This window comes from Desmodus rotundus, chromosome 12 (genome assembly GCF_022682495.2).
Source record: "Desmodus rotundus isolate HL8 chromosome 12, HLdesRot8A.1, whole genome shotgun sequence".
NCBI classification, from domain to species: domain Eukaryota; kingdom Metazoa; phylum Chordata; class Mammalia; order Chiroptera; family Phyllostomidae; genus Desmodus; species Desmodus rotundus.
This window is the reverse complement of record NC_071398.1, coordinates 31,660,588-31,803,412: the sequence shown is the minus strand read 5'-3', so window position 1 is coordinate 31,803,412 and position 142,825 is coordinate 31,660,588. Positions and strand designations below refer to the sequence as shown.

The 142,825-nt window shown below is 49.9% G+C and overlaps 2 protein-coding genes and 1 pseudogene across 11 annotated transcripts in view; 1 reads left to right on the top strand and 2 right to left on the bottom strand.

The window, feature by feature from the left end:
• Positions 1-16,280, bottom strand: part of CDH15 (cadherin 15) — a 21,535-nt gene extending 5,255 nt beyond the window's left edge. Inside the window, exons 1-6 of the mRNA XM_024555845.3 lie at positions 16,177-16,280; positions 9,031-9,189; positions 8,685-8,840; positions 7,442-7,586; positions 979-1,139; positions 1-123 (exon numbers count right to left, since the gene is read on the bottom strand). The exon at positions 1-123 is cut by the window's left edge and continues 6 nt beyond it. Of these exons, the coding sequence (XP_024411613.1) occupies positions 1-123; positions 979-1,139; positions 7,442-7,586; positions 8,685-8,840; positions 9,031-9,189; positions 16,177-16,218 (786 nt within the window). The 5' untranslated portion in view covers positions 16,219-16,280. The remainder of the gene's footprint in view (positions 124-978; positions 1,140-7,441; positions 7,587-8,684; positions 8,841-9,030; positions 9,190-16,176) is intronic.
• Positions 16,281-37,613: 21,333 nt separating this feature from the next.
• On the bottom strand, positions 37,614-121,519 carry ACSF3 (acyl-CoA synthetase family member 3). 10 transcript variants are annotated; one of them, XM_045191804.3, is made up of 13 exons: positions 121,428-121,448; positions 119,271-119,328; positions 113,494-114,198; positions 111,944-112,099; positions 92,885-93,039; positions 91,005-91,153; positions 82,288-82,400; positions 67,301-67,396; positions 57,351-57,477; positions 43,294-43,428; positions 42,427-42,538; positions 42,074-42,202; positions 40,890-41,293 (listed from the first exon to the last, which is right to left on the bottom strand). In XM_045191804.3, exons 3-13 carry the CDS (start codon positions 114,172-114,174, stop codon positions 41,227-41,229), a joined length of 1,920 nt encoding a protein of 639 aa, XP_045047739.2. In that variant the 5' UTR covers positions 114,175-114,198; positions 119,271-119,328; positions 121,428-121,448; the 3' UTR covers positions 40,890-41,226. The 10 variants fall into 10 exon arrangements, with proteins under 10 accessions (XP_071076138.1, XP_071076142.1, XP_071076143.1 ...); XM_045191803.3 differs by lacking the exon at positions 119,271-119,328 and having other exon boundaries at positions 40,894-41,293; positions 121,428-121,519; XM_071220038.1 differs by lacking the exon at positions 119,271-119,328 and having other exon boundaries at positions 41,202-41,293; positions 42,016-42,202; positions 121,428-121,519.
• LOC139440413 (Y-box-binding protein 1 pseudogene) lies at positions 59,057-60,114 on the top strand (annotated as a pseudogene).
• Positions 121,520-142,825: the final 21,306 nt, after the last annotated feature.

Sequence of the window (142,825 nt, the reverse complement as noted above, 5' to 3'; positions counted from 1 at the left end):
CCTGCTGAACCCAGGGGCGTTGTCATTGACATCCTTGAGGGTGATGATGGCGGAGGCGGTGGTGGTCAGGCCATCTCCAGACATGTCTGCCACTTGCAGGGTCAGATTGTACACGGCAACCACCTGGGGGTGGTAACAGGGGTTGGGGGACAGGATGGTCACAGAGCCAGGCAAGGAGCAGGCCGCTTGCAGATTCAGCCCATGCAGGAGGGCCGTGTGGCTGGCAGAGACCCCCAGACCCTGCCTGGCCCCAAGCTCTGGGGCTATGTGTGCTGCCTGGCCTCTCAGGGTCTGATGGCACCGCTCTCAACTCTAGACTCTGCCCTAGCCTAGGAGTGGGCAAGAAGTCAGTTACCAAGTCAGACAAGCATCTACAGAGCACCAACTGCATGCGGGATGCCAAGGGGCCCCGACAAGCTGGGTCCCTGCCATAGCAGAGAGAAGGGGGTGGATGAAGTTCACCTAACACAGTAAGTGATTGGGCAGAGCCACACAGGTGGCTGTGGGGAAACCTAGAAGGGCTTTCTGGACATGTGACACAGAAGCCCAGCAGTGAGGGCAGCAGCAGTCCTGACAGAGGGAGGCCATCGCTCCAGAGCATGAGGGGCCACTGTGGGGCACAAGGGGTGACAAGCCCGACTGCTTCATAGGCAATGGGTGCTCTTGGCGGGAAAAACACTGAGGCTATGTCAGGGCCAGGCACGGCACTGAGAGCCATTCATGCCTCTCTCCACCTAACCCCACAACTACCTGGCAGGCAGGTGCCCAGAGCCGGGAGCCACCATGGGCATTTGCAGCAACTGGGCCCCCTCCACTGGAGGGGAGGGAGAGTCTGGCTGAGCAAGCCTGGGTCAGAGGGCCAACTCCACATGAGCTGCCCCTGTCCACCCAAGCATCAGCAAGGTGGGCAAAGATTGGTCAAATGTGACTCTGGCTTCCCTGTCGCCAGCTCTCAAAGCAGAGCAGCAGTGGCCTCACCTCGCGATCCAGACCCACTTGCACCGTGCGTATCTCCCCCGTGTGCTCATCGATGCTGAAGAGCTGCGGGCTGCTCTGCTCCAGGATGGAGTACCGCAGGGCTGCATTGTCTGTTTCTGGGTCGTCAGCGTCTGTGGCCTCGGCTTTGGTCACAAAGGTGCCTGGGAAGGATGAGAACTTGTGAATAAGACATCCATGGGTGCTAACTCCTAAGTTCCATTCGTCTGTGGCCCACCATGCCAAGTCCAGGCCCCCCGTCAGGCCTGTGCAAACTTGAATGCCCAAGCCTTTTGCCTGTGTTATTTGTAGGGGAGGCAGCAGGAGTGTATGATATCTGTTTGGTCAAGAGCAGATACCTGTGTTTCCCACAAAATACTGAGGCAGCCCAGCAGGGGCTGAGAGCACTGCGTCAGACCAGGCAGCCAGCAGGAGAACCTGGGTCTGGCCCTGAACCCCAGCTGCTTGGCAGACAGAGGGTGTGCCGGCACACCCAGCAGGCGCTGTCCTCAGCCCCACCTACAGAGAGAAGTGGTGCCCAGGGCTGGAACTCTGCTCTGGGGCAAACAAGCCACCAAATCTCAGGAAGGAGTAGGGGCTAGGCACAGGCCAGGAGGCTCCGCAATGCCTGTCCCCACACTCATTTTCCATCCGTGAGATTTAGGCCTGACCTCTATACTCCCCAAGCCCAGGTGTACTCCATAGGCCAGATTAACATAAAGGAAAAAAATACCTACATACGTACGTACATGTGTACATACTTACGTACATACATAGGGGAGAAGTGAAAGTTCTACCATATAGTAGAAAGCCAACTGAAAAAAAGGCTTCAATGTGAGAAATGCAACTGAAAAAATGATGGAATTAGAAAAACACCATTTCACAGCTGTCTAAATAACAACGGATTCAGGCGAGAACCATAAGTGGATGCTAAAACTGGTGGCTGGAAGTTTGAGGGATAGCCGGATACTCGCACAGTCTCAAAGTATCTTCCACAAGCCACCTATCAGTTACAAAGGTAAAACCAGAAAAATCACAGTGGAGAAGCCTAGACATGCCCTTCACTAGGCGGATCAGGAATGGGATGTGTGTGCCTCCTGATATGACCAAGGAGGACACTGCATCACTTCTGTGGGCATCCCACCAAAAACGTGAAGCTCAAATCCAATCACACACACCCACATTCAGAGCCAATCTTCAAAATCACTGCTTAAATGCTCCAGGATGTCAGCGTTGTGATTAAGGAGGTGGAAGACTTGTATGATGGAAACTACAAAACATCGCCGAAAGAATGTAAAGAGGACAAATAAGTGGGAATGCATCTCGTGGTCTGGAAGATGCAAATGCCCATGGCGGCTCCCGGCTCTGGGCACCTGCCTGCCAGGTAGTTGTGGGGTTAGGTGGAGAGAGGCATGAATGGCTCTCAGTGCCGTGCCTGGCCCTGACACAGCCTCAGTATTTTTCCCGCCAAGAGCACCCATTGCCTATGAAGCAGTCGGGCTTGTCACCCCTTGTGCCCCACAGCGGCCCCTTATGCTCTAGAGCGATGGCCACCCTCTGTCACCCTCTGTGGGTTGGAAGACTTAATATTGCTGAGATGTCAGTACTGCACAAAGTGGTCTACAGATTCAATGCACCCCCATCAGAATCCCACGGTGCCCTGACCAGCGTGTCCCAGTTAGTTGGGATGGTCCTGAAAAGCGAGAGGTCACCAGTTCATTTCCTGGTCAGGGCACATGCCTAGGTTGCAGGTCTCACGTGAGAGGCAACCAGTCAATGTTTCTCAGATAGATGTTTCTCTCTCTTTTCCCCTCCCTGTCCCTCTCACTAAAAATAATCAATCAATCAATGAATCAATTACCTTTTTAAAATCCCAGGGGCTTTTTTTTTTTTGGCATACACAGAGAAACCATTCTAGTATTCATATGGACTCTCAGGGAAACCCAAATAGCCAAAGCAATCTTGAAAAAGAAGAACAAAATTGGAGGGCTCACAGTTCTGACTTTAAAACTTACTCCGACGTACAGTAACTAATACAGTGTGGTACTGCCGTGAAGACTGACATACAGACCAGTGGACTAGAATAGAGATCCCAGGAATAAATCCTCACACATATGGTCAAGTGATTTTTGATAAGGGAGAAATGACCATTCAAAGGGGAAAGGACAGTCTTCAACGAACAGTGCTGGGAAAACTGGATACCCACATGCAAAAGAATGACTTGGACTCATAATTTTCTTTTTTTTCTTTTTAAGTTTTTATTCATTTATTTTTAGAGAGAGGGGAAGGGAGGGAGAAAGAGAGGGAGAAGCATCAATATGTGGCTGCCTCTTATGTACCCCCACTGGGGACCCAGCGCACAACCCAGGCATGTGCCCTAACTGGGAATTGAACTAGCAACCCTTTGGTTTGCAGGCTGGCACTCAATCCAATGAGCCACACCAGCCAGGGCTGGACTCATAATTTTCTAATACCATATATGAAAACTAACTCAAAATGAATCAAAGACCTAAATGTAAGACCTAAAACTATAAAACTCTTAGAAGATAACACAGGGGGAGAGCTTCATGACACTGGATTTGGCAATAACTTCTTAGATATGATACCAAAGGCATGGCCACAAAAGAAAAAAGAAACAAATTGGACTTCATAAAAATTAAAGTTTTGCTCATCAAAAGACAATATTGAGTGAAAACACAACCACAGAATGGAAGAAAATATTTGCAATCATATGTCTGATAAGGATTACTAACCAAAATACATAAAAAATGCCTAAAAACTCAACAACAAATACAGAACCCAACTCAAAAACTAGCAAAAACTTGAATAGACATGTCTCCAAGGAAAATATGCAAAAGGTCAAAAACACATGAAAAGCTGCTCAACATCACTAATCATTGGGGAAATGTAAATAAAAACTACCATGAGTTACCACCTCACATCCACAAGGATGGCCACTGTCCAAAGAGCAGAAAATGAATGTCTGCAGGGATGTGGAGAATCTGGAACCTTTGTGCCTGTAGGTGGGACTGTAGGTGGGGCTTCCACAGAGGGCAGCCACTCTGGAGAACAGTATTCAAAAAGTAAAAAACAGAACTACCACATGACCCAGCAATTCCACTTCTGGGGATATACCCAAAGAATTGAAAGCCAGGTCTCTAAGACATATTTGTACATCCATGTTCACAGCAGCATTACTCACAAGAGCTAACACATGGAAGCAATCCAAGTCTCCATCAATAGATGAGTGGACAAGCAAAATGTGGTTTCTAAACACAATGGAATATTATTCATCCTTTTAAAAGGAAAGAAATTCTGCTTTGGCTGGTGTGGCTCAGTCGGCTGGAGCATCCTGTGGACCAAAATGTTGAGGGTTCGGTTCCCAGTCACAGCACGTGCCTAGGTTTCAGGTTTGGTTCCAGTCAGGGTGCATGCCAAAGGCAACCGATTGATGTTTCTCTCTCACATCAACGTTTCTCTCCCTCTCTCCCCACCCCCCACTTACCCTCTCCCTGAAAATCAATAAGTATGTCCTCAGGTGAGGATAAAAAAAAAGGAAGGAAATTCTACAACATGGATGAACATTATGGTAAGTGAAATAAGCCAGACAGAAAAAGACAAATACTGTATGATTCCACTCACATTAAGCACCTTGTCAATTCATAGAGACAGAAAGTAGAGTGGTGGTTGCCAGGGGCTAGGGGAGGAGGAGATGGGACATCCATGTTCCATGGGGACAGAGGTTCAGTCCGGAAAGATGAGAAGAGCTATGGAGACGGACGGTGGTAACGTTTGTACAACAGGATGAATGTGATTAATATGGCTGAACCCTGCACTTAAAAATGATTAGGATATATGGGGTAAAAATGGGCACAACTGTAATTGAACAACAATAAAAAGGAAGATTAGGATAGTAAATTCTATGTTATGTGTCTTTTACCACCATAACACATTTTTTAAAAAGCCAGTGTCATGAAAACCTAACAGCTAAGGAATGTTCCAGACAGAGACGGAATGAGGAGGCCCCAGTGCCTGGAGGTGGAAAGAGATCATCAGCCCCGCCTGGATGAGAGCAAGTGGGTGATCCACGAAATAGTCCTTATGTTGAGTTCGTCAGATTGGTGAGGGCACAAGGCAACCTGATAAACAGGAATCCAGGATGTGACCGGCCTCTACGAGGACAGTGGGACAGGTAGAGGCTTTCCCCTTCGGTGGAGAAAGGCGGGAAGAGAGAAGTGAAACTGGTCAAACTCTCAAAGGCTGAGGGCGGGTTAACTGACAGCTCACAGTCCTTGGAGCCCCGACCCTGGGCATCTGTGCCCTTTTGTCCGTCCCTTCCCACAGACCCCTATTAAGTGTCCATGAGAAAGATGGCACAGGAGGAGGCCCAGGAGGGCATCTGTGGCTTGGGCCTACAGGTCTGCCTGGGTTGGGGCAAGCAGGAGGACTGGAGAAGCCAAGGGGTGTTCCGTACGATTCACAATTACAGGGTGATGATGGGGTTGTGGTGGAGAAAAGGACCTTGCCCTGAGCAGGAGGAGAAGTGTGCCCCCGGGGGAGGGGCAGGAACCCTGAACAAGCCCCATTCCAGAGGCTCGGGTACACAGGGCCCACATAGAACTGAGACCCCTACCCCCATCAGTGGATGCAGGAACAGAGGTGAGGCTGGCCCAGCTACAAATGACGCCTGCCTGCTACCTGCCTTCCCAAAGCGGGGCCATCCCCCCAGTTCCTGGGCATTCACTATTTATGTCCATCTCTGCTGTTCTTTTACACACTGAAGAGCAAGAGGAAAATCAGATTCATCCACAAAGATCAAGTAGCCATCAGAACCAGAGCTATAGTTAACCAGATACGGGTTTTTACCCAACAGAACACTGAAAGAACTAAGATCAGTGTGTGCGAGGCTCTGATGGAAAAGGTGGGTGACATAAACGAACAGATGGCGAACTCGGAGGACAGATGGGGACTACAAGAAGAGGCAGGGTTTTCTTTTGCTATAAAAGGCATTATTGGGCTCACTGAAATGGGCTCACCGAATAACGTTTGTAGATGAGATATTAATAAATGTCAATATTAACTTCCTGATTTTGATTATTATACTGTGGCTAATTAGAATGTATACACTGAAGGCATCAGGTCTACAGCCAGCACCCAAGGGAGGAAGGAAGAAAGAAGGAAGGAAAGAAGGAGAAAGAAAGGAGGAAGGAAAGGAGGAGGAAGGGAGGAAGGATAGAAGGACAAAGGAAGAAGGAGGAAGGAAGGAAGGAGGGAGGGGGAAGGAAGGAGGAAGGAAGGATGGAAGGAAGGGGGAAGGGAAGAAGGGAGAAAGGGAGGAAGAAAGGAGGAAGGACAGAAGGAAGGAGGAAGGATGGACAGAAGGGAGGTAGGGAGGGAAGAAGGAAGGAGGAAGGAAGGGAGGGAGGGAGGAAGGAAGGAAAGGTTGAAGCAAACATGATACATATCACATCTCTGTGAAGGGTGTACAGGAATTCTTGGCAACTTTCCTGTGAGTATGAAATGTCATCAAAATAAAAAGTTAACAGTAGAAAAAGTATCATTTTAAGTCAGGAAAAACAGAAAAATGGGATAAAATAAAATAAACATGACAAAGTGGGGCACACCTCTGCCACAGCTGATGCTCTCCTGTCTGAAGCACATGACTTGCTTGGGATGACCAGTCCCCTGGGAGCAGGAGGGAAAAGGAGGGGATCACTCTCTGGAATGAAATCTGTCTGCCTTGGAAAAGACTCGGACAAGTAACTCTGTTTTGTAGAGACTCATAAAGGACAGAGGGTTGTGTTTTGTTTGTGATCAAAATGTAGAATTAAGAAGCAACAAGCCCTGGCTGGGTAGCTCAGTTGGCATCATCTCGATATGCCAAAGTTGCAGGTTTGATCCCCGGTCAGGGCACATACCAGAAACAACCAGTGCATGCATAAATAAGTGGAACAACAAATTGGTGTTTCCTCTCTCTCTTCTCCCACTCCTTCTCTCTTTAAATTAAAAAAAAAAAAAAGGCAACAAGAGGGCATGACTGCTGGGGTTACCTTTTTGGGGGAAGAAAATGTTCTGAAACTAGATAAGGTGTTGGTGGCATAACACTGTGAATGTAGTAAATGCCTCTGAAGTGTTCATTTCAAAATAGTTAATCTTACGTTAAGTGAATTTCACCTCAATTTAAAGAAGCAGCAGCTGCCAGAGCTTTGCAACCCTTAAATCCTCTCATTGCACTTTGGAAGACTTGGGGGTTTGAAATTTATATTGAAATAAGAAGTAACTTGAGTTGACTTGTGGAAATTCCATCTGTACTAGAAACTGTTTACTTATTTTCAGACTTTTTGAAGGACCTCTTAGATTCTTGCCAAAGGGAAATCCTGGACTTCTGACCTACCGAGGGCCGCTCTGCAGTAGTCCCCCTCCTCTGCGGGAATAGTTGGGCCGGGTGGCCAGGCTCCCACCTCACCTGGCACAGCACCCTCCAGCACTTGGCCAGTAAACACCTCTTGCCGGAAGACAGGCCTGTTGTCGTTCTGATCCACGACCACAATCTCTAGATCCGTGGGCTCCTCCAGGGTGGATCCTCCCAGGTCCAGAGCAAAGGCCCTTAGCTAGTCAAGCAGAGAGCAAGCACCAGTACTGTGATCGCCAAATTTCCATGGTTCCCATGAGGGCCATGCAAAAAGGACAGCAAGTGCAGACCTCGTGTCTGCTGAAAACACCAAACTGGGGCCAGGCATGTGCTACAGCAGGTGGAACTTCCCCTGAAGAGGAGACTGCTTTCTCAACGCAGGCAGGGTGACCACCATGTTTCCCCTCTTGCCTTGGCCACCAGGAAGCTCACAGCTAAGTGTGACTAAAGTAATGCTCTCACTAGGATTCCTGGTCTCTCCCTTTTTCTGTACAGTTTTGGCTGCTCTTGAAGTTTATTTTAATTCCTCTGTGCACATGAAATTTTTAATTAAACAACTTCTTATCCTTCTGGAGCATGGCCATGATGTAATTTGCAGGTTAAGACATGCTCTCTAAAAATTTTTTGTGTAAGGAAACTGAGAGCTGTTCTTATAGGTGGAAGGAAGAGTCAGGGCACACAAAGGCAAAGGCAGAGGCCCCTTCCCCAAGGACAGGCCAGGACCGGGGCAGAGGCAGATTTCTCTGCAGGGGACCCAGATGAGGTTCCTGGCCCCCCTCTTCAGCCTCTTGCTTACCTGGATCCTTATCTCCCTCTCCACTGCCTTTTCTCTCAGATCTCACATTCTCAACCCTTCAAGGCGTGGGTAGGTGATGCCTTTCAGGGGGTGCTCCCCACAAGCCGCCCCCCTACCATGAATCAAGGGGCCCCACAGATTTGGCAATTCTGTGGGATTCTTCCAACATCCTGTCCCCACCAAATGTAGCCAGGTGGGGAGAGAACTGGCTGTGGGTGAAGAGGGGTCACCAGCATGCAGCGGTGCTTTCCTGGGAAGGTGGTGCCTGCCCTTGCTGCAGGCTGCCCAGTCCTCGGGTCAGAACCAGGCCGTTCCTCCACGGGGCCTCGGTTTGCTTCTTTGTTAAATGGCAATATAACAACTGCTTCCTTGGGTTGCAGGTCCTAGTCCCAAATTCCCACCCCTGCTTCCCCAACTAAGTGTACCAGATCTTGTCAGAGAAGCAATTTGGCCTAACGTTCCCACAGGGAAATTGGAGCCAAGTGAGGGGAGGGGCCCTACCCTAAAGCGGTCTGTCTTCTCCCGGTCCAGCGTGGCGTTCAGGAACACCTTGCCTGTGAACTTGTCAATGGAGAACACGCCCCGGGGCTCCTCGTCCACGCCAGGCCCCTGGATGCTGTAGATGACTCCACCCAACTGCTGCTTGTCAGACTTGATCTGTCGTGGCAGGAAATGGGCTGGGGGAGGGGTCCCCAAGGGAAAGGTCCCTCCCTTCTCTGCAGCCTCAGTCCCTTCCCCAGCTCAGCCTTGTGCCTCCAACAGTGTCCCAGCCCTAAAGCACACATCTTCAGGGACCCGCCAGGAACCACCAGCCCCCGCTCTGCCCACTCTAGCTGCCCGCCCTTACCTGCACCAGCGGGTAGGGGAGGCGCTTGTGATTCTCTGACACGCTGATGGGGGGGATGACCCAGGCTCTCCGAACTCGGCCCAGCGCAGGCACCAGGCGCCAGGGGAACAGGGTGCTGGGCATCTTCAGCCCTGGAACCTCCAGGGAAAGGCCCAGGCTCTGCAACAAAGATGCGAACAGCGGTCACACAGCTCAGGCCCTCAGTGAGCCCCAGGAGCAGGCAGCGCTGAGAGCTGCTCCCCCTCAGTGGTGGGTGAGTGAACTACTCCCCACTCTGGAGGGCAAGGGGCACCTTGCTCCACATCAGAACCCTGAGCACACTGCCCTGGGAGGCCCCAGCAGCCACACCCCCAAGCCTGTGCCCCCCAAAGCTCAGGTCTGTCTCTCACCCTCCCCTGCGAGGCCCAGAGTCCAGGGACCAGGAATTGTCACAGGCCCTGGGTGACTGGGGAAAGCTGATCATGCTGTACCCCCATCTCATCTTCCTGAGGGACAAGTATTTCTCTGCCACGTGGCCCAGGGGAGGCTCAGGGACCAGGCCTGGGAGGCCTGGTACACAGGGTGGGGTGGGGGGGTAAGAACTTGGGACTGGGAGAGGAGGCCTTACAGGGAGCAAGTGATGAGTAATGAGAACAACATCTGGCCCAGCTGGGGCCCCTCCCCAGGGATGACCCTTGTGAAGAATGTGGATGATGGGGTTGGGGATGGCGGGCAAGGGAGGCGGGGCCTGGGAACACTCCTGCTCCCCACCCCCACATGGCTGGATCTGTGAGAGGTGGAGGTGTGGTGGCTCCTGGCTTCAGGGGGGGGTGGGGCAGTTGGGGGTGACACATGGCCACCCCAGGCCTCCTCTCTGCTTGGATTTTTGAGGATTGGCTGGGGTCTACTAGACCAATGCTTTGGTCAGTAGAGGCCCAGAGACAGGAAGGGGCCATCTGAGGGGCTAGAGTGCCCCCACCTCCCCTGCCAGCCTGTGCTGTTTTTTTCAGAACTGTGGAACCAGGTGCCATTTTCACACCAATACCTTCATTCCAGCACCTCGAGCATGCTCCTCTCTCCTAATCCAAACGGCTGGTGCGATGCCATCACTCAAGCTGCAGAGCCCAGTCTGTGGGGCTGCAGAGGAGGTCGGGAGCACTCTACCCCAGGCTGAGGGGCACCCAGACAACTGGGCAGGTCAGGCTGGGAGAGGGGCCAAAACTCTCCCCAGACCCACTGCCAACTCTGTCACCACAGGTAGCCCCGCCCTACTGCTTGGATGGGGAAACGAAGGTCCAAGAGAAAGGGCCCGTCCTGTGAGTTGAGGGCAGAGCTGGCAGCAGTCCCATGAACACACCCCGTGTTTCCCAGGTGGCCCTGGCTTGCACCTGAGGCCTCCGCACTGGCTCCTCAACCAGCTGCTGGCTGGCCTGAGTGTGGGCTCCGGCCAGGAGGTCCTGGGGGCCCTGGTGCTCCTCAGCTCATGCGTGAGGCCCACGCTGGTGCAGCTCTTGGACAGGCTGTGAGGGGTGCACTTCTCACATTCCCCTGTAGCTAAACCCAGTTAAGACCCAGCAAGTGACTGAGCCCCCTTTCCCTACCACAGGCCCTAATAGCCCTTATCCTGGTCAGGCCAGGCTCTGTGCCCCTAGGGACGGGCCTAGGAGCTGTCTGTCTCCAGGACCCTGGGCCCTTCTGAAGGGCTCTTTTCTAGCCAAGATAGACCAGGTGGCTCCTAGGGCCCTCCAAGCCCCTCAACCCCCCTCACCAGATACCTGGTCCTGCTGACTTCCACTTTCTCTCCCAACCCTGGAGTGCATAGAGGGGCAGCATGGGAAGGGGTGGGTTGGTGGCCTCAGAGAGTGGGGGCAGTGTGTGGTGAGTGGGGAGTGCTTGGTGGGGGGCAGAAGGCTATTGTGCTGTGTACTCCTCTTGCTTTCACTCTTTTCCATTGCCTCCCCTCTGGCCCAGGGCTTGTTCTCTGGGCCCAGGGCAGGGCACAGTGGGTCCTCAGACAGCTTGTTGACAGAATGGCAGTAATATCCAAACTAAAGCTGACGACCTCTCCCATGGTCCCAGGCCACCTCCCCAGTTTTGGAGTCCTCCTTCCACTGCCTCACCTGAAATGCCAGGGGCATGTTCCCTGCAGGGCCTTGAGTCCAGGTAGCAGAAACCCAGTTTATAGAATGAACCGGGCAGCTGGCCAGGCCCCCGAGCTCCCTGCTGCCTGACAGATGGCAGCCCTGGCCTCTGAGCCTGCTTGGGGCTTCTCGCTAAAACCACCCAAGCATTGGCCTGGTGTTTCCCACCCAGTGGAGACCTCCCCTGCCTTTGTCGCCGTGCTAGTGAAGACAACGTCTCTTTTCTGAGTGTCTGTGGGCAGCACCAAGCTCACATCCTTCCTCGCCCCTTGCCTTTCCCTCCCTTTGCCCCTCCTCTTCCCCAGATCCCCTCTCAGCCCCTAGGAATGGTGTTAATCACCTCACTCACAGCTCCCCAGAGCGAGGCTCAGAGAGGCTGAGCCACCATTTGCTCAAGGCCACAAAGCCAGGACACAGCAGAGCTGAGAGCCACAGGGAACCTCCCTTACTCAGAGGGGCAGGCTCGGAGAGAAGCCCAGCTCTCACAGCAGTGCCTGCCCTGCCCTGACTGCAGCATGGGGTGGGCACAGCCCATTGGTGCTCCTTGACCTCAGACTCATAGGGGGGCACTGGGGGACACACTCTGTCCTGTACAGCTGCTGCCACACCTGGGCTGGCCCACACGCTAGCCCCCCTCCCTGCCCCTCCAGTGCACCACAGAGCCTCGGTCTTGTTCCTTTCCTGCCAGTGGCCTCTACTGACGCTCCGGGATGCCCATCAGCTTGGCATGGGGGCAGTGTGGTGGAGGCAGAGCCTGGGAGTCCTGAGCCCCAGTCTCTCCATGGTCCAAGTTCATGAGGTCAGCAGAAGCTACAGAGCCTTGGCAGGGACCCTTGCCCAGATCAGAGGCTGTGGTGGGTGGGGTGGCTGGGCTGGGCTCCAGATGTCAGGAGGACTTCTCAGTTTGCCCTTTGTCCTCCCACCATCCTGTTCTCAGAGATGTGGCTGGCTGCAGGGAAGGAGCCACCTGGGGATCGTGGGACAAAGCCACCTCACACAGAACCCCAGCATGCAGTCAACACCCTTAAGTGACATGCGCTCGCACATGCCATCCACCTTGCTGTCCCCCATGCCAAGCCAGAACCAACGGGCATGATGGACCCACCACCCTCAAGTGGACCTAATGACATTCCCATGGACACCCTTGGTCTGCCCTTAACCAAGAACCTGAGGGAATATGCTGGAGCCCTAGAGACGCCAGGACCCCTCACTGGGGTCCGCCCCAGCACTGGCACCCAACCCAGGGGATGCCAAGTAGTGGAGCTCCCATGACGTACAGAGATAGCACTTGCTATGGACAGGCTGAGTGGCAAGGGTCTTACAAACACCCCTGCAGAGGCTGGAATGGTGTTGCCCTACCAGACCCGGGCAAGGGCCCTGGGCCTGTAAGCAGCTGGCCACCCACTGCCCTGATGTTCCTCTGGGCCCGGGACATTCCCATCCCATAGGACTGGTGACCGTGCCTCCCCACTAGTCAGGCAGTGTGGGCAGCGCTGTAGGACAGAGGCACTTCGCACAGGCCAGGATTCCAAAAGCTGGCTAATGCAAGGATCACGGGGGAAGTGTGGCCACTAAAGTAGGGATTCCGTGAGTGTACCCCAGACCTACTGAATTAGGACACGCAGGTGGTCCCGAACCCCGCATGATTTTTGGAAACATTGGGGAAACTGGGCAGCCACTGGGCTGAAAGGTGGAACTTCAGGGTCACACAGCCTTGATGTGGCTCTGGCCCCAGAAGCAAGTCCCTCCACATCTCAGGGGCTCTGCGTGTGGGCTGACACCAGGGCCTACAGCGAGGGCCAGACAGAGCACAAGGCGAGCGCTGGGTAAGGATCTCTCTGCCAACACCATTTCCGCCCAGAGGGATTGGAGACAAAGTGTCCAGTCTGCCCATGGGCCTGGGGCAGCCCCCCGGGGCTCTCCGCTTCTCTCCATCAGCCCAGGTGGATTCAGAACCAGGAGTTATAAGGCACAGCCCCTCTCCCAGGAGCCTGGGAAGAAAGCTGGGCTTGTAGCTGGATGCTCACTGCCTTAGGAAGAGATGCTAGTGGAAAGAGATGCCAGAGAAGCTGGGCGGAAAGTAAGGAGAAACCCTGCCCCCTTCCCCTCTTGGCACAGGGGCTCCTAGAGGACCCTGGTGAAAGGCGAGTGGGGGCCTGGGCTTGGGTAGGGTGTTTGCTGGTTGGGGTCCACCTCCCCAGAGCCCTGTCTGTGGCTGTACATCGTGGGTGGCTAAAGAGGAGCAAGCATTTTCTATTCCACCCCCTCCTGGTGTAGTGGGCAAACCTAAGAAAATGCGGATGCAGCAGCAGCTTGGGGAAGGGGTTCTGGGTACAGGGGCATCCCTCCAACAGTGTCGAGGCCCTGGGTTTTCCAGATTCTAAGAACCATGGGGGGAGGTGTAGGGCAGAGGGGAATAAAGGGGAGAAAAAACGGGACAACTGTAATAGCAGAATCAATAAAATATATATATATATATTTAAAAAAAGAACCAGGCAGGAGGCCTCTAGCCTGGTGGAGCCTGGGCTTGGGGAGAGGCCAGGTGCTGAGGAGGGCAAGAATCCCTGTTTTGGATGCCCCACAAGCTTCTGGGGCTTGAGCCCCTTCCCCCAAGGCTGGAATCCAGGCCATTCCATTCCTGGATGGCCTGGCGAGCATCAGGCATGCTAGGAACGGACCCAGCTGCCGGCCTGGCCCAGAGCAGCCCCCGAGCTCCCCTCCAGCTGCTGTAGCCTTCAGGAAAGGAGTGAGGACTGCCAGGCAAAGGGCTGTGGGAAGGGCAGCTCTTTCCTCTGCCTGCTCCCCCTGCTGTGACAAACTGTCACCGTGATGTAGCCATCCTGGAGAGCCAGTGGTCAAGGAGCTGACTTGCCCCTCTGCCTTGGTTACCATTACCACCCCCGCCCGTCCTGGAGGAGTGGCTGTATCTGCTGTGGCTGCCATCTTGTTCTAGGCACTTTGCTGCATGGCCCCCTGGGGGTCTTCACACTTTGCAAAGCCCCCAGGAGTGTGGCTGAGGCCCCATCTTCCTTCCAGAAACTATGTGGCCCACTGGGCAGATGCAGGTATGGGGTCCCTCCCAGCAGGGCATGCGTCTGCCCTACCTCATCCATGCTACATCCCAGTCCTTCTGCCATCCCTGGTAGGGTGGGGGCCCACAGTAAACTCAGCTACTGGAGACACCGTGGGCAGAGGGAGGGGGTAAAGGTCAGTTCTGAAAGTATACACTCTAAGCCTCCTGTTTGAGGTTTTAGGGGACACAGGCAGGGGAGGGTTGTGGCTCATCCAAGGCAATGGGTCTGTGCTGTCTGGTCTCCAGCCCCAACCCCCTACCCCCCAGCCTCAGGGGCCCACCCCAGACAGCCCTGCTGGGCTGGGGGGGCTGGCCTGCCTTGGGGGTTCATGGAGATGGAGGAAAGAGTGTCCGAGGGCGGCCACAGGATGTACATGGCTGGACAGGAGAGGAGTAAGGTCTGAAAGCTGAGCTGGGTTGGGGAGGGGTGGCCAGTCCCAACTTCGTCTCACAATGGAACTAATTTGAGTGCTGAGTGCGGGAACTTGAGCAGCCAGGAGCCCACTGGCTGGTCCCTCACCCTGACCTGAATCCCACAGCCGTCTGGAGAGGGTCATTCTACAGTACTCTGGGGGAGGGGGGAGGGATTTGAGAGGCTTCTACTCCCCTCCCCTGAAGTAGAGTGAGAGGTGGTCAGCCCCTAACCCAGAGGACTGGCTCCGCAGGAATGTGCCTGCAATATCGGATGGGGTGCTGGGGCAGAAACGCTGACCCCAGGTCAAGTAGAAGGGAGATTGGGAGGTGCTGAGGCATCTGGGCCCTGAGGCGGTGGTCTCCTGGCAGAGGGCTGGAAGGACATGGGCTGTGGGCAGCCAGGCTGTGCTGGGCTGAGGTGATTATCGCTGTGCTAAGCCAGGTGGACATGGCAGCTGAGGCCTAGGCACCGGGACCCTGTCTCTGAGGGGGCTGGGGGAGGGAACAAAGGCAGGGGAGGAGGTGGCTGGAGCTGGGCTGCTAGGTGCCCTGAGGGGCCAGCTGCTATAGAGGGTCTGGCTGGCGGCACCTGGTCAGCTGCCAGGGCTGAAACTTGAGCTGGCCAACCAGAGCTGGGAGGTCTGTGGGAATTAGGGGAACTCAGGAAGCCCCTGTGGTGGGTGCCGTGAAGCCGGACTCTCCTCATCAGCTTCTGGCACTGTTTCATGGGCCTAGAACTATAACAGCAACCGGTGATTCCACATTGACCACCGCCGGGCCCTGGCCTCTGGCCTGCAGCCTGCGACCCTGGCTCAGAACAGTCCTCTGAAAGCAGGAGGCCACTGAGGGCACCTGCTCCATCCTGGGCACAGCCTGGTGCCTGCCTCACAGCCTAGGGCATGAGGAGATGGGGTGCCCATGGTAGGGAGGAAGGGGTAGGCAGCCTGTGCTTCCTTGTACCTACCCTGTTCCCATGCTGGGGAGGCTGGAGGACCAGCAGGGCTGTGGAGGGTGGTGCTTTTGTGCTGGACCTGGCCTCCCTGGGCACAGGTAGGCCCAAGGGAGAGTGAGTTCCTGGAGGGTGCAGTGTGCAGCTGCCCCAGCTGGCAGGGCTTGCAGAGCGGGGCTCAGACTTCCCCCCAAACTAGCGACCAACTCAGCAGAGTCCCTACAGAAATTTGGCCTCCCAGCACCTTCAGCTGGGGTTGCTCTTGCCGCTCCCCCTTCCCCCTGCCCTCCACCATAAGGCTGGGGCTAAGGGGCCCACCTCAGAGGGAGGGGCTGGCTGTCCTGCCAGGTGATCTCCTGGCAGTCCCCAGCTTGGCTCCCCGTCCATTCCAGGCGGAGGAAGTAACACTCGCCTCTGGACCCTCTCACTCCCAGGCTCTGGACAATGCTGCCTCACCCAGGATTCTCAGCTCACCGGGCCCCCAAAGGCAGCCAGGGCCAGTAGTGCCAGGGAGGCCGGGTCACTACTACCCTAAGAGGCTGTCGGGCACTGTAGGAGGGCAGGGACCCCGCGTGGCGCCCATGCCTTACCTGGGCCAGCAGCCCGAGGGCGAGGAGGAGCCCGGTGTCCATGGGGCGACGGGACGAGGGACTGCCTGCGGGCAGAGCTGCGCCTCCGGCTCCGACAGAACCCCACTGAGTGACAGCACAAGTGCGCAAGCGGAGGCTCAGAGAGTGAGTGACTGCACGTGGGCGGGGAAGGGCCTGGTGTTGAATGACAGCACAAGTGTGCGGGCTGGGGACCCAGTGAGTGACAGCACAAGTGTGCGGGCGGGGCCGGGGCGGGGCCAAGTGAGTGACTTATGTATGCCGAATGGGGGGGGGGGGTGGTGGGCCGGGCCAGGCCTGAGTGACAGCAAGTGTGTGGGGTGGGAGGCCGGGCTGAGTGACAGCAGGGTGCTGGGCAAGACAGTGCGGTCAAAAAAGAGCGACGGCGCTGTGTGGGCGGGGCGGGAGGCGAGGCCTTGACTGAGCCACGGCACTGCGTGGGCACGCTGGGTCCGACTGAGGGCCGAATGAAAGTACGTGTGCGCCAAAGTTGGGCGCTGGGCCAGTGACAGCACGTGGGAAGCTCCGAGGGGGGCGATGGCAGGCCCCAGCCGGGCCAGGTGTCAGGCAGCTTTCCTGGGATGCTCCACTCCCAGGGCCAGCCGGTGGAACCCAGCCTGGCAGTAAAGGCATCCATCAGTGGGGTGGAGCTAGGGTACCAGAGTGGGTTCATTCACTCATCTTTTTCTTTTCTGGTCCCTAAACTCACCAGGCACACTCCTGCCTTGGGGCCTTTGCACTGCTGTTCCCTCTACCTGGATTGCTCTTCCCCGCTCTCCCCTAGGTTTGCTGCTCACTGCCTCTGGGCTTTGTCTAATGGCACCTCCTCACCACCCTATTAATCATTGTCACCACCCATCACAGGTAAATCACATCATGAAGTACACTTGACAAGGTGTTCACGGCCTGTGGCAGAGCTCTCCTGGCGCAGAATTATTCTCCCCAGGAATACCCCCAGGGCTAGCACACAGAAAGGCCAGGCACAAGTCCAGCCCTCCCCACTTAAGCTTCCTACTTCCCTCCTTCCATCTCAGTTCCCCTTGGTTGGCAGTTACTTGGTTAGAATCTTATGGCTCTCCTCAAGACCCTGCATGCCTGTCTCCCACAGGCCCAGCATGTACTAAGGGCAGGGGAGAGGGAAGGAGGGGAGGAAGGACCCTGTAGATTGACATGCACTCTGAGGAGCAGGAGCAGTGGGGAGTGGGGCTGCTGACCAGCCCTGGCTCTAGTCTGGCAAGCCTCCGTCTGGGTCTTCTCTGTCGCCGGAGCAGGCAGGGGCCTCTTGCTTTCCTCTCCAGATTGCTGGTCTGCTGAGCAGGTGCAGCACCATCTGTGCCCTTGGCCTGCTTGGAAGGAGGCCAGGCTGCCCAGGGGCGGCTTTGGCAATGACTATGTCCCTGGCACTCACTGTTCGAAGGTGGGAAGCAGGGAGCCCCCTCCGTCTACAGCTCTGAAGTCCTGGAGCTGGGAAGTAGACCTTGGGGGCCGCCATCCTGCCTCTGAGATTAGGGACACCAAACGTGGTGGGGAAGCCCTCTGAGTGCTTTGGGTTTCTGCCTCCTGTTACTAGTGTAGGACTGGGAGTAGGAGTGAGGGTGGGGAGTGAGGTAGTTGCGCTACCCAGAAAGAGGCAGCCCTTGTTCTCAAGGGTGACCTCAGACACCCTAACACAGGGGAGAGAGATGGCCCTATGATATCCTCTCCCCTTCTCCCACCCTCCTTGCTTTCCGTCCTTCCTCTGCCTTGCTCTTGGCCATCTGTCTTCCACACAACAACCGCCCCTGGGTGTGGAGGTCACCAAGGCAGAGCATAAGCTGGGTCTGGTCTGGGTGAGTCCCAAGTGCAGGGAGAGGCCACTGGGGAAGGGGTGTGGTGCCCAGGCTGAGGCAATGGCCCAGGTAAGGAACCCTCCCTCACAGGGCCATCCCCTATCTTGGGCCAGGGCAATTATTCTCCACCAGCTTCAGTTTTCTCCTTATCAAGGGAGAGGTTTGGGTTCCATGAGCCAGGAGGTCCTGTCGGACGCTGGTCCACCCCAGGCCACAAAGAGTTGGCTGTTTGCCCCAGACCCTCTGGTTCCCCCGCCCACACTGTGGGCCACCCCCTCCTTTTCCAGCTCTGCAGCCTCCCTCAGACTTTGTAGGTCGTCAGCCCCGCGACTCAACTCCCCACTCCCGCCCTACTGCTGGCAAACCTGCCCTCTGTTCTGAGGTTTGGTTTGGTGCTGGGATCATGCCTAGGAGGAGGGACATGCCTGAGCTTCTGAGCTAGTGGGCTCCCTGCAGAGTTCCGGCTGTGGGTGGGGTGCACAAGTGGGCAGGCCCAAAGCTCCGGGTCACCTCCCTCCCCAGGTGGGGTGGTGGGGAGCTTCATTCCTTCCTCAGTTCACTTCGCTCAGCCCATGGCACCCAGCCTTGGAGTTGTAGGGCACCGAGCCCGAGCGGAGCAGAGCTGGGGGAGCTGGAGGATCAGGGCCTTGTGTCCGCCAGAACCAGATGAAGGTCAGGGCGGCTCTCCCCCCTGTTCTTCTAGGGGACTCCTCTTGGGCAGCTCCTCTTTGGTTTTAGGCACAGGGACATGGGTTGGGCAGGACTGACTTCACCTGGCCACCAGGGCCTGAGTTTGGTCAGGGCTCACACAGGGTGCAGTGGGTACCTGCCCGCTTGCCTAAGGGGGTGCACTTGTGAATGGGTAGGAGGCGGGTTGGGTGTGTGAAAAACCCGGAGAGGCCCAGAGGGCAGCAAGCAGTCTACTGGTGGAAGGCAGGGGGCCAGGGTGGCCAGGGACCAACCCTGGGGGCTCATACTCTGTGTTTAGGGATTTTCAGCTTAGAATAAAAGGGGGGCACTGACTGCTTTCAGCAGACAGGTGAAGTTATTATAACTTTAGAATAATCATGTAAATATTTACTTTAGAATAATGCTGCAGTTACACAGTGAAATAAGTATTACTGTTATGCAGGTTCATATAAAATTGCATGCAGATATATAATCCACACATCCATGGTCTGATGAAGCAGGGCCTGTCTCAGAGCAGGCAAGGACGCAGCAGCTTAGCAGGTGCTGGACAGATGGCCAGAAACATGCGTGCCCCGAAGCCAGAACCTGTGGAAATGCCACCTTCCATGGTGAAGGGACTCAAGGTGGGAGAGGATCTAATGTGATCTCAGGAGTCCTTAAAAGCAGAGAGCGATGGACCAGTGGCAGAGAAATTTGGCAAGGGGGTGAGACCTGAGAAATTCAGGGTGACTGAGGGACCAACACATAGGTGTTTGTTCTGAGGTGCAGGGGCCAGCAGCCAGAGGGAATGGGACCTCAGTCCTCCAGTGGCAAGAAACTGGATTCTGCCAAGGACCAGAGTGAGTTTGCAGCAGTTGCCACCCCCCAACCCTCACTGCAGTGGGTAAGGGCCAGCCCAGCTGACACTGTGTTGTTAGCCTCTGTGACCAGGAGTGGATGACTTGGCCCAGCTATTTAGGTGGCCACTCAGACCTCAAGAAACAGTGAGGTGATAAATCTAAGCTGTTTCAGTCACTAAGTTTGCAGTAACTTGTTTGCGGGAGGGCGGGGGGGGGGGGGATGCTATTAGAGATTAAGAGCATTTGGGTTGGGTAACTCGGCAATACCAGCTGGTGTTAACCAAGTGTGGGCTTGGCTCCTGGCACTGGGCCAAGGGCCTGTTCACATGGCCCCAGCCCACCAGGGGCTCTGGTGGCACGCAGATCCACTTTATGAGTGAGAGTCAGGGCTGTGTGGCAAGGGGACAGCCAGATGTGAACCAAGTTCCTTGGGCTGCACCAAGGGGCACGTTTTCCCCCAGGGTTCAGTTGCCATATGGTGGGTGGGGGCCTAGAGGGAGGGTGGGCATAGAGGGGAGGGGGAAGCATGCGCAGGTGTTCAGGGGGTGCTGGACCAGATGGAGGAGATCCCAACACAAGGCGTTGGCCTGGACAGAGGACAGGCTCCCTGTCGACCTGAGCTGGGGTGTCTGTGGCCATCCTGGGGAAGGTGCCTAGTGGGCAGTTGCACACGACCACAGTGAAGGCCAAAAGGTCCTTCCTGAGGCTCATGCACTGCTCTCGCACCCCCCCCCATGGTTGGTCCCTTTGGGCCCCCATTTTCCAGGCAAGGACCTGGAAGCTCAAGGAGGCCAATACAAGTAGACCCTGGCCAGAAGCCCAGGCCCACCAGCTGCAGAGCCCCTCCCTTTCCCCTCCCTTTCCACATCCAAACCGAGGTAGGCACTTCCTCCTTCCCTCCCCCTTTTCTTTCTTTCTCCCCTGTCCCCCTGGACTGCCCTCCTGCTCTCCTGCAGCCCCTCTGTGCCAGCCCCTTCCAGGCTCTGGGCTTCAGTGCTGAGGAAAGTCCTCTCAGGGCCGCTCTCCCGGAGGAGTTGGAGCACCAACAAACCCTAAGGAGGTGAAGTCGTGTAAGCGTGTTTTCAGTGAAGCCAGGTAAACGTGTGCGCAGATGGGCAAGGAGTTAGGGGGAGGGGATGAAGGGATGGAGCAGATCTGGAAGGGTCTTGAACCCTGGCCTGGGGCCCCCTGGCCTGGACGGGCAGTGTGGCCTTTCAGAGAGCTTCCCAGCCTTTAAAGGTGTCCCAGGGTCAGAGAGGATGGCAAGGAGGGCTGGAGTGCCAGGCATCCAGGGGATGGGGAGAGCGGGGCGTGTGAGGCTAGGACAGTGGCTCTTGGACCCAGCGCCTGGTCTGGGGAGTGCAGGGGTGTCACTGTCCCGTCCAGTCCTCACACGCCCCCTGGCGGCCACAGGGCACAGTACAGGCAGAGGCCTCCTTGGACGGTCCAAGTCCAAGGCAGCACACGTCAGGTCTGGGGGCCTTGCCTTTGTCAGAAGCCCAGTGACACCCCAAACGAATGCAGAATAGTCATTCTAAAACTATGTTTTTACTCTTGAGAGCTCAAAAAATGGTTGGGCAGATAGCAGGTAAAAGCTGTGGGGCCCTGAGGCCCTGAGGACTTGGAGGCGAGGAGCCAACAGCGGCAGATGCAATGTGACCCTTGGTCCTCGTTCTACAGGGAGCTGGGCCAGAGGGACGCTGGATGGCAGGTTCAGTCCTGGACTCCCACCAGGGCTTTCCCTGAGCTCCAAGCCCCCTGGGACCGGGGCTTGGGACCCATCTCTCGTCCTGCTGAGCAGTCGCCTACCCAGCACCCCTGACGCAGGGATGGAGAACCTGGCAGGTGGCCAGGCTTTCCTGTGTCTGTCAGGTGATAATCAGCCCCAGCCGGATTTGGCCCCAGTACTGGGAGAGGGGACTGGGCCAGGGTGGCAGGGCAGGGAAGGGGGAGGGCCTGGTTCCAGTGGGTCAGGCCATGCCTGCTGGCATCAGCAGAGGGCAGTGTGGCTCCAGGGAAGCCAGGTGGATGCAGGAGGCAAGTCGAGTTGAGAGGAAGGAGGCTGTAGCCTGGTCCTCCCTCTTGCAAGGCTTGAGCTTAGGGGGCAGCTGGGAGGGATGATGGGCCCTTCTCGCCCCCACCCTGGACACACTTGCCCCCTACACACTCCTCTGGAAATGCAGTCCCCACTGTGACCCTGTACCCCTCTGTCCCTCCCAGGGTGAAGGGACCCCAGCCAAGACCCCTGTGGCACATCCACCCCAGAGAGGGCCTTGGGCTGCAGGAACCTCCCAAGGCCCTGGCCAGGTGGAAGCAACCTGCCTGAGGTCTTACCCTGGCCCTGCAGGCAGCCTGGCCCCCTCCCCATGGCTGGGCCAAATGTGGTGGGACAGTTAGGGGCAACCAGGCCAGCAGGGGCTGGGGGGGTATGGCATTTGCCAAGTGGCACTGTTATGGACCAAGCCAGGTCAGCCCAGGCCTGGCCTTGGTGAGGGGGGCTGGAGGATCAGTGAGGCTCGGGGGAGTAGGACTAGCCACAGTGATACCAGGTGCGCAGATAGGACCAGGTGGAGGGGACGCCAGGGAACGGAGGCCGGGCTCCGAGGGTCAAACTTTAAGCAATTTGTAAGTCATAAGAACTGCCCTGAGACTCAGTTTTGGTGGAAAAACCCTCACCAAGATGTGCCAGGGCCAAGCTGGGGCCACCATGCACCTGAGACCCTGGGGCAGGGTGCAGGCCCTCTGTCTTTCATATGCAGAGCCTCAGGGTGCTGTGGACCCAGGATAGGGTGGGTGTGGGCAGCTGCCCTCTGAGCTGGGCAGGAAGGTGAGGAGGGCAGGGAGGAGTGGCACGGGCCCCAGACAAGTTGTTGGGGGAACTGGGTGGGGCGGGACAAAGGCAGTGTGAGAGCCCCCTCGGGTGTGTGCACCAGGCTGGGCCTCCATCCCCAGCGACTTCACCCCCTGGCAGCCTGTGCCTGGGGCCCTGGCAGTAATTGTCCTGGCCTGGCTTCACACACACAGCCGGCATGGAGAGGGTATTCTTGAGGGACCAGGGGACTCTGCTCCCAAAGCTGCCTGGGCCCTGGCAGCTCTCAGTCCCTTGGGGTGGCCCCAGTGAGTTGGTTTCCTGCATTGTCACAACACATGTCATCTCATGGGGCCCTTGTGCACAGCCTGGGCTGGGGAGGGACCTTGTCAGGAGGAAGCTGGTGGGATGGGTTCCAGGCAAATGAAGACACTTGGTGGCTGGTCCTTCCAGGCCCGGGAGGAGGGTAGGCCGGGGTCTGTCCCCTTGGTGCTGTGGGCTGCCTGGGGCTGCAGGGCGCGGGTCCCCTCTCTTGCCTCACTGCTCTTCCCACGACAGCCTGGGGAAGCTACCAGCACATCTTCAGTCAGAGGAGTGGAGGCCAGGAGAGGGGACAGAGGGGATGTGGTAGGCAAGGGGACACTGCAGTGGGGGTGTGGTGCAGAATGGGGAGGGCGCCAGAGGAGTGTGGGGGTCCCTAAATCAGCATGGGCAGTGGCGACCCCGCCTGCCCTCAGCCTGCTCCACTGGGCACTGGCACCATTGTCTTTCGATCAATATCAAATGGACTGGTGACAGATTTGGGAGCAAAGAATCCCAAACAGCCATATAAATCACATTAATGACCATTCAGATGAAATCAATTGCTGTAATGGAATCAATTTAGTCTGATGACACCGTTGCTGCATTTAATCTCGCCCTCCATTCTGGGGCCACTGGTGGGAGGTGGGTTGTTCACCCAGAGGCAGGGTCTCTGTGGAGCTGTGGTGTTTCCCTCTGCAGTGACAGGGCCCAGGTGGCAGGAACGGGGTACAGGGGCTCCAGGGGTCCCAGGGGCCACGAGCTCTCCCTGCTGGCCTTTTTCTTCCAGATAGATAAACCCAGCCAGACAGGCCTAGAGAGGCCATGCCCAGGTTGGTGCAAGAGTGGGTGGATGGCACAGGAACCTTGCCATGGGGGACAGGGCGGCAGGCCCGGCTGCAGTGCTGGGCCAACCAGAGGCAACGCCCGGCCAACCCAGCTGCTGGGTAAGGGCAGCTTGGGCCACACTGAACCGCACCTGGCTAATGGCCTCCTCACCTCTTTGGAGAGAATCAGCATGTTCTAGCCATTCCCCTTGGTGCTGATGCTCCTTGCTCTCTCCTGAACATTGGGAGTAGAGACACCCTCTCCTCATGTCCTCTCCCTTGGAAGTGTCTAGTGGCGGTCCAGGCTGTGCCCAGTGCCCTCTGGTGCAAGCTCCAGCCCCCAACTTCCCTCCTCTCTGTCCTGCCCACTCCTCCTCTTGTACCTCCATCCAGGCTGCTGAGCTGGAAGCCTGAACCCCTCCAGACTCCTCCATCAGACCCTCAGAGCCAGCGGTGCCTCCTGGCTCCTCCCTCCTGCCAGTCAGCAGCCCTCTGAGGCCATGACTTTTCCAGACTGTGCTCTGCCCCTGCCCCTGCCCCTGGCTCTCTTGTTTATCTCCCAGCTCCCTCCCTGGTCCACAGAGGACTCAGCTTTCATTTTAGGACACCACTTCTCCTCACCCTCTGAAGGCATCTTGTCCTTCCCAGACAAGGAGGAGTGTAGCCAGCTGGGGTCCAGCAGACATCCCACTGTGCCTTGTCCCCCAGAGAGAGGCTCCCTGGGGTAGGACTGTACTTGTGTGTGGTTAATCCTGGGTTTAATGAGTTACTGTACTTCACAAATATGTATGAGTTCCAGGTGGGTTCAGGAGGGGACTTCTGCAGACAAAGAATTATGACTTTGCAAAGCACCTCTGTGACACCCTCACCTATGCAGTGATTGTGCGAATGTGGGCTGAGTGGCCAGCCCACTGGTAGCTGCCACCAGAGAGGTGCCTGCACCTGGAGGAAAGGTGTGGTGGGGAGGACCCTCTGTCCAGCCCTGGTCAGCAGTTCCATTAATGTCTGGAATGAAGTTGCAGGAGGTGGCCTGAGGCTCTGTGACTGTGACAAAGGCAATAGTCAAAATGCTCTAGAGACTTTGTCACACTAACTCATTGCATCGAGATGAATGAAGCAGCACTAACAGGGTTAAATAAACACTGAGGTTTGTTGAGATGTGAACATGTTAGATGGGGAGCTGGGGGTCTTGCCTGGCTGACACCTGCATGCAGGGAGGCTGAGTTGGTGGCTCCAAGTGCAGTGTGAACCCGGAGTGTGCTGGTTGCTGGAGGAGGGGTTTCTGCAGCTGCATTCACAGAAGGTGTGTTCTGGGCAGGGCAGGGCTGAGTGTACTTCTGTTGTGATGTTCTGTCTAGAGAGGGACATCTTCACCCAGAGAACCTCAGGTAATGGGAGAGTCCAGGAACCCTGCTGGGGAAGGCACAGGAACCAGCTGCCCATTTGCACGAGGTAGAGTTCCCACCTGGGCAGACACACTGTCAGGTCAGGACAAGAAAACTTTAAGAGCACCCGAGGGAAAAGACCAATGAACTTAAAAGCCACGAAGGTCAAGATGCCAAGAAGCAAGGTGCAGAGGAAAATGGCTCACATCTTGTACCAGACTGGCTGCCATTCCAGAGTGAGGAGAAAATGAAGACTCAGGTACACAAAGATCGATCGAGTCCCCCACTCAGATGCTTTTAAGAGAACTATTACAAAACATTCTTTATTAAGATGAAATCTGTTGAGCCAAGAAGTTGATAAAATATCAGTAAGCTTACCGATTGACCGTAAAAACAAAGCCTGTTAATTTTTGTCCCCCAAACCAAAACCAAAACTGGAACTTTAAAGATGTACCAAGATGATGGAGGGGTGACATTCAGAGGAAGGAGCAGGCATATCACAGCATGCTACAGCTGTGTCCTGGTACCGCCTAACCATACACTTGGTTGGAGGAAGACCTATAGACTTTATAGTATGTATTTAGAAGTTTTTAAGAGTTCTCAAAGAACAGAAATTTAATTTATAATTTCCTAATAATCAAAGAGAAAAAAGTTGAGAAGGTTATTTATACAACAAAAGAGGAGGCAAAAACAGCAAAGCAAAAATCCCTAAGGTGGCAGACAGAAAATACAAAATAAGAATGCAGAAATATCCTGACTGGTGTGGCTCAGTGGACTGAGTGCCAGCCTGCAAATCAAAGGGTCACTAGTTCGATTCCCAGTCAGGGCACATGCCTGGGTTGCAGGCTTCCCCACTGGGGGGCATGCGAGAGGCAATCACACATTGATGTTTCTCTCTCTCCTTCCCTTCCCCTCTCTAAAAATAAATAAATAAAATCTTTTAAAAGAAGATTGCAGAAATACTGTATTTTGCCATGTATAATGCACATTCTTTTGCCCAAATTTTTGAGGGAAAAATAAGGGTGCATAATATATATGAGTAGTACTAATTTTGTATCTATATAAATGTTTTAAATTATTTTATTTATGCTTATGCATTAGAAGTGTAGCTCTAGAAAGCAGTAACAATATCTCTATGCAAAATAATACCCTGGAATATGATAATCAGTTTTGTTTCGGAATATAAATAAATAAAATATTGAATTAATAAATTAAAATGAAAGATTTTTTTCCTGAAAGTTTGGGCCAAAAAGGTACATGTGCATTTTACACGGCAAAATATGGGTAAGTCCTGATACATCAGTAGTCACAATAAATGGAACGCATTGGGTCTCGCTGTGCCGCCTATGCAACACTCACACACACCACACAGAGGTGGGTGACAAGGGACTGCAAGGACCAGCCATTGAAGTGTGAGCCCCAGAAGCTGGAATAGCAATGTTAACCTCAGCCAAATACAGGGTCCAGCACAAATAACGATAACGCCCCTTTTTATTACAAAATCTTTTTTTATTACAAAATCATAAGCATGCGATTCTGTAACATAACAATATCATACTCAAGCACACCATATGACATTTTAGGTGAAATGTTCAAATTAAAACTATAAATTATTACACCCATATTATTACCCTACCAACCACACTCAAGCAGGCCTTACTTCTGCCGGACCCTGTATAATTTAAGGAAAATCCACAAACGGGATAAAGAAAGATGCTAAATAACATCCACCAAAAAATGTAATAATCAAGTATAACATGGGCCTGAAAATACAATGTTGAAATACATGAAGGGAAACTGACAGAAGGACAAGGAAAGAAGAACCACTGAACATGGTGGGACTTCAACATGCCTCATACCGAGGGGTCAGGCAGGCCACACAGGGGCACTGAGGTGACCAAATTAACAAAGTCCATCTAACAGATTCTTTTCAGTCTCTCAACTCTGAAACAAAACCCAGCTGCACAGGACACAAGGGCACCTCAGATTTCAAAGGACTGGAATCACATGGCCCGTGTTCTTATGGAATTACATGGAGAGCAGGAGAATGGTGGCTTGAAATGTGCTCCTGCGTTGAGAGGTTAAATCGAAGTGGAAATCACCGAGTGTTTGGAACTGGTGGTGCCTAAGGACCTGGGATGTATTTATAAGAGCAAGCCAGACAGAAGCCAGTGAGGGAGGGTCCAACCTAAGCCAGCAGGAAAGGAAGAACGATGACCGGAAGTTGATGAAACAAAAGAAACGCAGCGAGGATTAGCAAACCAAAGAGAAAGTCAGACGGACAAATGTAGCAAGAATGGTGAGGAAGACTCTGAGAGCTGTGAGGAGAGTTTAATTACAGGCAGGAGAGAGGTTCTAGGTCATAAGAGAAGGCCAGGCACAACTTTATGCCAATCAATCTGAAACCTAGATGAATGTATGGTTTTATAGAAAATCAGGTAATCAAATGGACTCACAAATAAGTGACAATTTTGAATAAACCAGTAACCCTTAAAGAAGCCAAATCAGTAATCAAAGACACCATGTTCATGAAAAGACAGCAGGCTTGGAAGCTCTCCGGGCCACATGACCCCCTTCAAAATCATAATAAAATGCAGGCCCAGCCCTGGCTGGTGGCTTAGGTGGCTGGAGCGGCTCAGGTGGCTGGAGCATGGTTCCACAGACCCAAAGGTTGGGCTTGATTCCCAGTCAGGTTGCACATTAGGTCCCCAGTCAGGACGCATACAGGAGGCAACCAATCGATGTTTCTCTCTCACACCAATGTTTCTCTCTCTCTTTCTCTCACTGTCTCTCTCTTTCCCTTTCTCTCTCTCTAAAGCATGAAAAAATGTCCTCAGGTGATGATTTAAAAATATTCAGGCCTAAATCCTCCACCCAAACCCCTTGGGCAGGAAGGGTTCTGGGATTCAGAATTTTTCCGATATTTCAAAGGCAAATTGGCCACACAATGTGTTATTCCCTAGGGATCTGCAGCCAATGCACAAATACTGACACAGCCTCATGTCCCTTCTGCTCAGGTTTGTCTGTTGTCTTGCTCCACTCAGGCTGCTGTGACAACACGACTGGGTGATTTATAGACAGCAACACTGATTTCTCATAGCTCTGGAGGCCGGAAGTCCAAGATCAGCCAATTTGATACCTGGTGAGGGCTTCCTGGTTCATAGACCGTATATTCTTTCTGTGTCTTGGGGTCCCTTTCAAGGGCACTAATTCCATCATGGTGGCCCCACTCTCACAACCTAACTGTCTCCCAAAGACCCCACCTCCTAACATCATCACATTGGGGGTTAGGTCTCAACATGAATTTTCAGGTGACACAACATTTAGTCCATGGTATCTGTCACATGAGTTTACCACAAACATAAAAAAATAAAACCTCAAACAAGAAACTTTGGTTTTCAGAGTTTTGATTTTGGAATTGTAGACAAGAAACCAGGTTGCTAGATAAATAACATATTAAACAAGATCTAATTCAGCTCCCCACCCTCCACAAGTAGGATTTATCTCAAGGGCACAAGTGTAACATCAGAAAATCACCCACATCAACAGATTAAAGACAGCAAAGAAAAAATGTCAATAAAATTTTGCACTCATTCATGAGACATCTTAGCGAGTAGGGGCAGCAATCCATGAGTTGATCTGAGTCAGGGCGTCCACCTGCACCCACCTTCAGAGTTAGATGTAGCTCCAGAGGTGTCTGCCCATCCTCCTTCTTCTAGTTTTTAGTTTACTGGAGATTTCAGCAAGCAGTAAGAGGAGAAGAGAATTGGTAGGCTAAGAATTGTAAAGGAGGAGAGAGAACTGTGCTAATAGGTGGATGTTGACAACCCACAAGAAATTGACAAATTCGGCAAGGCTGCAGGCTGGAAATCAACACACCATTTCAATAACCAATTTAAAAAGAAGTAAAAATTCCATTCAGGTTTCCAACAAAAAGTATAAAGCCCCTCCCTGGGACTAAACCTCTCAGAGGATGTGTACAGTTATAACAAAGAACATGGCAGAGCTGGGTCATGTCCACAGACTGAAGGATGCGGTTTGTAAAGATGTCAAGTCTTGACAGATTAGGCTATAAATTTAATCACCTCCAATCAAGTTTCCAATGAGGTTTTTTAAAAAGGAACTTTAAGCTACTCTTAAAATTAGATGGAAGAGCTAGGGGCTGAGAAGAGCCAAGACTGTTTTGAGAAAGGAAATAGGAATGGTGTCTTGTCCTAACTAATATCAAGACTTAGGGAGTGAGCCAGGAGTATCGGCAGCCTAGAAAAGAGTGGGTGGAACGGGGCCGGAAATGCAGGACAGAGCAGGTGGGTACCCACCAGAGAACAGATGCCAAGTGCAGCCTGGGGGGAGAAACCGAGGGTTCTGTGGCTGGGATCACTTGTTATTCTGTGTTGGGAACCTCGGGGATCTTCATACCACATATATGCGAAAATGAATTTCTGGTGAATTAAGAGCTTAAATGAGAAAAGCAAAGCTTTGTAACTTTAAGAAGAACATATGGAAAAATGTATTTAAGAGCTTAGAGTAGGAAAGGCTTTTATAGGCAAGAAAAACTCAAACCATAAAAAACATTAATGCATTTGAATACATGAAAAATTTTAAATTATGCATATTGCAGATATCATTAAACGAAGTAAAAGGCAAGCCGCATTAACTAATGCATAATCAAAAAAATTATCAACAACCAATAGGAAATGGGCAAAGAACATGAACAGGCAATTTCAGAAAATAAGAAACACAAATGGCCGATAAACATGTTTAAATTATTTCTTTTAACTAGTAATTATGGAAATGCCAATTAAAACAAAGAGACCCCGCTCCACACCCAGCACAGTGGCAGAAACTAAAAGTCTGAGTGTCCATGTTGGCACGGAGGGGAGACTGGATCTCACATGTGCTGGGCAGCTCTGCACAGGCACAGCCTCTTTGGAAAGAATGGGGTCTGGTGCCAGCTGCTGTCAGCTCTCAGCATGTCCCCAAGCTCTCTTTGAGCCTGTTCTGGCTGTCACTGGCCACCAGGTGCCCGAGGACAGCAGACCCTTAGTGGGTAGCCTCAAAGCTCAGATCTGTGTTGCCTATGGACATTTATGTGTCCATGTGTAAGCATGTGTGTCACACACATGCCTATGCACACATGTGTGTCTGTGCATGCTATACAGGCACATGGCTATACACACATGTGCCCAAGTGTGTTGGGTATACATTTGTGTTCATATACATGTGTGCACCAACCCTGTGCCTGAGTGTATGTGCACAGATGAGTGCACATGCCTGTGTATGTGCATGCATGCCCATGTGTGTGGTGCCCACATGTGCATGTACATGCCTGTGTCCACGTGTGTCTGTATTCACGTGTGCGCGTGTGTGCAGAAGGTGCAGTGTCCCACCTTCTTTCTAAGGGGCGGCTCTTCCCTGTCATGGCAGTGCTAACAGGAATGTTGCTGGTACACTGAGGATGCTCCTGCTCATTGCCGTTGTTGTTTTAATGGTTTTATTGCTCGGTGGTGAGGAAAGGGCTGGCAGGCTGGAATGAAGTAGATTGCTGGCTTAATGGCCCGTAGCCATTACCGAGTAATTGAATGGCTGTGTCTGTATGATCAGACTGTCAATGGGCGACGTGTCCTGCAAGCTGATGATGACAGGGGCTGCTGGGTGGGCACAGCTCGGTCTTGGGAGAGACCTTGGGGAGGCAAGCAAAGTGCAGATGCGCTGGGGCAAGCCCTGTACCTGACCACAAATTCCCACACAAGCAGGTCATGCCTGAAAGCCAGCATGCGGCCCACAAACATGGTTGCTCATGCCCAAGCCTGCACATGCATGCACAGCCCCACGTGCATGTGCCCACTCTTCTTACACATGCACGTGCTGCGCATTTTACACACTCATGTGAAGCCCCACACACCAGCAGATGCAGAGTGATGGTGTCTTTGGAGAGGCCTGAGGGAAATGCTTGTGCTCCTCTGGGCCCAGTGCTTGCTGTGCCTGAGGTCAGGGGTCAGAGACTGGCAGTCCCCCTGCCAGTGGGTCACAGTGGGCCACCTGCCCAGTCCCATGCTGAGGGGGCTCCATGGCCTCAGGGGAGAACAGGGAGGCTGCTGAGGGTAGGGGGGAAGCCATGACCAGGGTGGTCACGGTCAGGCGGGAGCTACCCTCCTGGACCCGCTCTGTGCTCTGATGTGGCTATGCTGCAGGATGAGCCTCTGCCCCTCAGCTGTGGTCCGGGCCCTGCTTGCCCAGGCCTTGCCCTGTCCAGTGCTCCTGAGCCCCCTGTTCTGGGGTGGCTCCTGCTGGCCTGGCACCCAGGTGCCACAGTTCCCTTCAGGGAGAGGACCCTGAAAACCACCTGACAGCAGCTGAGGGCCAAGAAAGAAAGCCCCCCTCTTGCCAGGCTTGCAGCCTATGCTGGGAGCTTGGAGGAACCTTCCAGAATGTGGTTTTCACTGACTCCTTCTCCTGCCCTTGGGCATGGGCACCCTTGACTCTGACTTCACAGATGAGGAAACAGGGTGAGGGGCACACGGCCAGCATGAGTGTGTCAGGGTGCGTCCTCAGACCCTGGCCGCCCACCTCAGCACTTGACTAGAGGAACTGGGACATGGAAGAGGGAAGGGAAGGGTTTGCAAGGGGAGATGGAAGGATGACAGTGGGGCCTCCCACCCTGGCCTTGGATGAGCCAGGCTCCCCCTTCTAAGTCCTGGAACCCCTTGCCCCAACCTGTCCACTTCTCCACCCAGATGCCCCTCTATAAGCCTGTCTGCACCCATTTCCCATGTTCTTCGTCTCTTGAGGGAACATTACCTGTGAGCCTGTGAAGGACGCCTCAGTTTACTCCTTGGGGCAGAGGCCTTGTGGTCATGCCGGCCCAGAGACCCCAGGTCGCGGGATGGAGAGAACACAGGAACAACAGAGAGGCCATATGGGCCATGTTCCAAAAAAATCCTTCAACAGCCCCCTTTGTTGTCCTCTTAAATGGCAGCTGACAGGAAGTTGGTGCAAGATACAGGAAACATGGAAGAAGTTTAACAATCACCACACATCTAGAGACTAAACTGACACTTTGTGTTCCCACAGCCTGGAGGGTGGAGGCCAGCACCACCTCCCGGGGCTAAAACCAGGGGCCGTGGGGCTGGCTCCTCCTGGAGGCTCCGGGGAGAACCTGCTTCCTCGTCTTTTCCGGCTTCTTGGCCCTTGGCCCCTCTGTCCATGATCCAGGCCAGAAACGGCCACTCAAGTGTCCCATCGTCTCCCTGACTGGCCCTCCAAATGTTAGGGCTGTATGATGACACTGGGCCCACCCAGGGACCCAGGAGCAGCCTCTGTTTTAAGACTCCTTTGCCTGGTGAAGTAACATATTCACAGGCCCAGCCTCATGGACCAGGATGTGGACAACTTTGGGGGACCTCACTGGTGGTTCCAGCATCTGAGGGCAGCTGGGGACCCCTCAGGAACCTGGCAGAGGTGGGCTCAGGCTCCTTTAGGACAGCCCTGTTGTAGCTTCCACAGTTCCTGATCAGTTCCAGATGAGCTCCCTACCTGGGAACACTGAACCAGGCCACCCCAGGGATGGGCTGCCATTGCCAAGCAGGCCGGAGACCAGCTCCTTTTCCTCTGGGGCACCTGTGCCATGCTCCTCCCTGCACCAAGCACGTCTCCAGCATGCTGCCACCCCACGCCAGTCCCCTGCTCCTGATCTCCTGTCTAGCCTCCTCTCCCAGGTTCTAACAGGCAGAACAGCCCAGGGGCCTGCTGGCTTCATCCAGGCCTGTGCCCTGGACCATGCTGCCCCACCTTCTTCTAAGGCTGACTCCTTCAAGACCAGCTCAAATGCCACTTCCTTTGGAGTGTTCCCACAGCATTTCTGGGAGTACTCCCGAGGAAGTGCCTGCCGCCCCTCCAGGGCCCACCATGCACATTGATAGGGCCCGTCAGCAGCTTGGTTTAGTTACTCGTGTGTCTGACCTCACCCCTCAGAGCTACTGAAGGTAGAAGAACCAGGGCTTTGGGCCCAAACAGCATGGGCTGCGCCACAGCCTTTCTCTTCCTGAGGCCCTGGGACAGCTGCTCACCTCACTGGGCCTCAGTTTCCTCATCTGTAAAATGGGCTAAGAGCACTCTCATGAGGTGCCCCCCCCCCCAAGGCCCCTGTGGCCAGGAGAGCAGCTGGTCCCATCAGGTATGTGAACACACTGGGGTCTGGAGTGGGACCCCCATGCCCCTCTCCCTCATGTTCAGGTGCCTGCAGTCATCCATCTCCCCGCTTTATTAATGGCCGTGTCAGTGCCGCGCAGGACGCCTGCGGCTGTCTGCAGTGATGGATCACAAAGCGCCTCTGCTGCTATTTATTCTCCAGTGACCTTGTCCCCCTGTTGTTGCGTGCGTAAGAGTTATGAATGTGGGACATGATAATTTGATATTGATCTATTTGGTGAGCTAAGAACATATTGCATCCTTGATGTTTTAACAAAGGATACACTTGACTCTTGCAGGCAGGATAAAGGGCTGGTCTGACCACTGCTCACAGCCCGGTGGGAAGGGACAGCTGGCCCTGCAGGGCCCAAGGCAGGGCTTAGGGGTCCTGGTGAAGTGTGGGCTTCTCTGGCTCAGGTTCTAGAAGGGCCACCAAGCAGCCCTAACAGTGCACATAGGACCTCAATGACAAAGGTGACCTTGAGGAATTGACCAGAGATGCAGAGACAGGCCCCAATGCAACCACTGAGGACACAGGGACAGGGGACAGGGGGACTGTGGGGGTGGTGAGGGGAATATGGGGGGTGAGAGGATGGGGAGGGCACTAATAGGGAAGGGGCTAAGGAGGGCTGGGGAGTTCCAGGGGTCCTATGGGGAACTCTGGCACAACTCTGTCCAGAGGCTGGAACGTAAGGTGGGCACACAGACAGGCCCAGGGAGTAAAGAGGACAGGAGGAGGTAGGTAGGACAGGGGTGGTACAGGTGCCCAGGACCCCCAGAGGGAGGTTACAGCACAGGACCTCTAAGAACTTAGTGCTGTTTTCAAATTTACTGTTTAGTGCTGGAATCTGTCTTCAAAATTTTTTAGATGTAAAAACTCAACATAAAAGAGGAAAAGAGTTCGGATTTCAGAGTTTAAGGGGACTCCAGGGACTCTTGGAAAACTGTTTCATAATCTTGGTCTCAGCCCCAAAACCTGGGGGTTGTCACAGGGCATGTGTGTGTGTGTGTGTGAACACAGGTATGCACACAGGGATGTCTGTGAGCACACACATACACAGGTGTGTGGCCATGCATGTGAGCACACATGTATGCAGGGATGTGTGTGCGGTATGTGCCCCTGTAGGCAGTATCTTTTATTCATTGTTGGTTAAAGTCAGCCTGGCACTGTACCTAGTTTTACACAGTTCTCATCTAAAACTGGGTGCCGTGCCCTGGCCGGGTGGCTTGGTTGGAGCCGCATCCTGTACACTAAAATGTTGTGGGTTTGATCCCCAGTCAGGGCACATATCAAATACTTAGTTTGTGGGTTCAATCCCCAGTTGGGGCACATATGGGAGGCCATTGATCAATGTTTCTCTCTCACATTGACGACTCTCTCTCTAAACAATAAAAACGTCCTTGGGTGAGGATTTAAAATAAATAAATTTTAAAAACTGGGTACCAAGCTGCTGTTTCCTGCATGATTGTCTCACTTTGCCTCCAATGGACTGGAGCAGGGACAATCTCCAGAACCTCCACCCCCCAGGCAGGAACCCCAGCCTTAGAGCCCCATGACCTGGCTCTCTGGGCACTAGTTGGGTCGCCACCCCCCACTCTGAGCAGACATGGGATCTTGTTCCCCAGGGGCCCTGGGCTGCCAGTGGATCCCAGCTCCACAGTGGGAACCAGAGTGGCAGGCAGCTCTGCTTCTGGACACAACTGGAGAGCTGAGCCCCTGGCCCTCAGGGGTGGGGACTCACCAGGACACGAGGTGCACCTGTGCTGGCCCTGAGGCCCAGTGCCAAGTTCTGTTCTTGGCTGGGTGTCTGTGCCTGTGACTCTCCCTGCTACTTCCCTGACTCTGGGAGGAATGCAGGAGAAAGGTTCCAGGGGAAAGCTGGCCCAGGTAAGGGCATTTTTAGGTTCCAAGTATGAAGGTGGCAGGGTGAGGTCCATGTCTCCCTAGGGGGAAGACACCGAGAGTTGGGACACATACACAGTGGCTGTGGGTTCGAGGTAGGCCTGGGTGCATCCCTGACTGTCGGGACTCTCAGGCTGAAGGCGCAGCAGCAGGGTCAGGATGGCGATTAGGCATAGGTCTGAGCAGTGGCAGTGGCTGGGCAGATACAGAAATGCCTGGTGCCTGGGCAGTGGGCGCTGGGGGCCTGAGCTCTGCTGACCCCAGTGGCGGGAACTCCATTCCTGCCCTGGCACGCTGCTGGGGCATCCTCTGGGGAGCCAGGAGGGCCGGGGAGCTCCTAGGTGGGAGGCTGTATGGGGTTGCCAGCCCCCAGACTCAACTTCTGACGAAGCAGAGTCCTCAGTCCTTGGTCAGGACCCGAAGAGACAAGAAAAGCACCAGCCTCCGATCACGGAATAGGAGAACCTGGGCAGGGAGGGTACGGGCCTGATACTGGGAAGGGCCTGGGAGGTTTTGGCCCCAACGTTTCTGTGGCCATTTCAAGCTTGTCACCCATGGGGGTTCTTTTACCTTGGCTGGTCCTCCGGGCCTGCACACACAGATGCTAGCTGCTCGCAAGCACACCCAGAAGGAGGGACATGGCAGAACTCGGGGACTGGTTGAGCCAGGTGTGTTCCCTCCACTCAGGGTCTTGAGGGACCCTGCAGGCAGAGGCCAGCCTTCCTTCTGCTTCAAGGAGGCAGCCTGTCTGTGCGGCAGCCCCCATCAGGAGCCCTGGGTATCCCGGGCTGCCCGCTGACAAGCCCAGACCCAGCTGGACCCCTCCTAGTGAGGTTGCAGGCAGATGGGCTGTCACAGCTCAGCTCCCAGGGTGCCTGCTCTTGGCTTTCCTGTGGGAGCTGAGTGTGGGGTGGGTGGGCTGCCCCAGATGTGGGTGTGGGGGCAGGGGGATTTTCAGTCAAGGGGGAATTTTCTGGAAGCCTCGTGACCCTCGGTCATGTTGATTTAACAAGTGGAGCCCAGGGTTCTGTACCTTAGAGAGACCTGTTCCAAGGACAAATCAACATCCTTCTATAGTCTTGCTGTTAGCTGAAGATGACTGCTACTTTTTTAAAGTATTTGATATAGATTATAGCATAAATCAAACAATTATGAAAATACTTTGAGGAAACAAAACTGCGGTACCAAGACATGCAGTGTCAAGTCACGGGGATTAAGCAAAGACCCTGCAGCGCTGAGCGGGGTTGGGCTAAGTGGCACGTGGTTACGTGGCTCCCTCGCTCCCACAGGGCCAAAGGACAGGGGGAGCCTCAGTGTCCACCGCGGTGGTGAGGGAGCCAGCTGTGGGCACAGCCACTGAGCCCCTCTAGGGCAGTCTGCTTCGTAGGTGGGTGGCTGGCACATGTGTCCAGACCGCAGACGGGAGGGATGATCCTCTGAGTACACGCCACATCCAGTGTCCGACTGGGGGCATCACAGGCCACATGCAGCACTGGGGTGGGAGGAGTGGTCCAGGCCTGCTGCCCCTCACCAGCTATAGCCTCTCAACAAGGCCCTGCACCCCTGTGCAGGCTGGGTGGCTCCTCCAGCCCCCAACCCCCCCCAGTTTATGGCTCTTCCAGACACACAGTTCGGGGACAGCCAAGGCCAGACTCTTGTGGTGCTATGAGTGCCACTTCCCACTGTTTTTGGGCAGGGGAGCCACCTTGGTCTCTGGTAAACTTTGGAAGCTTCTGGATTCTCTGCTCAAGAGCGCGGAAGGGGCACCCAGGCATCTGAACCAACGCCAAGAGCAGAAGTGGGAATGTGACGGGACTCGCTCTTCAGCAGTCTGGGGATGGTGGGGGGCCAGGGCCTGTCTAGGGGGGAGTGGGAGGGGTGCCTTGGGGGGGATCTGGGAAGGAGAAGGTGGCATTTAGATAACGACTGAAAGGAGGGGTTGGGGGGTGCAGGGGTGTGTGGAGAGAGCAGCATGGAGGGGTGGGGGTTAAGGGTCAAGGTGGGACAGCCCCCGGACTCTACAGGGGAGGATTTGGACTCCAGAGGAGAACAGTGGAATCCAAGCTACTACAGCAGAGGTGAGCGGTTCTGATAGCGACCATGTGGCCACAGAGACTAAAATATTGACCACCTTGTCCATCTCTGAAGTTTGAGGCCCATAGTCTAGAAGGGAGTCTAGAAGGCTCCCTTTGTCGGGGCTGAGGGTTTACACCTGGCAGAGGGTCTAGGCACTTGGCTTCCCTGGCCCTCAGGTCCCCTGAGCTTTGTCCCCATGGTGGTCAGCTTGGCCCTGAAGGCCTACGTGAGCTCTACCAGGCTTCTGGGGCATAATGATGCCACTCTTAAGATGTGGACTGTCCTAGAGCCACACAGGGAAATCCCAGGGAGGACAGAAGAGATGACAGCATGCCCAACCCCCCTCACCTGGACACCAGGCCCATCCTCAGGGTGGGCTCCTCAGAACAGTCAGGGTTCAATCATGAGGCTCTGTAGGGGTCGCAGGTCACGTCGGGCAGTGACACAGGCATCCTAGACAGTGGGAGACTCTCCTCGCTGTGTGACATGCACACGTGTGCAGACGAGTACGTTGTTTCCACCTGGAGCACGGCCCCCATGCAGGTCCCGGGCAGACAGCACAGCACAGGCATTCTTTTCTCTGTGCAGCTTTACTGAATTTTCTCTGAAGACCTGCATCCCTGGGTGACAGCCGGACCCCTCTGGGACCTGCCCAGCAGCCTCAGGGCACAAGAGGTCAGACAAGGCTGTGGGTGTGGGACAAAAACAGGGCAGAGAAGGCCTCTTGCTGCGATCTCATCCCATCAGGCTAGACTCTGTTGTACTCAATTGGGAGGTTCTGGTTGAAAGCAGATGCTGACTCATGGGTGCCTGGCCTCTGGCGCTGCCTGGCTGTGCGGGTAGAACTGCCTGACAAGGTCCTTCTTGTTGATCTTCCCCATCTGGTTCCTTGGGATCTCTTCTACCAGCAAGAGCTCCGAGGGCACGGCATATGGGGCCAGGACACCTCTGCAGAGATAAGCATGGCCTGAGCGGCAGGAACTCTGGGCCCGGAAGGCATCCACTGCATGGCCCAGAAGCCCAGCCATATCTTTGCCTGTCCCAGGAGGGTACCCTGCTGCAGGGCACGCTAACACAGAGATGCCCCTCTGTCCACCGGGATCGGGGGGTAAGGATGAGCTGTACTTGGGGCCAATACTCTTGGAGCTGGAAAGAGCCAGTCCCACTCTGTACCTTGGTCACTGCAGCAGCCTTGGCCAGATGGGCAGAGATGGTGGCCTCCCCGCACCAGAGCCTGGCACCCCCCACTCCCAACAGGGGCACCCCATTACATGTGTTCTCCCATGTGGGGCCACCTGCTGGGGTCCTGCACCCATAGGCCCCACTCTGGAACTCCTCCTTGGGCTGCAGGCCCACACTCTCCCTCCCGAGGCCTTTTCTGGGCAGACAAGAGCTGCCTGCTCCCTGCTCTCTAATAGCCACACGCGGGGCCACATCCCCCCTTGGTAAGGAAACTGTAGAAGCACGGGATGCTGCCTGGGGTGGTAGTTCCTGGCCTCCTGGGCCATGGGGGCTCTAGCCTCTGGGGCTGCTGACAAAGACTTTTAGGCCAGGCTGGAGTGATACAGACAGTGGAGTGCGGGACATGTGGCCTCTCAGTGCCTGCCCAGGGCCAACAGGAGGGTGGGGCCCTCCAGGCTGTAGCTGTGGGGCAGTCTTGGCCAATGAGAATGAGTTGTAGCAAGGAGCCAGTGGTGGGGGTAGAAGAGAAACCCCAAATCTCACCTAAGCAGCCAGGTGCTTATGAATAAACATGAACCTAATCACCCTTGCAGGCTGGGTCCATCTGCCCACAGGCAGAAAGCATCAGCAATATAGGCCTGAACACACTGCTATCTCAAGCCAGCTCCTGCCATACACAGACTGCTGCAGGCCAAGGGCTGTGCTGTGGCTCCCATTCCAGCCCACTCAGGGTGCAGGCTGCTGCTGGCTCATGAGGAGACACTGCCACCACCTGCGGTCCTGGCAGCTGCAGGAAATGGCCGGGACTGCCCACTAGGGTTAAGACAACATGTGAGGTGAGGCTGGACTTTGCTGAGACAAGCCACCAGGACTGGCCTGGGGACCCTGACAGTGTGGCAGGGTGAACCCCTAGGGCCCAACACCCCCACCTGCCCCTGGAACATAGTTGCCCCCTGCTCTGCAGCCTGGCTGCCAAAACTTAGTGTCTCTAGTGGTGTCTAGGCGGCACGTTGTTTTGTGGCTCTCCCCACGCCTGGCTTCCTTTTGCCATGCCAGCATTGAGCTGGGTGCCAGGGCCTACACAGAAGAGGTCCAAAATGATGGCCGATTCCCAAGATGAACAGTGCAGGCGAGGAGGTAGTACGGCACCATTTCCCAGGGACTAAAAGAAAAGCCAGTCAATCTAGAATCCCACGTCCAGATAAAGTGTCTTTAGAGAATAAAAGTGAAATGAAAGACATTTTTAGACACACAGACGCTGACAGTTCCTTGCCGGCAGACCTGCACCAGATGGGAGGACGTCTGTAGGCAGGAGACGCTGCCGAGAGAGCCGAGGGCGAGCCATGGCAGGAAAGCAGCAGAGAGGGAACAGACACAGTTTCCTTCTCACTTCTCTTTAGGAGACAGCCATTCGAACAAAAATGAAGGAGTATGCTGTGGCTGTGTGACAAATACAAAAGTAGACGCAGAGCAATAGCAGCACACAGGCCATCTGTGCATGAGGAAGCCGACATCACCATGGGAGGGAGACTGCGGTTAAGTCAAAGACTCACATCATCAACCCCAATTAGTAACCACTGTAAAAGGGAACAAAAGCCATAAAATGAAAAAAATGATCTAAAGGCATCATGAAGAATGCAGGTTTAAAATCTGCAGACCCTGCCATTTCCAAGAACGGTGGTCCTTCTGGGAAGGAGACCTTTATTTTGGGATGGAGTCTGTGAGCTGGGCCTGTTTTCCTCCAAGGGTCCCAGCTTAGCAACTGGTCTAATACGAAGCTCTCAGAACTGCTGCTTCCAGGCGAAGTGAGACCTTGGACTGCAATCCAGCAAAGCTGAGCTTTTTGTTAAGAGCAAGTTTCCCTGTGAAGAAATCTACCTGGAGAGTGGACGTATTAACTACGGCCTTCCACACTCACCTCCTTAGAAGAGGGATAGTGGGGCACAGTTGGGACAGGACTTGAGCTGCCACTCATTACTCATCACAGTCTGATCAGACGATGACACTGAGGATTCTCCCCAGGTGTGTCCCATCTGGCCCATTTCCACATGGCAGATGGGGGGATAGAAGGGTGGTAGGCTGTCTGTGGCCTAGGCCCTGCACATGTGGTGGTGTGACCCAGCTCCGAGGCCACGCTTACACCCTCAGGAAGGCGCATTGCCTGAGCTGGGGCTGCCAGCCTCCCTCACTCCTTCTAAAAGCGTAGCATTGGGGAGGAGGACAGCCCTTTACTTGGGAAGCAGAAAGATTGAGGGGGCGGCAAGTATCTTCAGAAATGAAAAAAATGGCAGTAAAAGGGAAAACGTTCTTTTTTAAATTCTTCAAAAAAGACCCTGAATGGCAGCAAACATGAGGTAGAAAGAAACAGCAGCCTTGCTAAGAAGCCAGCATCCAAGAGTCGGAGTGCAGCCCCCGCCCCCCCGCACTCCCCATACCCCCCCCCCCCCCACATACAGGGAAGCAGAGGGTGGCTCTGAAAGGAAGACCCTCTCCTCCCTCTGCGGGGTGGACGGCCTCTGTGTTACAACCCAGTGACTGTCCAATTTGAGGACACACAGCCCAGATGCCAGTTTCAGCCTGAGACAGTCCTCATGGGGGCACACAGGCTAGCCACCTGCTCCGCCCAGTCCCATCCTCCTAGAAGCTTCTTCCCAGAGCGCCCCAGATCCTCTGCACATGGCGCCCATTTCAGAGTCTTTTCACACCCACAGTCACAAGCTGTGACCGTCAGTGTAGGATGGGGGCTGCTGGGGGCTGGCAGAGATGCTGGAGCTGAATTTTAGGGAGATGGGGAGACAAGCACAGGGCGTGAAGGAGCGGAGATCCATGCCAGGCATGCAGGCGCCTGCCTGAGGTTAGTGAGAGACTGTGGACTCAGACCTGAGACTTGGGGAGCTCTCAGGACAGGGCACACACACACTCACACACACACTCACACACACACACCCCTGCGCAGTTGTTAACAGAGTAATTGTTTAATCAGAGTGGCTTCTCCTCTTCTGTTAAACGTCAGTGCTCCAACCGCGCTTCTGCAAGTCCCAGGAATCTAATTGCCCAGCTGTGCCGCCCCTGATGAAACAAGGATTCCTACTGTTTGAGAAATCATGTTGGACAAGCCAAAAATATCTGTAGTGCTGAGAAGGAGGCAAGTTGGGTTGGAGGGGGTGTGCGGGGAGACGGGGTAGGGAGGAGGAAATTCTTGGATTTAAGATTAAGGAGGGGGGATCACTAGCAGCTTCCTTTCTGAGTTTGCAGGGCACTGCTCCATGGTTCCCTCGGACCCTCCTCCTTGTCCTCTCCTGTCCAGCCTTTGGCAAGGATGGGACAGGAGGTTCGGGTTCAGCCTTGGGACTGATCCCTGAACTCTGTGGGCACAGGAAAGGGGCCTGTGAGCCTTGGGACACAGAAACCACCGGGATCAGACAGATGGCAGGAAGGCTCTGGGGAGAGTTTAGGGTCAGGCAAGGGTGACTCTAGTGCAGGGTGAGGGAGGGATGGGGACTGCGCTGCTGTGGGGAGGCTGGCCCCTCAGCGGGAGGGCAGATCTCTGGCCTTGGGTGGGCAGTGAACACCCAAGGAGCACATGAAAATGCCCCACGCTCAGCATCCATGGAGCGCAGCTGAGGTATGAGCACCATGGCTGAAGGGGGAGGGGCGCAGGAAGGCCCTCCAAGCTGGCTCACCCCAGTGCCCCGGGGCCAGGTTGGGTGCTCTGGAGCTCGGCTGCAGGTTCACCAGCTGTTCCCCTGGCCAGACTGCTCCTAAACCCAGGGGAGAACTTGCTGGCTCACCACAGGGGCCCCTGTCTAGGGGCACGTGTTTCTGCCATCTCAGAACCTTCCTCCAGACCTCGTACTGCAGCTGTGTGGCTGGGAGCAGGAGCTCCTATTCTCCTGGAAGTGTTCGTGGCTCCTCAGTGGTGGGCACGAATGGGTTCTGGATCTGCCTCTGTCACCGTCACAAAGCCTCCTGGGAGCCCTTTGTCGGGGCAGCCTCATCTAAGTATCATGTTGCCTGACCTTCTAGGTCCCCCTTAAGATGGATGACAGCAAAGCCCAAGACTCCCAGCCACATGTTCCCCAGACCACAGGACAGTCCACGCCCCTGCCCACCCACGCCTCTGAGGTGGGATGGCTCCTGCCTCACCCATCCCTTGCCCTGACCCCACAAGCCCCGCCTGGCCCTGCTTGCCCAGTCCTTACCTGGCCCACTCTTTGAGTTCCCTGTGGGACAGTGAGTGTCCCTCTTGAAGTGTCACCACTGCGGTGACCCGCTGGCCCCATGTCATGTCTGGAACACCAATCACAGCCACATCTGTGGACAAAACAGGGCAGGGCATCATAAATGCCAAATTACCACTGCTGGCTAAGAGTAGCCAGGAACGTAGAGGAAACGCAGGGATGTGGGGTCCCTGGAGCGAGTCGTGGGAAGCAGCTTCCCAGCAGCTTTAGGGAGTGCAGGGATCTTGCTGGGGGTGGATGAGGATGGGCTCCCCACAGTGTCTCTGTGGGGCCGGAGGGGAGAGGGCCTGCCCACCATTCCTGACCTTCCCCTGCACTATCCTTGGGGGCAACTGCTGATGAAAGGGCTAAGGACAGTTAAAATCCCAGAACATTCTGCTCCCCATCCCCATGGGGTCCCGCGGACAGGCCATCTGGGAGAGCCCTGGTGAAATGATGGGCTACAGGAGCTGTCTCCACCATCCCCAGGGTCTTCACAGCCTGAGACCCCAGGTCAGGAGGTCTAGGCGGAGCCCACACTTCCTCAACTAGCATCCACAGCCTCAGCCTCCGGTCCTGCCCAGGACACTCAGCCAACGGCTAACCTGAGCATGCTGTCACTTCTGAGCATGGGGTCACTGCCACTCCCTTGCACTGAGGTGTGGGGTGCCAGATCCTAATTGTGATGTGGGGCAGGCAGAGCCCCACTGTGTAGTGTCCCATGGTGGGACAACCTGGTCCCCGTTCCATCTATAATCAAACAGAGGAAGACACATCTGGCATGTTCCTGCAACAGCGGGTCCGGACCAAGTGTAACTGGGCTGACCTGGCAGTGCCATGGCCACTCACCCTTGATGCTTGGGTGGGCCAGCAGCAGCCGTTCTACCTCCAGGGCGCTGACCTTGTAGCCACCACTCTTGATGATGTCCACTGATGTGCGTCCCCGGATCCAGTAGCTGCCGTCCTTGAACACAGCTGTGTCACCTGAGGAAAGGGGCTCTGGTCACCAGAAGGCATGCTGGGCTCAGCATGTTTCAGTCCATGTCTGCAAGGACAGGCACAGAGGATGAGTGTACCTGGGTGGGGAGCAGTGGGCCCCTGTGTCTGTGAGCATCAATACCACTGGTACGCTGGCCATGTATGGGGCAATTTTGGGACAAGGCAGCAAGCACAGAGCTTGATGGCCATGACCTCAGTCTGTGATGTGGACACCAGAACGGACCTCTCTGGTTGTGTTCTATGAAGGCAGGATGGCTGGGGCCTGCGCTGTCACCACCCAGTGCCCTACCAGCTGTCTCAAGTCTGTAAGAGCAGAGAAGAAACGAGAGAATTGGCTGCCTCCCTACATCTGCTGTGGGGTTCTAGCTGAGGCAGGGCCCTGGTGGGGCTGGGTATCACCGTCGGCCCTCTCCTGATGGAGTGCTCCTGGGCCACATGAGCTGCCACGTGGGTCTCCGACAGGAGGAAAGGGCCTTCCTGATCTTCAGCTGACTGCCTGAGGATCCAGTGTCCTTTCTCAGACACCACCTAGCATGAGAGGGGGTGGGATGGAGGACAACAAGGAGCTGGAAATCTGCACTCCAGCCTGGGGCATCGAGGGAGTGGTGAGGTGGGCTGTGTGAGAGCACGTGTGTCAGTGTATACACGTGTGAATGTGTGGCATGTGCACAAGGGGACACTCCTATCCCGCCCTCTGCAAGCAGTGCTGTTTCACCCGTCTGCACTCACACCCTACACTTTATGCTAGGTTATTAGCTGAAATAAATCATAAATATTTCATTATACATCATGCTGTCTGACACAGGAAGGAGCCATCTATCACTTTACCATTCCTTGAGACCTGCTGAGGTGCAGGGTGCTCTCCAGTCTATTAAACAAGATGGATGGGTGTGCTTGGATGGGCTGCTGGCTTATTTATAGTGCAGCGGGAAGGCCGGGCTCCAAGAGCACAGGGCAGCGAGTGTGGTGGTTCCCTCTCCTGCACTGATAGGAAAGGTAAGAAACGAGAGGCTTCAGAAAGCTGCATGGTGGCGCTGCGACAGCCTGAAGGCACAGGCGTGAAGGGATAGGAGTGGACTGTGGGGACTGGGGAGGGCGCAGTTTGCTCTAAGTCCGTAAGGCCTATGCAGCCTTTCTCCCATTGCAGCTATGCAGCCCTGGCTCTGGATGTGTGCTCTTCACACTGGACAGATGCATGGTCTTCCACCAGTTTCCTGACTGCCAGCTGCCCCTCATTTAAATGCAGAGAGTGGCCCCAGTCCATTCACGTCCGTCATATCTGTCCACTGCCCAGAGTGAGGCTGTGCCGGCATTCAGTTCCCTCCAGGGGCTTCCTGACCCCGATCTCGCTGGCCTGACAAGTCCAGGGACCCAGTGGAGCAAGGCATTGCTGCCTGCCCTGGGCTCTGCCTCTGACCTGGGTCTTGCTGGAGACCACCCCTCTCCACTGCCCATACCAAGGCTGATGTGTCTTTGGGGCCTCCATCGATGTTACCTGCACCCTCTTTGAACCGCTCTCAGCCCTGCTGTGTTAATGCAGCTTAAGTCAGGGGGAGAACCCCCTGCCGCTGTGCCCACACTCGGACATGTCTCCCCTTGACACATCCAGGGCATGGATGTGGCTCCCCACCTGCAATATTCCTGTGCTCCACCTGCTGCCTCCCCTGCTTCAGCCCATTCACACCCCAGTTCTCTGGCATCTCCAGGTGCCCCTTCCTACACAACTGGCTCTCGGTGGACGACGGCTTCCTTCAGCACCTGTCTCTTGCCACCAGCCTGGTGAAGAGGAGTGAGAACTAGGATCTCCTCCTGAGGAGAGTCAAGCACTGGAGTGGTAGGGATGGTGATGGAAACATACAGAAGCTGTATCATGGAGAGATCTGGAGATTTATGTGACACGTGAGGAAAGACGCACAAGAGGGAGAGCTCCAGTCACTTATTTGGACCCTTGTCAGGCAAAAAGGATCTGAATGATGACAGTAGTCCAGGCCATCCTGGACTACCCAGCAGGCCTCACATGTGATCACATACGTCCTTAAAAGAGGGAGGCAGAGGGGGACGTGACACACACAGAAGCTGAGAAGGCCGGGTAAGGGTGGAGGTAGAGGCTGGTGACCATCAAAGCCCGAACACCTGGAGCCCCAGGAGCTGGAAGAGACAGGAAGGATCCTCCCCTAGAACCCCCAGAGAAGCACAGCCCTGCGACACCTGGATTTCAGACTTCTGGTTTCCAGAACCAGTGGGGGGTGAGGGTGGTGCTGGGAGATAGATTCCTGGTGTTTGAAGCCCCCACTTAGTGGTGAGTGGTTACAGCAGCCTTAAAACACCCTCACCAGGTGAGGAGCTGTGCTCTGTGGCCTGAGACAGTGAGTTCTGGCTGCGTTTGCTGGCCGGCCACATGCAGAGGCAGGGTACCCAGCCTTGTGGATCGAGGTCTGGAAGGGAAGCAGCATGTGAAGTAGAGGTGGGGGTGGGGGGCTGAGGCCCGGTGTGCGAGGGGCATGTGCATGCAACCCCCGTGGGAGCAGGAGTGAGGCTGTGAGGAGCCAGGAGGACGGTGGGGTGGACAACGCAGGACGTGCCCCGACACTGTCTTCACTGAGAGCCCTGGAGCCCATGGGAAGGCCTGGCCCAGGGTAGAGAAGACAGCCTTTGCCTCTCAAAGCTCCTTCCCACTGCACTGTGGAAACTGTGCTTGGCTTGTGGCTGCAGCCATGCCTAGTTGGGAGACAAGGTGGGTGGGACAGCAGGCAGAGCAAGGAGACCTGGGAGCAGGACAGGACTGGATCAGGACCAACAGGTGAGAGAGGAAGCAGTCTGAGCTCTTTGGCCCACCTCATGGGCGGGGCACACTGAGGGCCTGTGGGAGAGCTGGGCTAGAGACATGCATGGGGACATTACAGGATGGGCATGAAACCTGGAGGATCAATGGTGGTCACCCAGGGAAAACACTGGGCAGGAACTGAAGAGCCAAAAACAGTTCCGAGAAAGCCTGTCTCATAAGGACCCTTCTGGAACTCGGGCTGGGTCTCCTGGCCGCTGGGAAAGCTGCACGGACAGCTTGTCAGTGTCTTTAGGAAGCACCTGGCATGGACCCCCACCTCTTGGGGTCCTTTGGGAATGGCCACAGCCAAGTGATAGAGTGTGAGGCCCACCCAGCCCAGGGCTCCTGGAGCTTCCCCACAACCATCATGCTGGTGGCTCACTGGGGAGAGGAGCAGAGCAGAGGCGGAGGGGACCAACCTGAGGTCTGTGGGGCAGAGTAGAGCACTCAGGAGGGGTCTAGAGGATAAGGCTGGGGGCTGCCACTGCTTTCAGAAGTGCAAAGGTCATGGGGCCATCGCTGAAGGAGGTGAGGCAGTGGGATGAAGGGCTGGGGAAAGTGGAGAGTCAAGGAATTCTGGCTCTGAGGGGACCCTAGAGAGAGGGAGAGGCATGGCTGGACTCCAGGAAGGTGGGTTGGGGCACTCTCCTTCTCTGGGGTGAGGGCACTAGGGGAGAGTGGGGGGATGATGAGTGAGAATGGAGGGTCTGTGGAGTGCAGGGTCCACTGGATACCAGTGTAGAATCCCTCTCCAGGGGACCCTCGTACTGCCTGGAGACCCTGGGGACCTGGTTGGACGGGAGGGGCAGGATGATCAGGCAAGTACCTGGGGGGCAGGCTCAATCGAGAGGCAAGGCCCACATGGTTGCCTGATGCTCTGAAAAGCAGGGACCTGGAATACCCCTCCACAATTATTTCCTTGGGTGTTGTCTGAAATGGGGGCTAAATCCCAGTGGAGTGTGGTGCTCTGCAGAGCTCCAGAGATCCTCTGACCCACAGGCAATCTTTCTCTGAGGGCGAGGCCTGCCTACAGGCCGGTGACATGTGTGCTCAGTGGTGCTGACGAAGCGGTTTCAGAAAAAGGGGTCCTCAGCCTTTGAGGGTATTGGGGGGATGATGCAGCACGGAAGCCAGCCTGCAAGGGTGGGAGCCGTGTGTTCATAGAGCCGGCCCCTGCAGCGCCTTCTCTGGCACAGTGAGTCTGCTGAGTGCTGCACCCACTGGTGGAGCTTGCAGTGTCACCCCTAGTTGCCCCCACCAGCACTACAGAGCCGGGTGCACAGCGCAGCAGGACAAGGTGTGCCTCCCTCGGCTCCCACTGTGGCCATGAAAGCACCTGCACTGGGCAGTGTCCAGGAGAGAAGGAGCTAAGGAACGAAGCAAGTCTCTAAACCCCTAAAGAGCCCAGGGCAGACAGACTTAAAAAAAAAAAGAAGCATGGCAGGGAATTTCTGCAGTGCTCTGAGGCAGGACAGACCTGGACGAAGGGTGCGAGGCCATACCGGGCCGTGGCCTTCATGCCGGAAGCAGCCCTGACTGACGAGTGGCACCTCCAAACGCACATGAAGCAGTGACAGTGCTTGCCGGGCCCTTGCCCACGAGCCGCCAGCAGCGGCCTGGGCCGGGCACTGGGAGGTCTTGCACAGGCACGCAGGGAACTCAGCCTTTCTGTGGAGGCTGCCCCCAGCCACAGGAGACACTGCAGGCCCTGTGAGGCGGAGACAGGCCAGCCCGCAGAGGGCGGGTGACCACCACTGCTGGCCTCACCCACCCCACTGGGGAGACCAGCGGCAGGCCTGAAGCCAACGGCCAGTCCTGCCTCTGATGAGATGTGGGTCAAGCCCGGTTGGGTGCAAATAAAGGCCCTGTTTGCAGGCAGTGGGCCCCAGTACTGGATGGCTCAGGCCTGCTCCATAGCCTGGGCTGCAAATCTCTCTTGAGACAAGAGATCTACTGAGATCTACTGAGCAGCCATGTCCCCATGGGCCTGACTGTGGGATGTGGGGGCTAGCCCCCGGGTGTGGATCTCCAGGGAGCTGTGCTGAGGACAAAGGCCAATCCCCAAAGGTCATATTTATATGATTCCATTTTTATGACGTCCCTAAAAGACAAAGAATGGTGGTGGCCAGGGATTGGGGATAGCAGGCAGAGGGGAACAGGCTCAATGCCACCAAGCTGCAGCTCAAGGGAGCCCTGTGTGACAGAAACATTCTCATTGCAGCAGTGGTAGTTACGTGGCTCCCCACACAGAATAAGTGGGCCGGGAGCTGAACATACGCACCTGCCTGTGTGCACACCAGTGTGTGTGGGGCAGTGGGACCTGAGTGAGCCCAGGACTTGGCTTTGGTGATGCACCAGTTATATGGGTACTGCCATCTGGGGAAATTGGGCAAAGATACAAAGACCTCTCTGCACATTACTTGTGCCCTCCTATGACTCTGTAAGTATTTCAAAATAAAGAATTTTAAGAAATTGTTGCTTGGTTTATGGAGAAATTCCCCTTTGGAAACTCCAGGAGAGCACTCCCCACCCCATGGGCTCACCCCTATGCAAGTCACTTGCAGCATCTGCAACACATAATTAAGCAATAATCTTTTAAAGGAAGAATTTGTACTAACCAAAGTTATGGCTGAGAAATAAATGTCACAAATGTGGGAAACAGCCTGTCAGGATGCTAATTAGATACCCCTGATCAGGCCGGGACTCTTCCTTAGGTGTTACTGCTCTTCCTGGGAACACTGTTCTGTCCATCCTGAGGGACAGCCCAGCTCTCCCCCACCCCTTGGACTGCCCTAGGTGCTGTCAGGCCCTGTGGCCCTGGCGTGTTCACAGCTTCGCAGGAGCCATGGCTCTCCCAGTAGGGCTGTGCAGGCAACTCGAGTAAACTCTTCCCTCAGTGAAGTGCTGACGCCCCTATGGCCTCCCTGCCCCAGTGTGTGTGTGCTCCTGCCTGGGTGAACACCAACCAGGTAGGGTCACCACTTGACCCAGCGGCGGCACTAGAGTTGTGTGTTCCACTGAGTCACGCTGGGGGCAGACCCAGAGGGCCAGTGCAGCTGACTGGGAAGGACGTCAGTGCCAGCTCTGCGTCCTTCTTGAGGCACCAGGCTTGTGTGAGAGAACGTGGTGGCTGCCCATCAGTAAGAGGCTGTGCCCAAACTCCTATGGCAGCAGGATCAAGATGCTTGTCTTTCCACCAAAGCTAGTGGTGGTGGTCAGCCCTGCCCCATTCCTGCCTCGGGGAGGTCCTGGGGATGCCTGGGACTCACTTGGCCTAAGGGGTGGCAGTTCTTCACCTGGAGCATGTGCCTACATGCAGTGGGCCATGACAGCCAGGAAGCCACATACCAACCCTCAAGGTGGCCACCACCACACAGCTACTAGCTGTCCCACATTGGAATCCTTGTCCCCCTGGCTGCTTCAGAATTCCTTTCTAGCCATAGAGGAGAAGACTTTCCAAGGCCAACAGAAGAAATCCCAAGTTCCTGACGGGCCCACTGGGCCCTGCTGGCTCCTGGCATCTCACAAAGCTAAGGGGAGACTCTAGGGTGGAATTCTCCAGTGTAGTCTTTCTCCAGCTCTGCACCAACATCACATCCCTTCCTGCTTTGCACACGCAGTGGGAGTGTGCTCCTGCCTCCCCCTGGCTGTCGCCTTCTCAGAGAGGCCTCCACACACCATGATCTGAATGGGCCTCCCTGCTTGTTCTGCCCGCTCTCCGTGTGTGGTTTGTGATTTCCGATTTCTCAGTGCAGATTCATTGGATGAGCATCAGTGAGGGTGAGGACCGTCCCTATGTCCTCTAGGGCTCCAGCCCTATCCTCCAGGCCCAGAACGTGGAAGCCAAACACAGTCTCAACAGAGCAGCAGACAGAGGTCAGCCCCATGGTGAGGGTCATGCTGCTGAGGGGGAACTTCAGACAAAGACCCTAAATGAATCAACAACTCTCACTTTTTCTAACCACCCATTTATCAAAATGCACTGATCCTGAGATCAGTCTCCTGCTGATGAGCAGTGTCCTGCCTCCCAGCTCCGATGCCTGGCCGCACTCAGAGAGTGGTCAACACAGGGTACTGTATGGCACTTGGGCACAGGGCTATGCAGCAGGGTTTGGGCACTGCTCTCCAAACCAATGCTATTTCGTGTCTCTGCCCTAATCTGTAATTGAAAATAAACGTACCAATATTCAGAGGCTAATTTTCTGGATGTGTGGGTGAACCATGGGCAGTAGGCCTGGCCTTGCCCATGTGTGGTCCTTGGATGAAGCACTCCCGGCTGGGCGAGAGTCCTGACCCTGGAGTGACACGGGAAGAGTACTGTCCCTGTCCTGATAAGGATACTGAGCTGTGGATGGGGGCAAGCCGACACCCCACATGCTGCGTCCCTGGCTGTGCAGAAAGCTCAGACAGGAGTGTGAAGAAACAAAGTAGAGGAGACTCAGGCATGCTCTTATGGTGGCCATGGAGCATCCTGCACTGGGGCTCCTGGTCCTTGAAGATACTGAGGGGGCTGGAGACCACGGCTGTCAGCTCTGGCTGCTCTGCCCCGAGGCCCCTTGTGTGTCCACTCAGAATCTCGGCTCAGTCTGCAGGTCACCCAATAGGCTGGGTGGTGGTGCAGCTATCCTGCGGGACCCAGAGATGGGTGTCTGTGGTGAAAGAGAGGAGCTGCTGCCACCTGTGTGCCACGTGGAGACTTGGGCAGCTGCTGTCCTGACCCACTCCCGAGGGACAGAGAATGATACCAGAAGGAAATGAAGACACGACAACTTCCAGGAGCATAAATCTTTCCTGAAAACTACCAGGGAGAAATGGCAGGGTGAACACAAGTTGTCTCCCTTTTGGAACAAAATCAACAGTTACTTTTTTAAGGCACAAAGTTCTAAACAGGGAGAACAGGAAAGGAGATTATGTTTAACAAAAATATTGGAAGCTGGAAAGCAGATGAACTAGTTAGTGGTCAAGAACTATGTAGACTCAAAAAAGTGGACCCCAGTGAAGGCATGGAGAGAGGCAGCAGGATGCTGATTCACACCAAAGGCACGGGCAGAAGCCTTGGGGAGGAGGTGGAGAGAAGGATGGACTGAAAGTGAGAAGCAGGTGGAGCCCAGCCTCGCAGCGTGGTGGCAGCTCACTCTCTGGGGACAGAGAGTGTTGAGTGACCAGGCAGGAGGAAGTGGTGGGCCTGTGAGCACCTAGGGCTCAGCTGCCCCAACACACCCTTCTCATTCTATGCCACCAGAGGTCGCTGGGCATCAGAGGGGACAATATCAGCCAAACAATTCCCAGAACTACAGGACATGGTTCCCAGAGTGCCAGCATGAGGAGGAAGTCAGAGCACCCACGGTGCATGGTCTGTCGAACTTCAGGGCTCTGGGGATGAAGAGGATTCTCTAGGACTCCACGGAGGGGAAGGTCATGCAGCACCAAGAGTAACATGGCTGCAGCTGGCAGCAAACATGGACGCTGGGAACCAATAAAGGGATGATTTCTAACCCAGAATTCTGTACCCAGCCCGACTAGAATGAAGACACTGCCAGATATGTATCCATTCTCAGGAGGCTCCTGCGGATGAGGGCCTCAACCTGAGGACTGAAGAGGAGGGAGGGAGGAATTCATGGTGCAGGGACAGAAGGTTTAGCCTGGGGGGAGGGGGTGCTGGGAGCAATGGAGGGCCAGGTGTGAGCTGTGTACTGATGTGGAGGTGACAGCCCAGCTGAGGGCAGCAGGACACCGGAGAGGGGTTCTTCCGAGGAGGGAGGGTGGCAGCGTGTGCCTGTGCTGCAGAGCTGGTTGGGGTGCGGACATAGGAAATGAACAGACAAAGCCTTCCCAACCTGGGGAAACGAGCCATGGTTCCCACACAGCCCAGCTCTGAGCAAATGTGCAGGGCCTCATGCCACAGACGCTGCACACGAACCACTGATGACAGAGTGCTGCGGGGGTGATGGGTGGACTGTGTCAGTGGTCATTGAGCACCTGGTGATCAATATCAAAAAAAAAACAGCTAACAAGTCTGGGGGGACAATGGTGGTTGTTTCCACAACTGGTGAAACCAACAGTGTCTTCCAGCCAAGACGCCCAGCTTTTATGAAAAACAAAAACAAAAACATTCACCCTCTGTCCGGAGCCCTGGGACTGACCAGTGCAAAAAGGAAAAAAAAGCGCCAAAGGAACAGCATGGAGGCCCAGGAGCGGGCGCGTGCAGCGCAGCACATGGCAGGACACAGGGCGGTTTGTGCAGGGCAACGCGTGCCATGATGCTGCTGCATCCCACCACATGAAAGCCAGATCCAGGTGGACTGAAGACTGGACTTCATGAAAGCGAAGCCCGATAAGTTTCAGAAGAAAATACAGGAGAAGATAATTATGACCACAGGGAACAAAGGATTTTTAAGCAACATGAAAAAATGAAGCTCACACAAAGGAGCCGCCTGCTGGACAGGACTATGCTACCACAACAGCATCTGCACACAAAAGGTGCCCCCGGCAAAGGGGACCACGCAGGCCACAGCAGGGCTCAGCTTCATGCAGTCAGGGAAAGCCCAGGGCAGCTGCAGACTGAACAGCCGATGACACCCAGTATCTTTGGAACAGTGACCCTCCCTCCCAGGAAGAAGCGAGGTTCGTGTACAAAATGGTCATTCTTGGTCAGCCAGGTGCAGGCTGTGACCACCTGCAGTTACCTGTGCTATCACACTCACTACCGTGAGACACTGGGGTCCCTGTCTTTCAACACTCTGCTGAATCCCTAACTATGACTTACTGGTCAAAGTAAAAGTCTCCTTTACGGAGAAACGTGTCAGAGCTCAGGCAACCATGAGTAAGCTGCCTTGGCAAGGTGTAAGCAGAGCAACATCACTTCTGAGTACTGTTCTGAGGCCTTCTTAATGTGAGAAAGTTTAAACTTCAGTACAAAATTTAAAAGCGCTTTGTACTTATCTGTGTTTGTAAGAGTACAAAACTTACTGAAGAAATACTGAGAGAGAAAACAGAGAAGGATGTGAAAGTCATTCAGTGGGAATAAGAGTCAGTGTTCTGTGCTCGGCACATACAAGCCCAGTCATGCCCACCCCCCACACAACACTCCCCCACACGGCACCCCCCACATGACACCCCCCACGTGGCACCCCCACACACGTGTGCACGACCCACACCAACAGGGCTCCCTCATGTTGCTGTTCTTGAGAACATGGGCGACTAAGGTCTCACATCACTCTGCTGTTTGGACGGATCATAGTTATACACCACTCCCCAACACTGAGAAAGGGGCTCCAACTTCTCACATTATAAATAATTCTGCTACAGATGTCTTGACACACCCACTTTTGACCACCTTTGATTATTTTAATTAGACTCCTGGGAACACTCTTGATACCCAGGCCCACCTGTGTATGGGAAGCTCTGGCCTGACAGCATTGAGTGCCAGCTTTTTAAGACTCTTTGCCAATTTGATTGAAAGGATTCAGTCTTTGTTTCCATGCTTCTTTCTTTCATCACCAGGAAGTGAAACATATCCTGCATTTTTCGCCAGTCGCACTTATTTTCCGGGGCCTGCCTGTTGTCTTTGCTTGAAGCTGGCTGGGCTCTGTGGGCGACTCCCTGGGCTGCACGGCTGGCCCTCATTCACGACGACAGCGATGCCTTAGATCCACACTCCACAGAGGCTGCAAACCTCCAGCAGCCCAGCCAGCCCACATCAGGGCGCTCTCTTCTGCTGTTCTATCGGTGAGTTGTTTTCTTAAATAAATAGCTTTTAATGTTTGTCTCTGTAAATCATATCACATGGTCACTATAGGATTAAAAGGGAAGAGACACCACCAGACACCCTGGTAATGTTCTGGTGATTTTCCTGTGGTTCTTTCTCCTAGTTACCTACATACCTTCTACGCATGTATCTATCTAAGATTAGGGAAATACAGTTTACTGTTTACTATCTCACTTTTCAACATTCAACAGTGTATGATGCATATCCTTTGAAATAAATCAGAGATGCCATTTTTGTCTCCTCATATTCAGTTATCAGGGTAAAAGCATCAAGAACACAGGAGGAGACACAGTGATTGCTCAGCTCTGTCCCATGTCCTTATCACCATCTGGTGTCTGTCCTGTGTTCTCATCTCTGTGTCTTCAGCTCCATCCCACGTCCTCCTCTCTGTGTGCTTAGCGCTGTCCTGTGTCCTCATCCCTGTATTCTCATGTGCACCCTGTGTTCTCATCTCCACCCATGTCCTCAGGTCAGTGTCCTTATCCCCATGTCCTCTGCTCCGACAGCAGGGTCATTGTGGAACCCTGAGGGAGCCTGGGTCCCAAAATCGCCTGTCCCCTTGCCCTGGGCTGGCACCAGTGCCTGTGTGTGCCCACCTGCTTCTCTGAGGGTGTGGCGGGGCTTGGGTGGAACTCAGAGGGTGAGGAGTCTGGCTGTCAGGGAAGTGTCTGTGGGGAGGCCTTTGATTTCTTCCCTGAGAGGTAGCCAAGAGCCCTGGGGGCTTGTACGGAGCTGTCCACATGTTCTCCCTGGCGGACTGGGCTGCGGGGAAGAAGGCAGACACACACAGGGCAGGGAGGGCTGGAGTAGCTGGAAGTGAAGTGGCTGGCTTGTCTCCTGTCACCTAGCCATGGGGAGGCCACTGAGGAGGAGCTGGCCAACTCGGCTCTTCTCCAGCTCCGGCCAGAATTCACATGGCAGGAGGGCCTGGCCAGGGAAAGGGTTAAGTTTAATTTATCCTGATTTCTATTTAATATCATGCTCTCCCCGCAGGAGCCGGCAGCTGTGAGCTGATTGCGCACTCTCATTATGCAGTCTGTATCGCTAATGGCCTGTGACAAAGGCATGCGGCTTCCAGGCCTTACCCCCGAGAGCCAATTAAACACACATACTCCCTTCCTGTTTGCAGTGCATTACAATGAAATTAAACTGAATTTCAAAATCATTTTCTCCTAAAGACATCTCTTTACAATAATTAATGCATACTATTCCTTTTCAGCTGAAACACTCATCAAGAGCGGGGCTAACACGCTTGAACGCGGACTGCCCTGCATTCTGCATTGCTGCTGCCCTCGTGCTCAGTCAGCCCTGCTGTTGGCAAAGTCCTCAGGGTTTGGTTCCTGTGTTTTTAAAGAAAAAAATATGCAGTTTTTCATCGGAATTTTAAAATGAAAGAAGATGGATACAAAGTCAGTCAGGTTTACAAATTAGAACCACTCAGAGTGATGTGTAAAAAGCACGATTAGTTCAAAAGTAATATTTCCTAAATTCTGCATTTGGAGGACAATAACAGAGAGAGGTTTGTTTCCACCAGACTGACGTGTATTACTGCAGATGTTTACAGAGGGTAAACCAGACAGGCACGTGTTAACATACTGACCACATCCTGTCACAGGCAGAGACCAGAGGGTCCAAAACAGGCAACCTGGCTCCTGGGCCCCCAGGCAGGGGCCCTCTGCTGACTGGTGCGCAGGTTCTCCTGCCAGCATTCCTGGGGTGCTAGCTTCTGTTCTGGGCTGACAGACACATAATCTGCAAACTCTTCAGAACCCAGTGTGGGGGGATAAGGGGGGATGGAATACTACCAACCACACCCACTAGGAAATCCACTTCTGAAGGTGCATGAAGAGAGAAAGCCATGGATGACTGTGGGACCACAGCGTGGACATAGGGCCAGCTGGGACCAGCAAGTCCAGCCCTAAGTGCCACCTGTATAGGGGTGAAAAGGGGGTTGCTTGATACCTCCCAGAAGGACTCTCTAACTGCCCCGTCACCCTCAAGCCCCCACTCGATGGACCCACACAGCCCCCTGCTCCGTCACTTAGTGACTTCAGGCTCATGACAGTGGCAGACTGGAGAGTGGACACAGGATCCCCTACAAACCCACGCTGACCTGAGCCTGGTGAGATGACACATGTGTGAGTGGCAGACCCAAGAAGCACATACCATGGGGGTGAGCAGGCTAAGGGCCACAGCTGTCTTCTCCATACCCTCTCTCCTGGTCCGATTGGCACAGTGACCCCTGAAGGCAACCCATCCCATCTGAGGTGGCCTCCTTTCTCCACAGAAGAGCAGGCATTAAGGCACATTTCTGATTATGGGGCCATGTAAGATGACATGTGAAAACAGGCCTTTCTTTTTAGAAAATGTTGCCTTGAGATTATTATGAACTAATGTATGTACAGCATGGAAGTTATAGAACTACAGAGAGACAAAAAGGAAGGGAGAAACCACCCAGAATCCCCCCATCTACAAGTAGGGAGCTGATGTTCTGGTGCGTGTTCTGGATGAGCACACACACCAGTGAATTGATGCAGCTGCAAACGTGCACTCTCCCAGTATCTGCCGCGTCAACTGTTGGGCTCAAGGAGGTGGGGAGTGGGAAACAGAAGGGGACAAGGGTGAGGAACAGAATGGCGGAAGGGATGTGGGATGGGGGAGCAGAGGGCAAGAGGCTCCTCAGAGCAAGCTCGGGGTGCGCGCCCCAGGTGAGAGGATGCTGGCATGGGGGCCCCACCAGTGCATTCCAGCGGTGCTGCCTCTTCCTGCTGGGCACTGGGGCCCCAGGCTCTGGCAATGGGTTTACACTTGCTGGCTTGGGCGGGTGACACAGATTACAGACTTTGGTAGGGAACAGGGAAATGAATGACCTATACCAAAAATAAACCACATTCTATCAAAACAACCTTGATCCTGAGTGGGGGAGGGGAAGATTTACAAAGCATGATGGACTAAGAGGGAGGGTAAGAGGGAGGAGGTGAGGAGGCTCTCTGACCAAGAGTGCAGTGATGACTGGGAGGGGCAGGTGTCCTGACCCAAGAGAGGCAATAGGACCACCAGGCAGGGGCTGCTGGCCCTCCTGAGGGTTGTGGCCTCAGGAGCTTCCTTTTAGAGGCTGGCAGGGGGTGGAGGTGCTGGGTTGGGGGTGCAGCTAGGAAGATAAGAGACACAAAGTGCACCCCCCTCCCAGGCCCTGTCTCTGCCCTTGATGGAAGATTCTGGGGTATCCAGGTGTGGTGACAACATGCGGTAGCCAAGTCATGATCTTTTCCCTTCCCCCCTGCTCCAGTTCCCCCTCCCTCTCTGTGCCCCTACCTGTTTTAAACCAGCCATCCGAGGTGAATGCTTTCCTTGTTTCTTCTGGTTTGTCCCAGTATTCTCGGAAAACAGAGGGTCCCCTGACCAAGAGCTCCCCTTCCTTCTCCTTCAATCCTGGGGTCACCTGTGGTGTGGGAGAGAAACACACATTAGAGCAACACCTCTCAGGATGGGGTCTCCACCTGCCTTCCCTGTGCCCTGCCCAACCTGAGGACCACATGCTTCTCTGAAATTAAACACTGCTGGAAATGACTGAGAAACACAGCTTTCAACACAGACACTCAATCATGATGGTGTCAAGCTGTGCCCTGAGCTTGCCTTGCTGTGAGCAGGGCTATGAGTCATCTCTTCACCCTAAAACAGCTCCATGCTATAGATTAGAAGATGTGAGTAAGTTGCCAGGTCTCAGAGCTTGGGACTGGCTGGATTAGCTGTCTACTTCTAAAAAGCCATGCTTCTGGCTCCTAGTGAAATCCTGTGTTCAGGGCATTTCTTGGACAAACCATGGACAGGAGAAGCAAGCAGCTGCCCACACCCCACCTGCAGCTACTGGAGGAGCTCTGGGATGGTTGCAGCTCTGGGGAGCATGGGGGGTGGGGTTACTTTGCTTGTTGAAAAGGAAGCTGACATAGTCAACTGAGACAGGGCAGCTCCAGGAGGAAGACTTGGGTGCCAGGAGAGAGTGGCACTGGCACTCACATGGTTGTGGAAGTCAGAGACTCTCAAGTGTTTCTTCAATGTGACCACAGTGAAGGGCAGGAGGGAGGTGGGTTTTATAAGAAACCAAGCAGGGCTTCCATGGTGCCAGGAAGAGCACATGCAGAGGAGGCCCCACAAGGCCCTGGGTGCATTTCTCTGGTAGGTCACTGCTGGCCTAGTTGGAGAATTCAACACTCCTCACTTAGTAAAAGAATTAGTAGTCAGAAAACCAGCAAGGCTGTGGAAGAACTCAACACCATTAACCATCTGCATCTAATTGACATTAACACTCCAATCCAAACCAGTAGAACACTCATCAAGCAGGAGCACATATTCTGAGCTATAAAACATACCTTAACAATTTTTTTAACAAACTGAAATCATATCAAGTATGTTTTCTGACTATAAGGTAAAAAAATCAATAACAGAAGAATCACTAAACACTTGGAAAATAAATACCACACTTATAAATAATCCATGAGTCAAAGAGGAAGTCTTAAGGAAAATTAGAAAATATTTTTAATTGAATGGAAATGAAAATACAACATATCAACATTGGTGAGGGTATAGCTAAAGCAATGTTTAGAGGGAAATTTGTATCATTAAATGCACGTACTAGAAAAGAGAAAAGGTCTCAAATCAATGACCTAAAAGTTTCACCTTAAGAAACTAGAAGTTTGGCCCCAGCTGGTGTAGCTCAGTGGCTTAACTACCCACCTATGAACCAAATAGTCACCGGTTCAATTCCCAATCAGGGCATGTCTGGGTTGTGGGCCAGGTGTTGGGGGTGTGTGGGAGGCAAAGGAGCAATGTACATTTCTCACACATTTCTCACACGTTGATGTATCTCTCCCTCTCTTTCTCCCTCCCTTCTCTCTAAAAATAAATAAATATTAAAAGAAAAGAAACTAAAAGTTCTATCAGTAGTGGGAGCAGAGAGCAGACCCCAGAGAACCCTGAGCAGCCCCACTGCTGTGGTGGCCCCAGTCACCATCACCGCAACCATGAACAGCGAGGCTGAGACCCAGCAGCTGCCCACCATCCCTGCTCCCAGTGCTGCCGACTCCAAGCACCGCGGGCACGCATGCAGACAGTAGCAGCCCTGGTGGCCTCACATTGGCAGCACCTGCCAGAGGGGACAAAAAGATCACAACGACGAAGGTTTTGGAAACAGTAAAATGGTTTAATGTAAGAAATAGATATTATTTCATCAACAGGAATGATACCGAGGAATATATATTTGTTTATCAGATTGCCGTAAACAAGGATAACCCCAGGAAGTACCTTCACAGTGTAGGGGGTGGAGAGACTGTGGAGTGTGATGTTGCTGCAGGAGAAAAGGGTGTAGAGGCAGCAAATGTTACAGGCCTGGTGGCAGTATATATGCAGCAGACTGTAACCATTATGGATGCTGTCCACGTCGCAGGGGTCCCCCATGCAATTACCAGCAGAATTACCAGAACAGTGAGAGTGGGGAAAAGGATGAGGGATCGAAGCGTGCTCCCGAAGGCTGGGCCCAACAGCACTGACCCTACCACAAGAGACGGATCCCCCTTACTACAAGCAGAAACCCTGTGAGTGTGGACCACAGCGTTCCACCTCTCCTGTGTGGGGAGAAGGGATGGAGGGTGCCGACAACCAGGTGCAGGAGAACAAGGTAGACCAGTGAGACAGATCATGTATGGGGCTATAGACCACGATTCTGCAGGGGCCCTCCTCCCGTAAGACAGCCTAGGGAAGACGGCAAAGTAGAAGATAAGGAGAATCAAGGAGATGAGACTAAGGTCAACTGCCACCTCAATGTCTATACCCTCACAACTTCAATTACTGATGCAGATCCTCCCCGCAAAACCCTAAACCACAAGATGGCAAAGAGACACAAGCAGCTGATCCACCAGCTGAGAACTTGCCCGCTCCTGAGGCTGAGCAAATTCTGGCTTACCATCTCTACCATCACCGGTTTAGTGATCCAACGGGAAGAAATGAGTATCAAATTGCAGCAATGAGAAGCGAACAAAAGATTGGAGCCGAAGACCTTAAGTGCCTGCTTTCTGCCTGTTGACCAGACAGCTAGAACTATCTGAATTATCTCTGCAGCATGGGGTTTTTATTACTTTTAACTAAAGACATCTCTTTTTGGTAATGACAATTTTTTTAAAAAGCCTGGACAAAATCAAGGGGAAGGGTGGAGGTGGGGGAGGGAGGTGGGTTCGGCTGGGGTGGGGTGGAGGGATGGGGAGAAAATGCAGACAACTGTAATTGAATAACAATAAAAAATTTTTTTAAAAAGGCCTGTTTTTTCCTCAATACACCTTTAAAGGTTTTTAAATTGCTTCATGTCTAGTCAAGTTGAGATTTTAAAAACCACATTTTTAATTTGTAATAAGAGTTTACAACTTAATTTTTTCAAAAATGTCAACAAACTCCAAGCACCTGTTAATAAAGGTTTTAAATATTTGTCTTTGTGTAATAAAAAAAGAAACTAGAAAGAGAAAAAAAATTAAAAAGCAAACAGAAAAAAAACAAAGACTGAAACTAATATTTTCTGCAAAGAGAAAAGCAATAAAGGAAATTTAATAAATCCAAAAGCTAGTTCTTTGAAGAAAGATAAAAAAAATGGGCAAACTTCCAGCAAGAATAACAAAGAAAAAAGAAACAGAAGGCACGAATGCTCACTATGATCAATGGGAAGGTTATCACTTCAGATTCTACTTATGTTAAGAGGTTAGTAAGGGGATTCTATGAAAAAGTATGCACATAAATCCAGCAACTTAAATGGGCCAATTCCTAAAAAAAAAAAATCACAATCTACCAAAACTTATCCGAAATATAGTACATGACTTGAATAGTCCTATAACTATTAAAGAAGTTGAATATAGTTAAAATCTTCCAAAAAAGACCCCCCTCTAGACCCAAATGGTTTCACTGGTAAATTCTATCAAACATTAAAAAAATACATAACTCCAATTATATGCAAAGTCTTCCAAAAATGGAAGAAGGGGGAACACTCTTCCCAACTCATTTTTGTGATGCAAGCATTACAGATACCCAAATCAGACAAAAAAAGTGCAAGGAAACTACAGGACAGAATCCCTCATGAACACAGATGCAAAAATCCATAGTGAAATGTTAGCTAATCAAATCCAGCACTATGTAAATTAAATGATACACCACAAAGAAGTGGGGTTTGTCCTGGTAATGCAAGGTTGGTTCAGTATTAGAAAATCAACCAATATAATCCCATATTAGCAGCCTAATGAAGAAAAACCAATTGATGCAGAAAAACATCTAAAAACATACAACGGGGTCTTCCAATCAACATGACAGTGTAGGTAAACACAGCTAGCCTCCTCTCACAACCACATCAAAATTACAACTAAACTACCGGACAACCATCATTCAGAACTACCTGAAATCCAGCTGAATGAAGGTCCTACAACTATGGAATTAAAGACACCACACAGACTGGTAAGAGGGGCAGACACACAGTACAGTCTGGTCCAACACCCATGAGTAGTGGGTAAAAGTTGGGAGGGACATCTCAGCTGCAGGGGTCCCCTCTAAGGAGTGAGGGGTCCCAGCCCCACACCAGGACCCCCCAACCCAGGGTTCCAGTGCCAGAAAGAGAAGCACCCCAAACTTCTGGCTGTAAGAACCAGTGGGGATTGAGGCTTCTGAAGATGAAGGCTTCTGGAAGCCCCAGGCAGTTCCTTTTAAGGGGCCCACTCTTACTCAGACTTGCTCCCTCTGAATTCCAGTGCTGGGGAAGCAGCTTGAGAGGCACCAGAGATATGGGGAGGAAGTGAATTGTTTGGCATCAGGGTGAGAGCTGGAGGGGCTTTCTCCCAGAGAGAAGTGCTGGCAGTAGCCATTGCTCCTTTGATGAGCCCTCTCCCCACATAGCCAGCAGGCGGGAACCATATGTGAGACTCCATCAACATGGCTCATACTGTTTGCACCACCCTGGTGATTCCCTGAGGCTCAAACCAACCACTTTCGGGCTTTTTTTCAGTGGCTTTTCCATACAGATGGTTGGTCTTGGCTCATGCTTCAGATTTTCCTAAATTCTCTCAAACAAGCAGCATTTGGCCTCAGCATGCCTGATACCTCTCATTAAGTATCCGCAGGCTGTCACTAATAGCAGCAGGCCTTGGTTTACAGCTTGGCCTGGCCTGGGCACCTCCAAGTCCAACATAAGTAGCAGCCATGTGCAGATCACTTTGTAGCTTATGCTAGGTGGCCATGGGAAGAACACAGGTGAAGGCAGACCTTGGCCTGCACCTCCTGGAGGCCCCAGAGCCAGTGCACCCAGTGGAAAGCTTCAAATACACTGAAGCACAACCATCCAACCACCTCCACAAGCAACACACTCAAGGGGTGGATTCAAGTCTGCTGAAGCAAGTCTGGCTCTGTCGGGTGGACCTTTGCATAGCTGATCCTCCATGGTGGTCAGTGGTCATAGCCAGTACCTGCAGCTGATCAGTGTAGGTAAATACCTCCCATTGACATGACAACAGCAGCCAAAGCTCAACTATAAAAGGAAAGGTGTACTCAGCCCACACAGTGGGCATACCTCGAGTACCCAACTTGGGTGATAGGGAAGGCTGTGCCACTGGACCCTACAGAACCCTACACATTAGGCCATTCTACCAAGCCTGGGAGACGTAGCAGCTCAACCAATACAAGGGGGAACCCCCCAAACCAGAATTTATTTATAAAAAATGTGTATTTGTTCTTACATGTTTAAACTTCAGTCACCTTCAAAGTACTCTCCATTTGATGTAATATATCGAGACATTTTTTCCACTGCTTAAAAACAGTTTTTGAACTCATCGATTTTGATGCCTTTTATTGCTTGTGATGTTTTCTGCTTAGCAAAATGTTTCCCCTTGAGGACTTTTTTCATCTGGGGAAACAAAAAAAAGTCTCTTGGTATGAGATTGGGTGAATACGGGCATGGGGATCATGCATTTTCAGGCAAAATTGCTGAACACTCAGTACGGTGTAGACAGGTGTGCTCGTAAATCACCCATCGTGAAATGAGCAAATGCCTTGAAAGAGTCTTCAAAAAAAATTCACTGAAGCCAAATGCAGCCTCTCACAACAATGCCAATTGGTACACTGATTCAGATGAGTTCCTATAACATTCACCTAGCAGGGAAAGCCTGTACTACAAAAGGCCTGCCCTCCAGAACATAATTCTATTTTCTTTGGGTCCACCTCATACAGAGAAGCAAACACAGGGAGGCTGCAAAAATGATAAGACAAAGAAACATGGCCCAAATGAAAGAACAGAACAAAACTCCAAAAACAGAGAACTAAACAAAATGGAGACAAGCACTCTATTAGATGCAGAACTCAAAACACTGGTTATAGGATGCTCAGTGAACTTAGTGAGAACCTAAACATCATAAAAAAGAACCAGTCAGAAATGAAGGGTACACTAATTGAAATGAAGAATAAATTTACAGGGAATCAACAGTAGAGTGGATGAAGACAAGAATCAAATCAGTGTTTTGGAATATAAGGAAGCAAAAAACACCCAATCAGAAAAGCAAAAGGCAAAAAGAACCCCCCAAAATTGAGGACAGTGTAAGGAGCCTCTGGCACAATTTCAAGTGTACCTACATTCACATCATGGGGGTGCCGAAAGGAGAAGAGAGACAGCAAGAAATTGAAACCTATTTGAAAAAAATAATGAGTGAAAACCTCCCAAACTTGGTGAGAGAAATACACACATGAGCCTAGGAGTTGCAAAGAGTCCTAAACAGGATGAACCCAAATAGGCCCAGACCTAGACACATCATAATTAAAATGCAAACGGTTAAAGACAAAGAGAAAATCTTAAAAGCAACAACAGAAAAGTAGTTAGTTACCTAAAAGGGAGCTCCTATGGACTGTCAGCTGATTATTCAAAATAAACTGCAGGTCAGAAGGGATTGGCAGGAAATATTCAAAGTGATGAAAAGCAAGAACCTAGAACCATGATTACTCTACCCAGCAAAGCTATCAGTTAGAATTGAAGGACAGATGAAGGGTTTCCCAGACAAGAAAAAGCTAAAGGAGTTCATCACCACCAACTGGTATCATGAAATGTTAAACTAAAGGTCTTCTTTAAGAAGTAGATCAAAAATATGAACAATAAAATGGCAATAAATATATATATATATATATATCTATATCTATCAATAACTGAATCTGAAAAACAAAATAAATGAACAAGCAGAACAGAAACAAAACCATACATATAGAGAATGTTTTGATAGTTACCAGATGGGAAGAGGTTTGGGGGATGGGTGAAAAAGGTGAAGGGATTAAGAAGAAAATGATTGTTACAGAGTAGCCATGGGTTGTAAAGTACAGAATAAAGAATATAGTCAGTAATAGTCTAATAACTACATATGGTATCAAATGGTGCAAGATTTATTGAGATGATCACTTATTAAGTTATGTAATGTCTAATCACTGGGGTATACATCTGAAACTAATATAATAATGTATGTCAACTGTGATAAAAAAAGATTTTAAAAGTACAGTGAAAAAAAAAAACATACAACATCTATTCATGATAAAAACTCTCAGCATATCATAAAAAGAATGAAATATACAAAAAACCTACAGCTAATGACATGCTTAACAGTGAATGACCAAATACTTTCCTCATAAGATCCAAAACCAGACATGAGTATCCATGCTCCATGTTCCTATTTGCCATCATACTGGAAATGCTAGTCAGGGCAATAAGGCAAGAAGAAGAAATAAAAGGCATGCAGCCTGGAAAGAAAGAAATAAAATTTTCTATTTGCAAAAAACATAATTGATACACGTATTTGGGAAAATTTGGGAAATCTACAAAATCTCATAAAACTAGTAAGTGAATTTAACAAGGTTACTAAAGGATATGAAGTCAAACACTAAAATCAACTGTATTTCTATAAACTAGCAATGAACAATTAGAAAAAAACAAAAACCCCAACATAGACATAAATAAATGGAGAGACCTACTGTGTTCACGGATTGGAAGACTCATCCTACTAACAATGTTAATTCTCTCTATGTTGATCTATATATTTAATGTAATTTTGATTGATTCCAAAAGGACTTTTTTATAAATATAGACACATTATTTCTAAAATTGGTATGGGCAGGCAAAGGATCTAGAATAGCCAAAACAACTTTGAACTTGGTAGAGTAACACTTCAATTGGTAGAGATAAAGTTGGTAGAGTAACACTTCAATTCAGAAACTTACTATAAAGCCATAGCAGTCAAGACAGTGGTATTGGCAGAGGAACAAACACACAGATCAATTGGAGAGAACATATAACCCATGTACAGACCTGTTCAACTATGTACAATCAATTGTAACAAAGTTGCAACAGTGACTCAATGAAAAAAGTGTAGCCTTTTAAACTGGATAATCATATGCATCTCCACCTAAACCTCACATTTTATGCAAAAACTCACTCAAGTTGCATCATAGATACAAACGTAAACTGTAAAACTATAAAACTCAGGAGAAATGCGAGGAGAAAATTTTTGTGACCTGGAGTAGAAAAGGAGTTCTTAGAGATCACAAAAGCATGATCCGTAAATGGAGAAAAAAAAGATAAATTAGATTATACCAAAACTAAAAAAAATTTGCTCTGTGAAATACAAGAGAATTAAAAGACAAGCCACAGACTAGGAGAAAATATTGACAAATATGTCTAACAAAGATGTCTCAAAACTCAACAGCAGGAAAATGAACAGCCTGAGGGGAAGCTGGCAGAGCAGGAAGCACAGGAATCTGTCTCCCTACCTGGACAAGTGCCTGGGCGCTTGCTTGTCTGTCTGATGTAACTATTTTGGAACTCTGGAGTCTGTTGAATGCAGGCAACTTCCAGTGGAAGGCTTGGACAGTAAATTGCAATTAATTTTGATCATTCTCAGCTCTCAGTACAGTAATGTCTACCCATGTTCCATCCCAGCCCATGTTCGGCAGCTGTGCATGTGTTCCTGGAGCAGCACACACACAACCTGCAGGAGCCCATTAAAAACAACTGGATTTATAGGGGAAATTAGAAAGTGACGGCACATGTCCAAGGAAAGGCCCAGGAAAGACATAAGAAGGCCTAACTTTACACCTCAGGCTGACCCTCAGCACAGAAACAGCATATAACAATCAATATATAAAAATATTAAATAGACTTCTGGCCAAGAGTGAGGTGAGGGTAGATGCGCTTTGCTTCCTTCCACAACCAAAAGGATATCAACCAACTTAAAAGCAAAAAACAAACAGAACTTCCTGAAAATTGACTGTTTGGAAGTCTGATAACCAAGAAGTTAAAGAAGAAACATTCATCCAGACCAGTAGGAGGGGTGGAGATCTGCAGCCAGGATGGAGAGGACTCACAGCAAGGCAGCAGCTGGTAGACCAGGAAGTCCCACATTTGCGTGCACATAAACCAGGAGGAACAACTGGGGAGGGAGACAGACCTACCAACCCAGGGTTTCAGCACAGGGAAATGAAGCCTCAAAACTTCTGACTGAAAAAACCTGTGGGAGTTGAGGAGGCAGGAGAAACTCCCAGCCTCACAGAAGAGTTCATTGGAGAGACCCACAGGGTCCTAGAAGGTATGCAAAACCACCCACCCGAGAATCAGTACCAGAAGGGCCCAATTTGCTTGTGGGTAGTGGAGGAAGTGACTGAAAGCTAACTGAGAGCTGAACAAGTGGGATTGTTCCCTCTCTGACCCCTCCCCACATAAAGCACCACAACACAGCAAAGTGGGTGGCCCCATCCGGGCAAATACCTAAGGCTCTTTCCCTTACTATGTAACAGGCACTCCAAGACAAAAAAATATGGCCCAAATGAAAGAACAGAACAAAGCTCTAGAAAAAATACAACTAAGTGATGAAGAGATAGCCTACCTATCAGATGCAGAGTTCAAAACACTGGTAATCAGGATGCTCACAGAAATGGTTGAGTATGGTCACAAAATAGAGGAAAAAGTGATGGCTATGAAAAGTGAAATAAAGGAAAATGTCCAGGGAACCAACAGTGATGGGAAGGAAACGGGGACTCAAATCAATGGTTTGGAGCAAAAGGAACAAATAAACATTCAACCAGAACAGAATGAAGAAACAAGAATTCAAAAAAAAAAAAAGATGAGAGGCTTAGGAACCTCCAGGACATCTTGAAACGTTCGAGCATCTGAATCATATGAATGCCAGAAGAAGAGGAAGAGCAACAAATTGAAAACTTACCTGAAAAAATAATGAAGGAGAACTTCCCCAATCTGGCAAAGGAAATAGACTTCCAGGAAGTCCAGGAAGCTCAGAGAGTCCCAAAGAAGTTGGACCCTAAGAAGCAAACACCAAGGCACATCATAATTACATTAGCCAAGATTAAAGAAAAGGAGAGAATCTTAGAAGCAGCAAGAGAAAAGGACACAGTTACCTACAAAGGAATTCCCATAAGACTGTCAGCTGATTTCTTAAAAGAAACCTTGCAGGGAAGAATGGGCTGGAAAGAAGTGTTCCAAGTCATGAAAGGCAAGGACCTACATCCAGGATTACTCTATCCAGCAAAGCTTTCATTTAGAATGGAAGGGCAGATAAAGTGCTTCTCAGATAAGGTCAAGTTAAAGGAGTTCATCATCACCAAGTCCTTACTATATATGAAATGTTAAAGGGACTTATCTAAGAAAAAGAAGATGATCAAAGCTATGAACAGTAAAATGATAACAAACTCACAGCTATCAACAACTGAACTTAAAAAAGCCAAAACCAAAAACAAACTAAGCAAATAACCAGAACAGGAACAGAATCACAGAAATGGAGATCACATGGAGGGTTATCAGTGGGGAGGAGCAAGGGGGAGAATGGGGAAAAAGGTACAGAGAATAAGAAGCATAAATGGTAGGTACAAAATACACAGGGGGAGGTTAAGAATAGTGTAGGAAATAGGGAAGCCAAAGAACTTATATGTACAACCCATGGACATGAACTAAGGGGGGGATGCTGGAGGGAATGGGGGTACTAGGTAGAGGGGGATAAAGGGAATGAAAAAATGGGACAACTGTAATAGAATAAGAAATATACTTAAAAATAAAAACAATAATAAAACCCAGCAAACCCTGGGGAAGGTGGTGAATCTGACTCCTATTATTACCACATTATTAGATCCAAATGTCCAGTGTTCAACAAAAATTACAAGGTATACAAAGCAATAGAGAAGTGTGGATCATTCAAAGGTAAAAATAATCAACAGAAACTATCCCTGAAAAAGACTTAATGGAAAATATACCAGACAGAGTCTTTAAAACAGCTGTCTTAATGATGCTGAAAGACCTGAAAAAAATGTGAAGGAAATAAAAAACAAAACAAAACAATGTATAAACAAAATGGAACTATCAATTGAGAGAGAGAAAACCTCAAAAAATTCTGAAGCTGTAAAGTACAAGAAATGAAATGAAAAACTTACTTGACAGATTCAAAGGTAGATGTGAGTGGGCAGAAGAAAAAATCAGCAAATTTGAAGATAAGACAATGGAAATTATTGAGTTGAGGAACGGAAAGAAGAAGGACTGAAGAAAAACAAACAGAGCTTAAGGGACCTGTGGGATACCATCAAGCAGATCAACATATGCATTGGGCAAGTCCCAAAAGAAGAGAGAGGATATTTGAAAAAACAGTGGCCAAAAAAAAGCTTCCCACATTTAATGAAATCCGTGAATATAAACATCCAAGAAGCTGAAGGAATTCCAAATAAGATAAACTAAGAAAGTCCCATGCCAAGACACACTGTAGTCAAACTTCAAAAGAGAAAGACTGAATCTTGAAAACAGCAAGAGAGAAGCATCATCACATACAAGGGATCCTGAACAAGATTTCTCATCAGAAACCTGGGAAGCCAGAAGGCAATGCATGGGTATGTTCAAAGTGCTAAAAGTAAAAAAAACCCTGTCAACCAAGAATCCTATATCCAGTACAGCTGTCCTTCAAAAGTGAGGGAGAAATTAACACATGCCCAGATAAACAAAAGGTGAGGGAGTTGGTGACCTTTAGACCTGCTCTGCAAGAAATGTTTGTGGGAGTCCTGGAGATGAAAAGAAAGAACACTAGACAGTAACCTGAAGCTGTATGGAGAAATAAATATCTCAATGAAGGTTAGTACATAGGCAATTATAATAGCTAGTATTATTATAACAATGGTTTATAATTGCACTTTTTGTGTTTTACATGATTAAGAGGCTAACACTTTTAAAGAAAGAAGAAAACAATTACTAGTGTAAGAACTAGCATTACAAACTTTGGTTTGTAACTCCAAATCTTGTTTTCTACATAATTTTGGGAGACTAAGACATTTAAAATAATTAGTTTATGGTTTGGGGCACACAGTGTATAGAGATGTAATTCTGTGACATCAACAACCGAAAAAGGTGGGGTTGGAGCAGTAAAGAAGAAGAGCTTTTGTAAGTTATTGAAATTAAGCTGTTATAGATTCAAATTAGTGTTATAATTTTAGGATATTAAATGTAACCCTCGTGGTAACCATAAAAAATTATAGAATATACACAAAAAATGAGAAGGAAATTTAAATACTTCACAAGAAATCAACTAAACAGAAAAGAAGGAGGTAATGCAGGAAATGAGGGACATAAAAAGCTACAAGGCATAAAGGAAACAAAAAGCAGGATGACACAAGTCCCTACTTACCAGTAATTACTTTAAATATAAATGGGTTAAACTCTCTGATCAAAACATAGAGGTTGGCAAAGTGGATAAAAAACATGATCCAACAAAGAGGCTCACACCAACACACATCACAATTAAAATGCTCTACCCAGCAAAGCGATCATCATTTAGACAAGAAAAAGCTAAAGGAGTTTATTACCACAAAACTAGTATTACATGAAATGTTAAAGGGTTTTCTTTTTTTTTTTTTCTTACATAAAGTGTTCCATCTTTATTGCAGAGTTTTCTGTGGAAACTAACTCAAGATGAAAATACAACAAGAACTTGATTAACAATTCAGCCCGAGTAGTTTTTTTTTGTTTTTTTAATTTTTATTTTTATTCAATTACAGCTGTATGCCCTTTCTCCCCATCCCTCCACCCCACACCAGCTGAACCCACCTCCCTCCCCCACCTCCACCCTCCCCCTTGATTTTGTCCATGTGTCCTTTATAGTAGTTCCTGTATGAAATGTTAAAGGGTTTTCTTTTTTTTAATATATTTATTGATTATGCTATTACAGTTATCCCATTTCCCCCCCCAATCCACTCCATCCTGCCCAACCCCTCCCTCCCACATTCCCCCCCTATAGTTCATGTCCATGGGTCATACTTATAAGTTCTTTGGCTTCTACATTTCCTACACTATTCTTACCCTCCCCCTGTCTATTTTCCACCTATCATCTATGCTACTTATTCTCTGTACCTTTCCCTCGCTCTCCCCCTCCCACTCCCCTATTGACAACCCTTCATGTGATCTCCATCTCTATGGTTCTGTTCCTGTTCTAGTTGTTTGCCTAGTTTGCTCTTGCTTTTGTTTTAGGTGTGGTCATTAATCACTGTGAGTTTGCTGTCATTTCTACTGTTCCTATTTTTTATCTTCTTTTTCTTAGGTAACTCCCTTTAACATTTCATACAATAAGGGCTTGGTGATGATGAACTTCTTTAACTTGACCTTATCTGAGAAGCACTTTATCTTCCCTTCCATTCTAAATGATAGCTTTGCTGGATACAGTAATCTTGGATGTAGGTCCTTGCCTTTAATCTTGGGTAATGTAATTATGATGTGCCTTGGTGTGTTCCTCCTTGGGTCCAGCTTCTTTGGGACTCTCTGAGCTTCCTGGACTTCCTGGAAGTCTATTTCCTTTGCCAGACTGGGGAAGTTCTCCTTCATTATTTGTTCAAATAAGTTTTCAATTTTTTGTTCTTCCTCTTCTCCTTCCGGCACCCCTGTGATCCGGATGTTGGAACATTGAAAGATGTCCTGGAGGTTCCTAAGCCTCTCCTCATTTTTCCGAGTTCTTGTTTCTTCATTCTTTTCTGGTTGGATGTTTCTTTCTTCCTTCTGGTCCACACTGTTGATTTGAGTCCCAGTTTCCTTCGCATCACTATTGGTTCCCTGTACATTTTCCTGTTTCTCTTGTCATAGCCTTCATTTTTTCATCTAGTTTTCAAACAGATTCAACCAATTCTGTGAGAATCTTGATAACCAGTGTTTTGAACTGTGCATCTGATAGGTTGGCTATCTCTTCCTCACTTAGTTGTATTTTTTCTGGAGCTTTGAAGTGTTCTGTCATTTGGGCCATTTTTTTTTTTTTTGTCTTGGCGCATCTGTTACTTAAAGGGGTGGAGCCTTAGGTGTTCCCCGGGGCGGAGTAACGCTGGTGGCTGCGCTGTGACACTGTTCGTGGGGGAGGGGCCCAGAGGGAGCAATGGCGCCTGCCTCACTCTCCACTGGATTTCAATCTTTCACTCTGCTACCCACAATCAAACTGGGCCCCACTGGTGCTGGTTCCCGAGTGGGTGGGCCTGTGCACACTCTAGGCCCCTGTGGGTGTCTCCAATGACCTCTCCCGTGAGGCTGGGAGTCTCTCCTGCTGCCACTCCAACCCCCACGGGTGTTTTCAATCAGAGGTTTGAGGCTTTATTTCCCCGGGCTGGAGCCCTGGGTTACGCAGTCTGCTTCGCTCCCCACGTTGGTCCCGGTTTATCTGTGTGTGAGTGTGGGGCCGCGGGGTGCTACCCGCCACTCTGCCTGCCCTGCTCTCCACCACTCTGAGTCGGGCCCTCTCGGTTTATCTGTGTGCGAATGTGGGGCCGCAGGGTCTGCTAGTGCTCGGACTGCCTGCGCTGTTCTTCCCACACTCCGCCAGTCTCGGTCCTGCCACAGCCACATGAGTCCTCTCCACCCCGGTGCCCATCTCCGCCCCTCCTACTGGTCTAGATGAATGTTTATTTTTTATTTCCTTGGTGTCGGACCCCGTTGCCGTTAGATTCTCTGTCAGTTCTGGTTGTGTGAGGAGGCGCAGTGTGTCTACCTACACCGCCATCTTGGTTCTCTCCACTAAAGGGTTTTCTTTAAAAAGAAGAAAAAAATTTAACAAATGAACAATAAAATAAATACACATCTATCAGTAACTGAATCTAAAAAAATAAACCAACAAGCAGAACAGAAACTGACTCATAGACACAGAACATTTTAATGGTTGCCAGGTGGGAGGGGGGTTGGGGAATGGGTGAAGATGGTGTGGGAATGAAGAAGTACAAATTGCTTGATATACAATAGTCACAGGGATGTCAAATACAGCACAGGGAATATAGTCAATAATACTCCAGTAACTTTGTATGGTGTCAGATGGACGCAAGGTTTATCAGAATGATCACTTAGTAAGTTATGAAATGTCTAATCACTGGTGTGTACACCTGAAACTAATATAATAATGTATGTCAACTGTAATTGAAAAATTAAAGAAAAATGATTTAATAAAAAATCCCCAAACACATGACCCAATTATATACTATCTATAAGAGACTCACCTGAAACCCAAAGACAACAGGAGTGAAAGTGAAAGCATGGAGAGACACATCCCATTAAGAAAATCAAAACAGAGCAGGTGGCTACACTAACGTCCGACAAAATGGATTTTAAGTCAAAAAAGGTTACAAGAGTCAAAGAAGGATATGATACATTAATAAAAGGTTTGATACAGCAATAAGATATAATAATTATAAACATTTACACATTAGAATACAGGGTATGGCACAAATAATACCCCTTTTTATTACAAAATCTTTTATTACAAAATCATAAGCATGTTATTCTGTAACATAACAATATCATACTCAAGCACACCAAATGACATTTTAGGTGAAATGTTCAAATTAAAACTATAAATTATTACACCCATATTATTACCCTACCAATCACACTCAAGCAGGCCTTATTTCTGCTGGACCCTGTATATGAAGCAAAAAATGACAGAATTGAAGGGAGCAATTGTACCTAAGTTCCATTCTAAGTTAGAAATCAATAACTGAAGGAAAATGTCCCGCCCTTGCCCTTCCTCAGTCTCCTCCAGCCCTGGGTGCCCTTCAGAGATCTCTGACATCACTGAGTTACTCTTCTGTCACAGTTTAGGCATTCTTGTTATTAAATGTCACCTGTTCAGATCACTGGGTGGCTTGTCCCATGACTGAACCCAGACTCTAACCCACTGTGTGTTAATAATTTACAGACCACACCACCCTCCTTCGTGCTATGGTCACTCCAGCTCCTGCCATCTCTGGACCCTCTCTATATTCCTCTACCTGTGCTGGACCTCAAAGTCCAGAGCCAGCAAAGCCATGCCCTGCCCTTGTCTCCGCAGCCACATGGACACTGACCACATACGAGATGGTCTGTGTGGTGGGCAGGAAGTGGGGACCAGAGCTCATGAAGTCAGACAGGGCTTCCTGCCCACACCCCAGCATTGTGTCCTCAATTTCTGACTTTACACAGTAAGAAAAATATTCATGATCTTATTCCAGGCAAGTTGCATCAAGTGAAGAGATACTAATTCTATTAATTCTGAGGGGCATTTTTATACATTTAGCATCTCTGAAACCACGCTGTGTCTCACCATAGATGGTGACTTAGATGTAGTGAATGAGGATGGCTGCTGTATGCAGATGTCGCATTGATGTCCCATGACACACTGACCAGCTCAAAAGCACAGTGGCTGCCAGCATGCAGGCTCTGTGGCCACAGACATGCAGAGTGCAAAGCTGGGGTACTCAGGAACCGGAGCCACCTCTCTTTCAACTAGATCCCCTTGAATACCATTCAAGTCCATTCAGCACCTAATCTGAGCCCCTTCTTAGGTCCACCTGACACATCCGCCACAGCATAAACATAGACAGGCAGAGTCACTGACCCTGACTTTTGTACAGATCTGCCAAGGGAGTTTCTGGTCTACAGAAAGCAAATATCAAGTAACTAAAATGTATCATCATTTTCTTTATGCCAAAAAAGACAAGGCATTTTCATTCCTTGGGGGAGAGAGGAAAAGTGAGCTACCAGACAGAGTTCTAAACACACACCTGCCCATTACACATTTGCCTACATCCTACTAACACGCTGGACAGACCTTGACAGTAAGGTCAGTTTAATTTTGGTGGCTGACGTAAATTTGAGAGACAAGGGTACAATGGAGTACCAAGAGTGAAGATAAACCAGGAGAAGGGGAACAGTGTGAGGAGAATAATATCACAGAGAAATAAAAAATTAAAATAGTATATAAAAACAAATGCTGCTTTTAACTAAAATCTACCACTCACATCACCAGGCCACACGTAGAGCCAGAGCCCTGCAGGGTTTTCTGCTGGGATCCCTCAGGACCCCTTGGAGCTGACACCCACATCCGCTAGGATGAGGAGCAGGGCTGGGTCAGTGAGGCCCACTCCCCATGCTTTGGGCATGCAGCCAGACTCCAGGTGCCCAGCAGTCTCGTGTGTCTTCATGCCACACCTGCTTCCCACACAACAGTGAAAAGCCTGGGCTCTGTTCACAGGGGACTCCGCACCTTTGTGCCTACAGGAAGATGGTGTGAGTGAGGACACACACACCTGTACATGAGGACCTCTCCATGTTACTATGACCAGGGCTGTGCCTGAGAGCCGCTGACCTGAGAATGAACACTTCTGCATCTGAGGCAGCCCGATCCCACTTTCAAAGACTGCAGTGTCTGCCCCAACTCTGAACCACATTCCACTGGCCTAGTGACCTGCTGGTAGCAGCACTGTCCTTTTCTCTGTCAGCAGCAGATTGGCTGGAAAGTCCTAAGGTGGAGCCCCTGACATCGGTTCAATTCAAGAGGAGAAGATGGCTCTGCCCCTCTGTGGTGGAGGGCATGCTAGAAGAAGGTGCTGGAATCCAGGCAGGTGAGCAGGGGTAGGACACATGGCAGAGTGCCTGTCCCTAACGGCCCTTCCTTGACTGTGGCTCCCGCTGCACCCTGATGAAGGGCCATCTAGCCCAGCACTGCCCAGTGCTTAGACCAGAAAGAACCGGTCATCCCTGTAGGGATGAGCCAATTGGAGCAAGGCGGGACTTCTTGCCCTGTGTTTCAGAGCATGCTTTTACAGGGCATTTGGGGGCAGGCTCTGGTTGACTATAGGAAAAGAGAGTGCAGCTGAGCGCTCACTCATGGGCATTCACCTGGCAATCAGGCTGCCAAACAGATGCTCTTTTCCATGTGAGATTCCCCTTTTAGGGTCAGGCCACTTTCCACCTGGCCCTTGATAGAGGTGGTGACCCCACCACAACCCAAGAGGCAAGGAACTGTGTCATTTGTTCTGAAGTAAGCACCTCTGTGGGGATACCACTGTTACCATCATGGGGCAGAGTGTCTCCAGGCCCCACTGTGGGTCACGTGTAGCCATTGGTGACACATGTAGAGACAGATGGCAGTGACAGGGGAGAGGACCAGAGATGCTGGTGGTGTGGAAAGGAGAGGCAACAGAGCAGTCTGCTGTCCAGACTGACAGCCTGCATATGGGTAAACTATGAGATAATTAATTTTAAAGAGAAATAAAATGAAGCAGAGCTCACAGCCACTGTCCTGCTCTAGCCCATGCACATCCCACATGGGTCTCTCTGCATTCTCAGCAAGAGAAGATGATTTTGTGTAAGGGCCTGCATACCCTGTGTGTCATGTACAGCTTTGAAACCCTTTATCTGCTGATGGACCCCATTGTTGCTGGCTGGCGCTCCGCTCTCATGTAAGCAAGCAATTTCAAGAAATAAAATAAATAAATAAGTAAGTAAGTAAGTAAAGAAAGAAAGAAAGAAAGTGTGCGATGTGCAGAGTTTATAGGTGGGAGCCAGCTGGAGGCTGCAGCACATGAAAGATGTATCACAGCAAAAAAAAAGCCCTGCACACATTAACCCAGCCCAGCAGGGAGAGAGCAGCCAGAGGAACTGTGAAGGTGGAACTACTTCAAATGGTGCCAGAGAACTCTCCAGTGGGGGAGAGGGAGGGGGAGGGCACCTGCTCTTCCAGTGCCTGAAGTCCCATCAGACAAAGTTGCAAGACTCAGGAAGTGCTGGCAGTGGAGCCACAGAGAGCTGCTGGTCACAGCCACACACACTTGTGGACATGGAGACATGGTGGTGTTAGCGCATGACAACGCACAGTGAGCCCAGACTGTGCTCTAAGTAAGCTTTCCCACACACCCAGGACAAGTGAGTCACCCTCCTGACCTGCATCCCATTCCCCAACACAGGCTCAGGCCTCACAGCTGCTGGGTCATGTGGGCCTGTGAGAACCCCTTGCTCTGGGCCTGCAGGAGCCAACAGGGATCCTCCTGTTATCTGGGAAGTACTGCATGGCCCAGCTGCCCCTCTGCCCTGGCAGGGCTCCCATCCTCCCCAGGGGCTCCCCTTTCAGGGCAGACAGAGGCCCAAGAGCCCTGACCACTTACTCCTGATTCTCGGTGGTGGGTTCCAGCCAGAGAAGCACTGGGTGCTCTCAGGCTGCAGAGGCCCAAGGGACACCCACCTTGCACTGTATTTGCCATGATGGGTGCCAGTACTGCTGATCCTGGCAGCGACATGGGGCTTGGTGCCTGGCCCCGAGGGGTCTCCTCATGCTATAGTTGGGTGAAAGAAGGAAGGAGGGGATGGGAGAAGCCGAGGCCACAGTGCCCATAGCAGGTTGGCTCCAGGGAGGTTCTCAGCAAAGACGTCCTCCCTGGACCTCCATGTTCCATGCTCACCATCAGCGCAAGGCTCACTTTCAGTTGGCACTTTCTTCTTTGATAAACACTACCTGCACTGACATCATGCCTATCATTCAAGTGTAAGAGCCTGGTGACTATGTGGCTAAGAAGAAGGCATTTCCAAGTTCAAGACTTGACCTCATGACAAGCCAAGGAGACACCTGTCCCAAACTGAACCTGCAGTGGAGGAAAGATGCCATACATGACATCACGAGGTCAGCAGACAAGAGGAACACCATGGTGTGGGAGAAAGTTTGAAGGAAGGCCAATCCCGTGCCCCAGTCACTGTGCTGCGGGGTGTCCTGGGAGAAGGGTTGTGGCGCCCAGCACAGGGGAGTCCTTGTGTGCAGAGAAAGAGCAGTGGGTGTCAACACTGAGTGATATGGGGTAGGAGTGTATGGGCATTCTTTGTACTGTTATTTTTACAATTTTTCTATGAATTTAAAATTACCCCCAATTAAAAGTTAAAGAAACACCACTTGAAACAAGCCATGTCAGCCATCCTGACTTCTGAACATTAGAAAGTCAGCCCTCACCAGATTGGGCTGCCCTGAGAATTGACAGTGCAGCAGACAGGAGCTGGAAGGACTTCACCTGACCAGTCTCTTTGTCAGAGACAGTATCAGCACTCGTCAATCTATGCAGGAACTGAGCACAGTGCGGCCTCCTACTGACAGTCCACAGGTAGCGTAGCTTTCTCCTCTACTTATTAGTAACCACAATCCCCAACAAGGCAGTGTTAGTTCCTGTTTCCACTGTGACATGTCACTAAAATGGACATAAATGCATTTCCTTCAGGATGGCCTGGGCCTCCGTTTTCACACCTTTAGGCCTAACCCTGCCCAGGGCTTGTCCTACACACTGCAGTGCTGATGGAAGGGCGGCCGTGGTCTGCTTGGAGCTGAGGCCACATCTTGCGGAGCAGGACTCCCAGATGGAAAGTTCCACGTAGGTGACTGCCTGAGTCCTGCTCTGTTCTTATTCTACGAAGTGCTGGGTGTAGAGGGTGAAAAATACCTCTGAGTCCCCACTTTTAAAGGATAAAGGTAGTTTAACAAGTGCCACCAAACACAAGAGGCAGGTGTTGTCACTCTACCCATGAGACCACAAAGCCCTGTTTCTGGTCTGGGGCCCTTGAAGGTAACACACACAAGACCAAATGTCCTATTGCACTGGAGGTGGGTCAGGCAAACAGTGCCATGAAGGAAGGAGCTCCTTCAAGCAAGACATAGGGAGAATAATCAGGTCCCTGCAGCTGGGACTTAACCAGGACCCTGGTCACCCCGGGGGTGGCCTTTGCAGAACATGGCTTCACTGGTCACAAGACCAAACTCTAGGTCCAGGTCCACCATAACCCCTGTGTGGGACATCAGGCCCTCTGGCATGGTCCTCAGACTCCATGTAGCCATCAAGGCAGCTCCAGCCTGGACTGTCATACTGATCCCTTCACTGACTTGAGAATGTTCTAGAACACATCCTCACAAGCACTAAATCCTCTTACTTTCACATTTAGATGGCCAGGGTGCATCTGTATGGGGCTCCCCATGCAGAGAGGATAAGACCCTGGCTCCCTTATCCCCTCCTGTCTCCATGGCCCCAAAGAGACTCAGGCAGTGGCACCAACTACCCTGGAGCCCCCGCCCTATAGAATGAGTGCTTCCTTTTCCCTGACTGTCATGTGTTCTGGGCTGGGGCTGCTGACTTTCTATTTTAAGCAAGTTTCAGTGCACAACTCCCTGTAGACGGAAACAATTGAAGATGGGAGAGGAGCTGTCAGATGGCCGGCTGCTTGCCACCACAGGTGCGAATTAGTTAAACTGTATCGTAATTTAAGAAAGAGATGCTCTCCACCCCCATGCCTTCTCTCTAGCAGCATCGCTGCCACTTCTGGTAGAACAGGTGCACGTGTTCAGCACCTGGCAGAGGGGGCACAGTCATGGATGATGCTGCCTGTACCACTAGCATCTGATGAATTCACAACCCCCCACCATTCCTGTCCCTGCTGGGGACCTCCTGATGAAGCAATGTCCCTGGAACCCACACCCCAGTCTGTACTCTCTATTGGCCATCCCTGACCTGGCACACAGGCTGAGTACCCATCCGGGGAGGCAGCCATCAAATGCAGGGTGGGCTGGTGACCTGGGAATAAGTGGGAGTCCACAAGGAGGCAGGGGTGGGGAGTAGTGTGCAGGGCACAGGCTGAGACACAGAGAAGGACCCCAAGGGGTGGGTGTGGCTGACCACCCTGGACCAGCAGGGCAGAGGCAAGAGCCTTGTCAGAGGGAGGATGGTTAGGGACAGAGAGAAATGACTAAGGACCCTCAGGGTGACAGTGGAGGAACAAGGCTGTGTCTAGAGGTCATCACATCTAGGAACAGAAGCTGACAGAGTGAGAACTTAGTGAGGGCCCAGGTAGTTTCACTTGGGTAAACAGAATATCTACTTTTTTAAAAAAATTGTATTTTATTGATTATGCTATTACAGTTGTCCCAATTTTTCCCTTTGCTCCCCTATGCCTGATACCCCCATTCCCTCCAGCAATCCCCCCTTCCCCCCTCCCCCAGTTCATGTCCATGGGTCATACGTATAAATTCTTTGGCTTCTCTTAACACTATTCTTAACAGCCCCCTCTCTATTTTGTAACTACCAATTATGCTTCTTAATCCCTACACCTTTTCCCCCATTCTTCCCCTTACCCCTCCCAGCTGAAAACCCTCCATGTCTGTGATTCCGTTCCTGTTCTGGTTGTTTCCTTAGTTTGTTTTTTTTAGATTCAGTTGTTGACAATTGTGAATTTGTTGCCTTTTTAATGTTCATAGTTTTTATCTTCTTCTTTATCTTAAACAAGTCCCTTCTAACATTTCATATAATAATGGCTTGATGATGATGAACTCCTTTAGCTTTTTCTTGTCTGGGAAGCACTTTATCTGCCCTTCCATTTTAAGTGTAGCTTTGCTGGATAGACTAATCTTGGTTGTTGGTCCTTGCTTTTCATGACTTTGTATACTTCTTTCCAGTCCCTTCTTGCCTGCAAAGTTTCTTTTGAGAAATCACCTGAGAAGTCTTATGGGAACTCCTTTGTAGGTAACTAACTGCTTTTCTCTTGCTGCTGCTTTTAAGATTCTCTTTTTATCTTTAAGTTTTGGCACTATAATAATGATGATGTGTCTTGGTGTGGGCCTCTTTGGGTCACTGTTGTTTGGGACTCTGTGTTTACTGGACTTGTTTCTATTTCCTTCACCAAATTAGGGAAGTTTTCTTTCATTATTTTTTCAAATAAGTTCTCAATTTCTTGCTCTTTCTCTTCTCCTTCTGGCATCCCTATGATCTGGACATTGATATGCTTGGAGGCACCTTATACTACACTTGTTTTTGTAAATTCTTCTTTCTTCTTGCTGTTCTGATTGAATACTTACTTCTTCCTTATGTTCCGATCGTTGATTTGAATTCTGGCTTCATCCACTCCACTGCTGGTTCCCTGTAGATTTTTATTTCACTTAGTGTAACTGTCATTTCTTCCTGGGTCTTTTTTTTTATGTTGCTACCATATTCAATGAGTTCTTTGAGCATATGGATCACCAGTGTTTGAACTCTGCATTGGATAGGTTGGTTATCTCCATTTTGTTTAGTTCTTTTTCTGGAGTTTTGTTCTGTTCTTTTATTTGGACCATATTTCTTTGTCTCCTCAATTTGGCAGCCTCCCTATGTTTGTTTCTGTGTAGTAGGTAGAACTGCTTTGATTCCCTGTCTTAGTAGTGTGGCCTATTGTAGAAAAAGCAGCTGTAAGTTGTGCGGGGCGGGGCAACCCGCTTCACTGCTTTGTGGCTCTGTGTGGAGGAGGGCTCAGAGAGGGGACAATGCCACTGCCTGTTGTCTGACGGTTTGCTTGCTACTTTCCCTGTGCAACTGACACCCTTCCAGCTGTTGCCCTGGTGCTGAATCACAGAGGGGGTGGGTCTGCATATGTTTTAAGTCCATGTGGGTCATTTAAGCAGAGTCTCCTGAAAATCTGGCAGTTTCTTCTGCTGCCCCACCACCCACTGGTTTTTACAGCCAGAAGTGATGGGGATTTATCTTCTTGGTGCTGGAACCCTGGGCTGTGTGGTCTGGCTCGGCCTAGGATCACTCCCTCCCAAGGTATCCTTCCTGATTTTTATCCACCATACCTATATGTGGGACTGCCTGTTCAACTGCTGCCACTTTTCAGCACTACACTGTGTCTCTGTGCCTCTCCACCCATCTCTGTGTCTCTGTCCTTCCTACCCATCTGGATGAATGTGGCTTCTTTAAATTCTTGGTTTTTGGACTTCCATACAGCTCAATTTTCTGATGGTTCTGGGTGTTATTTGTTTTGAGGTCTAGTTGTAATTCATTCTGTGGTTGTGTGAGGAGGCAAAGTGTGTTTGCTTATGCCTCCATCTTGACTAGAAGTCCAGAATACCTACTTTTTGATGTCATTCTGAAAATGTTCATTTAAAGTTACATTTAAAAGCATCCAAGTTTGTGCTTGCTCTGGCAGCACATATACTAAAAGCATCCAAGTTCCACCATTTGCTGGCATGAAAACATTCAACAACAATCTCATCAACCCTCCCATTTTAGATGTGGAAACTGGGGCTCACAGAGCATAGCCTGTACCAGCCCCTCCTGGCACAGGTGAGGTGTAGAGCTGGGAAACTGACCAGCCCAAATGTGTTCACGAACAAATAAAAGCTGGAATAGGGACCCACCACTGTCATCTTTTGAAACCTCTGAGTAACAGAAATCAATCACATGTGATATCTAGTATGGATCTCAGCAGTAGAAAACATCATTTCCTTTTAAATCAAAATTCTATCTCCCACTAATCCCTAAACTTTTCTGTGACTCCCTTCACTTATGACCAGCACATCTGTAGCTATTAAAATCTTCACTGAATAAGACAATAGACAGTGTTCCTTTCTTCTTCATCCTTGTGAATTTTAGAATAACATAGAAACTAAGAGAGTTATGAGTGATTTCAGTAGAAGTGGGTAACTTTAATTCACATTGTTCTGTGAATTTTCCCAAAGAGCCTTAGCAAGTCTGCTGGAGTGGCCACACCTTCCCTGAAGTTTGGGTCCACTCTGAGTGGACGCCAGGGTCCTGCCAGCACAGAATCTTTAAGCAGATCCCACCTACAATGACTTCTGTTTTAATTTGGGGCATCCTTAGTCAATGCTGTCGTGACCCACCTCACAGCAGCCCCAGTGTCCAGGGAGAAGCAAGGTAGAGCACTGGATGCTGGGGCACAGCTGGGCCTTGTTTGCCTTCTTACAATGTCCACATGGTGGGTAGTGCCTGTAAACACCAGTGGGCACCTTTGGTAAACACCAACTAGCATCTCCATCATCCAGCAGGGCCATCCCTGCACAGTGGTGACCCTCGACCTCTGCGCAGCCTGTTCAGTGGTCATGACCATGCAATACTCGTGTGCCACCAGTGAAAAACAGTGACTCACCTTGGTGTCCTTCTCATTTCCTTCTGCGTGGAGGATGTAGGGGCGGCCCTCCTTCTGTGGATTTTCTGAGACAATTCGCACCTCAACACCTGGTAGTGGGGTCCCCACAGAACCTTCAAGGAGAGGGGAAACATGAGAGAAAGAAGATGGGGTCAGAGGAATCCCGAAGGAGAGGGCTGCATACCTGAGGCACTCAGATCCTGCCTGGACATCACTCACAGAGGAGAGAAGACCTGATAGCATGGGGCCCCACTCAGCACAGTGGGTGCTGACTCTGCCACAGCAGCAGCCAGGGCTCACAGCTGCCAACAGTGTGTGAGGTGAGGCTCCGAATGTTCCAGAGAGCCTTTAAGTCATCATAGGAAGGCCTCCCAGCACCCAGGGTGGGTTGCTGGGATGGCTTCCACTCGTAGTCCAGCACTTGGCTGAGCAGTAAGGACACTGAAGTGCCCTGTCCAGAAAAGGTCCCAAGAGGCACTGATGCTGAAAGTTGGGTGGTGAGCAAGGATTCTCACAGCAGGGGGATAATATCGCTGGCATTCTGGTTCATGTATTAGGCACCCATGGTTTGTTCAGTGTCCTCATCCCACTGAAGACCTCAGCATGATGGGCTAGCTTACAATCACACTTTAAACCTACAAAGGTGAGGCAGGTGGTTTGGGTGTGATTTTTTACAGGCACTGTAATAAATGACTAAGGCATGGCAGAGGTTCCAAGACCAAACTCCCAGGGTCTAAGAGAATTCACCTCAAGGTTTCAGGGCCTTTATTATAACTGCTGGAATCAATGAGGATTTGTCACGGGATAAATATCCCCGGAAGCCAGGTCAGCAAACTCTCTGCAATTTGCTTAGTGTCCTGGGTCCAAATTCTTCACAAGGTTTGTTATGTCAGTCTCATTTGCCAGAACAACACTGGCCTGTCCTCCTTGGCCTGAGGTCCTGGGGCAGGTCTGGGCCTTTTCACTCTGGTGAGCTCTCCATGTCTTGGAGGCCTGGTTCTTCCACTCCGGTCAGAAATCTGTGTCATGTCCCAGCTGAAAGCAGACAGACCAGCATCCTCCCATCGTTTTTTTTGTTTTTTGTTTTTTGCTTCCAAAGATTTTCCAAATTAAAATGAAATCCATATAAGGTATATTGATCATTATAAAGTGGCAATTCGGTGGCATTTAGCACATTCACAGTGTTGTGCAATCACCATCACTATCTAGCTCCAGAACTTTTCATCACCCCAGAAAAAGCCTGTGCCCATGAGCAGCCACTCCCCACCCCGACCCCAGCCCCATCCTAGTAACCACTAATCTGCATTCTGTCTCTATGGATTTGCCTGCTTTGGACATTTCATATAAAAGGAACCATATGACATGTGTCCTCCTGTCTCTTCTTGGTAGTATATACACTTTGAGTCAGTGGCCACACAGGCATTAGGACACTCAAGACTCAAGAGAGCCTGGAAGTAGGGGCATTTCATCTCCAGTGAGGAGACAAGACCTGGGGACCAGAGACAAGGATGAGCTTGTGAATGTGGAGGTGGATCCAAGCCCAGCCCCCCTGACCTCACAAGCTATGCTTCTCCTGCTGATGGCTCAGCCTGACCCTGGGTACAGTCAAGGCCAGCTGCCATTCTGTACACTCTAAATTTGGTTTCCAGTTGACCTCAAGGTCATTACCTTTTCTAGATTAAATAATCCCTTTCTTTGTTGATCTGTCCTTTCAGTGAGAGGTTTAACTGTCATTTACACTGATCCTCCCTAGACCTCACGGTCTGATGAGGACTGACAGACACGCTGGCAGAGTAACCAGCCAGGGCCATAGCCCTGACAGCTTGGACACCCAGGCGGGGGGACCAAGGTCTCCAGATGTTCCCAATTGCTTGTGCTTTATGGTCAAACTTCACTAGGCTGACCTTGGTTTTAGCCCCTAGTGACTAGAGGGTGGTCATAATTTACGGTAAGTGTGTATGTAAAAGCCACAGAACAAAGGGTTCAAGAGAGAAATTGGGCAGATAATGTACAGAAGAGAAAGGCTGTGTGTGAGAGGCAAGGCTGAGGCTACCCAGGAGGACACTCAGACAGGCCACCCTGATCCAGTGCCCCTGGCATTGCCACAGGCCCTGTGGAGCTGACAATGCTCTCGAAATCTGTATCAGTAAAGATGTTTCTTGCTGCTTGGACAAGGGTGATACAGTGCTGAGCAGGGTGATTAGCCTGAATAATAAGAAAACATCAAATACTGGAAACTGATTGATTACCCTCTGAGACTGGTCAGATACGATTTCTTCAAGTACCTGCCAGAGCTAAAGAGTTCCATAAACATACCATAAGTAATCAGGCAGAATGTGATTATTTCATCAGGAGGCACTTCATCAACTTAAGTACAGAATCTAAAGCAGGACCAACCGTCTCACTCAGAAATAAAAGCCTGCTCCTTGTTCCCTTCCTTCTGAGGAGCCCGTCTTAGCAGTGCTGTGACATGTGCTCAGCTTTGACCGAGCACTCTTAGACACCACCTCCTGCTCAAGTGTGAGCCCTGAGTTCACCTCCCCAGAAGGGAAGCAGAGAGGTGTGTGGACAGGGTGTCTTCCTGGGTCTGCCCAGGAGGCCTCAGTGCAGGGGAGGCATGTGGCCACCCCATGCCATGCCTGACCACCTACAGTAGCCGTTGGGGGCTCTTGTGGAGAAAGGTAAGGGCTCGGTCCCACAAGACTGCCCCCCACCTTCAGTGGATCACTTCAGGGACTGCCAGTCACAAGTAATGTTACCCACAGCTCCTGTCCACCTTGACTACAAATTGGAGGTTCCCACAACCTCTTCCTGGGGCTCAGTAATTTGCTAGAGTGGCTCATAGAACCTAGGAAAACAGTTTACTTACAAAAGACCAGTTTGTTAAAAGAGATACGACCTCTGTGTGTTCAGATGGAAGAGATGCCAAGAGCAGGTATGGGGGGAGGGGCTTCAGGTTTCCCTGCTTTCCAGGTGCACCATCCTCCCAGCACCTCTTTGTGTTCATTAGATTAAATCACTGACCACAGGTGATCAGCTCAACCTCAGCCCCTCACCCCTCCTAGGTGGTCAGGGTGCAATGGAATTCCAACCTCCAATCACCTGGTTAGTTCCCCTGGCAATGAGCCCCCACCCTTAGGGGTTTTCCAAAAGTACTATTAGCACAAACTCAGGGGTGGTTGAAAGAGGCTTGTTATAAATAAAAAAAGACACTTATGTCTTAAGAAATTAAAGGGTTTTGGAGGACCTCTGGCCAAGATGGAGGGATAGGTAGACACACTGTGCCTCCTCGCACAACCAAAAGAAAGACAACAACAATTTAAAAACAAAAACAACGAGAACTTACAGAAAATCGAACTGTATGGAAGTCCGACAACCAAGGAGATAAAGAAAAAACATTCATCCAGACCAGTAGGAGGAGTGGAGAAGGGCAGTCAAGTGGAGAGGACTCGTAGTAAGGCCATGGCTGGCGGACCGAGAGAGGTGGTGGATTGTGGAGCAGGGCAGGCAAAGCTGCAGCTAGACGGTGAGGCAGCAGGTGGTGGACCAGTGACAGACTGCACAACCCAGAGTTCCAGCGCGGGGAAATAAAGCCTCAAACCACTGATTGAAAACACCTGTGGGGGTTGAGGCAGCAGTGAGAGAAACTCCCAGCCTCACAGGAGAGTTCACTGGAGAGACTCACGGGGTCCTAGAATGCACACAAGCCCATCCACCCTGGACTCAGCACCAGAAGGGCCCAATTTGCTTGTGGTAGCGGGGCAAGTGACTGAAATCCAGCAGAGAGCAGAGCAAGTGCCATTGTTCCCTCTCCAACCCACCCCCAAACAGCAACAAGGGTTGCCCCAACCTGGTGAACACCTAAGGCTCCTCCCCTTACTATGTAACAGGTGTGAAGAGACAAAAAAAAAAAAAAATACCCAAATGAAAGAACGGATCAAAGCTCCAGAAAAAATACAACTAAGCAACGAAGAGATAGCCAACCTATCAGATGCACAGGTCAAAACTCTGGTAATCAGGAAACTCACAGAATTGGTTGAATTTGGTTGCAAATTAGATGAAAAAATGAAGGCTATGCTAAGAGAAACAAAGGAAAATGTACAGGGAACCAATAGTGATGCGAAGGAAACTGGGACTCAAATCAACAGTGTGGACCAGAAGGAAGAAAGAAACATCCAACCAGAAAAGAATGAAGAAACAAGAATTCAGAAAAATGAGGAGAGGCTTAGGAACCTCCAGGACATCTTTCAATGTTCCAACATCCGGATCACAGGGGTGCCAGAAGGAGAAGAGGAAGAACAGAAAATTGAAAACTTATTTGAACAAATAATGAAGGAGAACTTCCCTAATCTGGCAAAGGAAATAGACTTCCAGGAAGTCCAGGAAGCCTGGAGAGTCCCAAAGAAGTTGGACCCAAGGAGGAACACACCAAGGCACATCATAATTACACTACCCAAGATTAAAAATAAGGAGAGAATCTTACAAGCAGCAAGAGAAAAGGACACAGTTACCTACAAAGGAGTTCCCATAAGACTGTCAGCTGATTTCTCCAAAGAGACCTTATGGGCAAGAAGGGGCTGGAAAGAAGTATTCCAAGTCATGAAAGGCAGGGACCTACATCCAAGATTACTGTATCTGGCAAAGCTTTCATTTAGAATGGAAGGGCAGATAAAGTGCTTCTCAGATAAGGTCAAGTTAAAGAAGTTCATCATCACCAAGCCCTTACTATATGAAATGTTAAAGGGATTTATCTAAGAAAAAGAAGATAAAAAATAGGAACAGTAAAATGACAGCAAACTCACACTTATTAACAACCACACCTGAAACAAAAACAAAAGCAAATTAAATAAACCACTAGAACAGGAACAGAATCACAGAAATGGAGATCACATGGAGGATTATCAACAAGGGAGTGGGAGTGGGTAAAGGTACATATAATATGTAGCATAAATGGTAGGTTGAAAATGGACAGGGGCAGGGTGAGAATAGTATAGGAAATGTAGAAGCCAAAGAACTTATATGTATAACCCAAGGACATGAACTATAGGGGAAGAATGTGGGAGGGAGGGGGTGGGCAGGATGGAGTGGAGTGAAGGGGGGGAAATGGGACAACTGTAATAGCATAATCAATAATATATTTTTTTTAAAAAAAGAAAGAAATCCAAGGGTTTTAGGCTCTGTGGCAGGAATGGGGACAGAGACCAAATACAGAGTTTTTATCAGAAGAGGGACCTATGGCTTTCCTCCTCAAATGCAAAAAAGGGCCAGCCTCCCCACCCCCCACCCTCCACCTGCCACCTTTCAATGCACATGTTTCTCCTTTGAATATTTTTTTTTTAAAGAAACCGCCCCTCATCACACACACTCTTCCTGTCCCTCTCTGCTCTGTTCAATAAGGCTTTCTCTCCCTGTCAAAGTGAAAGCTACAGACTGTTAAGATCTACAATGAAAGTGCTGACAGAACCTTAACTACCCATGGGGTCACAAACACAACAGCAGAGTTAAGCTCTCACGTCAGAGACAATGACTTATGTTTCACAGCCCTGTTGATACATGAAGGTGAGGTCCACACAGAGGAGAGACTGAAGGCAGGGGTGGGACAGCCCTGGAGCTCCGAAAACATCCCACCCCACGTCTGAGCAAGCCCTGGCACAGTAGGATCAACCAGGCAGTGGCCACCCTTCTAGCATCAGTGCCCCTCCTAGCACCACATGGACAGTGCTGTCCTCCACACGCCCATCTGGGCAGCAGTGCTGGCCAGTCACTGGTGTGTCATTCTTCCATCTCTCTTTAAAACAGTTGTCTGCTCTTCCTAGATAACTCTAATTGGCCTTCAGCTTGGTCCAGCATCTGGGGTGCGAGGCTGCTCTGCAGCTGGTCCCGAGAGAATGGAAACAGGTTGATAAGGTCCTGGAGCTCCTGTCAACGTGCCATGGAGCCCCACTGCAGGAGCCATTAGCGCCTCTGATCTCAACCTCCAATTAGAGCGTCATTAGGCCCAGCAGCACTTAGCCATGAATTATTCATCTTCCTTCATGATAATCACATGTGACATAGGGAATGAACGATCGGACCCAGAGCTTAACACATGGCAAACATTCACCCTCGTGCAGCATGTCCCTACTTGGAGGCTGACCTTGCCCTCCTGTGCCCCATCAGGTTTTGAGCACCTTTAAATAAGTCCTGGTGGTCATTCAGATGGAGCAATGTTCAGAGGCTGTGAAGGGAGCAGAAAGGAAGGGCCCTCCAGAAACGAACCCCACACTGGGAGGCATGGGAAAGCCAGGAGAGGCGGCATGGCTGTGTCCCAAGTATGAAGGGGACACAGGCCAGGGCTCCAACACAAATTCACAGCCTCCAGCTGGAATGAGCCCTAGCTCAGGAGTCACAGTGCACAGAGAAGACCTAAAAGGGCTCCAAGAAAACCAGTTCCACCGGATTTATTCAGAAATGATGCTTAGAGATATTTTAGGGATTTTCATGTAGCACTCTTGAATTTAAGGTTAAGGGTTACTTTATTTACTTTTTTGCAAACCAAGAAACCAGCACTGGACTCAACTGTTAGAGGCTTGTTTTATAGACAAGAAAACAATCATGGATATTTGATTCCAGTGTAGAGAAGAGAGACTACAGCCAGTCCCCGTTCTGATGTCCCACACACTGTCTATGACCTGAGTAAGAGCTGTAGCCATAATTTAAGATTCAGAAACGTCTGCCCAGCAAACGTGTTTCAGAGCCTTTTCAGAGGGAACTGGAGGCCAAGTCAGGGGGATCCTCTTGATGTACCTACATCCAGAGCAGCTGCTTTCCTGGTCCCTTTGCCACCTGAGGGTGAGCCTCCAGCTGGGCCTCTGGACCTCCGATTTACACTTTAACACCTGCTTGCACAGTTCCTGAGTCTCCTTCCCACAGATGGTCCCCACATTGCCCCTTGCTTGCTCTCTCCTCTCCCGGCTTCTGGTCTTGGCTTCTTGACCTTGTGTTTGCTCTTGTAGTTAAAGCCCAGGAGGTCTCCTGTCCATTTTTTTGCAACCCCCTCTCTTCCTTCGAACTGGGCTATCTGCTGTGCCACTGTGCTCCAACAAAGTGAGCATCCTTGTCTAATGGTGTGAATGTATGCCTGCTCATGTACCCACTCGATGGCCTTAGGTAGGTTACATGATTTCTCAAAGCCTCAGTCCCCTCGTCTGTCAGTGGGTAAGGTCACCACTGTATCAGGGGCTGTCCTGGAGACAGTTTAGCAGCTTCTTATAAAGTGGAGCACAGGCCTACCTTTGGACCCAGCAATCCCACCCCGAGGTGTTTACCCATGAGAAATAATGACAGACGCTCACCCAAAATTCTGCACACCCACATCTACAACAGCTTTGCTGGTCACTGTCCAGAACTAGACATAACCCAATGTCTTTCAGCTGGTGAACAGGTTAAACAGTGACTTGTCCACACAATGAGTCCTACATGGCAATGCAAAGGGGCATGTGATGACACAGACAAGTCACAGACACATCCTGCTCAGTGTGAAAAGCCAGACCCAAACAGCCACGTCCTGTAGAATTTACTCATATGACATTCTAGAAAGAACACAATTACAGGAGGCGAAAACAGGTAAGTGCCTGCCTGGCCCCAGGGTGGGGAGGTGCTGACCACACAAAAAGGGAGAAGTTTCAAGGTGATGGAAGCCTTCTGGGTCTGGAGTGAGATGGCAGTTTCATGACTGCTCACAGAGTGGGGCGTGAGGGGTGAATTTCACTGTGTGTACAAGACGAATGGATGTACTGATGTCATTATAGGTGCAGGGTTGTTCTACTTTTGCATCTAATGAGATACCAATGTGTGCAAGACACATTGGAGGTGACCTCTCCTGAGGACAAGCAGAGGGCCAAGAACAGAACAGAACATGCTCCTATCTCAGGCCTCAGGCTCCGTCTGAAGATCCCCTGTTAAGGACCCAGGATGTAAAGTAAAGGTCGACTTAAACAAAGGTCAGAGTGGGACACCTTAGAGAAGACTGGACAATACCAAAAACCAAGAATCTGCCTGGAGTAGTGGGTCCTCCAGACGTGCACAGGTCACTAAGAGGTGGTGGATTCTCTCACCCCTTCCCCACACACCTGTCACGTCTTCTGCTGCCACTGGCCTTGTGTGGTTCAGGGCACCTGGATAGGAGGCTCCTACCAGCGGCAGACTTGGTCTGGACAGAAGCAGTGCCCCGCTCTGGGAGGTACTCTGATGAGCACATGGGTTCTGGTGTGGGTTTAGACTATAGGTAAAATGCTGCCAGGTCTGAGGGGTAAGAGGGACAGGTGAGAGGAGACAGTTCATAGCTGAGGGTTGTACGCAGAGGTCCTTCACACTGTCTTGTGCTAAAGGGCTCATGGTGCTGTGCTAAAGGACAATGGCATTTCTATAACATCTGTGAGCTCCTAAATACTCTGGTATAGAGCATGTCACTTAAGTATTATGTGTAGAAAGAGGCTTTTGGCTCTAGTTTGAATAGAGGAGAAACAACTGCTGTGTTTCCTTAGAAGGACTCACCCCACCATAAGCTGAAACAGGGGAGGTCTTCCCACCTGTCCCACGGGTAACCTGGAAAAGACCCTAATATAAGGAACACCTTTCTGTCCTACCCCTAACTGGCTATTTGGGAGAAAGTGAGTGCCCAGAAGGAACAGGCTGTGGCCACCTGGCCAGCGACCCCAAGAAGGCACTGTATGTACCTGGCAAGCGAGCTTCTGCAGTCAGGGGGTTGGACAGGGCCATGCCGATCTCCGTCATCCCGTACCTCTCCAGCAGAGTATGGCCTGTGACCTTCTTCCACCTCTCTAACACAGGCAGGGGCAGGGCGGCGGATCCCGAAACCATCAACCTACCCGGCAAACCAGAGGCAGCCTTAGCTTCTGGAGATGACAGCAATCTTCAGTCCAATAAACATTGCTATTTAAAAATTCATGATTAAAAAACCCCCCATAGTTGGGGGCTAACATTTAACTTTGTTCTTTGAAAAGAATTTGTTGGATATACTTTGGAATGTAAATAGGTCTTCAAAAGTAATGAGTAATCAAGGTAAAAGAAAAAATAATTTTGGGGTCTTTGGTGGCACCCTTTGCAAACAATATGCTGTTCACAAACAATCCTAAATAACAGTAATAATAAGATGATTCCTACAGAATGTAGACTATGGGTAAAATGCTGCCAGGTCTGAGGGGTAAGAGGGGCAGGTGAGAGGAGACAATTCATAGCTGAGGGATGCATGTAGAGGTCCTTCACACTGTCTTGTGCCAAAGGGCTCATGGTGGTGACAATGACATTTCTATAACATCTGTGAGCTCCTAAATACTCTGGTATAGAGCATGTCACTTAAGTATTATGTGTAGAAATAGGCTTTTGGCTCTAGTTTGAATAGAGGAGAAACAACTGCTGTGTTTCCTCAGAAGGACTCACCCCCACCTTAGGCTGAAACAGGGGAGGTCTCGGGGCCTCTGTTCCCTGGAAACCCTGCTGGTTTCTTCTCTCTCTCCGATATCACTCCTGCCCTGGGTTCTGTAGGGTGGGGTGGAATGTGCTCCTAATCCTGCTTTTGCACTGGTGGCGGAGTACTGGACACTTCCATCAACCTAACCTCACGGTGGCTGGGGAGAGGGTGGGCTATCAGGTGATGGGTAGCAGGTGACACCAGACAAGAGCTATAGTTCCACCAAAATGTCTTTACAGAAGAGGAGCAAAGGAATGGTGGGAGCAAAATCGTAACAATATCAAATATTTGTCTTAGATAATCCAGAATGCTCTTAGGGAAACAAAGGTCCCCTTCCTGTGTTCTTAAGGACTAGGAATCAGATGCGTGGAGCGGCTCAGAGGTCATAGAAACTCACATACAAATACATTGGAATTTTAAATTCACATCTGTCTAGCAGCTGACTCACTGCAGTGTTGAAAGGTTGTGCTTGCCACAGACATAGCTTGCCATGTCTCTCTGGTGACATGTGTCTATTGGGCCTGTGAAAACTCACCAAGCTGTCCAATGAGGCATGCACTTGAAGTGGGCCACACTTTAGTATAACAGGGAGAGGAGCCTGCCATGACTACAGGTCCCTAAGAGGGTACAGAGCACACTTCATGCCACTGAGGACCCAAAAGATGCGGTGCACCGCTGTTAGGAGGGGTGTGATGGGGCCCCACACAGGGAGGGCTCCAAGAGACACAAACTGGTGGACAGAAATGATATAGCAGGAGCTGGGGGGGGGGTGGTATGTAAATGTGGGGTCAGAAAGGATGGGAGCAAGACGGTCATTTCACTGGCCTCATCCCCATCTTTCACTCTGCCACAAGACAGCCAGAGAAAGACAGACAGATAGAGGAAGATGGAGAGAATACAGATAGAGATATACATGCAGATAGATCTACAGAACGATAGGACAGAGATACCAATATAGAATACACACAGATATATAGAGAGTGTAGATACAAATATGTCAATGTATACTTTAAAGGAAATGGAAAACACTACTTCCTACAACTAGCAGAACTGATTTATTAGAAATAAGTTATATTTGCTGATCTTCAAGTTTTTCTGGATGAGAAATGAACTGTTTTCATTTACCTGATCTTTTCTTCACAAACGGCACGCACAAAATCCTGGACATGAGGCTGGGTAAAATGCTTGTCATAATAATCCATCAACTTGGTGTATATTGTAGGCACTGCCATAAACACATTAATCCGTGGAGCCTCAGAACTTAAGAACTTTTCCCAAATCTAAAGAAAAAAAAGGAAGTACATAGCGAAAAGATTAGAAAACATGCACACGTGTGTGGATGCCTCCAGTTCCAGGAACAGTGCTCTTAATGGAGGCCTCTCCTTTTCTGAAGCATTAAAGGGTCTGTAAGCAGCTCCCACCTAAAAGGGCATCTCACTTTTACAGGGTAATAATGTCTCTGGCCATTCCCACAGAAATCACCCTGTGCCGAGGACACTTGTATCTGGCTTTCGGAGTGACCTGTAAGGAAGGAGATGTAAGTGCTTGTATGTTACCCCTAATCTTCAAGAAAAGCTGGTGTGCTATGCTCATTCTGCAGTTCTCTCCACGCAGCATCCCACAGTCAGGATGGAGAACAGAGAGCTCATGGGGCTGGGAGGGAGCCCAGTACACTGAATGCAGAAAGAGCTCATCCCTAAGGCACTGAAACTTGGGATAAATGGAAACTAATGCTGCAATCCAGCCCCGACCCATCCCAGTTCATAACTGGAGGGCAGTAATTAGCTCCTCACCTCAGCTGCTAGACAGAGGAAAGGGACAATTCTCTGGGGAAAAAATTATATATATATAAAGATTTTATTTATTTAGACAGAGGGGAATGGAGGGAGAAAGAGAGGGAGAGAAACATCAATGTGTGATTGCCTCTCACACACCCCCTACTGGGGACCTGGCCCACAACCCAGGCATTGCCCTAGACCAGGAATTGAACCAGCGACACTTTGATTTGCAGGCCAGCACTCAATCCACTGAGCCACAGCAGCCAGGGCAAAATAACATTCTTTTAAAGACAATGACTGGCATCCCTCCATGTCCAAATTACAAAGCATGTAAGGAAACAGAAAAACATTACCCATGATTAGGGGTCAATAGAAGAAGACCCTCCAGAAGATCCAGATGTTGGAATTATCTGACAAGGAATTTAAAATAATTACAATGGGTAGGTTAAGGAACTTAGAAGGGAACATGAACAAAAGGACGGGTAATCAAGGATATCACCACAGAAGTAGAAGTGCAAAAAAGAACCTTTATAATACTGAAAAATATAGTATCTGAAATTAAGAATTCATTGGATAGACTTAACAGGCTAAATGCAGCAGAAAAAAAGATAAAAGAAGTGAAACATTGCCCTGGTCAGTGTGGTTCAGTTGGATGGAACGTTGTTCCATTTACCAAAAGGTTTTGGGTTTGATTCCAGTCACATGCCTAAGTTGTGGGTTCGATCCCCAGTTGAGGCATGTATGGGAGGCAACCGATTGATGTTTCCCTCTCACATCTATATTTCTACCTCCCTACGTCCTCTCTCTCTAATGTGTCCTTCAGTGAGGATTTAAAAAATGAAGAAGTGAAACACTAGTCAATGGAAACAGGTGTCTAAACTGAAGAATAGACAAGAAAGAAAAGAAAAAAAGAATAGAGTGTGAGCCATGTGTGGGACAAAATGAAACAACATACTGTAACCATAGTATTAGAGCAGGAGAAGGAAGAGCTAAATAAATGGAGAGATACTCCATGTCTATGGAATGAAAGACTCAATATTGTTAAGATAGCAATTCTCCCTAAACTGAGCTAGATTTTCTTTTCTTTTCTTTTTTTATTATTGTAATTGCATTTTATTTATTTTAATATATTTATTGATTATGCTATTACAGTTGTCCCATTTCCCGCCCCCCTCACTCCACTCCATCCCCTCCCTCCCACATTCCACCCCCTATAGTTCATGTCCATGGGTCATAATTGTAAGTTCTTTGGCTTCTACATTTCCTACACTATTCTTACCCTCCCCCTGTCTATTTTCCACCTATCATCTATGCTACTTATTCTCTGTACCTTCCCCCCCCTCCCACTCCCCTATTGAAAACCCTCCATGTGATCTCCATCTCTATGGTTCTGTTCCTGTTCTAGTTGTTTGCCTAGTTTGCTCTTGTTTTTGTTTTAGGTGTGGTCGTTAATAACTGAGTTTGCTGTCATTTTTCTGTTCATATTTTTTATCTTCTTTTTCTTAGGTAACTCCCTTTAACATTTCATATAGTAAGGGCTTGGTGATGATGAACTTTTTTAACCTGACCTTATCTGAGAAGCACTTTATCTTCCCTTCCATTCTAAATGATAGCTTTGCTGGATACAGTAATCTTGGATGTAGGTCCTCGCCTTTCATGACTTGGAATACTTCTTGCCAGCCCCTTCTTGCCCATAAGGTCTCTTTGGAGAAATCAGCTGACAGTCTTATGGGAACTCCTTTGTAGGTAACTGTGTCCTTTTCTCTTGCTGCTTGTAAGATTCTCTCCTTATTTTTAATCTTGGGTAGTGTAATTATGATGTGCCTTGGTGTGTTCCTCCTTGGGTCCAGCTTCTTTGGGACTCTCTGAGCTTCCTGGACTTCCTGGAAGTCTATTTCCTTTGCCAGACTGGGGAAGTTCTCCTTCATTATTTGTTCAAATAAGTTTTCAATTTTTTGTTCTTCCTCTTCTCCTTCTGGCACCCCTGTGATCCGGATGTTGGAACATTGAAAGATGTCCTGGAGGTTCCTAAGCCTCTCCTCATTTTTCCGAGTTCTTGTTTCTTCATTCTTTTCTGGTTGGATGTTTCTTTCTTCCTTCTGGTCCACACTGTTGATTTGAGTCCCAGTTTCCTTCGCATCACTATTGGTTCCCTGTACATTTTCCTTTGTTTCTCTTAGCATAGCCTTCATTTTTTCATCTGGTTTTTGAACAAATTCAACCAATTCTGTGAGGGTCTTGATAACCAGTGTTTTGAACTGTGCATCCGATAGGCTGGCTATCTCTTTGTTGCTTGGTTGTATTTTTTCTGGAGCTTTGAAGTGTTCTGTCATTTGGGCCATTTTTTTTTTTTGTCCTGGCGTGTCTGTTACTTAAAGGGGTGGAGCCTTAGGTGTTTCCCCGGGGCGGAGTAACGCTGGTGGCTGCACTGTGACGCTGTACGTGGGGGAGGGGCCAGGAGGGAGCAGTGGCGCCCGCTCCACTCTCGACCGGATTTCAATCTTTCACTCTGCTACCCACAATCAAACTGGGCCCCTCTGGTGCTGGTTCCCGAGTGGGTGGGCTTGTGCACGCCATAGGCCCCTGTGGGTCTCTCCAACGACCTCTCCTGTGAGGCTGGGAGTCTCTCCTGCTGCCACTCCAACCCCCATGGGCGTTTTCAATTAGAGGTTTGAGGCTTTATTTCCCCACGCTGGATCCCTGGGTTGCGCGGTCTGCTTCTTCCCCGCCGTTCTTCCTGGTTTATCTGTGCGCGAATGTGGGGCCACGGGGTGCTACCCACCGCTCTGCCTGCCCCGTTCGTCCCACACTCTGCCAGTCTTGGTCCCACCACGGCAACACGAGTCCTCTCTGCCCCGGCTGCCCATCTCTGCCCCTCCTACCAGTCTGGATGAATGCTTTATGTTTTATTTCCTTGGTGTCGAAACTTCCTTGCCGTTCGATTTTCTGTCAGTTCTGGTTGTGCGAGGAGGCGCAGTGTGTCTACCTACACTGCCATCTTGGTTCTGTAATTCACTGAGCTAGACTTTCAAGGCATTCCTCTTCAGAGGCCCAGCAAACTGCTTTGCAGAAATTGACAAGCTTACTCTACAATTTACATGGAACAGCAAAGGACCCAGAGGAGTTAAAACAAATGTGGAAAGGAAGAACAAGGGTGGAGGACTCACACTTCCCACTCCAAAATTTACTCCAAAGCAACAACGATCAATGCAGTGTGATGCTAGAGTATGGCTGGACACAAAGATCAACAGAATAGATAGATGTCCAGAAATCAACCAATACATTGATGTAAAGTTGATTTTTCACAAAGGATCCAAGTTATTTCAATGGGAGAAAGAATAATCTTTTCAACCAACTGCTGAGATTAATGAAATCCATAGGCAAAAAGATGAATTTTATTTCATTTCATTTATTTTTTTAAGCAAGCAGGTTTCCTCTTAGGACCGCAGGGTCAGCCAATCAGCTTTTCTTGCCTCAATTTTTCTTATTTTTTAAAATATATTTTATTGATTATGCTATTACGGTTGTCCCGTTTTCCCCCCTTTATTTCCCTCCACCCTGGACACCTCCTCCCACCTGCATTCCCCACCTTTAGCTCATGTCCATGGGTCATAATTATCAGTTCTTTGGCTTCTACATTTCCTATACTATTCTCACCCTCCCCGTCCATTTTCTACCTACCATTTATGCTACTTATTCTCTGTACCTTTACCCCCTCTCTCCCCCTCCCACTCCCTTGTTGATAATCCTCCATGTGATCTCCATTTCTGTGATTCTGTTCCTGTTCTAGTTGTTTGTTTACTTTGCTTCTGTTTTTGTTTTAGGTGTGGTTGTTAATAAGTGTGAGTTTGCTGTCATTTTACTGTTCATATTTTTTATCTTCTTTTTCTTAGATAAATCCCTTTAACATTTCATATAGTAAGGGCTTAGTGATGATGAACTCCTTTAACTTGACCTTATCTGAGAAGCACTTTATCTGCCCTTCCATTCTAAATGAAAGCTTTGCCAGATACAGTAATCTTGGATGTAGGTCCCTGCCTTTCATGACTTGGAATACTTCTTTCCAGCCCCTTCTTGCCCATAAGGTCTCTTTGGAGAAATCAGCTGACAGTCTTATGGGAACTCCTTTGTAGGTAACTGTGTCCTTTTCTCTTGCTGCTTGTAAGATTCTCTCCTTATTTTTAATCTTGGGTAGTGTAATTATGATGTGCCTTGGTGTGTTCCTCCTTGGGTCCAGCTTCTTTGGGACTCTCTGAGCTTCCTGGACTTCCTGGAAGTCTATTTCCTTTGCCAGACTGGGGAAGTTCTCCTTCATTATTTGTTCAAATAAGTTTTCAATTTTCTGTTCTTCCTCTTCTCCTTCTGGCACCCCTGTGATCCGGATGTTGGAACACTGAAAGATGTCCTGGAGGTTCCTAAGCCTCTCCTCATTTTTCCGAGTTCTTGTTTCTTCATTCTTTTCTGGTTGGATGTTTCTTTCTTCCTTCTGGTCCACACTGTTGATTTGAGTCCCAGTTTCCTTTGCATCACTATTGGTTCCCTGTACATTTTCCTTTGTTTCTCTTAGCATAGCCTTCATTTTTTCATCTAATTTGCAACCAAATTCAACCAATTCTGTGAGTTTCCTGATTACCAGAGTTTTGACCTGTGCATCTGATAGGTTGGCTATCTCTTCGTTGCTTAGTTGTATTTTTTCTGGAGCTTTGATCCGTTCTTTCATTTGGGCATTTTTTTTTTTTTTTGTCTCTTCACACCTGTTACATAGTAAGGGGAGGAGCCTTAGGTGTTCACCAGGTTGGGGCAACCCTTGTTGCTGTTTGGGGGTGGGTTGGAGAGGGAACAATGGCACTTGCTCTGCTCTCTGCTGGATTTCAGTCACTTGCCCCACTACCACTAGTAATTTGGGCCCTTCTGGTGCTGAGTCCAGGGTGGATGGGCTTGTGTGCATTCTAGGACCCCATGAGTCTCTCCAGGGAACTCTCCTGTGAGGCTGGGAGTTTCTTCACTGCTGCCTCAACCCCCACAGGTGTTTTCAATCAGAGGTTTGAGGCTTTATTTCCCTGGTGCTGAAGCCCTGGGTTGCGAGGTCTGGCTTGCTCCCCAGTTGTTCCTCCTGGTTTATATGCAGGCAAATGAGGGACCACCCGCTCCACCAGCCTTGGCCTCTCTGGGTCCACCAGCGGTGGCCTTGCCCCGAGTCCTCTCCACTTGAGTGCCCTTCTCCACTCCTCCTACTGGTCTGGATGAATGTTTCTTCTTTATCTCCTTGGTTGTCAGACTTCCACACAGTTCGATATTCTGTCAGTTCTGGTTGTTTTTTGTTTTTAAATTATTGTCCTTCTTTTGGTTGTGTGAGGAGGCACAGTGTGTCTACGTATGCCTCCATCTTGGCCGGAAGTCAAAAAGATGAATTTTAGGCTCTTACTTCCCCATACACAGAATTTAACGCAAAGTGGATCAGACACTTAAATGTATGAGCTAAAAACTATAAAAGTTCTAGGAAAAAACATAGGAGAAAATTTTCATAACCTTTGGTTAGGCAAAGTTTTCTTAGACATGATACCAAAAGCATGGTCTATGAAACTTAAAAATTGATAAAATAGATTTCATCAAATTTAAAAACATATGTTTCAAAAGATACCATGAAGAAAATGAAAAGACAAGCCAGACAAGGAGAAAATACTTGCAAACCATATATCTAATAAAGGACTTGTGTCCAGAATCTATAAAGAACCCTTGCAACTCACAATAATAAGACAAATAAGCAGCCCTGGCTGGTGTGATTCATTTGGTTGGAGTGTTTTTCCATGATACAAGAGTTGTGGGTTCGATTCCCAATCAGGGCCCATACCTAGGTTTCAGGTTTGATCCCTGGTCTGGGTGTGTACAATCTCTGGTCTGGGCACATACTGAAGACAACCAATCGATGTTTCTCTCTCACATCAGTGTTTTTCTCTCTCCCTTCCTCTTTCCCTTCCTCTTTCTCTAAAAGCAATGAAAAAATATGCCCTTGGATGAGAATAAATAAGTGGGCCAAAGATATGAATAGACAGTTCACCAAAGAAGATCTATGGATCTAAATAAGACCATGAGAAAATGTTAAACATCATTAGTCATTGGGGAAGTGGAAATTAAAACCACAATGAGGTACTCTATATCCACTATAATAATAATTAAAAAAACAAATAAACAAGTGTTGGTGAGGATGTGGAGAAAATGCATTGTTCATTTACTGCTGGTGAGAATGTGAATACAGCATTTTGGGAAAAGTTTGGCAGTTTCTTAAAACATTAAACATTACCACACAGCCCAGTAATTCTATTCCCACACATCCATGTAAGGTAAATGAAAACATGTCTACACAAGGATTTGTATGCAAGTGTTCACAGCATCAATATTCTTAATAAACAAAAACTGGAAGTGATCCAAATGCCCATCAAATGGTGCACGAGTGAACAAAATGTGGGCCAGCTATACATGGGATGCTCTCTGGGAGCAGAAGGACAAACTACTGATACACATGGTACAATATGGGTGAAACTCAAACATGTTTTCCAGAATGAAAGAAGCCAGACATGAGAGACTACATAGTATAGGATTCCATTTATATGCAAGGTCCAGAAGAGGAAAATCTACAGAGACCGAAGGTGCCAGTGACTGCCAGGGGCTGGGTGTGGGATAGAAATTGAGGTAATGTTTGCATAACTCTTTAAATCATTCACAATAGGCGAATTTTATGGTGTGTGAAGTGAATTACATCTGGAAAACTACATCTTCCAAAAAGGAAAAATGCAACAAGAACATTTTCAGTAAAACAAGCTGGGAGAATCTGTCATCAGTAGAGCTGCACTGTAAGAACTAGCAAAAGAAGTTCTTTCTGCTGAAGGGAAATGACCCAAGAAGTAGCACAGACCTGAGGGAACAAGTGAAGAGCATCAGGAAAAGAAATACATGGGTTATTTTTTTAAAAATTAAAGGACTCGTGACTGTTTAAAGCAATAATAATGGCAATGTATCATGAAGCTGAAGGAAGGAAATAATAAAGAAATTAATGGAATAGAAAGCACAGGTACATTAGGGGAAAAATCAACAAAGTTGGTTCTTTGAAAAGATTAACAAAATTGATAAACCTCTAAAACAAGAATGATCAAGAAAAGAATGAAAACATAAACTACAATATCAGACACTTAAAGAGGACACCACTACAAATCCTAGAGACATTAAAAAGATGGGAGGAATTATGAATTACTATATGCAGATAAATTTGACAATTTTGACAAAATAAACAATTTCCTTTAAAAACAAAAACTAATCATAACTGACACAAGAAACAAAGAATAAAATAATAGAAGTATTATATCTATTAAAGAAACTCTTTGATTTAAAACCTTCCTGGAAAGGTCCAGTCTAGATGTCTTCAAGGGTGAATTCTACCAAACACGTGAGGGAAGAGTAGCTTCAGGCTTACACAGACACTCCCAGAGACAGAAGAGAGAAGCACAGCCAAACTCCTTTCAGAAGTGATCATGACCCTGTACAGAAGCCTAGTAAGGACACCACAAGAAAACTACAGGCCTATGTTCCTCATAAACACAGATGCAAAACCCGTAAAAAGTATTAGCAAATCAAGCCTAGCAATCTGTAAAAAGAATAACATAGCATAACAAAAAAGGTTTATTGAAGGATCACAAGATCAGGAAATTAGAAACTTAAAAAACTAACTACTGTGACTAACCACATCAACAGAATAAAGGGGAAAATAAAAAATAAATAAATAAAGGGGGAAAACTCTATTTGAGCATCACCACAGATTAAAAAAATGATTTAATACTATTCAACCCACACCACAATAAAAACACACTAACACTCGGTATCTACAAAATACCACAGCTAACATCAGACGTCACAGTAAAGCACACTGCTTCCCCCAAGACTGAGAGGTCAATGATGCCCACCATTACCACTCTCCAATTAGACTTACCAAAATTAAAACTTCTTTGTCAAAAGTCTGTTAAAAAAAAAGTGAAACAACAAGCCAGAGAGTGGGGGAAAGATTCTCAAAGCTATTTCTGACATTTTCTTTTTTTTTATCCAGAATATATAAAGAACACCTACAGATTAATAATAAAAGGAAACACAACCCAATAAATAAATGGATAAAAGACTTGAAGAGGCATTTTATATTAGAAAATCTTTGAATGACCACTAACTATATGGAAAGGGCTCAACATCATTAGTCATCAGAGAAATGCAGATTTTAATGACAATGAGGCAGCATCACACACACAGTAGGCTGACTGAAATTTGAAAAGCCTGACACTGCCCCGTACTGGCTGGCAAAGGTATGGAGCACTGACGCTCTCACACTGCTGCCAGCAGCACAGAATGCACCACCGCTCTGGAGATGGTTCGGTAGTTTCTTATAAAGTTACATACACAACTCTATGATCCAGTGATTCTACCCCTGGGTATCTACCCAAAAGAAGTGAAAACAAACATCTGCAAAAAGGCTTATATGAGAATATGTTCCTAGCAGCTCTATTCATAAAGCCAAAGATGTAAACAACTCAAATGTCCTTCAACAGGAGAATGGACAGACAACAGTGGGAACTTGATAAAAAGGAACTAGCTGCCAACACACGCAGCATGGGTAAATCTCAAAAATATGCTCAGCAAAAGAAGTGAGACAGAGTACAAAAGCCATATTTCTAATATATATATATATATATAAATGAAGTTCAAGAGCAGGTAAACTAACTTACAGCAATAAAAATCAGAAGAGGTGGCCCTGGCTGGTGTGGCTCAGTGGATTGAGCTCCAGGCTGCAAACCAAAGGGTCGCCAGTTCAATTCTCAGTCAGGGCGCGTGCCTGGGTTGTGGGGCCAGGTCCCCAGTTGGTGTGTGAGAGGCAACCAATCAATGTATCTCTCGTACATCGATGTTTTTTTCTCTCTCTCTCTTTCTTCCTCCCTTCCCCATCTCTCTGAAAATAATCTTAAAAAAAAAATAGAAGAGGTGGCTTCCTCTAGTAGGAGGAGTACTGGAAGGAGGCGTGAGAGAACTTCTGGAGTGTGGGAATGTCTTATATCCCAACCTGGTGCATTACACAGATATATTCAACATAACATGCTAACCCACATACTTAGATCTGTTCATTTCACTACATGTGCACTAAAATAAAAGGAAATGAAAACACACCCACCTGAGTGGCTAAAACTGACAAAACTACCAGTGGGTAGGATGCAGCGACCTGGAACACTCACTCTGCTCGTGGGAGTATGAACCACGCAGCTACTTCGGAGAATCCTTTGGCTGTTCAACCAAAACTAAATATACACCCAGCCAGCTGGTATCTAGCACAGCAGGCATAGATCCAAGACAAATGTCCAAAGAAAGATCTGTGAGAGTGTTTACAGCAGCTTTATTCATAACATCTCCAAACTGGAAACAATCCAACGTCCTTCAATAGCTGAATGGATAAACTGTGGCCTTTCATGCAACACAGCAATATCAAAGAGAACAAATTACAACTTATGTAATATGAGAAAAAAAACACTTAAAATACTATGATGAACTAAAAAGCACAGAGGAGTGCACACTACTGAGTCCGTTTACATGAAGAACTTGTGAAAGTAACCGGTGGTGACAGAAGTCAGACTAGTGTTACCTCTGTATGTGTGGAGGTGTGGCGTGCTGATGAGGAAGAGCCTGAGAGAACATTCTGGGACGATGTGCGTGTTCTCTATCTCTATCTGGGTGGTGACTGCTACCCAGACATATACATAGATGTAAATGCATCAGCTGTGTACGTAATTCACATACAGTTACTCCTGTAAATCACACCTCAATTAAAATAAAAGAAGCCATGACAACAGTTCCTGTGTTATAAACCCCAGTGAATTGATGGCTCTAGGTACTAGGTAACAGTCAATGCTGATATCACAGCATAAGAGATGATGAGGCAAATGTGTCCCTGTTGCAGGAACACAAGTACCACCTCACAAGTCTTCCTCCTACCAAAACAAAATGAAACAAAAACCCCAAATCTTATCATGCCTTCAGATCAAACCCAATTTTCAGAAAATGCATGTGAAGTGACACCACAGGAACACACCCCACAGAACCAGACAGTGGGAAGTCTGCAGGACACACGGCCTGATTTCTTAGGCAAACAAGAAAATGCATGGAAAAGACAGGGGGGAACCTGCATGTGAAGCAACAGAAGCATCACATATCAACCAGGCTCAAGGCAGGAATTATTTAGATCTAATTCTAACAAACTGAAAAAACTAGGGTCATTGACAGGGTTAGTGTTGATGGTCATAGGTGATATTATGGGATTCCTCCTCATTACCCCATCATGTTGTCAGCTCTAAGAAAAAAGCATCCCTACCTCTTAGAGATGCTAAAATGATATGCTGTCTGGGATTTGTTTGAAAATGACTGTCAGCTAGGAAAAGATGTTCCTAGATGAAACAAAAACAGCTCTGAATTAATCGTTGTTGAAGCTGGGCAATGGCATATGGGTATTCATTTCTCTTGTAGATATCTGAAACATCACATAATTAAAAAGTTTTAAGACTGCAATGAAAAGAGGGGTTAGATTGGGTTATGCCTCTAAGGGTCCTTAAGACTCATATTCTATAATTCTTTACAGGCAAAGAAGTGAGCTCATATTATTCATGAGAAAAATATTAACAAGTCATGTTAAAGCAATCCACATGTGGAACGACTGAGGGAACTCACTTATGTTAGCACCACCCCCATTTCTCCATTGCTGAGTAGATAGGAAATCAGTGTGTATAGAAGTGAGAAGTGGAGATTTTTTTTAATGTGGTCATGGAGTACCCTTTCCTACAATTACACTTCTTCCTACGCAGAGTAGAGAGGCCATAAAACCTAATGGCTCAGAATCACTGCACACAAAGCAGTGGTCCAGCAGTGAGAAAAGAGTGCTGGAAATCCAGGCCTTAGCAAAGCCACTGATGGGCTGCGCTCACTGCCCCAGGAGCAGCTATGACCTTGACAAAGCCCTCTAGCTTCTGTCTTCTCACAACATGGTATTTTTTTTTTTTCCTGTACATGGAAGTTTATTAACTTTATTTTTTTCTTTTCTTTTCTTTTTTTTATTTTTCTTTTTAATATATTTATTGATTATGCTATTACAGTTGTCCCATTTCCCCCCCCCACTCCACTCCATCCTGCCCTCCCCCCTCCCTCCCACATTCCCCCCCTATAGTTCATGTCCATAGGTCATACTTATAAGTTCTTTGGCTTCTACATTTCCTACACTATTTTTACCCTCCCCCTGTCTATTTTCCACCTATCATCTATGCTACTTATTCTCTGTACCTTTCCCCCTCTCTCCCCCTCCCACTCCCTTAATGACAACCCTCATGTTCTAGTTGTTTGCCTAGTTTGCTCTCGTTTTTGTTTTATGTGTGGCCGTTAATAACTGTGAGTTTGCTGTCATTTTTACTGTTCCAATTTTTGATCTTCTTTTTCTTAGGTAACTCCCTTTAACATTTCATATAATAAGGGCTTGGTGATGATGAACTTCTTTAACTTGACCTTATCTGAGAAGCACTTTATCTTCCCTTCCATTCTAAGTGATAGCTTTGCTGGATAGAGTAATCTTGGATGTAGGTCCTTGCCTTTAATCTTGGGTAATGTAATTATGATGTGCCTTGGTGTGTTCCTCCTTGGGTCCAGCTTCTTTGGGACTCTCTGAGCTTCCTGGACTTCCCGGAAGTCTATTTCCTTTGCCAGATGAGGGAAGTTCTCCTTCATTACTTGTTCAAATAAGTTTTCAATTTTTTGTTCTTCCTCTTCTCCTTCTGGCACCCCTATAATTCGGATGTTGGAACGTTTCAAGGCGTCTGGGAGGTTCCTAAGCCTCTCCTCATTTTTCCAAGTTCTTGTTTCTTCATTCTTTTCTGGTTGGATGTTTGTTTCTTCCTTCTGGTCCACACCGTTGATTTGAGTCCCAGTTTCCTTCTCATCACTATTGGTTCCCTGTACATTTTCCTTTGTTTCTCTTAGCATAGGCTTCATTTTTTCATCTGTTTTTCGAATAGATTCAACCAAGTCTGTGAGCATATTGATAACCAGTGCTTTGAACTGTGCATCCGATAGGTTGGCTATCTCTTCATCGCTTAGTTGTATTTTTTCTGGAGCTTTGAAGTGTTCTGTCATTTGGGCCATTTTTTTTTTTTTTTTTTTTGTCTTGGCGCGTCTGTTACTTTAAGGGGCGGAGCCTTAGGTGTTCACCGGGGCGGGGTAATGCTGGTGGCTGCGCTGTGACGCTGTACGTGGGGGAGGGGCCGAGCAGGAGCAATGGCGCCTGCCTCACTCTCCTCCGGATTTCAATCTTTTACTCCGATACCCACAATCAAACTGGGCCACTCTGGTGCTGGTTCCCGAGTAAGTGGGCCTGTGCACACTCTAGGCCCCTGTGGGTCTCTCCAACGACCTCTCCTGTGAGGCTGGGAGTCTCTCCTGCTGCCGCCCCAACCCCCAGGGGCGTTTTCAATCAGAGGTTTGAGGCTTTATTTCCCTGAGCTGGAGCCCTGGGTTACGTGGTCTGCTTCGCTCCCTGCCGTTTGTCCAGTTTCTCTGTGGGCGAATGTGGTGCCGCGGGGTGCTACCCGCTGCTCTGCCTGCCCGGCTCTCCACCACTCTGAGTCCGGCCCTCTGGGTTTATCTGTGCAAATGTGGGGCCACAGGGTCTGCTAGTGCTCAGACTGCCTGCGCCATTTGTCCCACACTCCGCCAGTCTCGGTCCCGCTACAGCCACGCGAGTCCTCTCCACCCCGGTGCCGTCTCCGCCCCTCCTACCAGTCCGGATGAATGGTTATTTTCTATTTTCTTGGTGTTGGTCCCCCTTGCTGTTCGATTCTCTGTCAGTTCTGGTTGTGCGAGGAGGCGCAGTGTGTCTACCTACGCCGCCATCTTGGTTCTCCACAACATGGTATTAATTTGGACTAAATCCCTCAGGTCCCTTCTAAGCTTTGAAATGCAGATTTGCTGGAAACTCTGTGTGGCATCTTATTGTACTTCTCACTGGCTTACAAAGAAATGCAGGTTGTGCCACCTGTCCCCAGGAAAGGTGTGGGTCCTGGGAGGAGCACGGCCAAGTGGACACACCAGACACCACTCAGGCTTCCTTGAGAGGTCAATATCCTGATCTAGTTGGGGAGGAGCATCCTCGGGGCCCCTATCTCCTTCTCGCCCATCGTGGGTTTTAGAGGTGAGCAGCTGGGTTGTGTTTAGTGTGGCTGACCTGGGTGTAGACCCCGCCACCACCAAGTCCTGGCAAGAACTTCACCTGAGCCTGGTCCTTATTCCACTTACTAAGGGCTCACCTGTTACCATGAGCACTTGGACAAGAGGGCACAAAATGGCAGAGAATTAAACTGCCCATGTCCCAGGTTAAGCATGTGCTCTGGCATGAGAGGAGGGAGGACAGGCCTTGTGGGCCCTCTGTCTACTCTGTCCTGTGGTCCTGGCTAGGCCTCTTCCACCAGCCACACACATGGTCCCACCCAGGCTTCCCACAGGAGGCTAAAGGAAGAATGGAGCACAGTCAGCCAAATGAAGGATGCTAACTGGTCCTGTGGTCATCAATGCAGACATCTGACCTTGGCACAGAGGCATCCACCTGAGACACGCATGCAGCTGGGAAGGCCTTGCCATTCTCAGAGTCACGCAAATCAGCAAAGGTGGCAGCTGCTGCACTGAAGCAGGTATTTAAATCAGCAGCATTCCTCCTCCAGGTTGTTCCAACACATCCATAACTTAAAAATCACAGCTTTGGGGGCTCCCTCTCTGGGCCCTGTATTTCACTAGTGAAAACACTCCTATCTGCTCTGATGTGAACTGCCATAGCAAGACCAAACAGCAGTTCCCAAGTTGGGCTGCAGGTAGTCGGGGTCCTGACAGACATTGGATGTGAGGGGTGCAGGCACTTCTTTTACTCACCATCTCCCCATGTGACCCTGCTGTGTAGCCAGGACTGGAAACCCTGGTTTGGACCCTAACTGGCAGTACTGCCATGCTGAGCAAAAGCAGGGAAAGGATTGACTGCAGGTGAGAGACTACAACACTTAACCAGCTTAAAGCAACGACCCCCACAGATGAAATCATCACCTAGTTTTTGGTAATTCTTCACCACACAACAGAGGGGGTTCTTGTTCTGTTTTTAAGGTGCTCTGGCCAAAATCTGGCAACAAGGAAGGTCACTCCATAATGAAAGACTGGAAATGGGAAAATAGCTGTCTGTCTGGCTCCTAAGGCCTGAGAGCACTACCTGCCCTAGTGACCCCCATGCTGTGGAGCAGACCTGAGGTGTGAGCAATGCCCTAGCCAGTGACTTCACGCTGTGGAGCAGACTGGACAGGCTGAGAGCACTGCGTGCCCAGTGAGCCCGCACCGTGGGTCAAATCTATGGGGCCAGTGCAGCATGATGTTCTTTGCTTCACTCCCCCAAACTCTGCCTGTGCCATGATGCACACGTTGCCTGAAATCACCACTCCGTCACCCACCCACTTAAACAAGATCCAGTTTCTCAGATCCCAGGATGAACTTGGTCTGGGGCCACAAGTCAGACAGGGCAGCATGTTTAACCACAGGAAAGGGTGTCGTGGGCAGGGGTGCTAGCCTCAACAGAATGCACTGGTGGTTCCCCAGCTGCCTGTGGGGCAGAGCCCCTGCCCTGCCCTTGAGCAGGCACCCAGGAGGCCAACAGAGGAGCACATACCAGCCCTGTGGTCCTGCCCTGATTTAGTGCTCCTGCCGCTGAGTCCCAAGGAAGTCGGCCAGAGCGAAGTCAGCTGAGATAAGAAATTGATCGAGACTCTGGACAGCTCATCAACAGCCAGACTTTGTTCCTCAGGGATGACATCAGGCAGTTTGCCCATCTATCTTCCCGTCTGTCCTCCGAGTCACTGTCACCTCATCAGTCAGCCTCGCAGAATGTGACAGCCTGCCACCGCACTGTTGGCATGCATTTTGCTCAGTGGGATGACCTGAGGACCCTGGGATCTACAACTTAAACAACACTGCAGGTTTCTAGTCGCCCATTACCACTGGTTTACACTAATTTCTTAAATATGAGCTTAAACAACCCCCCAATATTTAATAATGCTGAAAGCAGGATTTTACAAGCATAAATTTCTAAATTCACAAAATTCTGAAATTCAGGGTTGTAGTCTTTATCAACAACCACATGAAATTTGTTTCAATGTTGAGCTCCGCTGCATAGTTCTGAGAAATTCCAAGTTAGTGCCAAGAACCTCCAAGGTCTGAGATTTGACCCTTCTTGTGAACTGTCCTGGTGGCCTCTCTTGTCCCCAACACCTCAACAGGAGAAAGGAGCATCCTAATGACAGATGATAGCCCTCCTTGTTCAGGGTGTGGCAGGCTTAGTGTTTAAGGCACCCATGTGCTTCCAGGTCCCTAGGTGGGGCGCCTGTGGAGAGGCAGGACAATGCCCAGGAGGCCACAGAATATACAAAACCTGGAGCTCTGGGGGCAGATATGAAAACCCTATAGGTTTTTTCACTGTTGAGTGCTTACTTGTCCAAAATGTGTTCTCATTTTCACAACACTGAAGCTACACAGGAACATATTCAACAAAGTCAATTCCATCAATTCTTTAAACCAGCAAGACCTCTTCAGAGGGTAGAACACCAAGGCTGGCAGGTGGGGCCTTCCGCACACCAAGAATGAGGTTCTCTGCCACGTTTCCATGTGAATCCTCCCACAGTCAATGACACAGATGAGCCCATCCATGCATCACACTGTCCATGGTCACAGGCCACGAGCACAAGAGGCTGGATCCTGCTGTCCTGGCCTTTATAAACATGCACAAAGGCAGAGCTTTGCAGAGAAGTTTATCACTTTAAGGGACCATGGTAATAAATTTTAAGTAGATAATCATGTGACATTGTATCTATTTATGCTCTGGTTTCAGAGGAGTTGATACAGTAAAACTTTATTAAACAAATAACCTCTCCTCTAAGTGATTTATGGGACTTTGTCTCCATATGCCTGTTGCACAGATCCAGCCTGCCATGATATTTAAATAATACAGAGGGCTATAGATCCGCTGCCCACCAGTGTATCCTCAGGGTCCTCAGAGCCTGTGGAGAATCGAGAGGCCTGGGAGCCCATGCATCACCTAGATAACCATCCACTATCCATCCACTCGCTAACACTCAGACCCTCTTAAGTGCTAGGCTCTGGGGACACACTATGAACTGCAGGAAAACCTGTGTTCTCAGGGTCGGCCTGCTAGCAGGATAGAGGAGATGATTCTGTGGGGCTTCAAGGTGGTAAGTGCTCTGATAAACAGTGCAGGGCCAGGGTGGGTGGGAGAGGGACGGCTGCAGTATGAGTGGCTGAGCCTTGCTGAGTGACGTGTGAACAGACTCGCAGAGAGGTGAACAAATCAAGGACAGGCCAAGGGTCGGCAGGGACAGAGTGCTGACAGAAGTGGGCGTGTGGAGTCTGTGGAAAGCAGGGCAGCCAGTGAAGCTAGAGAAAAATGGTTGTGTTGGGGGAGGTGAGAAGGGGACAAAGCCTGGCTTTGCCAGGAGGAAGACCAGCCATGCTTCCTTCCTGCTTTTGTTTCCCATTCCTGGGTCTCTGTGTTTGGGGAAGAAGAGACCTGCTCGATTTTTATTTGTTCCACTGTTGTGCCCATCCCACAACACATCCCTGCTAGGCCTACTGGGCGTTCATGTCACTCCTCAAGCAGCACTGGGAAATGAGGACTCTGGCAACGTCTACTTGAGAAGTCCATCAGCGACTGGGGCTCGGCCGCCGGGTCCATGGTCCGGGCTTTCTGGATCTCAGGCCAGCGCGGTGACCTGCTCTCCCTGTGTTTATGGGGAATCTAGAGACTCAGCTCTTCCTCCTTTCCCCTATAACCAACCAGCACTAGAGTGTGGGCAGAAGGAACCCGCAAGCGCAGCTCTGGCTCCTGAGAAACCTTGGTGGAGTGGAGTGAGCTATGCTGGGAGAGTGGTGCGCAGTAACTCACACAAGGACGGGGCTTCCCTATGAGCCATCTTGGTCTGGGGAGGCCCTCCCAGTGAGTGGAAAATTAGGGGTCTTGGAGAGCTCAAAGTACAATTGTATTCTTGTGCACAAGCCTCCCAGTCAGGTAAGCCTCCCCACCAGGGGTGAGGCTTTCCTCACGTGGCCCTGTGACCATACCCACTTGCCCTTAGCAGTCATTCCCTGCCAAGCAGACAACGGCCTCAGATGCTGCCCCCACAATCCCCAACCCAGCCGGCCATCCCTCCCTTCAGTGCAGTGATCTGTGGGTTAGAGGAAGTAGTGCTGAGAATCATAGACTTGGAAGGACCCTCAGTCAGAGACCCACAAGGAAAAGGGGGTAGAGGAAGTGGCCTGATCCCTGGGCCAGGAGGCTCTGTGTAGGCCTTTATCTTTGAAGGCAGACAGTGCCTCAGCACTCTGCCCTGAAAGGCAGCATCAGACTCTCTGTTCACCCAAAAACATTTCGAGTCCTGCAGCTGACAAAGAAAACATAAGAAGATGAAGGCAGAGCTTGGTGGCTGAAGGAGGACAGGAGGAAGTCCCAGAGCCCTGTCTGTTAGCCCTCATCCCGGAGCTGTGCCCAGGCTCTCAGGACAGGGTCTGAAAGGCTCCAAGGGAGAGCTTCATGCCAGGTCACGAGTATGAAGCAGCAGGGCCAGGTCCCAGGTCCTTTCCCCTTCAAAACAGTGTCGTCCTTCATGGCTCCGCTCCCACTTCCCTCTCCACACAGCCACGACCACCTGTGCCTGCCCCTGCGATCTCACAGCACATTGGGAAAGAACAAGGTGCTGAAAAGGGGATAAGCAAGGAGACTACCAAAGGGTCCCTGGCTGAGCTATCCACTCCAGAACTGCCGAAAGCCAGGGCGGTTGACTAAAGAATGGCCCCAAAATGTCCTCTCCAGAGATGCGGCACCTCATGTTGCAAAAGGTACTTTGCAGATGTGATTCAGTTAAGGATCTTTGGATGAGGAACTTGCCCTGGATATCTGGGTGGGCCCAGTGTGATCCCAGGGTCCTTAAGAGGGGGAGGCACAGGGACAGGTAACCACAGAAGCAGAGATGGAAGTGATACAGCCACAAAGAGAGGACCACGGTGTCTAGACACTGGAAGAGACAAAAACAGGTTCTCCACTGGAGCCTCCCAGTGCAATAAACCCGCCCTGCCTCCCCCTTGATTTTGGTTCCATGAGACTGATTTTGGACCTCTGCCCATAACAGAATAAACTTGGGCTGTTTTAAGCCCCCAGATTGGGATCATTTGTTATGATGGCAACAGAAAACTTGCACTGCTGGTCCCCGGGTGCCCAACTGGCCATGCCAAGAGCTCGTGTCTAACTTACCATCTGGGCACTGAAATCCGGGAGCATCACACAGGTGGCACCCACCCAGAGCGGACAGAGCAGCTTGTTGACCACGCCATGGACATGGTGCAGTGGTAGGACATGAAGGATCACATCGTCTTTTGTCCATGCCCACTTGTGGACCAGCCCCGTCACCTGCAGAACAATAGCACAGCCTCAGACAGGAAGGAAGCCACCATGCAGATGGAGGAACATAGAGGGGGCCTCCTCATCTGAGAGGAGGAGGAGGGAGAGGAAGGCTCATTCTTCTTCTCCCCATCCTTAATGGCATCTACAGGAAGTGGTAATGGAAGGATGAGGGTCTGACTGAGGGTCTACCTGCTCCCCCTATGGTGGAGAACAGTCATAGTCGAGGGCTTTAGTCAGTTTGAATGGGTCTTTAATTTGATGCCCCATGGCTTTTTTCCAGGGGTCAGAGGTGCAAACACCCTCGGTGGCTCCCTCCCTGATGGTCAGAGTTGCAATTTCAGCTCTGACAGGCCCTGGCACCTCAGGCCTCACCAGAGGCCAGTGCTGTATACAGCTGCACAACCTCTGAGGCCTGTCTGAGCTCCCTGACGCTTCCAGCCCTATCTTCACCTCAGCTTAGCTGGGAGGGAGCCCAGTGCTGGGTGTTGTGGGCATTTCCTCAGCTTTTAGTGAGAAGCAGTGTGAGACTTGCCTATTTGAATCATCTGAAGTCACCGCTGAGCACATTGTCCTGCATGCCTCAGTGACTGCTATGTGCAAACACATTTGAGATTATCACTCCCCTTAGAAATACAAGTCAAGAGACCGTCTCTCCAAATGAAAAGTACATCTCCTCTAGGAGGTGAAGGTCATATATCAATTGTGCTCTCTTGCAGCCAGCCTGGATTCAGTTTATCACTGACTTACAGGGCTGAGTTAGCCTAAGACTCAATGGTGTTGACCTCCTTCCTATTGTGGTTTGGGCTTCTGTTTTATTTTATTGCTCCTGTATAACAGTCTTCATTGTGCATTGAATAGTTTTTTGGAAGGGCAAAAGGTATAAATTACAGATAAATAATGTGGCTGGGGAGTTTTGCAAAGATGGTAACTAAGGCTACAGAACACAAAAATAGTACCCAAGACATTGGCACATGTGAGTTCCTGCTTTCAGGTTTCACAAATAAGCCCCATATTAGGTGTTGATCACAAACCCTGACACTTGCTTTATGGCTCACCTCTGAAGACAACCTTAATGTCACATCCAGTAGTCTAACCTGTCCTTCCCACACCACGTAGCCCTGGGGCAGCCCCTCAGTGGGTCTGTAACGCGCTCTGCACTTGAGTGCTGCATCCTCTTGGCTCTTTGACAGACACTGTCCTGCATGGCTTAGCGACACTGTTGGTGACAAGGCACCGTGACCCCATACTGCTGCATGTTTCAGGTGCGGTTGGTAGGATGGTGAATGGCCCTAGAGAAAAGTAAATGAACACTATAGCACCCCCCACCAGCCATGCTGTAACGGTGGCAATGACTGACTGACCTCTCCCAACAGTAGTGAGTGGCCGACGCAAGCACTCACCGCAGCCCTGATGTTGTGATGGGTACTCAGGACGCCCTTGGGCCTCCCTGTGGTCCCGCTGGTGTAGATGATCATGGCGCCCCGGTCTCTCCAGTCCCGCTCTGGCAACTCCTCCTCCTTGTGCTCCTCAGCCGCCCCACTGTAGATGGCAGGTAGGAGAGGCAGGAGGGGGACCCCTAGCTTCCTGACCACTGGACTCAGGAGCTCCACATACTCCTGGCCAGCAAGGACCACAGAGCTCCGGGAGTCCTGGATGAAGTACTCCAGGTCAGCCTGGGGGTGCTTCCTGTAGAGAGGGACGGCAATGCCGCCACTCATCCAGGAGGCCCACTGCGCAATCACGTAGGAGACGTCGTTGGAGCACATAAAGGCGATCCTCTCCTCCCGGAGGTCCTGGCCAGCACACTCACGGAGCCTGCAGATTTTCTGTGACAGGCGGAGGCTGCGGCAGTAAAGGTCCTTGTATGTGTGGCGGCCATGCTGGTCAATGAGGGCAACTCTGTCCCCAAAGGCCAGTGCGCGGGTGAACACTGGGGCACTCTTGTCAGAGCGGGCTGCCAGGGCCATGTGCAGAGGGCGGCTTCCTCCATGTCTTAAGGGAGCCAGATGGCAGGTGGCCACTGTACTGACCAGGTGACGGAAGGACATTACCACGCAGGGCAGCATCGCACCGACAAACATTGACTTGGATTCCCTGGGGAGAGGCTGGAAGAGGAAGGGAGGGTACCACATGTTACTGTGCCTCACCCCCCACAGAAGATTTACAATGTCCAACCAGAACGAGTTGGCCTAACTTTCCCTCATAAAGTAACCTCCTAAGTGAGAAATGCTGGCTCTCACCTTTGGAATTTAAATGTCCAACATTTAATCTCCTAAGTTTAAGGATTTCAAGAACAGACAAGAATCCAAAACAATGAACTAAAATACGTAAAACCAAGGAGAAGCATATAGAATTCAATGCACTTGTGGGGAAGGGGAAAAATCCTCCTTTCCCTCCTCTGGTTCTTTTGGCTAGATGGATAACCAAATCAAAGAGAAATAGAATGAAAAGGGAAAATCAAATTTACTCTCATGTGCACGGAAATCTCACATATATGAGGAAGTCAGAGACCCTACATATATAAGAGCTTCGGAGACAGAGGGGAAAATGAGGTGCATATGGCATTCTGAGTAAAGGATGAGGTCAGGCACTTTGGGGCTTCAGAGGGGAGGGAGGTCACTGCAGGGTGGTGAGAAGAGCAGAGGGTCAGTAGTTAGAAGTTTGCCCTGCCATATAGACAGGTCATGAAAGGTTATATCTGAAAATCTCTTCTTATGGGCAATTAGGAAATTCAAGTTCCTCTAGATAGTTAAGAGGGGTGGGGGACAGAAGTTTTTCTTGAGCCCACAGGGCCTCAGGTGCCTTTAGCTCAAAATAACCCATGTGGCACTGAGGTACACTTGGGGTAGCTCATTCTGAACCCTCACACACTTAAGGTAAATTCTGAATAATGGTTTTTAAAAATCTGAGCCTGGAAAAAGACTAGCTAAGAGGGATAAATACTATAGGCCACCAAATAAACGTTCTCTCCATCAGCAGACGAGGCCAGGGGACCCCAGGGATCCCACACAGACTTGGGGTTTGATTCTACTCTCAAATGCTTCCCAAACACGGGAGCTTGGTGACGTATAGGGACTTAAATAAAGCAAGTTCACAAGTCTGAATATTGGCAGTCTGCTTTTTTAAGCTGAAAATTCTTCCTTCCATCCCCCAAAAGATTACTAAATAATGACCAAAATTGTCAGCAAGAAGTGAGAACTCCTTGGGAGAGGCTGTGATCAGCTGACTTTCAACTAGAATTCTTTGAAGTTAGAGAGAAGAGAGACCTGGGGAGGGCCTCCGCCAGTCCAAAGAACCTGCCTTCAAGGGCAAGTCTGACTTTGGGCTCCCGTTCCACTCTAGGACACTTCCCCACAGTGACAGTCCCGCGTGAGCTCACACTTTCCAAATTGCTTCTGCATTGATGGCAGTTTTAACTGAAGTTTAGCTCATTTCAAGAGGTCAGGAGACTACCTGCTACCCTAGACTTCTTACTAGCAGCTTAATTGAAAATGGGTCCCGCCCAGGGCCAGTACAGTCTATTAAGGTCGATAACCACTTGCCCTGGTTTGAAACCCCCAATTTCACAGCTCTTTCAGGAATACTTCCTCCCCACTGCAGCCTCTGGAGCTAAGAAAGGTCTCTGTTCCTCCCTCCCCAAATGCCCTGTGGCCTCTGCTCCCCTCTCAGCTTTAGCCATGGCTCTGGGTCAGAGCAGTGTCCGTGACAGGAGCAGACAAGTGGGCCAGCTGAGTTGGTCCTGAAGGGTGGTGACAGGCACAGGGACTCCAGAGGGTGCTCCTGAATGTCAGGGGCTGACGGGATGTCTTCCAATGGGCCACCAGAAACATTATAGAATAAAAGCTGTAAAACTCATCCCTTTTTCCAAAAGGCCCTGATAATCAAGGAAGGTCAGGAATCACCCAGCAGGTGGCTCTGCCCAGCAGGAGGTGGCTCAGGCTGTCTCAAGGCTGGGGCTGCCTCCCTGAGAGCTCTGGTGCTGCTCTGCGGGGTCTGTTTCTCCCATGCTTAGCATGTTTTCCCTGACAAATCCTCACTCTTCTTTTTCATTAACTTGCTACAGGGAGAAAACAAACGTTGCTCTCGTTATATGTATGTACTAAACAGTTTTGTTCTCTGTTCTTAATTTACAAAACAGGTTATATACGACACTTTATAATTACTTAACAAAACAAACTCCACAACAATAAAAATGGCTTGAGCCAAGCTATGCTTTGTACTGACACCCTTAGTGTGTGGAATGGCCTGCCAGTCTCCTCAGTTGGCTTCTTCTGCAGCCAAAGGCTCCTGGTAAGACAGTTTCCCAGCCTGGCCAGGAAGGGAACAGCTCCAACCTCAATGCAAGGTGGGAGGAGATCCGACACCTCAGAGACACCCCTCACTGCCCACAGGGGCTTCATGTGGGGGCCTCTGAACTCTGGCTGGCTGCTCCCAGGTCCTGGGCAAATATTCCGTAGGACTCCAGGGCCTTTAACAAAATTCACTTCCAAATACATTTGCCCACACTGTTTCCATATGAAAGAGGCCACCTATCAAAAGCCAGACTGTGCTCTAGGACTTCTCTGTGCTTTGCCCTCTACACATGGTTCAGAGGTGGGCTCACTTTTGGTTTTACACCCTGGATTTCTGTTACTGTAAAAAAACCTGACATATTACAAGAGAACAGGGAGGCTTGAGCAGAGAAAACAAAAAATGTAATAAACGTGCGATACACCAGTTTCAGAAAGAAAGAAGGAAAGCCAGTGGAAAGCAAACCAGGGCAGCTTTAACATGTTTTCTTTTCTGACTTCTAGCAAATACATCTCTATTTGCTTTGGGGGGAGGGGGGTTGGCAGTAGAATGGGGATGGGGACAGGGGGACTAAAAGCAAATCTGAAAATGGAAAACAGAAAACATACTATGCAGTGCTTCTGGGTCACTTTCTTGCTGGTGAGAACACAGAAGAGATGTTCTAGGGGTACCAGCTTGAAGTGACAGCACTTTCTGGGGTGCTAAAAAGCAGAACACTCTGGCAGCCAGGTGCTGCTCACACAGACACAAGGTAGATGGGTGGACCAATGAGCTACAAAGCGACTGCTTTCCCACCCCTCTCCCAAGGAGGAATGAGAGGGGTGTAGATGCCTCTCTTTGATGGCTGCAGCCATCAAAGTCAATGTGACTCTCCTCTTCTCAAGGCCTCCTCTCTGGGGTCTTAGAGAACGGGTACCTCCGCCCTCTGCCTCATTCCCCTGGGGCACCAGGAGCTGCACTGTGCGGGGGAGGGAATAGTCAGCACCAGAGCAACTGGAAAACAGGGCTGACACACCCTCCCTTTGGGGCCTGGGGCCATGGTTAAGGTCCGGTGGATGGCTGTAAAGGCACTGTGGACTATGAATGGATGCAGTGAGCAGTCACAGCAACAACCACAATGGAACAGAGGCCAGATAACAGATGAAGCAGTGATCCACACCTAGGCCTGGCTGGTCCCACCTGTCTGTCATACCCTAATGGTGAGGAGCCTCAGTGATGGAGAAGCATCAGGGGTGGGGAGCTGCGCTGATGGAGGGTTACAGAGACAGTCAGTAGGAGCACTGGAGGGTCTCCCCCATTGGCCAAGATAGAGGCGGGGGAGACTCTTACACTGAGGGCTTTGAGAGCTAGAAATAAGAATGAATAGGCCTGAGTGGGCCAAAAGCTAGAAAGGTGAATGGATAGGGCCTGAGTGCACCAAAAGCTAGAAATCTGAATGGACAGGACCCCAGTGGTGAAAGCTAAAAATATGAATGGACAGGGTCCAGCACAAAGCTAGAGAGGTAGATGGATAGGGCCCCAAGGGTGCCAAAAGCTAGCAAGACAATTGCCTAGGGAAAAAAAGCCCTCCTCTCTCTATCCCTATAAGAACCTCAAGGTTGAGCAGGAAGATTGAGATGGTCTTTGAGAAGGGAGTCCACCATTCTCCCAGGTTGTGTGGCACCTGAATGAAACCTCTCCCCTTTTGTACAAGCACCTGCCTCACAAGTTTAACTTTTGTTGCAGCAGGCAGCCAAATCTGTTTTGTTTGGTTACAAGAGGACTTGACGTATTAACTCAGCAGTGTCTCATAGGCCACCGGCAGGGCTGTCCCAGTCTAGGTGACACCCATAGCATTGACTCCTCCATCCCAAAGGGCACTTTCCAATCATTTCAAAATGAGATATGAAAACAGAAAATGTGGGTCCTTTGTTCCATGGTTGTATTTTAAAATGTATCCTAAGAAAATAATCAGAGATGAACATGAAGATGCACATATACATTCACTGCAGTGTTATTTATAATATTGAAAAACTAGAACCCAAGTGGTCCAGAAGAGGTCTGAGAGAGTCAGGGCATATACATGTGAGGTGTTGGAGCTACTGCCCGACTGTGGGTGGCACAAGCTGACTGGGAGGGGATCCTGCGACACCACCAATGGAAAAAGACGGTCAGAGTTAAAAAGAAGACTCGAGGTAAACACCCAGATGTTCACAAGGTTACAGGGCTACAAGTGATTTTTGTTTTCTTCTTAGTGCTTCTCAGTTTTCTCCAACTCTTCTGCAATAAGCATGTATGACTTTTGTAATCAGATTTTATAAAAGTCCATTAAGTGTCATTTATTTTTTAACAATGGAGATGCTTCAACTTCAGCATTAATTTTTTCTTTTACACAAAAAAGAAACAAAACCACAAAAAGTGGGCTCTGGGCATGGTGGATGGATCTACTGAGTGTTTGTAACTATCTATAGATTTAAAATTTTTCGAAATGATAGAAGTAAATAAAAATGAGATAACAGCATTCCTCTTTTAATTAAAGCTACTGGTTCATAAAAGGTCTATGCAGACAACGAAAAATTAAGTTTTGACAAAAGCGGCTCAACTACATGCTGCGCTGACACTGAACACCAATTAGGTCATGTATCTGCAGCAGCAAGAGATCTAGGTGTCTCCCACTCCGACACTCTGCTGCCGTTAAGCCTCTGAGTGTCTGGGAGGTGGCAACACCTAGCTGGGGTCTGCATGGGGTTGGGTGTGAGCCAGACAGACCCAGTCCTGGCCTCTAAGCAGAGTGCTCCTGAAGCAGGCCCTCCTGGGAGAAGCAGTAGAGCAGGGCTAAGGGTGAGAAGGAGCGAGCCAAGCAAGTATGCATAGGAGACATAGGTAGCAACTCTAATTGTGCTCATACCTGGGTGTTTGTGGAGCAGATGCTGAGAAGTGGCCCTGCCTGGTGCTCCCCACAGAGCCTGACAACAAAAATCACTTTTAATTTTGGTAAATATTGCCAGGGTAGCCTCCAGAGAGGTTGTGCTAATTTATTCTCCCACCAAACAATAAGAGCATGGAGCCACCACCCCTTCAAAATACCTTTTTTGTCCCTCAGGTATGTGACACTGTAATACTCCATCATAATGCTTTCAATACAGAGCTAAAATCTTCAGCCATGTGCATTGGGGCCTGCTTTGAACAATTAAAAAAAAGAAACTAGTTCAGGGAAGATGACTGTGTCTTGAACACTCCAGCTCCAGAAAGACCAACAGCTCCCTCAGGAAGAGAGCCCGCACCTTCCAACCACAAGGCCCCCTTTGGCCATGAGGCTCCCCATCACCACCAGAGGCACAGCTGCCAATATGTAAACACAATTTGACCATGAGTTTTCTCTATTTCAATTACCAAGCTTCATAAAACTGCTCTTAGCACCCCCACCAATCTGAGATCACCAGCGTCACTGTGCACAGATGTGAACGCACAGAAACCTGTATTCTGGTGAGCCAGGACGGTCTTCTCCTGGAGCACCGGAGGCAGGAGCCCACCCAGACAATGGCAGACCACTGGGTGTTCTAACCATCCAGATTCTCAGGTCAGACCATCAGGGCACATGGACTTCTCAGAATCCTCACCCAACACCAGGAAGTTTATATCTTTTGGTTAAGAGTTCAGATTTTAGGGTCAACACAGTCTCAGAGGTGGAACATCCTCCTTTCTTCCTAGTTTTCTTCACCTGTCTAAGCCTTCAGTTCTCCATCTACAGATAAAGTAATAACAAGACCTGCACACAGAGTTCTGTGAGAATGACCTGCACACACCGAGGGGAATCAAGTGGAGCTGCATGACAAAAATTACTTGATAAGAATGATACTTGCATTCAAATGAAGGTGGCTGGTTTCAAAATGAATAAAATGACACCTGACTAACATCCCCCTGACCCCGAATTTGAAGCAGACCCCAGCACTTCCTGTTGTCTGTTGTATGGGGTGCGAGAAGTGGACCACACTCTCCCTGTGGTGGAGGACATTTGTTTCAACATGATGCTTGCGGTTTGGGGGAGGTTGTTCTCAAAATTATATTTTTAAGTAACAGACATTCATGTTGCATTCATGAGTATTACATTCAAATCAAAAAACCAAAAGGGAAAAAACATACACTTAAACCCCTGTCCATATTAGCAAGTAAAACACTATTTTAAAAATATCACCTAGAGGGATGTAGTTTACAATCCCAGGTCCACAGTTTAATCCACCGATTCAGTCTGTCCCAAAGAGGGGTTCTGGGATATGGGGTAAGAGCAAGGAAGCTTCATTTTACAACAATTACAGCGGAGACTGTGGAAAGATCACTAGACTATAAGGTTTCACCACAGGAACCTCCTAGGACCCCTGAAACTCACTGGTAACCCCGGTGCTCCTGGGCCCAGCTTTGTAGCCCCCTGACCACTGGCCTCACCTAAGCCCAAACCACAAACATCTCCCCTCCCCAGCGGGGAATCAACAACTCCGCAAACACGTGATTCCTGTTCCCACATCTTAAGTTCTCATCCTTTCCCTTTTTGGCGAACTCCTAATCATCCTTCAAAGCCCAGCTTAATATCACCTCCTTTTTAAAGTCTCCCTTTTCTCCGGAAAGTGGCCTGCTCACAAGGCCTTCAAAACATCTGCACTTACACATTGCCATGTTTGTTTAGAGATGTACTTGACCCCAAGTATTAGTTCAAGGATGATTCCTGCAGGCCCAATGAGAACGGAATGGATTTTGGACACAAAAGACCAAGCCTCCCTCTTAAAATGGCTAAACATAGACTCCACTAACTGCAACATCCTTCCGGGACCACTGCGTGGAGAGGGACCCTGCCCCTGAGCACCCGGCAAAGGGCAGGTTCTCTCCACGTGACAAGGGCACCTGCGGTCACTTAGCAGCAGGAAGGGGGTGGGGCTGGGACACGGGGCCAGTAACCTGAGCAGCCAGCCGTGAGCTGGGCCCGGACATCTGTAGGGCTGGGGGAACGTAACCAGGCGCCCCTGCGCACGGCGAACGACCGGGGAGGGGGCTGCGGGCCAGCGAGCTCTACCTCAGCCTGCGCGGTTTCCCGCTCCTCCGCCTCCCGCCGGGTTGAAACCGGAACCGTGGCTGCGCACGTACCCCACGTCCGGTGCCCAAGGGCATTCCTCCGCGCTGCTCAGCGCCACGGCTGCGGGTTCCGGGAGCGAACGTTCCCCTTGTTTCCCCGTGTGCCACCGTGTGGCATACTGAGGCCCTCGAAGGGTTTTGGTTTTAATCTCACTTAATTTAATCTCATTTTAATTTAGTATCCAGACTGGACAGCGGAGCTCTAGTCCAAAAGCGTCTCAGAATTACAATTTACAGCGTGCGGATTAAAACCCATCTTGGCCCCCAGCCCTTACTGGGACTAGGAGGGTCTGCGGGTCAGTAGACTTCTCTGGTGTTTAAAAGGACTTGGAGCCAGGATACTAATACTCAGCTAGGTTGACAGATGTTTAAACTTCCGCTACAGCAAAGGAAAACGTGTACAGCCAGACACAAAAGTTCATTCAGTTGGCTGAAACGTCTTTTTTTTTTTGTACAACAACATACACAGTTTGTAACACGTGTATTTTCCCGGTGTCCATCTTCCTCCCTAGTGATGATTGTTTAGGAGGCAGCTGACCAGTCCTGCGAGAGCCCCCAGAGATCCCTCAGGAGCCTGAGGATGGTTTTCTTTCTTTCTTTCTTTTTTAAGGTTTTATTTATTTATTTTTAGAGAGAGGGGAAGGGAGGGAGAAAGAAAGGGAGAGAAACATCAATGTGTGGTTGCCTCTTGTGCATCCCATACTGGGGACCTGGCCCTCAACTCAGGCATGTGCCCTGACCAGGAACTGAACCAGTAATCCTTTGGTTCTTAGGCCAGCGTTAAATTCACTGAGCCACAGCAGCCAGGGCTGAGGATGGTTTTCTTGAAAGAAAAAAAAAACTAGATCTCAGGGAAGGTTGTGGCATTGAACATGGGCCCAAACTTGAACTTGTGGGGCCTTGGCTGCCACCCTGCTAGGTGTTATATCCTAGAGATGAGTCTGATCCTCTGTCACAAATCAACAATAAACTCTAAGAACAAACCTTCCAGTGACATAAAGGGGCTCTTGGAGATTAAAAATGCTATAGCCCAAGTAAAGAAGGGATAAAAACTCTCTTAGAAATAGAATAAAAATACTAAAAAATGGAAAACAGGAGAGGAAAGAAAAGAAAATGGGCCTGTCCAGGAGAGCCAATACAAAAACTATAGCAGTTTCAGAAAAGGAGAGCAGAGAAGATAGAGGAGAGGAAATAATCAAACAAATTCAAGAAAATTAGCAGAACTAAGGGGTGTGAGCTTCTGGGTTGAGAATCACAGGTGCCTGGTACAGTGAAGAAAAGTGGGCCCACAGCAACTGAGCAAATAGCATCAAATATTTCAGAACACAGGGGATGGTGTGGAAGATCCTAAACTGCATGCGCAACATCTCACTTGATGCCCAAAAGAGCCCAACACCTGTTATGGCCCCACCTGAACTCAGGATCTTTCCTATTATGGACTGAAAGTTTGTTTCCCTAAATTCAGGGATGATGAATGTTATCAGGGATGATGATAACATTCAGGGATGTTAGGGTGATGAAACCTAACCCTCAGTGCAATGGTATTAGGAGGAGTTTAAGTCATGAGTCAGAGATGCCATGAATGGGATTAGTGCCTTTATAAAAGAGACCCCAGAGAATTCCCTTGTGCCTTCTACCATGTGAGGATGACACAGGGAAAAGATGGCCATCCAGGAAAAAGCAGCTCTCAGCAGACACTGAATCTGCTGGTGCCTTCATCTTGGACTTCCAGCCCCCAGAACTGTGAGGAAAAAAAATGCCTGTTGTTTATAAGTTGCCCTGTCTGTAGTGTCTGTTACAGCAGGTGCAATAGACTGAGGCGGTTCCCTAAGCAGTTGCCCACAGCCTTCCCATCTCATCCATTAATCCATGGTGCTCGGTCATACAGATTCCTCTCCTTCCTTGCTGCCTCACATCCAGTCCTCTTGGCCTTTCCTTCAAAATCTTTCTGAACCAGCCACTCCCTACCATCTCCACTGCAAACACCCCAAGGGGCTCTGGGAAACCCTTGTTTCACACCCACATTACTAAAATAGCCTCCTTCTGGTCTCCCTAATTGCTGCCCTCCTCAGTCTGTTCCTAGCACAGCAACTGGGGTAGCCCAGTTAAAACCCGAGTCAAATCCTAGCTTGCTCACTGGCCCTGCCCCCTACACCTCCAAGGGTCACCCCCCCACCCCTACCTCCTGACAGATGGGAACAGTCATCCTCAGGAAGGCAATACTGATGGGATATCTGATGTGTTTGCTCTATTGAGAGGAGGTTTGAGCAACTGAGGGAGAGTTTGGGCAGAGAAGAGAGATAAATATATACATAGAAAACCGATAAACTAAAAAAATGAGGCAATGATGAAATGCTGGGAAAACAGAAGGTGTGCAACAAAGGCAAAGCAATCATGTTGTTTTAGGAGGCTCTATTCCCAATAATGTTGATAGAATGTAGACATTTATAATGTAAACATCAACACGCAAACATGGATGTTGATCTGAGTTTGTGGTAGACTCTGGGAGGGAGGGATGGGGCCACAGGAAGGCTGTGGGCTGGAGGACAGGGTGTGGTGGGAGACAGGTACCCGGACGCCCATCACAGGAGCAAACAAATCAAAAGGGAGGGCCAAAGAGACTATTTAGGCACATAGAGATAAATGTGAAAAGAATTGGTTGCAAGTTGGTGCCTCTGGTGATTTGGAAGGGGAGGGCGGTTCCTTACACTGTGGATGTATAGCTGTGTATAAAAACTAAAACTTAAACTACACTATGAAATAAATTTTGAGGGGGATGGGACAAAGAAGTGCTTCAGGGGTGTCATGTAGATATGGCTCCTCTCAGCTGCCAGGCAGACCCTGCCTGGTACTGTCACCTTAGCTGCACTCTTGCCTCTGATTCCCTAAACATTTTAAGAGAATTCCAAGAATTTGCTTTCCACCAGACTCACATTGGGAAGAGGAACCAAGTTACTGTCTACATGCAAATCCTATCATCATGCCTCCAGCCTCCACTGAGTAACACAAGACTTCCATGCTTCCACTCCCTTGGTCTCCCAGAAGTGCAAAAGACAGGCAGCTGGCCGCAGGCGAAGCATGTCCCCAGGAATATTCTAGGCATGGGCATTTTGGCAGAACCCAAGGTCTCCTGTAGTTCACATGCTCGTGGGGGTCAGGGGAGAAGAAAAGTGAATAAAAAGACAAAGAAACAAGTAATATGCCGTGTGATGAAGTTATGGACTGAACGGTTCTGTCCCTCCCCAAATTCACAGGTGGAAACTCGACCTCCTAACGTGGTGGTGTTAAGTGAGATCTTCAGGAGGCAATTAGGAACAGATGCAGTCTTGAGGGGTAGAGGCCTCGGGGATGGGATTAGTGGCCTTACAAGAGTCATGAGAGAGCTTGCTTCCTCTCTGCTCTCCAACATGTGAGGACACAGCTTGGACATGACATCTACAGGCAGGAAGTGGGCTCTCATCAGATACTGTATCCGCTGGCACCACCTCCATCTTAGACTTCCAGCCTCCAGAACTGTGAGAATTAAGTATCTGTTGTTTAAGCCCTGTAGTCTGTGGCATTTTGTGTTGGCTACCTAGCTGACGAAGAGAGAGGGTAAGTGCTCTCAAGGGAAATCAAGCCAGGCAAGGTGAGGAGAAGGCTTTCAGGCACAGAGGTCCCAGGGACCCTGATAGGAGGGGCATCCATTGGACCAGGGACCTCAGGGAAGCGAGGCCATGAGCCATGGGACTCCCTGGAAAGGGCTGTGTTGTAGCCATTGAACAAATGAGGAAACCGAGGGTCAGAGAAATTGTGTCCTGTGTCCATGCTCACATTCCCACAAAGTGACAGAGCTGGGATTGGAATCCAGAACTCCATGTCCAGTCTGCCTGCTATATGCCTCTCACCTTTTCATGGCTGCGAGACTGCATAAATGAACAGATGTGTGCCCGCGGGCTTAAAACCAAACTGTTTTCCACACAATGCTAGACCAACCCCTTTCATAAAGAATGAATCATCTCCATAAGCTGCATCCTTGGAGGTGTTCATGGCAGTGTTATTTATTACAGCCACAAACCAGGAAACAACCTAAGTATCCTCCTGCAGGCTTAGTAAATTAGGAGAGAGCAAAATATGGGAGATAACAGTCATTAAAAGGATAATAGTGAAGCTATATAGAAACACTAGAATTGCTCATAGCTATCTGTGGCTGAATAAAAATAGCATAAAATAATTTCCTAAATACTGCAATTTAAGAATAAAGATACAAAATTGTGTGTGCACTAGGATTTCCCACAATGTACTTGAACAAATTCTAAAGGAGAGCATGAAAAATGGAAGTAGTTATCTCTCCAAGAGACAAACTTCGAGGTCACTGCTAACTCTCCTCGTGAATCCATGCATTCTCCCCACCAGCTGCATGTGTGGTCAGGGGCTGGCATGGCCTCAGGGGCCCTTCAATTTGGTGGGGAGCTGGCCCTGAATGTAAAAGTGCTGAAAGCCATCTTGCACCTCTGCAGCCTAGAGCTGGGAGGCCCTTGTCATCCAGGAGCAGATGAGCCCGCTGGGCTGAACTCCTCACTGCTCCTGGACCCCTCCATTCAGGACCTGCACTGCACTTGGATCTGACCCTTGGAGGAGAAGTGCTCTCGGGAAAGAGCCTTGTGTGCGTGTGGCCTTGGCACTGCTATGTGCCACTGGCCTCTCAGTCTGCAGCTGCATTAAAGCTGGGAGCCCCCCACAAATCTAAGTTGGGGTGGCCAACTGCTATCATCTATAAAAAGGGCTAATGACAGCGCCCACCTCAGGTCCCAGCTTAATCCTGCTGTGAGAATCAAGGAGCCAGGACACTTAAAGCTGTTCATAAATGGTAACTGCTGCTCCTCTTCACTGCTGTCATTATTAGCATCCTTATGGCCAACCCCTCAAACAGAGAACCCAGCGCAGGCATTAGTAAATGGATACTGAGGAATGAGGATGGCTTCTCTGGAGGTAGACAAGAGCAGCTGCAGCCTCTTTGTAGGGTGAATGGCTCGGGTCTGACCCAATAACTTGGGCAGAGCTCTGGTGTGGCTCAGCCTCGCCCTGAGGACCCCCATCCACTCCCAACCTGCAGCCTTTCCCAGAGGGAATCCTTGCAGCTGGAACATCCCAGGAACTGTCACAGAGGTGGGTAGGAATTCCCCCCACTCTTCCATCAATTCCATTTACACCTCCAGCTTAATGAGCCCAAACTGCTGGGGGCGTCTGGGTCACACCTTTTCACTTGATTAGAGCAAAACACAAATCTGGCTGGCAGCAGTCTCCTCACAAAGGGAGCTTCTGCAAACTGTGAACACATTACCTTCCTGCTGCAGCTCTCACACTGCTTTGGAGATGGGATTTGATGGCGCTGAGTCAGCTCTGGAAGCATTTAGGATTTTCTAGTCAGCTGCAGCCTGGGGTAGAGGTTACAGACCCCGGTGTTAGAGTCAGGCAACATCTGCGTCCTGACCCTGCCTGTGGCTGCCAGTCTCCAAGATGGCCTCAGTGGACCCCACCTTCTGGTATCTGTGTCCACATATAGTCCCATTGTAACTGATTAAGACTGACTGTGTCAACCACAGGATTTTGAGGAATGCTGAGTAGCTTCTGGGTAAGGTTAAAACAGGCATTAAGCTTCCCCCTGGCTTTATTTAGGACCACATGCTTTGGGGTGGGGTCGAGACCAGCTGCCATGTTGTGAGGATATTCAAGCAGCACAGTGGGGAGCCCACATTGGGAGGAACAAGGTCTCCTGCCTACCTTGGAAGCAGCTCCTCCAGCTGCAGTTGAGCCTTCAGATGAGACCACAGCTCCTGCTGATATTCCAGCTGCAACCTCTCGAGAGGCCCTGAGCTAGAACCACCCAGCTGAGGTTGTACCCAAATTCCTGACCCACAGAAACTGTGAGGTAATAAATATTTGTTATTTTAAATATTTCTTAATTTAATGTTTTAAAAATATTTAAGCCACAAAGTTTGGGGAATAATTTAAACATAGCAATATAGAACTAATACACTGCTTCTGTAAGTTATAGCCGTGTGATTTGGGGCAGATTAATCTCTCTGAGTCTCAGTTTCTCATCTGAAGAATGCCTACCTTTGGTGGATGTTATAAAAATAAAATAAGATATTTCATGTGAAGCTCTTAGCATAGTGCCTAGAATCTAGCAAATGCTGAACAAATATTCACTATTACAATAAAACTTCTATATAAATATCTATATCATAAGCTAGGAAAGGGTCAGGAGGACCTAGGTTCAGACAGGTGGGTTTAAGGAAAATTTGTGGACCAAAGAACATTTGAATTGGTCTTTAAAGGATAAGCAGGACTTGCACATGGGGAGAGGGGAAAGAGAGGGCAGGCAGGGCCCACTGTGGACAGTTCATGCGCAGTGGAAACTTGGGGCTTGAAGAGGTGCTTATGGGAGATAGGACTGTGAAGGCTGGTTGGGGTCAGATTAGAGTGCTGGATTTAAGGAGCCTAGAATTTATTTTGCAGGAAGTGGGAAGCCCATGGAAGATTCTGAGTCAGCCATGGGAAGCTGGAGGAACCCCAAGGTGTGGCACTTCATGGCAAGGCCACACCTTGTTCTCGTGGTCTGCCCAGCTTGAACTTGGTCATCTGTGAGGTCAAAACCAGCTGCATAATAACACTAAGACATCATTTGCATTTTTCACAAGTTGACCTTTGTACTGATGGTATAGATGCAAAGTTGACAAAACTGCAGTTGTCTGAGCTCATTCTAGGCCTCAGGCCCAAGGTGAGCTCATGGTTACTGTGTCTTTCATACTCTCACATGCAAAGACACGATGCTTCCCCTGAGACTGTCCTTGATGAGGCAGCAAAGTGATGATGTACATTAAATCTCAACCCTGGGTAATCACCTTTTAAAATATCTTCTGTGACAAAATGGGAAGTCCACATAAACTTGCTCTGGTGGTTAATTTTATGTGTCAGCCTGACAGGGACCAGGGATGCTCAGATGGCTGGTAAACTTTAATTTTGGGGTCTCTGTGAGGGTGTTTCCGGGAGAGAGTGACATTTGAATCAGTAGACTGGGTAAGGAAGATATGCCCTCCCCAGTTTGGGTGGGCCTCATCCCTTCCACTGAGGGCTTGAATTGAACAAAAAGGCAGAAGGGCGAATTTGCTCTCTGAGCTGGGCTGTCCATCATCTCCTGCCTTCTTCACTCCAGCAATCAGACTTGGACTGAGTTGTTGGGCCTTCAGACTTGGACTGAATTACACCACTGGTTTCCCTGGTTCTCTAGGTTGCAGATGGCAGATTGTGAGACTTCTCAGCTTCCATACAGGTGTTTCTGGCATGCGTACATGTATGGGCACACACATGTCACATGTGGGGGGGTGCACTTATGTGTACCAGCACACACTTAACAGGGACATCTGTGAGCCTCTCCCCATTTTCTTTCACCTGCCTCTTCCTTTTCTGCCCAAGGCCCACGTCAAGGAGACAGGATTACAGAACCTGATCAGAGCATCTGTCCACATGGACTTGGTGAAAGTCCTGTGTCAGACCCATACTTTCCAGGCTTGGCCCTGTTGGCACCTTGCAAAGGGCTTGAGCACCACTGGATGCTCATGCCTTTACCTAGAGCCACACAAACCGTGGGGACCAGGCGCTGTGGCTGACCTCCCTCCCAGAGATGTGATAAAAAAGGCTGAACATTCAGGACCAACACCACAGATATAGGCACCTAGGGAAAGGCCCAGTGGGATGAAGCAGCCCCCTGCACAGGCAAGCCACAGCCCCAGTCCCCCGCTGGCAACACCTCCCTCCATGGAGTCTGGAGAGGTGAAACTGTGCCAGTGTCTCTAGATTGCCCAGTGTGGCTCCTTGCACACAGCACAGCAGCCAGCTTTAGAAGCACCTCAAGAGTGGTCGGTGTGGCTCACTTGGTTGGAGTGTCATCCCATAAAACAAAAGGTTACAGGTTCTATTCCCAGTCAGGGCACATGCCTAGGTTGCAGTTTCGGTCCCTGGTTGGGAAATGTACAAGGGGGTATGTACAACAGGAAACCAATTGATGTTTCTTTCTCACGTTAATGTTTCTCCCCACCCCCTTCCTTTTCCCTCTCTCTAAAATCAATAAGCATGTCCTCTAGTCAAGATTAAAAAAAAAAAAAGGTCCCAACCCATATCAGCCATGCTGGTTGGAATGTGGCCACTACTTCAGCAACTACTTGTGGTTAGAGATGAGTTTTCTGGCAACTGAAAATTGAACTTGTTTCCAAATCCCTCTTCCTCCCACTGTCCTCTTTCTCCTCCTCAGGCCCTATATCCTTCCTCCACTGTCACCCCCGAGCACCCACCCATCCCCACCCCATCTCATATGCCTCTTATGCACAGTGCCATGTGTACCCCTGAGGCAGACACAGTGTCTCCTTCAAGGGCCCCGGGCTGAGGCCCTGTCTTCCTCATGGTGCTGGGGTCCCTAAGCATGTTTTCCTTCAAGAGAGGGGACAGTTGGTGCTGCAGAGGAGGAAACCTGAGGTCCCAGAGGAACCCAGAAGTTGTTCTTGAGAAAGGAAACCTTGGAAAGTTGCAGGGCTCTTTCTGAGCCAAGGAAAACCTGGACTTTAATGGGGAAACATGGAACCAGTGACAGGGAAGTTTCTGTGAATCAGTGTGTGCAAACCAGATGGCCTCTGAGCCCCAGAGATGAGGAGAATGTGTCCTCACTTGGCACTTTCAAATTTACAAATCTCATTCCCAGATGCTGAGCCACTTGAACTGATCTTCACAGCATTCAGAATTATTGCCATCTCCACAAAAGTCCTGAGAAGGGGGTGCAAGTTGGGGGCATGGGGTCTCTCTGGGCATAGCATCTGATCCATTGAGCTTCAGTCTAGCTGAGTTTGGAGTGTCTGAGAAGTAAGGTGCTCATTCATTCATCCTCCCCATCAACTAATATGTAGGGGGCAGGATGAGGATGAAAATGTGTTGGCAGCTGGGTGTGCTCTCAATTCTTGACTTTGTTTTTTTTTTAAATATATTTATTGATTATGCTATTACAGTTGTCCCATTTCCCCCCCTTCACTCCACTCCATCCTGTCCACCCCCTCCCTCCCACATTCCCCCCCTATAGTTCATGTCCATGGGTCATACTTATAAGTTCTTTGGCTTCTACATTTCCTACACTATTCTTACCCTCCCCCTGTCTATTTTCTACCTACCATTTATGCTACTTATTCTCTGTACCTTTCCCCCCTCTCTCCCCCTCCCACTCCCCTGTTGATAACCCTTCATGTGATCTCTATTTCTGTGGTTCTGTTCCTATTCTAGTTGTTTGCTTAGTTTGCTTTTGTTTTTGTTTCAGGTGTGGTTGTTAATAAGTGTGAGTTTGCTGTCATTTTTACTGTTCATATTTTTTATCTTCTTTTTCTTAGATAAGTCCCTTTAACATTTCATATAACAAGGGCTTGGTGATGATGAACTCCTTTAACTTGACCTTATCTGAGAAGCACTTTGTCTGCCCTTCCATTCTAAATGATAGGTTTGCTGGATAGAGTAATCCTGGATGTAAGGTCCTTGCCTTTCATGACTTTGAATACTTCCTTCCAGCCCCTTCTTGCCTGTAAGGTCTCTTTAGAGAAATCAGCTGACAGTCTTATGGGAACTCCTTTGTAGGTAACTGTGTCCTTTTCTCTTGCTGCTTCTAAGATTCTCTCCTTCTCTTTAATCTTGGGGAATGTAATTATGATGTGCCTTGGTGTGTTCCTCCTTGGGTCCAGCTTCTTTGGGACTCTCTGAGCTTCCTGGACTTCCCGGAAGTCTATTTCCTTTGCCAGACTGGGGAAGTTCTCCTTCATTATTTGTTCAAATAAGTTTTCAATTTTCTGTTCTTCCTCTTCTCCTTCTGGCACCCCTGTGATCCGGATGTTGGAACATTGAAAGATGTCCTGGAGGTTCCTAAGCCTCTCCTCATTTTTCTGAATTCTTGTTTCTTCATTCTTTTCAGGTTGGATGTTTCTTTCTTCCTTCTGGTCCACACTGTTGATTTGAGTCCCAGTTTCCCTCCCATCACTATTGGTTCCCTGTACATTTTCCTTTGTTTCTCTTAGCATAGCCTTCATTTTTTCATCTAATTTGCAACCACATTCAACCAATTCTGTGAGCATCCTAATTACCAGTGTTTTGAACTATGCATCTGATAGGTTGGCTATCTGTTCGCTGTTTAGTTGAATTATTTCTGGAGCTTTGATCTGTTCTTTCATTTGGGCCATTTTTTTTTTCTTGGCACTCCTGTTACATAAAGGGGCGGAGCCTTAGGTGTTCACTGGGGTGGGGTAATGCTGGTTGCTGCGCTGCGATGCTGTACGCCCCCACAGATGTTTTCAATCAGAGGTTTGATGCTTTATTTTCCCCCCACCCCCACGCTGGAGCCCTGGGTTATGCTGTCTGCTTAGCTCCCCCGCGGTTCCTCCCGGTTTATCTATGAGCAATAGTGGGGCCACAGGGTCTGCTAGCTGCAGCGTGGCCTGCCCCATTCCACAATCCACCACCTTGCGGGGTCCGCCAGCCCCTGCCTTGCTAAGAGTCCTCTCCGCCCTGGCTGCCTGTCTCCACCCCTCCTACTGGTCTGGATGAATGTTTCTTCTTTATCTCCTTGGTTGTCAGACTTCCATACAGTTCGATTTTCTGTCAGTTCTGGTTGTTTTTTGTTTTTAAATTGTTGTCCTTCTTTTGGTTGTGCGAGGAGGCACAGTGTATCTACCTATGCCTCCATCTTGGCTGAAAGCTCCTCAATTCTTGACTTTGAGCAGGAAAGATTTCACAACATGAGTCTGGGGGATTTTGAGAGTATGTTGATTAAAGCTGGGGACAGTGAAACAAGGAAGGGTTTATGAGAGAAGAGGCAAGATCATATCAACAGGAGTGAGCCTAGGCAGAGCTGCCTTGGCCCTTTGGAAAGAAAGGCACAGAGGCAGAAGAATGAGGCAGCTGGGCTGTGTGGACTCAGGAAACAAGTTATTGAGGCAAAAAAGGGCCCTTGGAGAAAGAAAGCAAAGATATGTGCCTTAGGAAAGAAGGGGGGAAGGCGCAGGTGTGCTCCAGAGGGAGAGAGAGTATGCACACTGGGTCCTTTGCCTTAAGGGCTTCCATGTTTTCTAAAGGCAGGAATTTTAGGAGAAGTCTCAGGGGAGGATCTCAATAGAATATTCATCAGCTTTCCATGTGTGTCCTTTCAGGTTCATGATCTCTACTCATTGGTTGGTGCTAGGGTAGGGGGCCATTGGTCATTGCATCTGGTCCTGATGTCAGCCATGGTGTTGGTTCATCTGGTTTTGCTACTTTTCTGAGCCTGGTGCTGAACACAGCTGAGGCCCAGATGTTATCTCTAGTCTGACCAAAACTCTGTCTCTGTGGTCAACAGACTTGAGGCCTTGTTCCTAAGATGATTTGATGCTGATCAGAACCTCACTGCCCTGAGGGCTTAATGCTTAAGGGAGGGAGTGATTGCATTGAGAGAGGAGGAAGCAGGTGAGTCAATGTGCTAGATGGGGCCAGTTCGAGTCAGCCGTCTGTCTCAGTTTCCCCATTCCATTTGCCAAGGAATTTTCCTCACTTCTTACTTTCCTGCCTCAGATAGAAATGGAATAACCTGGGGTGTAGAATAGGAAAGAGGCCCAAAGGTAGGTCAGGCCCTGGGAAACCATCTCATTTGCAGAATGCTTTCAGGATGCCTGGGCCCAAAGGTTGAGGGGTGCCCACCCACCAGAGGTGGGTCAGAGAGGCCTGGGCCCCTTGGCCATGGGCTTGGACAAAGCGAATGAACTACAGAGGGAGGGAGAGGTGCATTAAAAGCAGTGAGGTGAAACCCTGAACATAAAATGGGACAACTGTTATTAAAAAATAAGAATGATCCTAAGAAGGAGTGGGAAGGCCCTAGGAAACTGGGACCAGGGCTGCAGGAAGAGGCCAGTGCCTCTGCTGCCTCAGAATGGGGTGGGAAACAGGATGGGGGTGGGGTGCTCCCCTCTTTTTGGCATGTTTCTCCCTTACATCCAAGGCTCCTGGAGTCCCTGAAAATGGAGGTGTATGCAGAGCAAGCTGCCAGCTGGATTTGCACATGTCAATGTGGGCTCCCACCCTGAGCCAAGGTCCAAGGGAGAGGTTGTGCATATACCCTTCCTCTTCTTCCTTCTCTCTCATTGTGAACACTCAGATGTCCCCTGAAGGTCTCTGCACAGCAGAAGGAAGTGAACCAGGAGTCTGGGGAAGTAAGGTGGAGTGTGTGGGCCCCGTGGGCAGGCAGGGCTAGTTGGCTTTATCCTTAGTTTTCCTGGCAGGTGAGCCAGACCACACCACCTGAACACCTAGACACCCGAATAGCCCTTTCTCCTGCCATCAAACATGAGCTGAGAGCTCCAGGATGGGACCAGCAGCTCAGGGATGTGTCTGTGAGGCCATAGTGCTCTGGGTCCAGGAATTTCTGCCCCCAGGGCAGAGCCATGGGGCTAAGTGGCTGGAGAGGATGCCTGGGCACTAGGTTTAACAGCAACACCCCAGAGCATGCTTACTGTCGGAAAAATGAGAAGCTTGGGAAGCTTCCAGACAGTTCCATGGCCCAGCTCTGCCACAGTATGGACCCAGCAGGAGGTCCTGGATGGGGTCCTGCTTGGCTTAGGTCCACATTCCAGGCTCAGCGTGGGTGAGGGGTAGAAGGTGAGCGGAGCACAGTATTGGTCCACAGAGGCCTGCCTGGCCCCCTCAGCAATTCCAGCCACCCACTGCAAAGGCTCTGGCTCTGAGGCAGCCTGTTCACAGAGCTCCTGGCCCAGCCTCCATTCAACACGCTTGCTGGGGCCTGCCCTCACACTCCCGTCCTGGGGCCTGGACTCAGACTCCACCCTGGCCTCCTCTGCTGTTCTGTCAGAATGATTTTTGAATCCAGGTCACTTTGGGCCAATGCCCCATTTCCAGACCCAACATGGAATCCTTGGAAGAAGCTGGCTATGTTCCATCTAGGCTTCTCCCTAGGCAGCCCTGGGTGGGGGGTCAAGGTGGCCCTACGCCCAGTCCCAGCACCTGCCTGCTGCTAGCCCTGCAGCATGTGTGGGCTGTTCCAGTGGTAGGAAGCAGCTGGCAGAGGCCAGTGGGTGGAGGGACTGCCATGCACTGGGCCTGGGACTTACTCAGTCTGCTTATTGCAGCCTCCCCCTTCCCCCCAGGCTCTCTAAGAAGCTATTCCAGGAACACTTCTCTATCCTTGTGCTTTTCATTTACATGCTCCCAGAGCACATTTGCATCCCTGGTAGGGCATCTGGGTTTAATCAGAATGACAGCTGAGCAGTCACAGCCCTTTACCTTGGGCCATTCTGGAGTGGGCACCATGCCAGCCAGTGTGTAGCACAGCCTCCTGTCATTGTATCCCTCCAGCCACCCCTCTGGGCCCCTCTGAGCCTCAGTCTCTCTTCCTGGAGTGCAGGAGGTGGGATCAGAAGGTCCCAAGCCCTCCCAGGACCCTTCCTGTACAGGACCTTGTCGTCTCCCTCCAGACAGAAGCTTCTACCCCTGGGTCACCTGAAGTTGGGAGAGCGCACAGGAGCCAGCCAGCCCCTAGGCACCCTTTGTTGTCACAGATGCAGGGTCAGGTTGATTGGCCCAAGAGAACGTCATCTGGGGAGATGGGGTGGGGATGTACGTGGAGGCTGTGTGCAGAGACTGCTAGGCCACTGACTGTCCAGGGCAATATGGGAAGGGTGCTTGGGAAACTGGAGAAGACACAGGCAGGATAAGGTAACAGCGATGATGAGAGTGACAGTGATGACAAGAGTGACAACAGTGATGAGGGTAGTTCACCAAGCTCCAATTCCAAGTGCATGGGCCAAGTGATTCCACAAACCCATCCATGCAAACTTCTCAAACCCACAGAAGGGGCTTCTACAGTGGAGGGAAGTGCAGTGTAGTGAGCAACTGCCAGGGTTCAGTGCCTGGCAGACATTCCTCATAAAGGTGACACGTGAGTACCATTGCATTAAAATCCAGTCCAGTTCCATGAGCAAAGGCAGAGGACAGACACGTCCCTGGCAGAGGGTAGGAGGGAAGGTGGAAAGGGAAGGAAACCCACTAGCTTGACCAGGAGTGGCTGCATGAAGGACTGGATGGCCTCAGGCATCAAAAGATATGGAAGCATTCCCTGGACCAGGGAGGGGCAGCAGAGGAGAGATGTGGGTTTTGGGTCCTGGTTCTATCACCCACCACTCACACCTCACTGAGCCTCAGTCTGCTGGTATGTAAAATGGGTCCAATGAGGCACCAATTGCACAGTGGTGGGAAGACTGGATGAGAACTTCTAAGGGAGGGAGGCTGGATAGACATTGTTTCTGTATTTCTTTTATCTCTCTGTCAAGCAGAGGCCAGCTGGAAAGGAGAAGTTCAGGAAGGAGCCAGCAGGGGCACAGTGCCCACCTGCTGTCCTGTCTCCCAGAGCAGATGACACAGGTGTTCTGCTCCTGTCCCAGTTGATCCTCTGGATAGGAAAGCAACAGGGTAGGTGGCAGGGTAGGGAGGCTATTCCCTCCCTGCTTTAGCAACAAGGTTCATGAGGAGATCCTGCCCCCAAAATACTAGACAAACTTCCCATTGAATGAGCCTTTCCTGGGCCAGCCTTTTACCCTTGCTGAGAATGCAGCCCCATTTTACAGATGGGGACACAAGCTCAGAGAGGTCTAGCAGCTTTCTCAGGGCCACAGAGCAAGCCCACAGTAGAGCAGGATCCAAGCTCAGACACCCCAGGGAAGGTCTGGCCTTTGCTCCTGGTGTGTTCAGAACATGAAGCAGGTGCCTAATGTACCCTACAAATATTTGCAGATAGTGGCAATAAGGCAGATAGGGTGTGCCCATGTCCATGTGCAGAGGAAAGAGGACCTCCAAAGGCACTGGGTCAGGCCTGAGCTGCAAACCCTGTTCAGCCTGGCTGTTTATTTGATCAGCACAATGATTACATCTTAAAAGTGTGATTTTCTTTGGGTGTGATGTGACCTCCTATTCCTCCAACCCCACTCACCTCCTGGTCTGCACCTGGCTGTGCCCCTCCTTGACTGTCACTGCACCTGGTTAGTGGCTGGGGACAGTGGCCAGGTATGAGGGATGGGCAGCCTCCTGTCATCTGCCCCTCCCTGACTCAGCCAATTTCATACACCAGCATCTTGAGACACAGTGACATAGTCCTCCTGCCTTCAGTAGGAAGAGACCTTAACCAGCCTTTACACATGCAGGTATACAAGTGCCACAAGGGCAAGAGGTATGAGGCAACTCTGTTGAGTTGGGAGCTGTGGCTGTGAGCATGAGGGACATTCCAAAGAACTTCAGACTAGCAGGAAGTCCTCCAAACTCCCACTCAGGGGACCAGCTCCTATCTTCTGTCCAGCTAGGCTCCAAGACATTAGGGGGTAACCAGCTAGCTCCAAATGACTAGCTGGAGACCTGGATTCTATGTTGGCTCTATAGCTTGCTCTTGGGCCTCATTTTCCTCTGTGTTACAATATGGAGTTGGATGAAATCCATGGTTTACATTTTTAGCACATCTATCTCTATGAACCATCTTCCCTCCAAAAATTTTTTTTTACATGGAAGCTTAATATTCACTTATTCCAGATAATATTGTCCAGAAATATGTAAATGGGATAGTTGGAATTCCAGGGACCTGGGGTGAGGCTAGTGGTTTTGCTTGTCCACCCTCAACACAGCCTCTGAGGGGCTCACACAACCCCCATTCTCTAGGGAACCCAGTTTGGGAATGCTTGCACTGGGTTATGTATCAGAACCCTCCCAGTTTGACCTGGGAGTGTGTGGTGGTCCAAGCTCCCCACAGAGGCTGGGGACTGATCAGGAGCAAGCCCTGTGTGCTTGGCAAGGCTCATGAGGTCCAAGCTTGGTTTATGTTCTGCTGTCAAAATCTTGAAATGCTTCATACTTTTTAAACAAGTGGCCCAAATGTTCATTTTTAATGGGCCCTGCAGATGATGTAGCTTGTCCTGCCTCTAAGCCTCAGTTTCCTCATCTGCAGGAGGGGTAGGGTCGATAACGACGACAGCCTCTATGGGGATGTGCTGAGTGACATATGCTGGGCACTGAGAAAGGGGCATGGTACAGGAGTGTGGCCACGTAGCCCTTCTCCAGCATGCTGCCCATGTGGGACCCTGGGGCATGGAAGCCATGCACGTGCACAGGCGCCCTACTGACCTGGCTACAGAATCACTTCTTCCTCTGGCAGGTGGGTTGGCGATGTGTCAGCAGGCTAGGCAGAGTGGGGCCCCTTCCCTACACTCCTAAAGTGCAGACTTTTCAGACCCTGTGCCAAGAATACCTAGAGTCCAAGCAGAAGACCGGCCCCCATGCTTTCCTTGACAACCCGCTTGGCAGACCCTACTGGCCCTCACCCAGATGCCTAGCAATTTCACTTCTCAGTCCTTGGTGGGTGTGGATTGTCGCTAGGTTGAACATCCCTGCGCCCACTCACTGCATGTATCAGTTCAGGCTCAGCTGGGCTGGGTCAGCCTCCAGTGGCCCACCGATCAAGATGGGGCTGGCGATCAGCACGTGGGGTCCGCTGGGACTGTCCCTCTGCTCTCATAGGTTTGGGCTGTTACAGGAGCAGATGATCCCTCCCCAGGGCTGATGGCAACCCAAGAGACATGCTGGAGGAGGACCGGCTAGGGGCTCCAAACAAGGCCTGGGGTCTGGGACACCCTCCTCAGGCCACCAGACAGAGTGAGCGTGTGATTAGCACACTGTATATGCCTTCAAGCTTAAGGAACCTTCTAGAAGCAGTGACCTGGCCTGAGGCTGAGCCCTCTCATGGTAATCCTCAGAACTCTTCAGGATAATTCCCATAAATTCCTGTAGCTTCCTGGTCTCCCTAGGCCCTGGGAGAAGGGCCATGTAGGCCAGACGGAAAACTCCTCTGTGGGATGTGAGGCCCAGTCCTAGTCAGCAGATTGTGGACAAGCACTCCTCTCTCTGGGTCTCCAGGGGCCTTTCCAGCTCAGATGACCATGGAGCAATGGCAGGGGACTGGCTCCCTGTAGACTGGCTGCCTAGGGGACATTGGTGGAGCCTCTTTGGTCCAGACTATGCCTTTGATGTTCCTGCAGCCTACTGTCTAACCAGAGGTCAACTTGCCCAGGCCCTGGAACCTTGACCCTGCTGATGGTTGGAGCTGAGCCCTGGGCCCCAGAGACCAGTGGATTCTTGGGTCTGGCCTGTAGGCAAAGGGAGCCATTAAAAGGGGTTTGAGTGGGTGTCTTAGGAATAACAGTGGTAACAGCGGATGCTCACGCTCGAAGGTTTGTAAAGCTTAGAGGGTCAGGTGTAATTGACACAAAGAAGATACTTGCTTAATAAACATTTTCTCCTTGAATCACCACATTCAAAGGGAATTCACTCATGGAGGAAAGAAAGGATAAGATTCCCATAGCTGTGAACTGATGCTTGTGCAGGGCAGGGGAGGAACAGGAGCTAGCAGGGGAAGCATTTCAGATGGACCAGCTGTGTTAGGGACCTCCATTCCCAGCTAGCAGATGAAGAGACTGAGGTTCAGAGATAAACACAGGCAGCAAGTGGGTAGTAGGTCTTGGATTCCAATGGTCACCTTCCCAGGGCCCAATTAGGGGCCTGGTAGGACCAACTGGACTCCTTGGTGGCCAAGAGGTCTTGTTTTCCCACAGAGCAACTAAGACCCCAGCCATTCCCCACCCCCAACCCCTATAGGGAGCAGCGATGACTGAGGCAGGAAGGGCCCATCTGTGGTGGCTCATGGGGCTCTGGGCTTGGCGGTGGGGTGGAGTCAGGGATGTGGCTCCTATAGTGAAGAAGCAAGACTCAGAACTGCTGGGGCTTAGAGGGAGCTGGGGGTCAGCAGAATGGCCTGAGTCTCCTGGGAGCCTCTGTGCCCCTCCTCTACCCCCCGGGTCCTTGCTGAGCTGACCACTAGGGCATCCCAGGTCAGAGTCAGGGCCTTTGGGTGGTCTCCCTTCCCAGCAGGCCCCAGGTGCTCCTGGTGACACATGGCCCCAGACTGTGGCCAGCTATACTGCTATCCCATGATCTAGGGTAGGTAGGCCATGGTGGGTCACGAACTCAGTTTGATTGCAGGCCAGCCCACGTTTCCGAGGGCCCACTGGGTGTCTAACAGGGCTGACTGTGCTGCTGGGAAACTCCCGTGAGCCGGGCCCTCCCCGTGACCCATCTCCCTTCCTCTTTCCTCTGGCCTGGCCTAGCTGGATCACACCTGGGGACCATGGCCTGCTGCCTGTGCCTTCCCTTTTCTTAGCCTCTACCCACTCAGGTCTCCCTCTGGGGGCTCTGTGGACACCCCAGCACTCCAAGGACTCAAAAGCCACCAGCCTCTTCCCACAAGGAGGGGATGTGGGGTGAAGTTCTCTTGAAACCTCTGCACCCTTCCATGTAGAGAAGGGAGGCTGAGGCCCAGAACATGGGGAACACCTGTCTCCAGACATGCAGCCAGCCAGGAGCCCCACAGTGAGACATCTTCAGACAGTGTTGGGCCAAAGGTGGCTCTAATGCTCGCTGGGTAAGGCCACGTGCACCTGCTGCTCAGAGAAGAGAATGACACCTGGGTCTAGGAGCTGGAACAGGGGCTGGGCCACCACACACCCTCTAGCCTCCTAACCCTGTTTTCTACCTTCCCTTACTTGGCTGGGCTTCCTTCCTGCAACCAGAGAGCCACCATCATCTCCAGCCCTTGGGCTAGTGGTCCCAGCCTAGTGGGGCTGGTCCAGAGGACCAGGGCTCCACCTGGGGACCCATCTGGCATGGGGAGCTGACCCTTTAGGGCCAGGTGTCCTGGCTCTGTTCTTGAGTCAATGCACAGCTGCCAGGGATACACTTATACTGAAGATGATGACAGACTCAGAGTCCCCATATCCTCCAGGACCAACCTTGAGACCTGACCACCACCCACAGCCCTCCCTGGAAACACTTGATGTCCACCCCTTTGAAGCTAAAACTCAGAACTGACTGCTGCCCTACAGGTAGCTTCAGATGACCTCAGAGTAAAGAGTGACACCTGCCCTTTATTTGACATCTTCCCTGGAAGACATCTGCAACCCAGCATTTTCAGCCTCTCTCAAGGGCCTTGGTGTGCCTCCCTAGGAGTGTGCTCAAGGACCCTTCCTCTGTTTAGCTCCCACTAAGCTCATTCCTCCCCTAGGCTCTATAGACTAGATCTGGCCGAAACCCACCCAGGTTGCTCTATCACCATGTCGCTAATGACCACACATAGGGGACACATTTGTCGTTCTTGTTCTACCACCTGTGTCCATGGCACTCCCTGCCATGCCCACCTGTGGGGCGGTCCACGTGCTGGACTCCAGGACCTCCTCCTGAGTCCCTTTCACAGGCCTCTCTCCCCACAGCCTTCCCACCCATTAATTATAGTTGCCCAGGCTCCATGCCCTGCTCCTTGGTGGAAGAGGTGGGAGGAAGGGTTGTAAGGGGGCACACAAGGAAACAAGAAAATGAACATGTTCAGTCCCCTGGTTGTGGTGATGGTTTTGTGACTGAATGCATAAAGGAAAACTTAAATGGTACATTTTAAACATGTACAGTAGATCATATGTCAATAATGCCTCAAAACCACTGTTTAAAGAAGAACCACTGGAGAACAAACTTGAAGAATATGCTAGAATGCCATGAGAAGGAATGCAAGGGAGAAGATACACAGGGCAGCACACAGGACCTGCACAGGAGGCTGACCTTCCTGTGGAGAGCCAAGAACAAGTGAAACGGAAGCAACAATCCAATGTGACAGAAGGAAACTTTCGCCATCTAAAGAAGGCACAGCTTACCTTGCATCTGTGAAATTAATGAAAGAAAGGGAAAAAAACCCCTGGACTTCCAGCCAAAATGGAGGTGTAGGTAGACACACTGCACCTCCTCTCACAACTAAAAGGACAACAACAAATTTAAAAACAAAAACCAACCAGAACTGCCAGAAAATCGAACTGTATAGAAGTCTGACAACCAAGGAGTTAAAGCAACATTCATCCAGACCAGTAGGAGGAGCAGAGACAGACAGCCAGGGCAGAGAGGGCTGGAGGTAAGGCTGTGGCTGGTGGACCAGGTGTCCCACATTTGCGTGCAGATAAACCAGGAGGAACAACTGGGGAGCTAGACGGACCAAGCAACCCAGGGTTCCAGAGAAGGGAAAGCCTCCAAACATCTGATTGTGAAAACCTGTGGGGGTTGCACTGGCAGGAGAAACTCCCAGCCTCACAAGAGAGTTCACTGGAGAGACCCACAGGGTCCTAGAACATACCCAAAGTTACCCACCTGGGAATCAGCACCAGAAGAGCCCAATTTGCTTGTGGGTAGTGAGAGAAGTGACTGAAAGCCAGCCGAGAGCTGAGCAAGTGGCATTGTTCCCTCTCTAACTTCTTCCCCACTTACAGCACCACAATGCAGTGAAGTGGGTTTCCCTGCCTTGGTAAATACCTAAGGCTCCACCCCTTACATCCTAACAGGCCTGCTGAGACAAAAAAAATATGGCCCAAATGATAGAACAGATCAAAGCTCCAAAAACAGAACTAAGCAATGAAGAGATAGCTAACCTATCAGATGCACAGTTCAAAACACTGGTAATCAGGATGCTCACAGAAAGGGTTGAGTATGGTCACAAAATAGAAGAAAAAGTGAAGGCTATGTAAAGTGAAATAAAGGAAAATGTGCAGGGAACCAAGAGTGATGGGAAGGAAACTGGAACTCAAATCAACGGTGTGGACCAGAAGGAAGAAATAAACATTCAACCAGAACAGAATGAAGAAACAAGAATTCAAAAAAACAAGGAGAGGCTTAGGAACCTCCGGGACAACTCTAAATATTCCAACATCTGAATCATAGGGGTGCCAGAAGGAGAAGAGAAAAAAACAAGAAATTGAAAACTTATTTGAAAAAAACAATGAAGGAGAACTTCCCTAATCTGGCAAAGGAGAAAAAAACAAGAAATTGAAAACTTATTTGAAAAAAACAATGAAGGAGAACTTCCCTAATCTTCCCTAATCCAGGAAGTCCAGGAAGCTCAGAGTCCCAAAGAAGTTGGACCCTAGGAAGCACACACCAAGGCACATCATAACTACATTACCCAAGAGTAAAGATAAGGAGAGAATCTTAACAGCAGCAAGAGAAAAGGAGACAGTTACCTACAAAGGAGTTCCCATAAGACTGTCAGCTGATTTCTCCAAAGAGACCTTGCAGGCAAGAAGGGGCTGGAAAGAAGTATTCCAAGTCATGAAAGGCAAAGACCTACATCCAAGATTACTGTATCCAGCAAAGCTATCATTTAGAATGGAA

Coding starts and splice junctions, on each gene's coding strand:
- ACSF3 (XM_045191803.3), bottom strand. CDS start 114,174: ATGTTTGTCGGTGCGATGCTGCCCTGCGTGGTAATGTCCTTCCGTCAC. Junction 82,401..91,004: donor TGCAGAAGCTCGCTTGCCAG/GTACATACAGTG, acceptor CTCTCCTTGAAG/GTTCTGTGGGGACCCCACTA. Junction 57,478..67,300: donor CTCCTTCATTATTTTTTCAG/GTAAGTTTTCAA, acceptor CCCACACCACAG/GTGACCCCAGGATTGAAGGA.